The sequence below is a fragment of the Heptranchias perlo genome, unplaced genomic scaffold (assembly GCF_035084215.1).
Source record: "Heptranchias perlo isolate sHepPer1 unplaced genomic scaffold, sHepPer1.hap1 HAP1_SCAFFOLD_194, whole genome shotgun sequence".
NCBI classification, from domain to species: domain Eukaryota; kingdom Metazoa; phylum Chordata; class Chondrichthyes; order Hexanchiformes; family Hexanchidae; genus Heptranchias; species Heptranchias perlo.
This window is the reverse complement of record NW_027139208.1, coordinates 537,748-681,175: the sequence shown is the minus strand read 5'-3', so window position 1 is coordinate 681,175 and position 143,428 is coordinate 537,748. Positions and strand designations below refer to the sequence as shown.

Genomic DNA, 143,428 nt, shown 5'->3' with positions numbered 1-143,428 from the left:
CGGGGGGAGGGAATGGAGAGAGAGAGTGCGGGGGGAGGGAATGGAGAGAGAGAGAGAGAGAGTGTGGGGGGGGGGAATGGAGAGAGAGAGAGTGCGGGGGGAGGGAACGGAGAGAGAGAGAGAGAGTGTAGGGGGAGGGAATGGAGAGAGAGAGAGAGTAGGGGGAGGGAATGGAGAGAGAGAGAGAGTAGGGGGAGGGAATGGAGAGAGAGAGAGAGTGTAGGGGGAGGGAATGGAGAGAGAGAGAGTGTAGGGGGAGGGAATGGAGAGAGAGAGAGAGAGTGTAGGGGGAGGGAATGGAGAGAGAGAGAGAGAGAGAGTGTAGGGGGAGGGAATGGAGAGAGAGAGAGTGTAGGGGAGGGAATGGAGAGAGAGAGAGTGTAGGGGGAGGGAATGGAGAGAGAGAGTGTAGGGGGAGGGAATGGAGAGAGAGAGAGAGTGTAGGGGGAGGGAATGGAGAGAGAGAGAGTGTCGGGGGAGGGAATGGAGAGAGAGAGAGTGTGGGGGAGGGAATGGAGAGAGAGAGAGTGTAGGGGGAGGGAATGGAGAGAGAGAGAGAGTGTAGGGGGAGGGAATGGAGAGAGAGAGAGAGAGTGTAGGGGGAGGGAATGGAGAGAGAGAGAGTGTAGGGGGAGGGAATGGAGAGAGAGAGAGTGTAGGGGGAGGGAATGGAGAGAGAGAGAGAGAGTGTAGGGGGAGGGAATGGAGAGAGAGAGTGTAGGGGGAGGGAATGGAGAGAGAGAGAATGTAGGGGGAGGGAATGGAGAGAGAGTGTAGGGGGAGGGAATGGAGAGAGAGAGAGTGTAGGGGGAGGGAATGGAGAGAGAGTGTAGGGGGAGGGAATGGAGAGAGAGAGAGTGTAGGGGGAGGGAATGGAGAGAGAGTGTAGGGGGAGGGAATGGAGAGAGAGAGAGTGTAGGGGGAGGGAATGGAGAGAGAGAGAGAGTGTCGGGGGAGGGAATGGAGAGAGAGAGAGTGTGTAGGGGGAGGGAATGGAGAGAGAGAGTGTGTCGGGGGAGGGAATGGAGAGAGAGAGAGTGTAGGGGGAGGGAATGGAGAGAGAGTGTAGGGGGAGGGAATGGAGAGAGAGAGTGTAGGGGGAGGGAATGGAGAGAGAGAGAGAGTGTAGGGGGAGGGAATGGAGAGAGAGAGAGTGTAGGGGGAGGGAATGGAGAGAGAGAGAGTGTAGGGGGAGGGAATGGAGAGAGAGAGAGTGAGTGTAGGGGGAGGGAATGGAGAGAGAGAGTGTGCAGGGGGAGGGAATGGAGAGAGAGAGAGTGTAGGGGGGAGGAATGGAGAGAGAGTGTAGGGGGAGGGATGGAGAGAGAGAGAGTGTAGGGGGAGGGAATGGAGAGAGAGAGTGAGTGTAGGGGGAGGGAATGGAGAGAGAGAGAGTGTGTAGGGGGAGGGAATGGAGAGAGAGAGGTGTAGGGGGAGGGACGGAGAGAGAGAGAGTGTGGGGTGTGGGTGGAGTGTGATGGAGGAGAGAGTGTAGGGGGAGGGAATGGAGAGAGAGAGTGTTGGGGGAGGGGAATGGAGAGAGAGAGTGTGTAGGGGGAGGGATTGGGAGGAGAGAGTGTGTTGGGGGAGGGAATGGGAGAGAGAGTGTGTAGGGGGAGGGAATGGAGGTGAGTGAGAGAGTGTAGGGGAGGGAATGGAGGAGAGTGAGTGTGTAGGGGGGTGGAATGGAGTGAGAGAGTGTAGGGGGAGGGTGTTGGAGTGTGAGTGTGTTGGGGGAGGATTGGTGTGTGAGTGAGTGTAGGGGGAGGGAATGGGGTGAGTGTGTGTGGGGGAGGGATGGAGAGAGTGAGTGTGTGGGGGAGGGAATGGAGAGAGAGAGTGTAGGGGGAGGGAATGGAGTGAGAGGTGTGGGGGAGGATGGAGAGAGTGAGTGTAGGGGGAGGGATGGGAGAGGAGGTGTGTAGGGGGAGGGATGGTGGAGTGAGTGTAGGGGGTGGGTGGTTGGAGAGAGAGTGTGTAGGGTGGGGGATGGGATGGAGAGAGTGTGTGGGGGAGGGATTGGAGAGAGTGAGTGTGGGGGGGAATGGGAGTGTGTGAGTGTGGGGGAGGGATGGGAGAGAGAGAGTGTAGGGGGAGGGAATGGGAGTGAGAGAGTGTAGGGGGTGGGATGGAGGAGAGTGAGTGTAGGGGGAGGGGAATGGAGAGAGAGAGTGTAGGGGGAGGGATGGAGAGAGAGTGTGTGGGGAGGGTGTTGGGTTGTGAGGTGTAGGGGTGGGATGGAGAGGTGTGTGTAGGGGGGGGTGGGATGGAGAGGTGTGTGTAGGGGGAGGGAATGGTGAGAGAGAGTGTGTAGGGGGTGGGAATGGAGAGAGAGAGTGTAGGGGGGAGGGATGGAGAGGAGTGTGTGTAGGGGGAGGGGTGATGGAGAGAGAGTGTGTGTAGGGGGAGGGAATGGAGAGAGAGAGTGTGTAGGGGGGGGATGGGATGGAGTGAGGTGTAGGGGGTGGGAATGGAGAGAGAGTGAGTGTGGGGGGTGGGAATGGAGAGAGTGAGAGTGTAGGGGGTGGGAATGGGAGAGTGTGAGGTGTAGGGGAGTGGTTGGGAGTGTGTGTGTGGGTGGTGGGTTGGTGTGTGGTGTGGAGGGTGGAGGTTGTTGTGGGGGAGGGATGGAGTGAGAGTGTAGGGGGAGGGAATGGAGAGGAGAGTGTGTAGGGGGAGGGAATGGAGTGAGAGTGTTGTGTAGGGGGAGGGATGGAGTGAGAGAGTGTGTGGGGGAGGGGTGGTGGGAGAGAGTGTGTGGGGGAGGGAATGGGTGAGAGTGAGTGTGGGAGGGGGAATGGGAGTGAGAGTGTGAGGGGGAGGGAATGGAGAGAGAGTGTGTAGGGGGTGGGATGGAGGAGAGTGTGAGTGTGGGGGGGGAATGGAGAGAGTGAGTGTTGTGGGGGTGGGAATGGAGAGTGAGAGTGAGGGGGAGGGATGGTGAGAGTGTGTAGGGGGAGGGGAATGGAGGAGAGAGAGTGTAGGGGGTGGGATGGGGAGTGTGAGTGGTTAGGGGGTGGGATGGTGTGGAGAGTGTAGGGGGGAGGGAATGGGTGTGAGAGAGAGTGTTGGGGGGAGGGGTTTGGAGAGAGGTGGGGGGATGGTGAGTGGAGAGAGTGTAGGGGGAGTGATGGGAGGGGGAGGATGGAGTGAGAGAGTGTAGGGTGGGATGGATGTGAGGTGGTGGGGGAGGGATTGGTGAGAGAGAGTGTGTGTCGGGAGAGGGAATGGAGAGAGGAGAGAGTGGTGTGGGGAGGGAATGGAGAGAGAGAGAGAGTGCAGGGGGAGGGAATGGGAGAGAGAGTGAGTGGGGGAGGGAATGGAGAGAGAGAGAGTGAGGGGGAGGGAATGGAGAGAGGTGTGGAGGGGATGGATGGAGAGAGTGTAGGGGGAGGGAATGGAGAGGAGAGTGCAGGGGAGGGAATGGAGAGTGAGAGAGAGAGAGTGGGTAGGGGGAGGGAATGGAGAGAGAGAGAGTGTAGGGGGAGGGAATGGAGAGAGAGAGAGAGTGCAGGGGGAGGGAATGGAGAGAGAGAGAGAGAGTGTCGGGGGAGGGAATGGAGAGAGAGTGTAGGGGGAGGGAATGGAGAGAGAGAGTGTAGGGGGAGGGAATGGAGAGAGAGAGAGTGTTTGGGGGGAGGGAATGGAGAGAGAGTGTAGGGGGAGGGGATGGAGAGAGAGAGTGTAGGGGGAGGGAATGGAGAGAGAGAGAGTGTTTGGGGGGAGGGAATGGAGAGAGTGTTTCGGGGGAGGGAATGGAGAGAGAGAGTGTTTGGGGGGAGGGAATGGAGAGAGAGAGAGTGCAGGGGGAGGGAATGGAGAGAGAGAGAGTGCAGGGGGAGGGAATGGAGAGAGAGAGAGTGCAGGGGGAGGGAATGGAGAGAGAGAGAGTGTAGGGGGAGGGAATGGAGAGAGAGCAGGGGGAGGGAATGGAGAGAGAATGCAAGGGGAGGGAATGGAGAGAGAGAGAGTGTGCGGGGGGAAGGAATGGAGAGAGAATGCAAGGGGAGGGAATGGAGAGAGAGAGAGAGTGTGCGGGGGGAAGGAATGGAGAGAGAATGCAAGGGGAGGGAATGGAGAGAGAGAGAGAGTGCGGGTGGAAGGAATGGAGAGAGAGTGCAGGGGGAGGGAATGGAGAGAGAGAGTGCGGGGGGAGGGAATGGAGAGAGAGTGCGGGGGGAGGGAATGGAGAGAGAATGCAAGGGGAGGGAATGGAGAGAGAGAGAGAGTGTGCGGGGGGAGGGAATGGAGAGAGAGAGAGTGTGCGGGTGGAAGGAATGGAGAGAGAGTGCAGGGGGAGGGAATGGAGAGAGAGAGTGCGGGGGGAGGGAATGGAGAGAGAGAGAGTGCGGGGGGAGGGAATGGAGAGAGAATGCAAGGGGAGGGAATGGAGAGAGAGAGAGTGTGCGGGGGGAAGGAATGGAGAGAGAGAGTGCAGAGGGAGGGAATGGAGAGAGAGAGAGAGTGCGCGGGGGGAAGGAATGGAGAGAGAGAGAGTGTGCGGGTGGAAGGAATGGAGAGAGAGTGCAGGGGGAGGGAATGGAGAGAGAGAGTGCGGGGGGAGGGAATGGAGAGAGAGAGAGAGTGCGGGGGAGGGAATGGAGAGAGAGAGTGCAGGGGGAGGGAATGGAGAGAGAGAGTGCGGGGGGAGGGAATGGAGAGAGAGAGAGTGCGGGGGGAGGGAATGGAGAGAGAGAGAGAGAGAGTGTGGGGGGGGGGAATGGAGAGAGAGAGAGTGCGGGGGGAGGGAACGGAGAGAGAGAGTGCGGGGGGAGGGAATGGAGAGAGAGAGTGCGGGGGCAGGGAATGGAGAGAGAGAGAGTGCGGGGGGAGGGAACGGAGAGAGAGAGTGCGGGGGGAGGGAACGGAGAGAGAGAGTGTGGGGGGAGGGAACGGAGAGAGTGTGTAGGGGGAGGGAACGGAGAGAGAGTGCGGGGGGAGGGAATGGAGAGAGAGTGCGGGGGGAGGGAATGGAGAGAGAGAGTGCGGGGGGAGGGAATGGAGAGAGAGAGTGCGGGGGGAGGGAACGGAGAGAGAGAGTGCGGGGGGAGGGAACGGAGAGGGAGTGTAGGGGGAGGGAACGGAGAGAGAGTGTTGGGGGAGGGAACGGAGAGAGAGTGTCGGGGGAGGGAACGGAGAGAGAGTGTTGGGGGAGGGAACGGAGAGAGAGTGCACGGGGAGGGAACGGAGAGAGAGTGCAGGGGGAGGGAACGGAGAGAGAGTGCAGGGGGAGGGAACGGAGAGAGAGTGCAGGGGGAGGGAACGGAGAGAGAGTGCAGGGGGAGGGAACGGAGAGAGAGTGTAGGGGGAGGGAACGGAGAGAGAGTGTAGGGGGAGGGAACGGAGAGAGAGAGAGAGAGTGAGCGTCGGGGCAGGGAACAGGAAGAGAGGGAGATATTCTAACTATTACCCATATAATGCAGCAGGAACAGGGCTGCAAACATCACACAGAATCACCGTGGCACAGAGTAAAAGGGATTATTTTAATTATTCATATTTCTTAAATTATTAAAAACAAACTATGAAAATTGAACACCAATACACAGACTTTCCTATTGCCTGTTTAAAGATTAAACACCAGGGATAAGAACAAGATAGTCTAACCGACATAAACAGAGCCCACCTTTCAGAGCTTCCTTCGCCTCTAAACTACATTTGGAGACATAATGGGGTAGAAATTGGTCTCGGGCTGCCGTGTGAAACGGGTGATCGCCAATCGGCCGCCCGTTTTTATACTCCGCCTGATTCTCTTTTCCATTCAAGTCAAAAATCAGAATCGTATCTCTGATTCGCTATTGGCCGTTTCACACCATCGTCCGAGGCTCATTCCCAGCCCCACAGGGAGGTGAAATCAGTCTCCGCTCATCGGGCTCGTCGCCAAATCGGCAGCCCCTTCTCCACCGCGGGAGAACGGGAAAGGAAACCGGGTGTGGTGTGAAACGGGCTGGTGATTCGCGATGAGCTCATTTCACGCTCCCGGTGTAGATCAGTTTCACTCCCGCAGTACGTTCACATTTATAACAACAACATCTTGCATTCATATAGTGCCTTTAACGTTGTAAAACGTCCCAAGGTGCGTCACGGGGGCAATTATCAAACAAAATCTGACTCCGAACCACATAAAGGAGATATAAGGACAGGTGACCAAAAGCTTGGTCAAAGAGGTAGGTTTTAAGGAGCGACTGAATGGAGGAGACACGGAGGTGGAGGGTTTAAGGAGGGAATTCCAGAGCTTTGGGCCGAGGCAGCTGAAGGCACGGCCGCCAATGGTGGAGGTTTGAAAATCGGGGATGCGCAAGAGGCCAGAATTGGAGGAGCACAGAGATCTCGGAGGGTTGTCGGGCTGGAGGAGGTTGCAGAGATAGGGAGGGGCGAGGCCATGGAGGGTTTTGAAAACAAGAATAAAATGTTAAAATTGAGGCGTTCCTGGACCGAGAGCCAATGTAGGTCAGCGAGTACAGGGGCTGATGGGTGAACGGGACTTGGTGCGAGTATATACACATGTACACACACATGATGAGGTATTTTGGGGGGAGGGAGGGGTGCGGGAAAGAGTTTGTAGCAATTCAAGGCGTGGGAGGAGAGGGGAAGGACTTACTTCCCTCTGCATTCAATTACAATGAAAGGAACGTAGTATGAAAACCACAGTGTTCTGATTATACAGTGTTTAATAAATCTAGCACCAAGCCAACAAGTAATGAAATTTAAACAGAGCAACAACCGACACTGCGAGAACATAATAGGAGCAGGAGTAGGCCACATGGCCCCTCGAGCCTGCTCCACCATTCAATCAGATCAAGGCTGATCTTTGACCTCAACTCCACTTTCCTGCCCCATCCCCATATCCCTTGATTCCCCGAGAGTCCAGAAATCTGTCTATCTCAGTCTTGAATATATTCAACGACTCAGCATCCACAGCCCTCTGGGGCAGAGAATTCCAACGATTCACATCCCTCTGAGTGAAGAAATTCCTCCTCATCTCAGTCTGAAATGGCCGACCCCTTATCCTGAGATTGTGCCCCCCTGGTTCTTAGACTCTCCAACCATGGGAAATAACCTCTCAGCATTTATCCTGTCAAGCCCCTTATAATCTGATATGTTTCAATGAGGTCACCTCTCATTCTTCTAAACTCCAGAGAGTATAGGCCCATTCTACTCAGCCTCACCACGTATGACAACCCTCTCATCCCAGGAATTAATCTAGTGAACCTTCGCTGCACCGCCTCGAAGGCAAGTCTGTCCTTCCTTGGATAAGACCAAAACTGTACACATGACTCCAGGTGAGGTCTCACCAAAGCCCTGGACAATTTGAAAGCCCTGAGAAAAATTGATGTCATTTTTTAAGTTCATCGAATCATAGAAAGGTTACAGCATGGAAGGAGGCCATTCGGCCCATCGAGTCCGAGCTGGCTCAATGCAAGGGTAATCCAGCTAGTCGCACTCCCCCACCCTGCAAATTTTTTCCTTTCAAGTACTTATCCAGTTCCCTTTTGAAGGCCATGATTGAATCTGCCTCCACCACCCCCTCAGGCAGTGCATTCCAGATCCTAACCACTCGCTGTGTATAAGTTTTCCTCATGTCACCTTTGGTTCTTTTGCCAATCACCTTAAATCTAGGTCCTCTGGTCCTTGACCGCTCTGCCAATGGGAACAGTTTCTCTCGATCTACTCTGTCTGGATCGCAACCATCTCAGTTCCAAGGAGAACAAGCTCAGCTTCTCCAGTTTATTCACATAACTAAAGTCCCTCATCCCTGGAATCATTCTAGCAAATCTCTTCTGCACCCTCTCAAAGGCCTTCACGTCTTTCCTGAAGTGCAGTGCCCAGAACTGGACTCAATCCTCCAGTTGTGGCCGAACCAGTGTTTTATAAAGGTTCATCATGACTTCCATACTTTTGTACTCTATGCCTCTATTTATAAAGCCCAGGATCCCGTATGCTTATTTGACCGCTTTCTCAAACTGCTCTGCCACCTTCAACGATTTGTGCACATATACCACCAGATCTCTCGGTTCCTGTACCCCTTTTAGAGTTGTGCCCTCTAGATTATATTGCCTCTCCTCGTTCTTCCTAACGAAATGTATCACTTCACATTTTTCTACGTTAAATTTCATCTGCCACATGTCCGCCCTTGCCACCAGCCTCTTGAAGTCTATCACTATCCTCCTCACTGTTCACTACCCTTCTAAGTTTTGTGTCATCTGCAAATTTTGAAATTGTGTCCTGTACTCCCAGGTCCAAGCCATTAATATATATCAAGGAAAGCAGTGGTCCCAGCACCAACCCCTGGGGAAAACCACGATACACCTCCCTCCAGTCCAAAAAACAACCGTTCACCACTACTCTCTGTTTCCTGTCACTTACCCAATTCTGTATCGGTGTTGCTACTGCCCCTTTTATTCCATGGGCCATAATCTTAATAGCAAGCCTATTATGCAGCACTTTATCAAATGTCTTTTGAAAGTCCATACACACTACATCAACCGCATTGCCCTCATCAACCCTCTCTATTACCTCATCAAAAAACTCTATCAGGTTAGTTAAACATAATTTACCTTTAACAAATCCATGCTGGCTTTCCCTAATCAATCCACACGCGTCCAAGTGACTGTTAATTCTGTCCTGGATTATCGTCTCTAAAAGTTTCCCCACCAACGAGGTTAAACTGACTGGCCTGTAGCTGCTGGGTTTATCCTTACACTCGTTTTTGAACAAGGGTGTAACATTTGCAATTCTCCAGTCCTCTGGCACCACCCCTGTATCTACGAATGTTTGGAAGATTATGGCCAGTACCTCTCCAATTTCCATTATGGAGGTGCCTTCCCTCAGATGATGCTTTAAACTGCGGCCCTGCCGGCCTGTTCAGGTGGATGGTAAAGATCCCAGGGCATTAGTTGAAGAGCAGGAACGTTTTGTGTCCTGAATAACATCCCTCCCTCCAGCAACACCAGGAAATGATTGGTCATTGATCTGAATGCTGGTTATGGGATCTTGCTGTGCACAAGGTGGCGGCTGTTTGTGACAAGTCATTGCTTCCACAGTAATTGATTGTAGGTGAAGCACTTTGAGACACACAGACAGGCACCGTATCGATGCAAGTCTTGCTGTGAATTTGCAGCGTTTCTGTGTGTTTGAGGTTTCTCCAGTTGTTGCCAGTTGTGGACACGGCTTTTCTCGGATTAGATTTTGAAATGCCGGTGTTTTGTATTTAAAGGCCGAGGAGGTGAGTCCGCCCTGAGTTTCTCTGCCCTGAGAATGGAGAAGAGCCGTGACTGTGTGCGGGAGGTGCGGACAGGCTGTGCGGATCTCCATCAGCAGCGACAAGGTGAAGGGGGCGACTCCCATCTTGTCTGATGGGCTCATTTCCCCCCCGAGCTCAGCCAGTCCCACATGTTGGAGCCGGGAAGCTGAAGCCCAATCGCTCACCGGCACTGAGTGAAAACGGCAACACCTGGAACTGGCGGCAGACCTGCCGGGCCCGGGATCGTCTCTAAACCCCGCCGTTCCCACACGGACTGTCCGGGCCGGGCCCGGGATCGTCTCTAAACCCCGCCGTTCCCACACGGACTGTCCGGGCCGGGCCCGGGATCGTCTCTAAACCCCGCCGTTCCCACACGGACTGTCCGGGCCGGGGCCGGGCCCGGGATCGTCTCTAAACCCCGCCGTTCCCACACGGACTGTCCGGGCCGGGCCCGGGATCGTCTCTAAACCCCGCCGTTCCCACACGGACTGTCCGGGCCGGGCCCGGGATCGTCTCTAAACCCCGCCGTTCCCACACGGACTGTCCGGGCCGGGCCCGCCCGCCATTTCCTCCTCTCGAGGGCGACAGTTGCTCTTTGAATCTCGGGAACCGCCTCTCTGACTGACGCGCATGCGCGGGGCTCCCCCCGGCCGGCCGCGCCTGCGCACCGCGCTGCCCTTCAGTGAGCGCGGCCCCGGGTTGTGTTTTTATTGAAAGCCCCGAGCCCCGCAGCGCTGAAGATCATTGATCCCCAACCATGGAGAGAGAGAGTGTAGGGGGAGGGAATGGAGAGAGAGAGAGAGTGTAGGGGGAGGGAATGGAGAGAGAGAGAGAGTGCAGGGGGAGGGAATGGAGAGAGAGAGAGTGTAGGGGGAGGGAATGGAGAGAGAGAGAGTGCAGGGGGAGGGAATGGAGAGAGAGAGAGAGTGCAGGGGGAGGGAATGGAGAGAGAGAGAGAGTGCAGGGGGAGGGAATGGAGAGAGAGAGAGAGTGCAGGGGGAGGGAATGGAGAGAGAGAGAGAGTGCAGGGGGAGGGAATGGAGAGAGAGAGAGAGTGCAGGGGGAGGGAATGGAGAGAGAGAGAGAGTGCAGGGGGAGGGAATGGAGAGAGAGAGAGAGTGCAGGGGGAGGGAATGGAGAGAGAGAGAGAGTGCAGGGGGAGGGAATGGAGAGAGAGAGAGAGTGCAGGGGGAGGGAATGGAGAGAGAGAGAGAGTGCAGGGGGAGGGAACGGAGAGAGAGAGTGTGCAGGGGGAGGGAACGGAGAGAGTGAGGGGGAGGGAACGGGGGGAGGGAACGGAGAGAGAGCGGGGGCAGGGAACGGAGAGAGAGCGGGGGCAGGGAACGGAGAGAGAGCAGGGGCAGGGAACGGAGAGAGAGCAGGGGCAGGGAACGGAGAGAGAGCAGGGGCAGGGAACGGAGAGAGAGCAGGGGCAGGGAACGGAGAGAGAGCAGGGGCAGGGAACGGAGAGAGAGCAGGGGCAGGGAACGGAGAGAGAGCAGGGGCAGGGAACGGAGAGAGAGCAGGGGCAGGGAACGGAGAGAGAGCAGGGGCAGGGAACGGAGAGAGAGCAGGGGCAGGGAACGGAGAGAGAGCAGGGGCAGGGAACGGAGAGAGAGCAGGGGCAGGGAACGGAGAGAGAGCAGGGGCAGGGAACGGAGAGAGTGTAGGGGGAGGGAACGGAGAGAGTGAGAGTGTAGGGGGAGGGAACGGAGAGAGTGAGAGTGTAGGGGGAGGGAACGGAGAGAGTGAGAGTGTAGGGGGAGGGAACGGAGAGAGTGAGAGTGAGTGCAGGGGGAGGGAACGGAGAGAGTGAGAGTGAGTGCAGGGGGAGGGAACGGAGAGAGTGAGTGCAGGGGGAGGGAACGGAGAGAGTGAGTGTAGGGGGAGGGAACGGAGAGAGTGAGAGTGAGTGTAGGGGGAGGGAACGGAGAGAGTGAGAGTGAGTGTAGGGGGAGGGAACGGAGAGAGTGAGTGTAGGGGGAGGGAACGGAGAGAGTGAGAGTGAGTGTAGGGGGAGGGAACGGAGAGAGTGAGAGTGAGTGTAGGTGGAGGGAACGGAGAGAGTGAGTGTAGGTGGAGGGAACGGAGAGAGTGAGTGTAGGAGGAGGGAACGGTGAGAGTGAGTGTAGGGGGAGGGAACGGTGAGAGTGAGTGTAGGGGGAGGGAACGGTGAGAGTGAGTGTAGGGGGAGGGAACGGAGAGAGAGTGAGTGTAGGGGGAGGGAACGGAGAGAGTGAGAGTGAGTGTTGGGGGAGGGAACGGAGAGAGTGAGTGTAGGGGGAGGGAACGGAGAGAGAGAGTGTAGGGGGAGGGAACGGAGAGAGAGAGTGCCGGGGGAGGGAACAATTTGCAGGGCTATGGGGAAAAAGCAGGGGAATGGGACTAACTGGATTGCTCATACAAAGAGCAGGCATAGGCTCGATGGGACGAATGGCCTGCTTCTGTGCTGTAACCATTCTATGATTCAATGAGCTCAAACGCCGAGCCCCAGCAAGTCCCACAACTCTCTCGTCACAGAATGGAACATGGTACCAACTGAGCTCCGCACAGGTCAGTCAGCATCTGAGGATCAATGGTTTGGGTGGGATCCTGAGTCAGTTCTGCTGCGTATTGTCAGCAATTTGTTTTATTCAAAGTACAGAGGCCATTTTGTCAACATTTCTGAAATTTAAAACTGAGAAACAGTGTACACACACACATAAGGAATTTAAGGTGAAATATTAGTGAGCATTCCTGACACATTGTGTCAAGGACTATCTGGAAAAAATATACAGCTGGATACCCAGACAAGAACGATCTCCACCGTGTGGAACAAGAGGAGAGGGAGGCATTTCAATGTGTTTACTTGGGCAGGTGAGTATTTGATGCAGTGAAACCAATCACCATGTTTAAGAGTCTCCAAACCAAACTGAGAAATCCATAAGAGATAGAAGCAGGAGTAGGCCATTCGGCCCCTCCAGCCTGCTCCGCCATTTAATGAGATCATGGCTGATCTGATTTTTACCTCAACTCCACTTTCCCGCCCTTTCCCCATATCCTTTGACTCCCTTGCTAATCAAAAGTTTGTCTAACTCAGCCTTGAATGTATTCAATGACTCAGCCTCCACAGCTTTTTGGGGTAAAGAATTTCAAAGATTCACGACCCTCTGAGAGAAGAAATTCCTCCTCATTTCCATCTTAAACAGGCGACCGCTTATTCTAAGACGATGCCCCCTCGTTTTAGATTCCTCCATGAGGGGTAACATCCTCTCAGCATCTACCCTATCGAGTCCCCTCAGAATCTTATATGTTTCAATAAGATCTCCTCTCATTCTTCTAAACTCCAATGAGTACAGACCCAACCTGTTCAATCTTTCCTCAAAAGACAACCCTTCCATACCCAGAATCAACCGAGTGAACCTTCTCTGAACTGCCTCCAATGCAAGTATGTCCTTCCTTAAATAAGGGCACCAGAACTGTACGCAGCACTCCAGGTGTGGTCTCACCAGCACCCTGTACAGTTGGAGCATGACTTCCCTGCTTTTATACTCCATCCCCTTAGAAATAAAGGCCAATATTCCGTTTGCCTTCCGGATTACCTCTGCACCTGTATATTGACTTTTTGTGTTTCATGTACGAGAACACCCAGATCCCTCTGTACTGCAGCATTTTGTGGTATTTCTCCATTCAAATAATATTTTGCTTTTTTATTTTTCCTCCCAAAGTGGATGACTTCACATTTTCCCACATTATATTCCATCTGCCAAATTTTTGCCCATTTGCTTAACCTGCCAATATCCCTTTGCAGACACTTTGTGTCCTCATCACAACTTGCTTTTCTGTTGAAGTGGGCTTTTTAAAGAGACAGTAATATTCACACGGGCTTTTTAAAGAGACAGTAATATTCACACGGGCTTTTTAAAGAGACAGTAATATTCACACAGGCTTTTTAAAGAGACAGTAATATTCACACGGGCTTTTTAAAGAGACAGTAATATTCACACGGGCTTTTTCAAGAGACAGTAATATTCACACGGGCTTTTTAAAGAGACAGTAATATTCACACGGGCTTTTTCAAGAGACAGTAATATTCACACGGGCTTTTTCAAGAGACAGTAATATTCACACAGGCTTTTTAAGGAGACAGTAATATTCACACAGGCTTTTTAAAGAGACAGTAATATTTACACGGGCTTTTTAAAGAGACAGTAATATTCACACAGACACTGTGCTCACGTTCTCCCAGCCCCAATGGAGGGGATTCACCGGCACACAACACATCCCACAGACTCACAGTTCCAGCCCCACAATCTCAGCACCGGCTGTACTGGGAACACACAGCTCACAGGAGGGAGGATTCAGTGGGGAATTGAGGGGAATCTGATCTCCCTTCTGTCCATTAAACTGTTGCTCCCTGTTCACTCTGAATTCACCAACACTCCCTCCGGACCCGGGTCTGAGACTCGGACCAATTCCGAGCTGTGAGGAGGGAACAGGAGCAGGAACTCGACCCTCGAATCCCTCACACTGAACCCGGACTGAAGAAACAGCACAGAAAAATAAAGGGTCAAATCATCAAATAAAGGGTCAAATCATCAAATAAAGGGTCAAATCATCAAATAAAGGGTCAAATCATCAGATAAAGGGTCAAATCATCAAATAAAGGGTCAAATCATCAAATAAAGGGTCAAATCGTCAAATAAAGGGTCAAATCATCAAATAAAGGGTCAAATAGAAATTCCTGATCCCGGTTTAAGATTATAAACAAACCTGGGAATATTCCCGCTCTCCCCCTGATCACAGTCCGCTGCTCGATGGCGGCGCGCGGGGAGCGGGAGCGCGCGGGGAGAGCGGGAGCGCGCGGGGCGGGGAGCGGGAGCGCGCGGGGTGAGCGGGAGCGCGCGGGGCGGGGGCGGGTGAGCGGGAGCGCGCGGGGCGGGGAGCGGGGTGAGCGGGAGCGCGCGGGGCGGGGAGCGGGGTGAGCGGGAGCGCGCGGGGCGGTGAGCGGGAGCGGGAGCGCGCGGGGCGGGGTGAGCGGGAGCGCGCGGGGCGGGGGCGCGCGGGGCGGGGAGCGGGAGCGCGCGGGGCGGGGTGAGCGGGAGCGCGCGGGGGCGGGGGGTGAGCGGGAGCGCGCGGGGCGGGGAGCGGGAGCGCGCGGGGCGGGGAGCGGGAGCGCGCGGGGCGGTGAGCGGGAGCGCGCGGGGCGGGCCCGCGCTGCGAGTTGTGAGCTGAGAGTCAATGCCGTTGATTGTGAGTAAATTGTAATCGGCTTCTGATCAGATCCCCCGACATGGAGCGCGGTCAATCCCCCGCTCACTGGGGCAGTGACCCGAATAGACCGCGAATGGCCCAGATTTGATCCCGGGCTTCTGATCAGTTCCCTTGAGGTTTTGGGCTTTTGGTGTGAGGAGGGGAGGGGAGGGGAGCGGGAGAAATGATCCCGGGCCTTGCTCCTGATCACTCTCATTATCCAGGGACTCCTGCCGGAAACCAGGCCTGTCTGGATGTTCCCCGAGGCCGGCAATGATGCCTCGCCCCCCTCCCCCAGACATCCTGCTCAAGTCTCCTGTCTCCACTCCCCGTCGAGGCTCATCCATCAGCGCTCATTTGGATGAGGTGGGGTCGGACTGCCGGGGCCTCGGGAACCAAACCCCAGCCTCTGTCCACCTTGTCTTCAGGGAGAAAGGATTAGGAGAGAAATCCCATTCTCTTTCCTCACATAACAAACCCCAATCCTGGCCCAGTATTATAGTCCAGGGACTGTCATTACACACAGGACTCATGCAGCAAATCAAAGGCACTTTCACCAACACCACCTTTTATTAAACAACCGTCTCACAGGATTTAGAACCACATTTTGTACAAAGGATCATAAATAAAACAGCACAAACTGAATCTGTTGAAGTGTTTCCCTCAGTAATGAATGTGGGTGTGAGCCGGGGCTCAGTGTGAGCACTCTCGCCTCGGGAGTCACAATGTGATGGTTCAAGTCCCACTCCAGGGACTGGAGCACTAAATCTAGGCTGACACTCCAGTGCAGGACTGAATACTATTTATCCCTCAATCAACACCAGCAAAACACATTATCTGCTCATTATCACATTGCTGTTTGTGGGATCTTGCTGTGCACAAATTGGCTGCTGTGTTTCCAGCTCACAACATTGACTGCACTTCAAAACATACCACGGGTTAGATGATGAGGAGAGATTACATAAACTAGGCGTGAATTCCCTGGAATATTGAAGGTTGAGGGGTGATTTGATTTCGGATTTTGAAAGGATTTGATCAGGTAGATAGAAACTTTTTCCGCTGGTGGGGGAGTCGAGGACAAGGGGACATAACCTTAAAATCAGAGCCAGGCCATTCAGGAGAGAAGTTAGGAAACACTTCTTCACACAAAGGGTGGTGGAAGTGTGGAACTCTCTCCCACTAAAAGCAGGAGATACTCGCTCAATTAATAATTAAGGGATATGGAGCCAAGGTGGGGAAATGGAGTTAGGATGCAGATCAGCCATGATCGGATTGAATGGCGGAACAGGCTCGAGGGGCTGAATGGCCTGCTACTGTTTCTATGAGAGACAGAGCAGGAGTGAAAGAGAAAAATAAAAAACAGGCTCGGGCTGAGCTGTGATGCTATCCACAGTCAAATATCCTAATCTTGTGTTTCTGATTTTGTTTCTGAACTGCTGCTGCAGGCCTGAAAGGGTTAATCTTCAGACAGAGTCAATCAGGAAATGAAACGAACATCGTCACTCCCTACACCGAGTGTTTATAAGAATTTCACTTCCTGCTCTGGTTCGTCGCTCTCTCTTGTGCTGTGTGAAAGCTGCTTCAGGTGCTGCAGGAATGGAGTCTGGAGCTTTAGAGGATGAATTAACCTGTGCTGTGTGTCTCCAGGTGTACCAGGACCCAGTGGTGTTGTCCTGTCAGCACAGTTTCTGTTTGAAATGTATTGAGGGAGTTTGGGCCCAGACACCAGGCCCAGAAGGGTTTGAGTGTCCTCAGTGTCGCCAGAAATTCAACCCCAGGCCCAGTCTGGAGAGAAACTTCACGCTGTGTAATATTGTGGAAAAATACAACCAGTCACAGCCTCCTGCTGATTCAGCCCGTGTCGTGTGTGATACGTGCATCGAGAATCCATCCCCAGCTGTCAAGACGTGTCTTATTTGTTTGGCTTCCTTTTGCTCCCTTCATTTAAAACCACATTTACTGAAAGAGGCCTACAAAGATCACACCCTAATCGAACCTGTGACTGATCTTACAGACAGGCAGTGCGTTGACCATAAGAAGGTTCTTGAATTCTACTGTGAAGATGATACAGAGTGTGTGTGTGTTTCCTGTACAATAATAGGGAAACATAAATCCCACACACTGCTGAGCCTGGATCAGGCACAAGCTGCAATTAAGGTGAGTGACACAATTCCTGATATTAAATATAGTGAGGGAGAGTTTTCCTGTCAATGACCAACATTAATTAGAACTGATTGCAGACAGTGCTGATTTAGCCTAGTGTTTTCTTGCTGCCTGGGTCTGGGTTTACAGCTGTTTGTTTTTAGAGCAGAGCATGTTGTAGCCCTGTGTAACGCTGGGGTATTCTGCCATCTGACCAGCAGGGAGAGGACCATCACCGGTGGGGGGAGTGAGGGACACCCACGGGGGGAGACTCAGGGGCTGGGGGGAGAAACTGTTTCTCACAACAAGAGGGAATTGGTGTTTGAGAAATGCTGGTGTGACTGAGTCTGTCTCCCTTTCCCCTCAGCTGATTCCTGGAAATGGAGGAGCTGAGTCCGTGTGAAAATGCAGCACACGGTGAGTCAGTGTGAAAAGAAGCCGGTGTGTGTGTGGTTCCTCAGTTTATACAGGGCAGGGAGCGCCTCTTTACTGAGAGCCACAGAAGGGAATATTTCTGCTCAGGGCCCAGACACTGAGAATCCCCCAAACCACTTTCTATCCACACCCAGTGGGGTCACTCCTGGAACGGAATCATTTCCCTTTCACATTCCAGTTTGAATCCATTTTAAACACTTTCCAATTGCCTTTACAGGAAGAATTGGAGAGAGAAATCGGGAGTCTTCGGGGAGTCCAGCAGAATTGTTCCAGCAAACAGCGAGACTTGGAGAGATCAGAAGTTGAAATAAAGGTGGGTAAAGTGGGACTGGATTTAGAAAGGGTTTCTCTCCCCACTGAGTCAATGAGCACATCAGAAACAGGCCTTCCAAACCAGGCTGGTTGTGTTGGGGCCGAGTCACTGATTACACTGAGTTCCCCGTGTGTTTGATGTGAGGGGGAGATGCTTAACTCTCCCTGCACCTCCCAGGGAATATTATTACATCACTTGGGCACTGGATTTCCTGAAACAGACACAGTCAGAGGCTGGGAGTTGGAGACTTGCCCTGAAGTCTGTATCAGATGAACATAGAAAGGAAGAGGAAGAAAAGACCATTAGCCCCAGCGAGCCTGCCCCATGCAGACAGGGTTCAATCACACACACCACTGATCCACCCCGAACCATGTACTCACCTGGGAAAGGCAAACAGAAGAGAGAAAAAACACCTGCAGACAATTGAGGACAAACTCTGGGAAATTCCTCCCCAGCTCCCTTTTAAAGGGTGGGAGTGACTCCATACCCTCCACATGTTCAGGGAGTCTGTTCCAGAGATCGAGGACTCTGGGGTCTAACCTAACTCTGTGCCTATGGATTTCATACACAGGCCCTCTAGTCCTACCATCCCGATCCATCTCAAGTACCTCACCCAACGAGTGAGTCCAATAATCCCTCGATCATTTTAAAAACCTCAATCATGTCCCTCTCGGCCTGCCTTTCTCTAAATCACCCTCCCTCTTGGAGCCGATCTTCAGAACTAAAATCCATCAGACTACGTGTCATTCTGGCCACCGTCCTCTCCAGAGTCTCAATCTTGTTCACCAGGTGTGGGCACCAAAACTGGACCCATCACTCCAGGTGTGGATGGACCAGGTGGCAGTGCCATACACAGTCTAAATACAGTGCTCTTTCTATTAAACTCAAGGCTCAAGGCAACACTCGTTAAACTCTGTTTTCTCTCCCGGTAGACCCTCCCCCCACTGCTTGTCTATCTTTAACGGGTGATCGAGCAGTGATCGAAACAAACTGTCCCGTCCCTGGAAAGTGCCGTGTGCTCAGGGTAAGAGCTGTCTGGAAGAGCCGTTTGCAATGAGAGTTGGTTTGGGTTTCAGACACGAATCAATGAGCTGAAAGGAAAGCTATCGAAGAGCTTCTCTGAATGGAGGAGACAGCTGGAAGAAGATGAAGAATACGCACTGAAACTGATCGATGAGGAGGGGCTCCGAGCTCTCTCTCGGATTAGAAGCTGCTCTGAAGCATTAAACAAGAGGATGGAACAGATTACATTAATAGATGGAGAAACCCAGAGTCTGCTACAGAGGGACCATCTCTCCTTTATTCAGGTACATCTTCAATATAAACAGGGCCATGTCTGGGGAATGGGGTGTTTCTGTGAGGCTGGTGAGAGGGCTGAATTGTTTGAAGATTGTTGGTGGGGCCCAGCATTGGCGCTGCCCCCTCAGCCCTGCCCTGGGAGTGTTGGCGCTGCCCCCTCGGCCCTGCCCTCGGACTGTTGGCGCTGCCCCCTCGGCCCTGCCCTGGGAGTGTTGGCGCTGCCCCCTCGGCCCTGCCCTGGGAGTGTTGGCGCTGCCCCCTCGGCCCTGCCCTGGGAGTGTTGGCGCTGCCCCCTCGGCCCTGCCCTGGTAGTGTTGGCGCTGCCCCCTCGGCCCTGCCCTGGGTGTGTTGGCGCTGCCCCCTCGGCCCTGCCCTGGGAGTGTTGGCGCTGCCCCCTCGGCCCTGCCCTGGGAGTGTTGGCGCTGCCCCCTCGGCCCTGCCCTCGGAGTGTTGGCGCTGCCCCCTCGGCCCTGCCCTGGGAGTGTTGGCGCTGCCCCCTCGGCCCTGCCCTGGGAGTGTTGGCGCTGCCCCCTCGGCCCTGCCCTGGGAGTGTTGGCGCTGCCCCCTCGGCCCTGCCCTGGGAGTGTTGGCGCTGCCCCCTCGGCCCTGCCCTGCGAGTGTTGGCGCTGCCCCCTCGGCCCTGCCCTGGGAGTGTTGGCGCTGCCCCCTCGGCCCTGCCCTGGGAGTGTTGGCGCTGCCCCCTCGGCCCTGCCCTGGGAGTGTTGGCGCTGCCCCCTCGGCCCTGCCCTCGGAGTGTTGGCGCTGCCCCCTCGGCCCTGCCCTCGGAGTGTTGGCGCTGCCCCCTCGGCCCTGCCCTCGGAGTGTTGGCGCTGCCCCCTCGGCCCTGCCCTCGGAGTGTTGGCGCTGCCCCCCTCAGCCCTGCCCTCGGAGTGTTGGCGCTGCCCCCCTCAGCCCTGCCCTCGGAGTGTTGGCGCTGCCCCCCTCAGCCCTGCCCTCGGAGTGTTGACGCTGCCCCCTCGGCCCTGCCCCGGGAGTGTTGGCGCTGCCCCCTCAGCCCTGCCCCGGGAGTGTTGGCGCTGCCCCCTCGGCCCTGCCCCGGGAGTGTTGGCGCTGCCCCCTCGGCCCTGCCCTGGGAGTGTTGGCGCTGCCCCCTCAGCCCTGCCCTCGGAGTGTTGGTGCTGCCCCAGGATGGAGTGCAGTGAAATGTGGGATTATTGCCCATTCCTGTGACTGGCCCCACCTACTGTTGTACACTGAACTCTTTACTCTCAATCCCAAATTCACTCTTTGGTTCCATTGGGTGTTGATTTGTTCGTTGACTGATTTGATCTCCTCTCTTTATTCACAGAACTCGAAGCAGCTCCTTTCCAGGTAAGTTCCTCTCAGTCATACAGTACCTGCTGCTGATAGGGAACCTTCCCCTGTATCTGGGAGAAGAGTGAAAGTAGAATCACCGCTTGGAAACCTTCCCAGATAAGGTGTTTTCAAATGGTGGGAATATTGAGTGATGTTTAACTGTGGTTTGAGGGGTTATTGGCTCAGGCAGCCTGTGGGAAATGGGAGATTCCACATGTACACTGACGACCCCCAGCTCTACCTCACCACCACCTCTCTCGACCCCTCCACAGCATCTGATTTGTTACGCTGCTTGTCCGACATCCAGTATTGGATGAGCTGAAATTTCCTCCAATTAAATATTGGGAAGTTGGAAGCCATTGTCTTCGGTCCCCACCACAAACTCCGTTCCCTAGTCACCGACTCCATCCCCCTCCCTGGCCACTGTCTGAGTCTGAACCAGACTGTTCACAACCTCGGCGTTCTATTTGACCCTGAGCTGAGCTTCCGACCCCATTTCCTCTCCATCACCAAGACCTCCTACTTCCACCCCATAATATCACCTGTCTCAGCATCTGCTGCTGAAACCCTCATCCATGCTATTGTTACCTCTGGACTCGACTTTTCCAATTCTCTCCTGGCCGGCCTCCCATCTTCCACCCGCCATGAACTTCAGCTGATCCAAAACTCTGCTGCCCGTATCCTAACTCGCACCAAGTCCCGTTCACCCATCACCCTCTGCTCACTGACCGACATTGACTCCCGGTCCAGCAACACCTCGAATTTAAAATTCTCATCCTTGTTTTAAATCCCTCCATGGCCTCGCCCCTCCCTGTCTCTGTAACCTCCTCCAGCCCGACAACCCCCGAGAATCATACAATCATAGAATGATAGAAATTGATGGCACAGAAGGAGGCCATTCGGCCCATTGTGTCTGTGCCGGCTGAAAAAGAGCCACTCAGCCTAATCCCACTTTCCAGCTCTTGGTCCGTAGCCCTGTAGGTTACAGCACTTCAAGTGCATGTCCAAGTACTTTTTAAATGTGATGAGGGTTTCTGCCTCTCTCACCCTTCCAGGCAGTTGTTGTTGTTATTGAGTGACCTGGGCTGTTCCATCGGTGTGTCGAGCTTCTCAGGAACCTGTTAGACAGGAAGTGAGAGAGAGAGAAACCTGCAGTGACCTGTATCTAACCGAGGCTTCCGAAAGGCTCCATGTGTGTCAGTGACAGCTTTATTCCATTGGGTCAGTAAGTGCTGTGTGATTGGCTTGTTCCATCAACCAGCCCATGGAGAAATGAGGAGAGGGGCAGGTCCCAGTGTCAGAGTGACAGTAAAATGTGTTGTGATTGGCTCATTCTATCCACTAACAGAGAAATGAGTCAGTGCTGAGATTTCCCAGTAATGTCACTGTGATTGGACCCTCGGGCCACGATTTTATCTCCGAGGTCCGGGTGGGTTGAGGGCGTGGGGCAAACAAAATCGGGGATTTCCGGAGCGGGAAGGAATCCCGGCTCCAACCCGCTGAAAAACACGTCCGACCCAGAGCCACCTGGGTGCGTGGGGTTCAGGAAGCTGGGACGGGACGATATTTAAACCCACAATTAACGGAGTTAAAGTCCTTGGAATTGTGATTTCCATTTTATTGATGCAGGGAAACGATATCAACGCTGCCTCAACGTGTTTCCTGTGCTGTGTGAAGCACGCCATGGAAACGGAGGTGAGTTGCAGCCGGCAGCCATTTGGCCATTGAAATCCCTGTTTGACAGATGGGGATAAAAGGTGAGTTATTGCAGCAGGGCACTCAGTTCTCTCAGACAAACTATGAGCTGGGAGTTCTTTGTGTTCAGACTGAGAATTCTTGGTTCACACTCAGAATTGTTCTGTTTACACATATTTACCTACATTTTGGACCCCCTCAAACTGACAACATCAGGATGGGGGGCGCGATGGCTGCATTCACCAGTATATCCGAGGAGGAGGCACATCACCATCCTCGCCAGGCACGGCCTGCAGATCCACCACTTGCAGCTCCACAAGACAGAGGTACGTCACAGGGACCCGCACAAGAGCAGAGAGGGGAACAACAGAGGGCCTGACATCGCAGGAGGCACTACCCTCGTGAGAGGGTCTACAGACCGAGGCTGAGCTTCCTGGACCTCTCTGAGGAGCAGTGCATACGGAGGCTGAGAGTGAGTCACCTGGTGGTCGCAGACATCTGCAGCCTCCTTCATGCAGAGCTGCTCCCGGCTGGGCCTGGTGGCATCGCATTGCCCGTCGCAGTTAAAGTCACCACTGCCCTTAACTCCTTCACCTCCAGATCCCTCCAGGGTGTCACCAGTGACATCATCGGGGTCTCTCATTCGTCTGCCCTCAAGTGCATAAGACAGGTCTCCGATGGTTTGTTTTGCAGGGTGTCTCACCACGTCAACTTCCCCATGGACGATCTCAGCCAGACGGAGAGGGCAGTGGGTTTCCACTCACTGTGCTGGCTTCCCACGGGTACAGGGTGCAATTGATTGCACACACGTAGAAATCCGAGCACCTCCACACGAGCCAGGACTGTTCACCAACAGAAAGGGATATCACTCCCTCAACACGCAGCTCGTTTGTGATCACCGGAAATGATTTCTTCACATGTGCACCAGATTCCCTGGCAGCTGCCACGATTCCTTCATTCTGTGGGAATCCAACATCCCGGCCCTCTTCCACCTACAAACAGACTTAAGGACCGGCTCCTCGGAGACAAGGGAAACCTCCTGCTGACATGGCTCATGATACCTGTGAGAAACCCCATCAGCGAGGCACAGAGTCAGTACAACGACAGTCACATCACCACCAGGTCTGTCATTGAACATGCGATGTGATGGGCTTCAGGTGCCTGGGTCGATCTGGGGGAGAGCTTCAATACGCACCAGCGAGAGTGGGGAGAATTATAGTCGTCTGTTGTGTCCTGCACAACATCGCGCAACAGAGAGGATTACCAGTGGATGAGGCCCCAGCCATCAACATTGAGGAGGAGGGGCAGGAGGACGAGGATGAGGACGAGGAGGGTGGCTGCTCGTGAGGCCAAGGAGTCACTGATATTTGACCGATTCTCAGAAGGACATCTGCAAAGTGAGGATAGTGCAGTCCTCAGACCACCTGGAACGAGCACCACCAACACCAGGACCCCCGCCCGGCACAAAACAGTCCAACAACCACACATACACCCACTGTAAACACACCCACTGGGTGGCATCAAGTCTCACCGTTCATGATGAAGCACATGAAAGGGCCCGATCACAAAAGGGACTCAAGAATGGGCAAGATGTGGCAGTAGTGGTGAGAATGATAACATTTAATGTGAATTTAACAAAAAACAAATATAAATGATAAACCTGACAGTCTGTCAGACACTCTTGTGCAAACCCCCGGTGATCACAAAACCTTCGCCTTCCTCTTCCTCCCACTTCTACCTGGTGCATCCCCTGTGGCTGTAACAGAGGTAGTGGCAGGTTGCTCAGATTCATACCCTGACTGTTAAGGTGCTCTCGGCTGACGCTCTCTGGGTTTTGGAGCCCATGAGGACCCTCCAAAGACTGCTCCACCTGTGCAGGGGCAGACTCAGCAACCTGGAGAGGAGGCAGCATTGTGGGTACTGGTTGAGAGGGGGGCAAAGGGTGAGACATGGGAACACTTTGAGTGGTGTCCCCACTTCCATGTCCCCTTTTGCCAACATCCCTCTCCTGGGTCAGGGCCACATCACTCCTACCACCCTGCTGACAACAGTTTGGAGGACATGTGTGATGCCTGGTAAGGCCACTTCTAAAGTTTCTGTCTGCCTATTTAAGGTGGCAGACATGTTCGCATCCAGAGTCCGAAAGCCCATTGTCAGGGCCTGAATGGACTCATTTGTGAGCCGTGCTTGAAGCTCAATGGAGGCTCGCCTTCCCTCCATCGCAGACGTTCCCGCACTTACCTGTGACACTGTCTCAGATATTCCCTCCTGTACCTGTGCCACCATTCCACTAATGCAGGAGTTGGACTCCTCCATCCTCTCCGCTATTGTGGAGAGTGTGTGTGACACCTGTTCCAATACCTCACAAATGTGCTGCTGTCCCTCGATCATTCTCTTTTTAAAGGATGGCCCCCGGAGTTCAGCATCTGCATCCAGCTGAGCAGAATCTGGAGAGGAGTGCTCCCACCGACACGGACTCTCCACAGCTGCCTCTGCCACCAGTGCCTGCTCGTGCTCACTTGTGTGTGGTGACTCACCAGGTGCCAACCCAACGAACTCACTACGAGGACCCATCGAGGTGTGAGTATCTGCGCTGGTGGAGGGCTCACTAAGATGTGACGGTGCACCCTCAGAGGCCGGGAGCTCCTCTGAGGAATCGCCCTCTGCCGTTACTGCAGTCATTCAAGGGCCTGTGAGAGAACAGAAGGCAATATTAAGCATCATCACAGATGTGTCATGTTGCGATGAGCACACTGAGGTGTTCAACATGCCAATCATTGTTAACATCAATTCATGTTGTGTGTGATGAATGTTAAAGTTGTGTCACCAGATGTTTGTGGGGGGCCAGTCTCGCCGTCCCCGATGGACAGGCACTCGAGGGTGCGTCTGATCTGTGGGGCCTCCTCCTCCACCTCTGTGAGGACCACTATTCGTTGTGGCCCCCCCTCCAGTCCTCACCCTCTCCCGTGTATTTTGAGCTCTTCTCCAACGAGGGGAGAAAGTACAGACGTGTGAGTGAGTGAGGGTGAAGTGGTCAGCCAATGAATGCATTGCTTTGGGTGAGGCTGACCGTGAAAGAGGTGCATCAGAGGGTGAGTATCAGACAGAGACATCACATTGGATGAGGATTGGGGTGAGTGGTCGTGGTGGGGGGACTAATGGGGAGGTGAGGAAGTGCTGAGGAAGTGAAGGTAAGTTGAGGATGAGCCTTAAGTGGGTGTGAGGAGTGATGTGATGGCAGTGCAGAGTGAGAGGGGGTGAGGGTGGGGGAGTGATGTGCACCACGGATTGCAGGAGAATCAGGAAGTGTACTCACTTTTGCTGACCTGGTTAGGTCATTGAAACGCTTCCTGAACTGCACCCAAGTGCGGGAGATGTTGCTCCTGCTGGTCACCTCCTCAGCCACCTCGAGCCAGGCCTTCTTGGTGGCAGAGGCAGGCCACTTCCTCCTATCCGCCGGGTAAAATATTTCCCTCCGTCTCCTCTCCCCTTCCAGAAGCACCTCAAGTGAGGAGTCACTAAATCGTGGAGCTGCCTTGTCCCTCTGCTGCTCCATTCTGCCTGGTTGTTCCTTTGTGCAGAAAGTCATTGCATCAATGGCCCTTTAAATACGGACACTCCAACTGACAGCAGGTCATGTGGGTGCGCAGTCCGCCCGCTGCGCAGCTTTCAGAAGGCAAACCCGCCACCAACGTTAAGGGCCATCGATTAAGTCGCGATCGTGTGGGGAAAGGTGGGGATTAATTTTTCGGGTTTCCCGCGGGCCCCTTGACCCCCCGCTGCCATCCCACAGGCAGATTAAAATCATGGCCTCTGTGAGGGAATCCCACTGATCCCAGGTCCCTGGGAGGCTGTTCCTTCTCCTCTCCTCACTTCACATGATTGTAGAGAGTGTGATCCTGCAGAGAGGGGGGAGCACAGACTGGAGACCCTTGGGAGAATAATAATTATTAATAATGGAAAGATGAGGGCTCCAGTACAGAGAAACTGGACTGAACACAGACGGCTTTGAAAATCACAAACTGAGCTGAAGTGGCAGCAAACCAGGATCCGACTGCACGTGTGGAGATCAGTGTCAATGCAGGGAGACTGCAAATCCCGGGATTCTGCCATTTTCAGGATGGGTTGCTGCGGGGTCTCAGTACGAGCATTAGAAGAGGTGCAGGTTGTTGCACTGATCACTCGTTCCCCTTTGGGTTTCGGATCTGAAATGTCCCCACTGATAAAAACATTCTCTCCTCTTTCATTCCAGAGTGACTGAGACTCAGAGAGTCACAGACCCAGATGTTCCAGCGCTCATCCTGAACCTGTCCAATATATCTCAACTGATCCAGAAGAGGCTGAATGGATCGGGAAAGTATCACTCAGACATATTGGGAATCATTGGTAAGAACGTGCAGCTTTTCTCCAATATAAGGGACTGAGAGCAGGTCGGGTTAGTTGTGTTCAGACAGCTGGGAATATCCAAAATAATTCAGGAACTTACAAAGACACAGACACACACGCCCTGTCACAGAGACTCGCACAGACACACACGCCCTGTCACAGAGACTCGCACAGACACACACGCCCTGTCACAGAGACTCGCACAGAGACACACGCCCTGTCACAGAGACTCGCACAGAGACACACGCCCTGTCACAGAGACTCGCACAGAGACACACGCCCTGTCACAGAGACTCGCACAGACACACACGCCCTGTCACAGAGACTCGCACAGACACACACGCCCTGTCACAGAGACTCGCACAGACACACACGCCCTGTCACAGAGACTCGCACAGACACACACGCCCTGTCACAGAGACACACACAGACACACACGCCCCGTCACAGAGACTCGCACAGACACCGAATACAGGGGCCCATTGAATGTAACTCCTCCCCCACACAGCTCCTCTGGGGCAGCCCCTGTCCCAGGGAACGTCCTCCAGCTGTCGACTGGGATCACGGGAAGAGCGGGAATATCCCAAGGTCTGTTTATAATCTTACACAAGGATCACGGGGGCAGTGATTCATTTCTGTTTAACTCTTTGTTTTTCTCTGGTGTTTCTTCAGTCAGGGTTTAGTACAGAGGATTCGAGGGTCGAGTTCCTGCACCTCTTTCCTCTCCACAACTCGGAATTGGTCCGAGTCTCAGACTCAGGGCTGGAGGGGGATCCTGGGGAACTCACAGTGAACAGGGACTAACCGAAGGGACACAAGATTCATACGAATTCTCAGGTCAATCCGCGGTACTGTTTGTAAACTGATGGAGGCTTTAATCAAGCTGTGGGCAGGATGGAACAGTAACAGGAGGGAGAGAGCCCAGGGCACACTCCTGTATTCAGGATGGGACAGTAACAGGAGGGAGAGAGCCCAGGGCACACTCCTGTATTCAGGATGGGACAGTAACAGGAGGGAGAGAGCCCAGGGCACACTCCTGTATTCAGGATGGAACAGTAACAGGAGGGAGAGAGCCCAGGGCACACTCCTGTATTCAGGATGGAACAGTAACAGGAGGGAGAGAGCCCAGGGCACACTCCTGTATTCAGGATGGAACAGTAACAGGAGGGAGAGAGCCCAGGGCACACTCCTGTATTCAGGATGGAACGGTAACAGGAGGGAGAGAGCCCAGGGCACACTCCTGTATTCAGGATGGGACAGTAACAGGAGGGAGAGAGCCCAGGGCACACTCCTGTATTCAGAATGGGACAGTAACAGGAGGGAGAGAGCCCAGGGCACATTCCTGTGAGCTGTGTGTTCCCAGTACAGCCGGTGCTGAGATTGTGGGACTGGAACTGTGAGTCTGTGGGATGTGTTGTGTGTCGGTGAATCCCCTCCATTGTGTCTGGGAGAACGTGAGCACGGTGCCAGGGGCTTGTGTGATTAAACTGACTGCTACTGTGTGTCTCCACTGCAGTGTTTGCACTGAGTGTCCAGCACTGGGACCCACACACTGCTATTGAACAGGGATTCTGATTGAAGGCCATTGATTTAACATGGGATGAATCCAGTCTAAGAGGTAATATGGGGCTGACACTGTCTGGGAAATACTGACTCTCCCACCCTGCAGCTGTCAATCATTGATCTGAGTGGAATAACCCTGTCTGACCAATCTCTTCTCTCCTCTCTAGGGCAAAGGTCACCAATGAGCCTGGATCCAACGACAGTAAACTGGAACTTGGTTCTGTCTGATGATCTGAGATCAGTAACATGGACTGAACGGGAACAGCCCTACCCACCTCACCCAGAGAGGTTTAAAGACTGTCCCCAAGTCCTCTGCTCCCAGAGTTTCTCCTCAGGATCCCATTCCTGGGATGTGGAGACTGATGGGAATCTCTGGAGGATCGGGATTGTGTGTGGGAGTGTAGAGAGGGAGGGGGACAAGTCTGATCTTGGGTTCAGCAGGAAATCCTGGTGTTTATATTTTCATTATGGTTCTCTCACAGCCGGTCACAATTCCCAGTTCACTGACCTCCCACTGACCCCGTCTAACATCAGGATCCGAGTTCAGTTGGACGACGAGGCCGGGACTCTGTCATTTCACCGGGTCACTGACTCACTGAGACATTTACACACATTTCAAACCACATTCACTGAACCCGTGTTTCCAGCATTTTATTGTGGGGACAAATCCCTAAAACTGTTAAATTAATCTGAGAATTGGATGACATCACTTCATGTTTCTGGATCCTGAGGTGACATCATTTCCAGGTCTGCCCCCACGGATGATGTCACTTCCATGTCTGCCCCCACTGATGATGTCACTTCCATGTCTGCCCCTCTGATGATGTCACTTCCATATCTGCCCCTCTGATGATGTCACTTCCATGTCTGCCCCTCTGATGATGTCACTTCCATGTCTGCCCCTCTGATGAAGTCACTTCCTTGTCTGCGCCTCTGATGATGTCACTTCCAGGTCGGCCACACTGATGATGTCACTTCCAGGTGTGACTGTATTAATCTCAGTAATGAATCGTAGTAACGGCCGATGTGACTGTATTAATCTCAGTAATGAATCGTAGTAACGGCCGGTGTGACTGTATTAATCTCAGTAATGAATCGTAGTAACGGCCGGTGTGACTGTATTAATCTCAGTAATGAATCGTAGTAACGGCAGGTGTGACTGTATTAATCTCAGTAATGAATCGTAGTAACGGCAGGTGTGACTGTATTAATCTCAGTAATGAATCGTAGTAACGGCAGTTGTGACTGTATTAATCTCAGTAATGAATCGTAGTAACGGCAGGTGTGACTGTATTAATCTCAGTAATGAATCGTAGTAACGGCCGGTGTGACTGTATTAATCTCAGTAATGAATCGTAGTAACGGCAGGTGTGACTGTATTAATCTCAGTAACGAATCGTAGTAACGGCAGGTGTGACTGTATTAATCTCAGTAACGAATCGTAGTAACGGCAGGTGTGACTGTATTAATCTCAGTAACGAATCGTAGTAACGGCAGGTGTGACTGTATTAATCTCAGTAACGAATCGTAGTAACGGCAGGTGTGACTGTATTAATCTCAGTAATGAATCGTAGTAACGGCCGGTGTGACTGTATTAATCTCAGTAATGAATCGTAGTAACGGCCGGTGTGACTGTATTAATCTCAGTAATGAATCGTAGTAACGGCCGATGTGACTGTATTAATCTCAGTAATGAATCGTAGTAACGGCCGGTGTGACTGTATTAATCTCAGTAATGAATCGTAGTAACGGCCGGTGTGACTGTATTAATCTCAGTAATGAATCGTAGTAACGGCCGGTGTGACTGTATTAATCTCAGTAATGAATCGTAGTAACGGCAGGTGTGACTGTATTAATCTCAGTAATGAATCGTAGTAACGGCAGGTGTGACTGTATTAATCTCAGTAATGAATCGTAGTAACGGCAGTTGTGACTGTATTAATCTCAGTAATGAATCGTAGTAACGGCAGGTGTGACTGTATTAATCTCAGTAATGGATCGTAGTAACGGCAGGTGTGACTGTATTAATCTCAGTAATGGATCGTAGTAACGGCAGGTGTGACTGTATTAATCTCAGTAATGAATCGTAGTAACGGCAGGTGTGACTGTATTAATCTCAGTAATGGATCGTAGTAACGGCAGGTGTGACTGTATTAATCTCAGTAATGGATCGTAGTAACGGCAGGTGTGACTGTATTAATCTCAGTAATGAATCGTAGTAACGGCCGATGTGACTGTATTAATCTCAGTAATGAATCGTAGTAACGGCCGGTGTGACTGTATTAATCTCAGTAATGAATCGTAGTAACGGCCGGTGTGACTGTATTAATCTCAGCAATGAATCGTACTAACGGCCGATGTGACTGTATTAATCTCAGTAATGAATCGTAGTAATGGCCGGTGTGACTGTATTAATCTCAGTAATGAATCGTAGTAACGGCCGGTGTGACTGTATTAATCTCAGTAATGAATCGTAGTAACGGCAGGTGTGACTGTATTAATCTCAGTAACGAATCGTAGTAACGGCAGGTGTGACTGTATTAATCTCAGTAACGAATCGTAGTAACGGCAGGTGTGACTGTATTAATCTCAGTAACGAATCGTAGTAACGGCAGGTGTGACTGTATTAATCTCAGTAACGAATCGTAGTAACGGCCGGTGTGACTGTATTAATCTCAGTAACGAATCGTAGTAACGGCCGGTGTGACTGTATTAATCTCAGTAATGAATCGTAGTAACGGCCGGTGTGACTGTATTAATCTCAGTAATGAATCGTAGTAACGGCCGGTGTGACTGTATTAATCTCAGTAATGAATCGTAGTAACGGCCGGTGTGACTGTATTAATCTCAGTAATGAATCGTAGTAACGGCCGGTGTGACTGTATTAATCTCAGTAATGAATCGTAGTAACGGCCGGTGTGACTGTATTAATCTCAGTAATGAATCGTAGTAACGGCAGGTGTGACTGTATTAATCTCAGTAATGAATCGTAGTAACGGCAGGTGTGACTGTATTAATCTCAGTAATGAATCGTAGTAACGGCAGTTGTGACTGTATTAATCTCAGTAATGAATCGTAGTAACGGCAGGTGTGACTGTATTAATCTCAGTAATGGATCGTAGTAACGGCAGGTGTGACTGTATTAATCTCAGTAATGGATCGTAGTAACGGCAGGTGTGACTGTATTAATCTCAGTAATGGATCGTAGTAACGGCAGGTGTGACTGTATTAATCTCAGTAATGAATCGTAGTAACGGCAGGTGTGACTGTATTAATCTCAGTAATGAATCGTAGTAACGGCAGGTGTGACTGTATCAATCTCAGTAACGGATCGTAGTAACGGCAGGTGTGACTGTATTAATCTCAGTAATGGATCGTAGTAACGGCAGGTGTGACTGTATTAATCTCAGTAATGGATCGTAGTAACGGCAGGTGTGACTGTATTAATCTCAGTAATGAATCGTAGTAACGGCCGGTGTGACTGTATTAATCTCAGTAATGGATCGTAGTAACGGCAGGTGTGACTGTATTAATCTCAGTAATGGATCGTAGTAACGGCCGGTGTGACTGTATTAATCTCAGTAATGAATCGTAGTAACGGCAGGTGTGACTGTATTAATCTCAGTAATGAATCGTAGTAACGGCCGGTGTGACTGTATTAATCTCAGTAATGAATCGTAGTAACGGCCGGTGTGACTGTATTAATCTCAGTAATGAATCGTAGTAACGGCCGGTGTGACTGTATTAATCTCAGTAATGAATTGTAGTAACGGCAGGTGTGACTGTATTAATCTCAGTAATAAATCGTAGTAACGGCAGGTATGACTGTATTAATCTCAGTCGTGAATCGTAGTAACGGCCGGTGTGACTGTATTAATCTCAGTAATGAATCGTAGTAACGGCAGGTGTGACTGTATTAATCTCAGTAATGAATCGTAGTAACGGCAGGTGTGACTGTATTAATCTCAGTAGTAAATCGTAGTAACGGCAGGTGTGACTGTATTAATCTCAGTCATGAATCGTAGTAACGACCGGTGTGACTGTATTAATCTCAGTAATGAATCGTAGTAACGGCAGGTGTGACTGTATTAATCTCAGTAGTGAATCGTAGTAACGGCAGGTGTGACTGTATTAATCTCAGTAATGAATCGTAGTAACGACCGGTGTGACTGTATTAATCTCAGTAATGAATCTCAGTAACGGCAGGTGTGACTGTATTAATCTCAGTAATGAATCGTAGTAACGGCAGGTGTGACTGTATTAATCTCAGTAATGAATCGTAGTAACGGCAGGTGTGACTGTATTAATCTCAGTAGTAAATCGTAGTAACGGCAGGTGTGACTGTATTAATCTCAGTAATGAATCGTAGTAACGACCGGTGTGACTGTATTAATCTCAGTAATGAATCGTAGTAACGGCAGGTGTGACTGTATTAATCTCAGTAGTGAATCGTAGTAACGGCAGGTGTGACTGTATTAATCTCAGTAGTGAATCGTAGTAACGGCAGGTGTGACTGTATTAATCTCAGTAATGAATCGTAGTAACGACCGGTGTGACTGTATTAATCTCAGTAATGAATCTCAGTAATGGCAGGTGTGACTGTATTAATCTCAGTAATGAATCGTAGTAACGGCAGGTGTGACTGTATTAATCTCAGTAATGAATCGTAGTAACGGCAGGTGTGACTGTATTAATCTCAGTAGTAAATCGTAGTAACGGCAGGTGTGACTGTATTAATCTCAGTAATGAATCGTAGTAACGACCGGTGTGACTGTATTAATCTCAGTAATGAATCGTAGTAACGGCAGGTATGACTGTATTAATCTCAGTGGTGAATCGTAGTAACGGCAGGTGTGACTGTATTAATCTCAGTAATGAATCGTAGTAACGACCGGTGTGACTGTATTAATCTCAATAATGAATCTCAGTAACGGCAGGTGTGACTGTATTAATCTCAGTAATGAATCGGAGTAACGACCGGCGTGACTGTATTAATCTCAGTAATGAATCGTAGTAACGGCAGGTGTGACTGTATTAATCTCAGTAGTGAATCATAGTAACGGCAGGTGTGACTGTATTAATCTCAGTAATGAATTGTAGTAACGACCGGTGTGACTGTATTAATCTCAGTAATGAATCTCAGTAACGGCAGATGTGACTGTATTAATCTCAGTAATGAATCGTAGTAACGGCAGGTGTGACTGTATTAATCTCAGTAATGAATCGTAGTAACGACCGGTGTGACTGTATTAATCTCAGTAATGAATGGTAGTAACGACCGGTGTGACTGTATTAATCTCAGTAATGAATCGTAGTAACGGCAGGTGTGACTGTATTAATCTCAGTAATGAATCGTAGTAACGGCCGGTGTGACTGTATTAATCTCAGTAATGAATCGCAGTAATGGCAGGTGTGACTGTATTAATCTCAGTAATGAATCGTAGTAACGGCCGGTGTGACTGTATTAATCTCAGTAATGAATCGGAGTAACGGCCGCTTTGACTGTATTAATCTCAGTAATGAATCGCAGTAATGGCAGGTGTGACTGTATTAATCTCAGTAATGAATCGTAGTAACGGCCGGTGTGACTGTATTAATCTCAGTAATGAATCGGAGTAACGGCCGCTTTGACTGTATTAATCTCAGTAATGAATCGCAGTAACGGCAGGTGTGACTGTATTAATCTCAGTAATGAATCGTAGTAACGGCAGGTGTGTCTGTATTAATCTCAGTAATGAATCGTAGTAACGGCCGGTGTGACTGTATTAATCTCAGTTATGAATCGTAGTAACGGCAGGTGTGTCTGTATTAATCTCAGTAATGAATCGTAGTAACGGCCGGTGTGACTGTATTAATCTCAGTTATGAATCGTAGTAAAGGCCCGTGTGACTGTATTAATCTCAGTAGTGAATGATAGTCATGACAGGTGTGACTGTATTGATCTCAGTTGTGAATGATAGCAGTGACAGGTGTGACTGTATTAATCTCGATGTGGAGATGCCGGTGATGGACTGGGGTTGACAATTGTAAACAATTTTACAACACCAAGTTATAGTCCAGCAATTTTATTTTAAATTCACAAGCTTTCGGAGGCTACCTCCTTCCTCAGGTGAACGATGTGGAAATGAAGTCCTCGAAATGAAGTCGCATTTATAATTCACAGAACAATGCTTGGTGATAACAGACAGTTTTTTCAACTGCCCGTTGCCAAGGCAATCAGTGTGCAGACAGACAGGTGTTACCTGCCAGGTCTCAGAATATACTGTATATTCTGGCAACGGGCAGTTGAAAAAACTGTCTGTTATCACCAAGCATTGTTCTGTGAATTATAAATGCGACTTCATTTCGAGGACTTCATTTCCACATCGTTCACCTGAGGAAGGAGGTAGCCTCCGAAAGCTTGTGAATTTAAAATAAAATTGCTGGACTATAACTTGGTGTTGTAAAATTGTTTACAATTGTATTAATCTCAGTAGTGAATGATAGGAGTGACAGGTGTGACTATTAATCTCAGTAGTGAATGATAGTAGTGACAGGTGTGACTGTATTAATCTCAGCAGTGAATGATAGTAGTGACAGGTGTGACTGTATTAATCTCAGTTGTGAATGACAGTAGTGACAGGTGTGACTGTATTAATCTCAGTTGTGAATGACAGTAGTGACAGGTGTGACTATTAATCTCAGTAGTGAATGATAGTAGTGACAGGTGTGACTGTATTAATCTCAGCAGTGAATGATAGTAGTGACAGGTGTGACTATTAATCTCAGTTGTGAATGACAGTAGTGACAGGTGTAACTATTAATCTCAGTAGTGAATGATGGTAGTGACAGGTGTGACTGTATTAACCTCAGTAGTGAATGATAGTGGTGACAGGTCACAGTCCCTCTAAAGAGCTGCTCTGAAAATCTGAGGCTGGGGTTGAAATTGTTCTTTGGCCGTAGCTCAAAACAGCGATGGTGAATCGACAGCCCGAGTTGCACTGACTTCAGTGGAAAGGAAAATCGTGCGGTGTGTAAAATGGGCTGTCCATTCACTATTGCCCGTGTTGCACTAACACCAGAGACTAATTCCACCCCCGGGGTCTCCTGGGCATCGCTGAGAGCTTCTGGGACTGCCCAGGGGGGTAACACATCTGTCCTGAACGAAGTCAATGTATTGATAGATTGGACCAGACTGGGAACTTTTAATCTATGGTTTATGGGGTAATGATTTTTAGTTTATTGGACAGTAAGGTTCCTCCAGGGCTCACGACCAACATGAAATGGTTATATTATGGGATGTTTAACTTCATTAGACACGAGGAAGTGACTGAGTGTGTGAGGTATAAACAGGAAAATTGCCCCACCAATTGGGGTCCACAATCAGTGTCCCAGGTGACCATGGGTGATAATGGGACATTTTGTGATGACCAAAACCAGCGGGTCGGGAAAAAGATGTGTGAGTGACCGGTGAGAAACAAAGATCACCTGGGAACAACCCCCAAAGGACATCAATCAGGTATCTATGCACAATCCAGTGAAAGTCAGGGAAGGGCAGTTAAGAATAGTTCATTGACAGCTTTCTCTTGGAGATGGTTGTGTCCTTGCTTAAACTGAACAGTGAGAGGAATATTTTATAACCTGGCCACTACCCGAGACATCGGGACCGTGCAGGGGGAGATAAGCAAAGACCTCCAGACACCCCCCGATCTGTTGATAAGACAGACTGAAAGTGCAGGAATGGTTTGTATTTGATGTCACGTTTGGGATGATTTTGGGAAACCGCTGTGTGTAAATGTGATATGTTGCGTGTGAGGCAACTCGTATGTGGAATGCATGATGAAGATGCACTGAAGAACGGGTCTCAGACACGCTCAGTCACGTTGACAACATCACTACATGAAATGGTTAATGTGCTCAGGAGAGTGAGGACATCTACTGGGTCACTACTGATCTGAACTTTTTTTAATCAAGGCACTGACACAAACTCCATAAACCGACCAGTTAATGAAACAATCAGGATCGAGTTAAACACACTGGTACCTGTCAGAGGGATTGAAATTAAAGTAAAGAGGGACAGAGAATTTGGATTTCCAGAATTCAGGGTTGGGTTTCTTTGAGTTGACAATGAAATTGGGACAACTGAGGGCCGGGGAGAAATAATACTTAGCCTGAATTATCCACAAGATGGATAATGGGGAAAAAGGGGAGCTGGAGGATCTTTGAAGTCCAAGATTTCTTGATAATATGGTAGTATTTGGGGGAGCCGAGTTTCTGTAGTTTTCTGTACAATGTATTATGATTTTCTTTGTCTCTATCATGATGTGTAATATTAACCAAATGAAACTTTGATTAGAAGAGCAAATGGCTGGAGATCGGTCTGTGATGCTAACAAGATGAGGACCTTGGATAAGGCTCCCAGGATCCCACAAAGGAGGGGGAGGGAGGGGCTGTTGAAGATTGAGACTGAGAAGTAAGAAGGGAAACCACTTTCTTAGATTACTTCTGTAGTTTAAAACCCCGAATATTGATAGACTGACAGTGCACATGAAACAACGTAATGCTGAGATTGAAAAGGGGACCTCTCCCCTTGGGAATCATGAATGGTGGGAGGTCGTCTATAATGTGGGACAGCATCCTTGGGTGAAAATCATGTCTATACTTTTTGTTATTATACAGCTTGTTTTGATTGGAACACTTTTTTTTCATTTGTTGTATTTGAGAGAACTTTTGTTCGATGTCTCGGTGATTAAACTTCTTGTAACAACAATTCTTAACCTTATCTGTGGTGTAAGATTCTCAAAATTCACAGATTCCCCCAAAACTCAGAGAAAAACCCTAAAGAAATTCACCTTTACCCTGAGTATGGAAAAACTTTGGCCCCTGACTAAAATCCTAAGATGGAAGGATAGGTGAGAGGTCACCAGACAAATCCACAACCCACACAGTGGAAGGTGGGAGAATTAATGCTTCAGACATGTCTCTGTTTTAATGCAAAACCGACAGCAGGTGGTCGACAATCACTCCCATTGAAAGAGGCAACTGCTCCAGACATGGTGGGGCCATGCCTTTGTTTTAAAGCAAAACCATCAACACCTAGGACGTTGGACGCAAAAGGAAGCCTTGTGTGACAAGCTCTAAAATTCGGAATTAACAATGACCCATCGGGAGAAGCAATTGCAACATGATGAGGGACCATCAAAGATTCTTAAGGACTTTGTAAGAACTGTTTAAACAGACATGAAGTGTTTTTTTTAAGTGTCGAAGACCTTTGTAAGGGGGATCCACAAGTGGAAACTCAAAACCTCTCGCTCTATCTCGCTCTCTCTCTGTCTTGCTGACTCTGGTGGGCTGCTTGTCTTGGTTCTGCCTGTCTCTGGAAGGAAAGCAGCTTCCAGCAACAACAAGGCGAGGGGTTCGACAGGGAAGGTCAGCAGCTCTAGAAGCAGGCCGACCAGAAGAAACCAGAGCAACAGCCCCAGTGACCATCAGACACCTCACGGCAACAAGAGCCTTACAAAACAACCAACCGAATATTACCACCAACCAACCGGGTAATATTGGGCCACGGCGACCAAAGAAAACCAACTCGGGAGGAAACCGAAGATCCGCAAAGTTTCCACTCTACGATCTATTTCTGACTTACCTCTGGGTGAATTACTGTCAAAGATTCGTTTGGTGAGCATTATCTCTGGTCCTTCAGAGTCCAACCTAGCTAGTACAGTGGGATTGGGAGGGGTGAGGTATCTTTCTACTGTAATTTCCCTCGTGTGTACTGAAGTGTTCCCCATTTTATTAGAGTGTTAAGATTGTTGTGTTGTATTTCCTCTCTTGAATAAAGGTCAAAGTTTCTTGCACCAAAACCAGTTGTCTGCTGCACTTTGTCACAACCCCCAAATAAGTCCAAGGTCCAGAACCCAGGGAGTGGGAGCAATTCGAACCGCTCAGAAGTCAGAGGTGAAGCTGACACACACCACCACCCCCTACAAGAGTGAGTCGCCAGGTGGTCGCAGACATCTGCAGCCTTCTTCCTGCAGAGCTGCTCCCGGCTGGGCCGAGCGGCATCTCATTACCTGTTGCTGTTAAAGTCACCACTGCCCTCAACTTCTTCGCCTCCAGATCATTCCAGGGGGCCACTGGTGACATCACCGAGGTCTCTCAGTCGTCCACACACAAGCAGGTCACCGACGGCTTGTTTAGCAGGGCCTCACAATGTGTCAACTTCCCCATGGACGACCTCAGCCAGACGGAGAGGGCAGTGGGATTCCACTCTGTGGCTGGCTTCCCATGGGTACAGGGTGCAATTGATTTCACCCATTTAGCAATCTGATCACCTCCACACGAGCCACAACTGTTCATCAACAGAAAAGGTTATCACTCCATCAACACTCAGCTCGTTTGTGACCACCGCAGGAGATTCCTTCACATGTGCACCAGATTCCCTGGCAGCTGCCATGATTCCTTCATCCTCCGGGAATCCAACATCCCGCCCCTCGTCCACGCACCAAACACACGTAAGGGCTGGCTCCTCGGGACAAGGGATACCCCCTGCACAAGTGGCTCATGACACCTCTGAGGAACCCCATCAGCGAGCAACAGCGTCGATATAAAAACAGCCACTTTGCCACCAGGTCTATAATTGAACGTGCGATAGGGCTGCTCAAGATGTGATTTTGGTGCCTCGATCGTTCTGGGGGAGCGCTTCAATACGCACCAGTGAAGTGGGTCACATTATAGTATTGTGTTGTGCCCTGCACAACATGGTGCTACAGAGAGGGGCACCTGTTGAGGAGGCCCCATCCCCTCATCCACCATCCACATCCACCATCCACATTGAGGAGGAGCAGGAGGAGGAGGAGGACGATGAACCCATGGGCAGAGCAGTGGCTCACCTGGATGCTCGTGTAGCCAGGGAGTCACTCATTTGTGAATGGTTCTCGTAAGAGTAGAAAGTGAGAAGAGTCCAGTCCTCACACCACCTGGAAAGACCAGCGCCAACACCAGCACCCCCTCTCCCCCAGCCCCTGCACAAAAAATCCTGCAACTACACATATGCCCATTGTAAAGCGACCCACTGGGTGGCATCAAGTCTCGCCGTTCATGGTGAAGCACATGAAAGGGCCCGATCACAAAAGGCAGTCAAGAATGGGCAAGGCGTGGCAGTAGTGGTGAGAGTGATATAATTTAATGTGACTTCAATAAAAATCAAATATAAATGAAAAACACGACAGTCCGACAGGCCCCCTTGTGCAAACCCTTCGTGATCACAAAACCTTAGCCTTCCTCTTCCTACTACTTCTCCGTGGTGCATCCCCTGTGGCTGCAGCAGAGGTCGTGGCAGGTTGCTCATGTTCATGTCCAGACTGTTTAGATGCTCTCGGCCTACGCCCTCTGGGTTTTGGAGCCCGTGAGTGTAATATTCTCAAAATTCACAGATCCCCCAAAACTCAGAGAAAAACCCTCAAAAACCCTGAGTGTGGGAAAACTTTGGCCATTGACTATAAACCTAAAATGGAAGGATAGGTGAGAGGTCACCAGACAAAATCAACAACACACACCGTGGAGCTTCAGACATGCCTCTGTTTTAATGCAAAACCGACAGCAGGGGGTCGACAATCACTCCCATTGAAAGAGACAACTGTTCCAGACATGGTGGGGCCATGCCTTTGTTTTAAAGCAAAACCATCAACACCTCGGACGTTGGATACAAAAGGAAGCCTTGTGTGACAAGCTCTAGAAAATCGGAATTAACAATGACCCATCGGGAGAAGCAATTGCAACATGATGAGGGACCATCAAAAAGCCATCAAAGATTCTTAAGGACTTTGTATGAACTGTTTAAACAGACCATTGTAAGAGAGACATCCAGAAGGCGAAACCTCTCGCTCTATCTCGCTCTCTCTCTCTGTCTTGCTGACTCTGGTGGGCTGCTTGTCTTGGTTCTGCCTGTCTCTGAAAGGAAAGCAGTTTCCAGCAAACAACAAGGCGAGGGGAAGGCAGTTCGACAGGGAAGGTCAGCAGCTCTAGAAGCAGGCCGACACACAGGAAGAAACCAGAGCAACAGTCCCAGTGACCATCAGACACCTCGCGGCAACAAGGGCCTTACAAAACAACCAACCGAATATTACCACCAACCAACCGGGTAATATTGGGCCACCGCAACCAAAGAAAACCAACTCGGGAGAAAACCAAAGATCCGCAAAGTTTCCACTCGACAATCTATTTCTGACTTACCTCTGGGTGAATTACTGTCAAAGATTCGTTTGGTGAGCATTATCTCTGGTCCTTCAGAGTCCAACCTAGCCAGTACAGTGGGATTGGGAGGGGTGAGGTATCTTTCTACTGTAATTTCCCTCGCGTGTACTGAAGTGTTCCCCATTTTATTAGAGTGTTAAGATTGTTGTGTTGTATTTGCTCTCTTGAATAAAGGTCAAAGTTTCTTGCACCAAAACCAGTTGTCTGCTGCACTTTGTCACAACCCCCAAATAAGTCCAAGGTCTAGAACGAAGGGAGTGGGAGTGATTCGGACCGCTCAGAAGTCAGAGGTGAAGCTGACACACACCACCACCCCCTAGACGAGGGCCCCTCCAAAGACTGCTCCACCTGCACCTGCGCAGGGGCTGAATCGGCCACCTGAAGAGGAGGCAGCATTGCAGGTACTGGTTGAGAGGGAGGGGGTGAGACGTGGGGGTGCTTTGAGTGGCGTCCCCGCTTCCATGTCCCCTTTGGCCATCATCCCTCTCCTGGGCCAGGCCCACGTCACTCCTACCACCCTGCTGGACAACAGTTTGGAGGCCATGTATGTTGCCTTGGAAGGCCACTTCTAAAGTATCTGTCAGCCTGTTTAAGGGCAGCAGAATGTTGTTCACTGTGAGTCCGAACGGCCGTTGTCAGGGCCTGAATGGACTCATTTGTGAGCCGTGCTTGAAGCTCAATGGAGGCTGGCCTTCTCTCCATCGCAGACATTCCTGTACTTACCTGTGACCCTGCCTCAGACGGGTGCGCAGGTCCCTGTGACAGTATCTCAGAGATTCACTCCCGTACCTGTGCCACCATTCCACTCATGCAGGAGTTGGACTCCTCCATTCTCTGCGCTATTGTGGAGAGTGTGCGTGGCACCTGTTCCAGTACCTCGTAAATGTGCTGCTGTCCCTCGATCTTTCTCCTTTAAAAGGATGGTCCCCGGAGTTCAGCATCTGCGTCCAGCTGAGCAGAGCCTGGAGAAGAGTGCGCCCACTGACGTGGACTCTCCACAGCTGCCTCTGCCACCAGTGTCTCTCACTTACCAGGTGCCAACCCAACTAACTCACTACTAGGACTCGCCAAGGTGTGAGTATCTGTGCTGGAGGATGGCTCACTAAGATGTGACAGTGCGTCCTCAGAGGCCAGGAGCTCCTCTGAGGAATCGCCCTCTCCCGTCACTGCAGTGGTTGAAGGGCCTGTGAGAGAACAGAAGGCAATATTAGGCATCATCACAGATGTGTCAAGTTGCGATGAGCATACTGAGGTGTTCAACATGCCAATCATTGTTAACATCAATTCATCTTGTGTGTGATGAATGTTAAAGTTGTGTCACCAGATGTTTGTGGGGGGCCAGTCTCGCCGTCCCCGACGGACAGGCACTCGAGGGTGCGGCTGATCTCCAGGGCCTCCTGTCTGTGAGGACCACTATTTGTTGTGGCCCCCCCTCCAGTCCTCGCCCTCTCGTGTACATTTTGTGCTCCCTTCTCCTAAAAGGGGAGAAAGCACAGACCTGTGAGTGAGTGAGTGATGGTGCATTGCTTTGGGTGAGGCTGACCGTGAAAGAGGTGCATCAGAGGGTGAGTATGAGGCAGAGACATCCCATTGGATGAGGATTGGGGTGAGTGGCAGTGGTGGGCTCACATTGGGGAGGTGAGGAAGTGCTCAGGAAGTGAAGGTAAGTTGAAGATGAGCCTTAATGGGTGTGAGGAGTGATGTGATGGAATAGTCCTGACAGTGCAGAATGAGTTGGGGGGGTGGTGATGTGGAACACGGAATGCAGGTGAATCAGTGAGTGGACTCACTTTTGCTGACCTGGTTAGGTCATTGAAACGTTTCCTGAACTGGACCCAAGTGCTGCCGATGTTTCTGCTTCTGGTGACCTCCTCTGCTCCCTCAGGCCAGGCCTTCTTGGTGGCAGAAGCAGGGGCACTTCCTCCTATCGGCCGGGTAAAACAGTTCCCTCCTCCTCCTCACCCCAGCCAGGAGCACCTGAAGTGAGGCATCATTAAATCTTGGAGCAGCCGTGCCCCTGTGCTGCTACATTGTGTCGTTTTAGTCTTTGCTCCAGAAAAAGCCATTGGAGCAATGTCCCTTTAAATAGAGACGCTCCAGCTGACAGCCTGTCATTCGGGTGCGCAGTCCGCCCACTGCGCAGCTTTCAGACGGCAAACCCGGAAGCCACGTTAAGAGCCACCAATGAACTCGCGATCGTGTGGGGGACGATAAGATTTTATTATCCGGGTTTGCCGCGTGCCCATTGACCCCCCCCTCCCCCGCTGCCATCCCACCACCATTTGAAAATCGAGCCCATGGTCTTTCTCTTGTCACTATTGACTTTGTGTTGCTCTTTCTCTCTCTTTGCTTCTATCTTTCTCTTCCGAGCTCTTTTTGCTTCTCTCTCAGTTCTCTTCTGCCTTCCTACCAACCCATAACCTGATCACAATCATTACCTTGTCCTCTCTGAAGTATCCATTCAAACTCTGTATTCTCTCATTCTACTTGTTCCACAGTCACTCACCTCACTCTTAACCCTCCATCTACTCCCATTTCATTCCCACTCATTCCCCCCAAGGGCAGGTGGCAAGAGGCTTCAATTTTTCCCTCCTCCCTTCACCCACTCCTACACATTTCCCTCTCAGAGGCTTTTTTTTTGCTTTCAAAATTCAACTTTTTTTAAAAATCGACCTAGGATGAGGAAAGACTCTCTTTTGGTCTTCTGCTCTCTACATATATCACAGATATCAGCAATTAGAATGTTTACATTTTCTAACTGTCATCAAAGCACAGGTAAAATAATTAGAGGTTTACTTCAAAATTTAACGTGTTTTGTTTTAAATGAAGTCAAATTAGGATCAGGAAAGACACCCTAGGTGAAATTCTCCTCCAGGAGCCTGCCCAAAATCAGGTGGGATCACAGCGGACAATACTGAACAATTAGGGTCGAGGGGCCTACCACCACCTCACTGCCCAAGCAGGAATTCCCTCCCCCCACTGGGACTGATGCTGCCTGCTCCTTTTCCACCTGCCACATGCAAATGGAGCAGTGGGGTGAGGCCTGGGATCCAGTTGGATTTTCCTGTTTCTGACACACTTACCACTGGTTCCAGGGTCCACGTGTGGAAGGTGCCAATAGGCCCTAAGACACAGCGGTAAATATCCAAATGGAAGGAGGTGGCCTTGCAGTCGCCTCCTCCACCTCCAGACGTTCCCAGAGACTTATCCGCTGGAGGCCTTGGTCTGCCCAAAGTCTTCAGTCGGAATCTACATTCCAATCTGCACAATCTAAATTCAGCGAACATGGTTGCAACTTTTGGGAAAGGCTTTGGCCTCAAAGTGAAAACTTTAATGAAAGTACCAAAAGGCACAAAAGACGATGCAATGGATAAATTTAATCATGTTATTTTAAAATATGCCTTTGAAAAAAAAATTATTTTGTTTAAAACCTTATTTGGACATTAGAAATTTCAACTTCCCTTCCTAACAGCACTGTGGGAGAACCTTCACCACACGGACTGCAGCGGTTCAAGAAGGCGGCTCACCATCACCTTCTCAAGGGCAGTTAGGGATGGGCAATAAATACTGGCCTTGCCCACATCCCATGAACGATTAAAGAAAAAACTACTGAGAAAGAAAATGTTGGATGCAATTTGTTATCAGAAAGCATTCCGAGTGATTTGTGAGGAAAAGATAATATACTGCCATCTCATGGCCCAAGCTTGTAATAACAGAGTGACAGGTGCCAGTTGACTTGGGAAAAGTGAATGGGAAATGTGAACATAGGATTTTATAAGGAAAAGTTGACATAAAATTGTGACCAAATAAGGTGAAAATAGGAAGTAAGATTTCTGGACGGGAAGTGTCTGCAGACGGAAGATTTTTAGTTCGATATACAGAGGGGATGAAATTCCTTGGGGGTTCCACTGGTCTCCCATCTTACCCATCTTACTCCCCTTGGTACTTGCCCCAAGGCACAGCACCGAGGTCGGGTTGCAAGACATCATGAGCACAAAATACATCCACTCCTCCATGGTACCATGTGCAAGTGGTTCAACAGCCAACAGCATTGTTCTGCCGTGCTCCCTGGTGTATCTTATTAACATCCTTTTGTCACTATCACAAAGCATTACTACTCACCAAAGGACAACTGGGGGGATTGGAAACAAAAATCTGCCTTAAAAAGATTTCTTTTGAAAAATCCCAGATACATATGAATAATAACTATTATGCATTTTGTATTAATTAATTCCCTCGTCCACTTTTTTTGTTATTTTTCACTAGCTAAGAGACAGGGCATTTATCTCTGCTAATTCTGATTCTAGGTTCATCTTTAGGACACTGGTCTCCAGGATGACCACAATTGTGGAGCAGTGTAACTCCACCCATTGAAGCCCCGAGCCTTCACTCTGCGTCTCACACTGATAGCGCAGCGAAGATTCGCCCCTCACTGTCTACAACATTTGGAACAGATGTTGGTGCAATAATAAAACAGGAAAGGTGGCTCAACCGTGGCTTACAAAAGAAATTAGGGATGGGATTCGATCCAAAGAGGAGACATATAAAATTGCCAGAAAAAGCGGCAAACCTGAGGATTGGGAGCAGTTCAGAATTCAGCAAAGGAGGACAAAGAGATTGATTAAGAGTGGGAAAATAGAGTATGAGAGTAAACTAGCAGGGAGCATAAAAACTGACTGTAAAAGCTTCCATAAATATGTCAAGAGAAACTGATTAGTGAAGACAAATGTAGGTCCCTTACAGTCAGAAATGGGGGAAATTATAATGGGGAACAAAGAAATGGCAGAACAATTGAACACATACTTTGGTTCTGTCTTTACAAAGGAGGACACAAATAACCTGCCAGAAATGTTAGGGAAGCAAGGGTCCAGTGAGAGGGAGGAACTGAAGGAAACCAGTATTAGTAAAAGAAATAGTGCGAGGGAAATTAATGGGGCTAAAGGCTGACAAATCCCCAGGGCCTGATAATCTACATCCCAGAGTACCAAAGGACGTGTCCCTGGAAATAGTGGATACATTGGTGATCATCGTCCAAAACTCCATAGACTCTGGAACAGTTCCTACAGATTGGAGGGTGGCAAATGTAACCCCACTATTTAAAAAAGAAGGGAGAGAAAAAACGGAATTACAGACCAGTTATCCTAACATCAGTAGTGGGGAAAATGCTCGAGTCTATTATAAAAGATGTCATAATGGAACACTTGGAGGGCATTAACGGGATTGGACAAAGTCAGCATTGGTTTATGAAAGGGAAATCATGCTTAACAAATCTACTGGAGTTTTTTGAAGATGTAACTAGTAGAATAGGGGAGAACCAGTGGATGTGGTGTTTTTGGATTTTCAGAGGCTTTTGATAAGGTCCCACACAAGAGGTTAGTGTGCAAAATTAGAGCACATGGGATTGGGGGGAATATACTGGCATGGATTGAGAATTGGTTGACAGACAGGAAACAGAGAGTAGGAATAAACGGGTCTTTTTCCGGGTGGCAGGCAGTGACTAGTGGGGTACCGCAGGGATCAGTGCTTGGGCCCCAGCTATTCACAATATATATCAATGATTTGGATGAGGGAACTAAATGTAACATTTCCAAGTTTGCAGACGACACAAAGCTGGGGTGGAATGTGAGCTGTGAGGAGGATGCAAAGAGGCTCCAATGTGATTTAGACAAGTTGGGTGAGTGGGCAAGAACATGGCAGATGCATTATAATGTGGATAAATGTGAGGTTATCCACTTTGGTTGTAAAAACAGAAAGGCAGATTATTATCTGAATGGTGATAGATTGAGAAAAGGGGAGGTGCAATGAGACCTGGGTGTCCTTGTACACCAGTCGCTGAAAGCGAGCATTCAGGTGCAGCAAGCAGTTAGGAAGGCGAATGGTATGTTGGCCTTCATTGCAAGAGGATTTGAGTACAGGAGCAGGGATGTCTTACTGCAGTTATACAGGGCCTTGGAGAGACCACATCTGGAATATTGTGTGCTGTTTTGGTCTCCTTATCTGAGGAAGGATGTCCTTGCCATGGAGGGAGTACAACGAAGGTTTACCAGACTGATTCCTGGGATGGCAGAACTGATGTATGAGGAGAGATTGGGTCGACCAGGCCGATATTCACGAGAGTTTAGAAGAATGAGAGGTGATCCCATTGAAACATATAAAATTCTAACAGGACCAGACAGACTAGATGCAGGGAGGATGTTCCCGATTGCTGGGGAGTCCAGAACCAGGGGTCACAGTCTCAGGAACCGAGATGAGGAGAAATTTCTTCACTCAGAGGGTGGTGAACCTGTGGAATTCTCTGCCACAGAAGGCAGTGGAGGCCAAGTCATTAAATATATTCAAGAAGGAGATAGATATATTTCTTAATGCTAAAGGAATCAAAGGATATGGGGAAAAAGCGGGAACAGGGTACTGAGTTAGACAATCAGCCATGATCATTTTGAATGGCGGAGCAGGCCCGAAGGGCCGAATGCCCGACTCTTGCTCCTATTTTCTATGTTTTATGTTTCTATGTTTCCATCATTCCCCATTGCCCGTGCACCCTGTTCTCTGGGTCGTAACCACATGGATTATTACTGTTATTGCATTCTAGTGAATCAAGTCATTGTAATTGAAATGAAGACCAAGGGTTTTTGCCAAACACCATTTCATCAAAGGTGAGGCCCCTTTAACTGGACGGGTCACACCGTGAGGTCACAGAGCGAGCCTCACCCTCACACTGAGCATCACAGTGAGATCAGACATCACAAGAGGTTTGTAAACTGGGTCAATTTGAGGCAGGAGGCTGGACAACCAGTTTAAGTGAAGGAAAGGGAGCGGCACTGACTGTGACAAACTGGCTGATCTATCTCGGAGTGAATGGGGTCGGGTAGAGGATCTGAACAGGTTTACTTTGTGAAGAGAACACATGGAAACATCATCAATTAGACAGAAGGTTGTGGTCATTGAAAGGTTTGTCTCAACGTGTTTATCTTGTATCATTATTTGTGAAAGTCACGAGTAATATGGACAGTTTAACAGACCCAGTAATATTGATGCACAGTCGGGTGGAATAGTTCAATGTAATGTCACGAAAGGATCTTCCATGGCGTTGCTCATTCGGTAGTCTGGGGCCTGGAGCCTGGTTACTGCTGGTGACTGAGCCCCACTCTCAGGTCCCTCCCTCCCTGTTGTCCCTCACTGACCGGCTGCTCCCAGTCCTTGAGTTTGGTGCTCACTCCCTGTTCTGTAAATGTAGACAACAACTTACCATTGGTAGATCTCCCATGGCATTGCTCATAGGTAGTCTGGAAGGTGGGAACCAGTTTCCAATGTTTACTGGGCCCCACTCCAGTTGCTGTAAATGTTTACAACTACTTAACATCATTGGTAGAAGGCAAACAATCCCATCACTGCCCCACCGCTCCTGACACCGGCCCAAGGGAAGGGAATTGGATATAAACTTGTAAAGGAGAGATTTGCAGGACTATGAGGAAAGAGCATTGCAGTGGGACTAATTGGGGAGCTCTTTCAAAGAGCCAGCACAGACATGAGGGGCCGAATGGTCTCATTCTGTGCTGTACCTTTCTATGATTCTAGGTACGGCAGTCTCAACCGATGATCCTGAGCTACAAAACCCAAAATTAATTTTCCTCATTGTGATTAGAATAGACCGAGCCAGCAGAGTGGGAGAGAATAGAAGTCTTGGAGAGGGAGAGAAGACATTGACAGAGGAAGAGTTGGAGACAGGGAGTGGAAACAGAGAAAGAGAAAAGAGAGAAAGACACAGAGAATATGAAGAGAGCTCAGAGAGTGAGGTGGGAAAACTTTCACAAGAGACTCTCAGAGGCAACTCTTGCAGCAAATAGGTACTGTACCAATTCCTTCCATTCTTTTGAGCTGCAGGCAATATCTGAAACAAAAAATACTGCATTCTGGGGGTGGAGGGGGGAGATAGTGGCTGTTTTAAACAGAAAATGGAAATACTGCTCCTGAAATGTTTTTGATGTGGAACAGTTTATTATTTAATTGAACCCAGTGCATTGACACTCTGTTAATTAAAAATATAAAAAGATCTGGAGCTTGGGCTTGGCCTCAGACAATGAGACTGAAGGAGTCGGGGAGATACTCTTGACCCAGGTGTTACTGGTGTCGTCTGGACTTGTCAATCTCTGGGTCCTTGCCAAGGACCTCCCAGGTCAGCTGGTTCAGGTCCTGCCATCTAAAGCACTCCGATAGTGTCAGACAAGCTCCTCTTGTGCCAGTGATCCTGGTTCACCTGAAGGCATGGCAGCCATTCTGGACCTTCTCTCTGATTCTGAAGAAGGTGTCAATTGTCCAACTCCAGAACCGGTGGAATCTTCTGCCTTTAATACTCAGGTGGCATCAGAATCTGTGGCCAGAAACGTTACAAGAAAAGAAACAAGTCGATAAGTTCTGCACCCAACATCTGCATTAAGCATTTCCAGGTTAAATGGTTTACTATACGTGGGCAGCTATAAAATGCCTGTCATTGTCCTTGTTGCAATCCAGTGATTTTATGTGTAATTTCTTCTCCTGCCACAGGTACACGGTTGGTGTCAGGATGAGTGAGAGGAAATGGGTGTTTTTATCAAACTCCCCACAGACTAAAGTTGTAACAAAACCACAAAGAACAAGTGGATCTAATACAAGTGAGAGTGTATCCTGACCGGAATCGAATCAATGCCAGTGGAGATACCACAAAGGAGGGAGCAGTGCAACTGAAATTCCCCTCACGCCATCCCTCTGTGTCCCATCCATTTCTCAGTGCCAACTCCACATCTTTTCATTTGCTTTTTAATTGACGGCCAAAAACCAACCCCCAAAGACCCATCTAAACGTGCAGCCAATGACTGAAGATGGTGTTAAACCCACTCTCTCCCTTCTGTCACATTTCTTTCCCATCCCAGACTCCCAGTTTTAGCAAAATGTAAGGATCGACCAACCTGGTCTATTTTGTTCACCTCCCCGGATGAACAAGACAAATAGATGTCAAGAGTACGGAACTGAAACTAAAAGTTAGGAGCTGGTTCATTGATTCTGATGATTGAAGCAAAGAAAGTGCCCAGAGAGAACCTTAGTCCCTTCCTCGATTGATTGTGGCTCATCTGCAGGCCCATCTGAGGAGTCATTGAAGGGTTGGCCAACAATTTTCACTGATCACTTAGAGTGAGAAGTCTTTGGACACTAAGGTCACCGAGCCTGTTATCCCTACCAGCTCTGCCTTGACTTATTCTGACATCTATTTGTATTGTTAATTTGCTCCCCTCCTCCCCACTCCCCTGGGCTGGACCTCCATGACCAGCCATCTTGTCCCTGCATCGGCATCAAGCACCAACCCTGCTCCAACTCCAGGCTCAGTTCGGCACTGCTCGGGGTTAACTGCACTGGCACTGGAGAGGGCCCAGTCCACACAGTCATCTCCGACCGATGTCGGCTGGAGCTCCACCTTGGGACTGAACAGGAAAGTCTCGAGGGAGGACGCTCCGGTTGTTGCCCCGATGGTGTAGAGTGGGACAGGCTGGTTAAGGCCACTCGCCAACCAATCCCTGCCATCCCAGTCCACACCATCGGGTGAAGCCCCGGTACCAACTTGTACCGAGGCCTCCCGGGATAAAGAGTAAGAGTCCTCCTCTGGCACCAGCTGGCTCTGAGGTGTCCGTGCCTTCTGGTGCCAGAATCAGGCTGGTTCCCCCAAGTGCCGCCAGCTACTGTTGGTGAGTCCTTCACCAGAGGCATCCGTCGTGCCCTCTGGTGACACCAACCCAGCCCCGGGACATTGGTCTCCAGTTGGCGCCAGCTCATTTGGGGGCACCTCTCTCGGAGGACTCGACCCCGCTCAGGGTCACCTATGCTGCGGGTGAGTTCCACTTTGGTGAGAGCAGTCCCAGGTCTCCGTTCACTTTTTACAGATCTGTGTCTCCCCCACCCCCCACCACCTTCAGCCGCTCCCTACAATTCCTGAGGGGCAGCCAGGTTCCAAGGGCTCTCACTCCCAGGGAGGTTACGTGTGCCTCAGTGGCACCTCCCCCGAGTGGCAGGGGCTCATGTCTCGATGGTTTAACTCGATCGGCACTTGTATTCATGAGCCCGTTGCTGGTACAGCCGCCCTCATCCCTGTTCCCAGGGGCTAACTATCAACCTTCCCTGTCGGTTTAGCCCGAGGAAGCTGCCCGGAGGCGTCCCACCTTCGGAAGCCCAGTTGGGAGCCTGAGTCAGACCACGACCTCCAGTCACTGAGGCTTATTCATGTATTCAACACAAGGGTGACCCAGAGTCTGAAACTGTCGGTTCCGGAAGTCCCTGTCCTTCTGTTGGTTATGGCCAAGGTGGACAGCATCCATAGTGCCTCTGCCACCCTGCTTCACACCTTGCAGTTCACTGATCCAGCTGGTGAACTTTAGTCGTGAAAGCATCAGAAGGAAGGTCACCGCCCAGGAAACGAGTCCTGTTCCACCCACCACAATCCAAATGGTGGGACATGTGGGTCTGGTGGACCTTCCTGCAGGGTTTGGCGCATATCCCATTTTCCCTGCTACCAAATCCACTGGGGCCGGCTTTACTTATTGGCAGGCAAATGTTTCGCAGGTGAGTTGGGGGAGCAATTCTTGCTACACAGTGAGGACCACCTTCAGAGAGCGTCCACTGCAGCAGCAGGCTGTGTGGGTGCCCTCAATGTAGGAGCAGCGTCCATCATCCAGTGGATCTTGTATCGCCAATTAGCTTGGCTGCGCACCTTGGGGTTCCTTCAGGAACTGTACAGCAACTACTGCAGCTGCCGTTTGATGCTGAGGTCTTCTTTGGCGAGCAAGTGGAGGAGCTGTTGCAGGGCTACAAGCATCTCCAGCAGAACCTTCAGGCATTCCCCCACTGGCACCAAAGGTGGGGGGGACACTTAGGCAACACCCCATTTATAGGCCCCTTCAGGGACAGCAGCCTTTTCAAGGCTTCAGCTGGACCGAAATGTCCTTTGTAGCATGCCAGCCTGTCATTCCAGATTAGGACCTGGAACGCAGGGAGCTCGCAATAAGCAACCTTCGAGACCCTGTCCAGCTCCACCTCCCCAAGCAGTGATCCTGCCTTGATGGCCCACCACAGATCTGGATGACTGGCCATTTCCAGTCCTTCCATGTGGAAGTGGATCACTCTGGATGCTTGGTTCCAGGAGACCAGTAGTGAGTATCCTCTGCGTTAGCAGCTTGAGCCTCCATGTTTTTCACAACGTGGTTTGGTTTGACCATCAGAGGAACCATCTACTACTGGGCATACTGGCAGGTGACATCATGGTCTTCTACCATCCACACTGAGAGTGAGTGAGTGATTGTCATCCAGAAGGCTCAACTGTTGGGGATATTTCTCCAGTTGAGTCTTGCTCCGCCAGTAATGTTTCCACAGGTCTCCTTTGTCACGGCATCTGAACTAGAGCTGGTGGTCCTGGGAGCACAGTGTTCTCCAGGGGTTGGTGCAACAGCCATCAGGGTCTTCAGCTAATGCTCTGACATATGGGTGGAGGTCACATTCAGGGTGAATGGGCTTCTCGGCCAGTGGACATGGATGGGTTCACTTGGCATTTCAACAGGCTCGAGGAGTGAACGATACAACAGGACATTATCCACTTTCAGACTCGGTGCGGGGTAAGTCAGGGTGTCTCCAGACAGACAATATGGCAGTATTCCGGTCTGTCTACAAACAGGGTGGGACTCCCTCCTGGGTCCTTCTGTCAAGATGACACGTTGCTTCCCATTGGTGCTTGAACGATGGGGTGACACTCTTGGTGCCACATTTGGCCGGTGTGGACAACACTACAGTCGGCACACTCAGCTGCTCTGTAGTCCACCCTGACGAGTGGATGATCCACACTGAGGTAGTCCAGAATATCTTCAGGACTTGGGGGGTGACCAGATCGATCGACTTGCTCGTATCACCAGACAATCACCAATCTGCTCGAGGACCTCAGACAGTCAAGGTGGAGGCTGGGACAGTCTTTCGTTCTTTTGTTTCTAGATTCTGTTGCTCAGGGTTGCCTGATCTCCAGGATGCTGCAGAAAATTGCAGCAGAAGGTGGTTCTGGTTAACCCTTTACTGGCCTCACAGACCTTGCTTTTCAGATACCCCGGTGTTGAATGCTGCCAGTCTGACTTCAGGAGCCCACGGGAGAACGCCAAGTCATTTGAAGATTAAAGATGTCCCTACTTTTTTAGGGAATCTTTCTGCTTCATTCCGACATCCTCCAAACACTGCTGGACACTGTCCAACTGGTACTCGGGGTGAGAAGGGTGGACCCTGCAAGGGAACAGAATCCGGCTCCCAGGACAAATAGGTCAAAGTGAGTGTGATTCCCAGAAATGCTCGGGAACCAAGGGTCGAGTGAGAAGGAGGAATTAAAGGAAATTATTATTCGTAAAAAAAGTGCTGGAGAAATCAATGGAACTTGAAGCCGATAAATCCCCAGGGCCTGATAATCTGCATCCCAGAGCACTAAAAGAGGTTTTCATGGAAATAATGGATGCAATGGTTGTGATCTTTCAAAATTCGATAGGTTATGGAACAGTTCCTACAGATTGGAGGGTGGCAAATGTAACCCCACAATTTAAAAAAGGGAGATAAAAAACAGGGAGCTACAGACTGGTTAGCCTCACGTCAGTAGTAGGGAAAATGCTGGAGTCTATTATAAAGGATGTGATAACAGGACACTTAGAAAATATCAACGGGATTAGACAAAGTCAACATGGATTTATGAAAGGGAAATCGAGTTTGAGAAACCTACTAGAGTTTTTTGAGGATGTAACTGATCGAATAGATAAGGGAGAACCAGTGGATGTTGTTTATTTGGATTTTCGGAAGGCCTTTGATAAAGTCCCACATAAGAGGTTAGTGTGCAAAATTGAATCACATGGGATTGGGGGTAATATACTGGCATGGATTGAAAATTGGTGAACAGACAGAGAACAGAGAGTAGGAATAAATGGATCTTTTTCAGGGTGCCAGGTGGTGACGAGTGGGGTACCGCAGGGATCAGTGCTTGGGCCCCAGCTATTCACAATATATATCAATGATTTGGATGAGGGAACCAAATGTAATATTTCCAAGTTTGCTGATGACACAAAACTAGGTGGGATTGTGAGTTGTGAGGAGGATGCAAAGAGGCTTCAAGGCGATTTAGACAAGTTGACTGAATGGGCAAATACATGGCAGATGCAGTATAACATGGATAAATGTGAAGTTATCCACTTTGGAAGGAAAAACAGAAAGGCAGAGTATTATTTGAAAGGGACCTGGGTGTCCTTGTACAACAGTCACTGAAAGCAAACATGCAGGTGCAGCAAGCAGTTAGGAGGGCAAATGGTATGTTGGCCTTTACTGCAAGAGGATTTGAATACAGGAGCACGGATGTCTTACTGCAGTTATACAGGGCCTTAGTGAGACCACACCTGGAGTATTGTGTGCAGTTTTGGTTTCCTTATCTCAAAGGATATACTTGCCATAGAGGGAGTGCAGCGAAGGTCCACCAGACTGATTCCTGGGATGGCAGGACTGTCGTATGAGGAGAGATTGGGTCGACTCGGCCTGTATTCACTAGAGTTTAGAAGAATGAGAGGGGTCTCATTGAAACGTTTAAAGTTCTGACAGGGCTGGATAGTTTGGATGCAGGGAGGACGTTTCCCCTGGCTGGGCGTCTAGACCCAGGGGTCACAGTCTCAGGATACGGGGTAGGACATTTAGGACTGAGATGAGGAGAAATTTCTTCACTCAGAGGGTGGTGAACCTGTGGAATTCTCTACCACAGGAGGCTGTGGAGGCCAAGTCACTGATTATATTTAAGAAGGAAATAGATAGATTTCTAGACACAAAAGGCATTAAGGGGTATGGGGAGAGAGCAGGAATATGGTATTGAGATAGAGGATCATATTGAATGGTGGAGCAGGCTCGAAGGGCCGAATGGCCTACTTCTGCTCCTATTTTCTATGTTTCTCTCGGTGCTGGATCCAGCTGAAGTGTCAGGATCTGGATCTGGATCCTGCCAGAAGCTGATTGATGGCCTGGCTGTTGAGATGGAATGCCTATCAGATTAGGGTACACCAGCAGTGGGACATTCATGGGTAATGTTCACTTTATCATGACTGTCCTGGTCACTTAAGTCTCCGTTCCCCTACAAGTACCTCCATCCTCCTTGTCCTCAGTACTACTTGGTTAGTCCCCAGCAGAGTGTGAAGAATGCCTGAATGACCATCAGCTCCCTTGTAAGCTGATCCTTTGTAAGCTGCTTCCTTGTAAGGTCCTCTTCATTCTCCAACTAACACGGCATTTTCCACCCACCTGGTTGTCTCTTGGGTCTTGTGGGGAGTGTTTGGTTTTGTGTCTTTTCCTCATTCTGGGTTGCCTTTGGGTGTCAACAAACTGAGTTCTGGAGTGTGCTAAAAGTGAACACTGCATGGGAGCCGGGGAGGGAGGGGAAAAACACGTGGGCATGTTCTCCAAAGTTAGGACGTCCAAAAAATGTCTTAAAAGGGAGGACATGTCTTAAGAGATTTTCCCCAGGAAATTGTGCCAGTGCTTCTCGAGAATGAGGTCCACATTCCCCCCATTCGACCCTTTACAGTTAGCACCTAAAGAAAAGATTGGGACAGTTTTCCTTCAAGCTGTAACGAGACAGAAGTGGGAACTCTGGACAAGCCACCAACAAGTTTCAAATCATCGTCGAATGTTCAGGGAGTGGCTGCTGGTTTAGAGCTGGACTGGAGATCGTTGGAGACCAGGCTCCGAGGCCACTGTGTTCAGATGGTGTCCCCAGAGGAGAAGTGGAAAAGCAATCGTCTTGGACCAGTCTGTCATTTCTTGTATGTTTTAAGACCCACGTTATTTCAACAAATTAAATAAGAGAAGTTTAACGTCTGGAAATAAACGTGGAAGGAAAATTAACCAACTTACGATGTGTTTTCTGATTTGTGCACAGGTCATAGCAAGGAACAGAAAGGGGAAGAGATGAGTTGCAGACTGGGGATTGTCCCTGGGCTCAGCTACTGACTGGGTGAATTCTCTGAGCCACACACCAGGCAGGGCCCAGAGACAATCCTCAATCTGCACAAACAAACATACAAATAGTTTTTATCTACTGATAGTCTATCAGGCCCATCAAGCTCTCCCCATCCAGTAGACAGTGTAATCTTGCACGGTGTCGTCCCACCCCTTAGTAACACTGTCTCCTGGAACAGACAAAGAAATGTGGACAATCCAGGACAAAACCTCTGGGCAATTGCTCTCCCACTCCCTGAGGCTCCAGGAGAGCAATGTTGCTCCCGACACATCACAATCTAAACTAACCACTAACTCCCTGTTACTGGCAATGTCCTCTCAGGAACTTGTCAAGTTCCCTTTATAAGGACTGTAGTGCCCCCACACTCCCCACATGTTTGTAAGATTCTCAAAATTCACAGATCCCCCAAAACCCGGAGAAAAACCCGAAAGAAAAGGACTTTGGACTCTTTTCCAACCAGTTCAGGGTGATAAAATATTGGGCCTAACAGAGGGTTATTCAAGGTCAAAAACCAAGATTTGGTATTTTAAAAAAAGGCATGTTTGGGCTTGTAAAGGAAAAAAAAAGGCTGCAACAGGAGTTGGGATCAACCTCTGTAATAGACGGTTTGAGTATTAGAGTTAATCAAACTGTCTGGGGAACTGTGTGACCTCACTCAGCCCCTACCACACATTTACATTCAGACAATAGACCCACGGAAGAGCAGTCCCCACCCAAATAAAGAATCACTGGATTGGGGGTAATATTCTGGCATGGGTGGAGGATTGGTTATCTAACAGGAAGCAGAGAGTTGGGATAAATGGTTCATTCTCGGACTGGCAACCAGTAGCCAGTGGTGTTCCGCAGGGGTCGGTGCTGGGTCCCCAACTCTTTACAATCCATATTAACGATTTGGAGGAGGGGACCGAGTGTAACGTATCAAAGTTTGCAGATGATACAAAGGTGGGTGGGAAAGTAGAGAGTGAGGAGGACATAAAAAACCTACAAGGGGATATAGACAGGCTGGGTGAGTGGGCGGAGATTTGGCAGATGCAATACAATATTGGAAAATGTGAGGTTGTGCACTTTGGGAGGAAAAATCAGAGAGCAAGTTATTATCTTAATGGCGAGAAACTGGAAAGTACTGCAGTACAAAGGGATCTGGGGGTCCTAGTGCAAGAAAATCAAAAAGTTAGTATGCAGGTGCAGCAGGTGATCAAGAAGGCCAACAGAATGTTGGCTTTTATTGTTAGGGGGATAGAATATAAAAACAGGGAGGTATTGCTGCAGTTATATGAGGTATTGGTGAGACCGCACCTGGAATACTGCATACAGTTTTGGTGTCCGTATTTAAGAAAAGACATACTTGCTCTCGAGGCAGTACAAAGAAGGTTCACACGGTTAATCCCGGGGATGAGGGGGTGGACATATGAGGAGAGGTTGAGTAGATTGGGACTCTACTCATTGGAGTTCAGAAGAATGAGAGGCGATCTTATTGAAACATATAAGATTGTGAAGGGGCTTGATCGGGTGGATGCGGTAAGGATGTTCCCAAGGATGGGTGAAACTAGAACTAGGGGGCATAATCTTAGAATAAGGGGCTGCTCTTTCAAAACTGAGATGAGGAGAAACTTCTTCACTCAGAGGGTAGTAGGTCTGTGGAATTTGCTGCCCCAGGAAGCTACATCATTAAATAAATTTAAAACAGAAATAGACAGTTTCCTAGACGTAAAGGGAATTAGGGGTTACGGGGTGCAGACAGGAAAGTGGACATGAATTTAGATTTGAGGTTCGGATCAGATCAGCCATGATCTTATTGAATGGCGGAGCAGGCTCGAGGGGCCGATTGGCCTACTCCTGCTCCTATTTCTTATGTTCTTAAATTACAGGACCCATCCAAAACATGCATAAAACAAATCCAATCAGCCCACTCCATAGAAATCTCAGGCCCAGTCAGGAAACTCAAAACCAGAGCACAATGACTACAATCAAGCAAGAGCTCAACAACTCATGAAACCATCCCGAAACCACTTCACACATTTCAGAAACAAGTTACTTTTAACGAGCCAGCCAAAATCTTACAATAAACCGGGTCAGATTTGGCGCGCAGATAAGGAGGCTTCAATTTGTATAATTGAAGGCCCATTTTCTCAAGAAGTTCAGTTCAGCCAGGAGTTCGACAGCTCGGGGGACAACAGTTCAACAAGACGAGGGGGCAACAGAAAGATGTTCAACAGAGAAGTTCAGCAGCTCTAGAAGCAGGCCGACATACAAGAAGAAACCAGAGCAACAGCCCCAGTGACCATCAGACACCTCGCGGCAACAAGGGCCTTACGAAACAACCAACTGAATATTACCACCAACCAAACGGGTAATATTGGGCCACCGCGACCAAAGAAAAACTCAGGAGAAAACCGAAGATCCGCAAAGTTTCCACTCTACAATCTATTCCTGACTTACTCCTGGGTGAGTTTTCTACTCAAAAGACTCTATCATTTTACAAAGAAAAGTGCGTACTCACCCGATAGATCCAAGACGCACCCCACAGTATCAGCGGACTCGCGAAGACTGACCAGCTACGCAGTTGAAGTCCTCTACCACGTCCGGGGTACGGCAGACACCAACCAACACATACAGCGAAATCGCGAACCAGCTCAACTATCAAGGATTCGTTTGGTGAGCATTATCTCTGGTCCTTTAGAGCCCAACTTAGCTAGTAAAGTGGGATTGGGAGGGGTGAGGTATCTTTCTATTGTAATTTCCCTCGTGTGTACTGAAGTGTTCCCCATTTTATTAGAGTGTTAAGATTGTTGTGTTGTATTTCCTCTCTTGAATAAAGGTCAAAGTTTCTTTCACCAAAACCAGTTGTCTGCTGCACTTTGTCACAACCCCCAAATAAGTCCAAGGTCTCGAACCCAGGGAGTGGGAGCGATTCGAACCGCTCAGAAGTCAGAGGGGAAGCTGACACACACCACCACCCCCTACATGGAGTTCAACCCGGAGAAGTGTGAGGTAATGCATTCAGGGAGGGCAAACAGTAAAAGGGAATATGAAGTAAACGGGAATATATTGAGAGGGGTAAAGGAAGTGAGAGACCTTGGACTGCATGTGCACAGGTCCCTGAAGGTGGCAGTACAGGTAGATAAGGTTGTGAAGAAGGCATAGGAATGCTCTCCGTAGAGCATTCGAGAGCGAGAGGAGAGTCCGAAAGGTGAGCGCAGTGTAAAAGGAGAGCCCGAGAGATAAGCGCAGTGCAAAAGGAGAGTCCGAGAGGTGAGCGCGGTGTAAAAGGAAAGCCCGAGAGATAAGCGCAGTGCAAAAGGAGGTTCCGAGAGGTGAGCATAGTGTAAAAGGAGAGTCCGAGAGGTGAGCGCAGTGCAAAAGGAGAGTCCGAGAGGTGAGCACAGTGCAAAAGGAGAGTCCGAGAGGTGAGCACAGTGCAAAAGGAGAGCCCGAGAGGTGAGCGCAGTGTAAAAGGAGAGTCCGAGAGGTGAGCACAGTGCAAAAGGAGAGCCCGAGAGGTGAGCGCAGTGTAAAAGGAGAGCCCGAGAGATTAGTGCAGTGTAAAAGGAGAGACCGAGAGGTGAGCACAGTGCAAAACGAGAGCCCGAGAGGTGAGCGCAGTGTAAAAGGAGAGTCCGAGAGGTGAGCACAGTGCAAAAGGAGAGCCCGAGAGGTGAGCGCAGTGTAAAAGGAGAGTCCGAGAGGTGAGCGCAGTGTAAAAGGAGAGTCCGAGAGGTGAGCGCAGTGTAAAAGGAGAGCTCGAGAGGTGAGCGCAGTGCAAAAGGAGAGCCCGAGAGGTGAGCGCAGTGTAAAAGGAGAGTCCGAGAGGTGAGCACAGTGTAAAAGGAGAGTCCGAGAGGTGAGCGCAGTGTAAAAGGAGAGTCCGAGAGGTGAGCGCAGTGTAAAAGGAGAGCCCGAGAGGTGAGCGCAGTGTAAAAGGAGAGTCCGAGAGGTGAGCGCAGTGTAAAAGGAGAGTCTCGAGAGCGGGAAGAGCGTCCGAGAGGTGAACGTAATGTAAATCTAAGGCAAGTTCATGGCAGCAGAGCTCGCACCCGTGATATGCTCCTCCTGCACTATGTGGGAAGAGTCATGGACACTACCGGTGTCCCTGGCGACCATGTGTGCAGGAAGTGTGTCCAGCTGCAGCTACTGGCTAACCGTATTTCGGAGCTGGAGCTGCGGGTGGATTCACTGTGGAGCATCCGCGATGCTGAGATTATCGTGGATAGCATGTTCAGTGAGGTGGTCACACCGCAGGTAATGAAAATGGGTGACTGCCAAGCAGAGTAAAAGGACTAGGCAGGTAGAGCAGGAGTCCCCTGGGGCCATCGCAATCTCAAACAGACATACCGCTTTGGATACTGCTGGGGGAGATGGCTTATTAGGGGAAAGCAGCAAGAGCCAAGTTCAGGGCACCACGGGTGGCTCTGCTGCACAGGAGGGGAGGAAGAAGAGTGGCAGGGCTATAGTGATAGGGGATTCAATTGTAAGGGGAACAGATAGGCGTTTCTGCGGCCACAAACATGCCTCCAGGATGGTATGTTGCTTCCCTGGTGCTAGGGTCAAGGATGTCACAGGGCGGCTGCAGGACATTCTGGAGGGGGAGGGTGAACAGCCAGTAGTCATGGTCCATATCGGTACCAACGAATAGGTTAAAAAGGGATGTGGTCCTGCAAGGTGAATTTAAGGAGTTAGGAGATAAATTAAAAAGCAGGACCTCAAAGGTAGTGATCTCAGGATTACTACCAGTGCCAAGTGCTAGTGAGTATAGGAACAGGAGAATAGATCAGATGAATGCGTGGCTGCAGAGATGGTGTAGGAAGGAGGGATTTAGATTCCTGGGACATTGGGACCGGTTCTGGGGAAGGTGGGACCTGTACAAGTGGGACGGGTTACACCCGAGCACGACCGGCACTGGTGTCCTCGCGGGGGTGTTTACTGGTTCTGTTGGAGAAGGTTTAAACTAGAATGGCAGGGGGATGGGAACCTGAGCAGGGAGTCAGAGGAGGGGGAAACAAGGATAGAAACAAAAGACAGAAAGGGAAGAAGCAATAGTGGAAGGCAGAGAAAACAAGGGCAAAAAACAAACAGCGCCATAGTGCAAAATAAAACTAAGATGACCAGCAATCTTAAAAAGACAACTCGAAAGGCATTGTGTCTTAATGCGCGGAGCATTCACAATAAGGTAGATGAATTAACAGCGCAGATAGATATTAACGGTTATGATATAGTTGCGATTACGGAGACATGGCTGCAGGGTGACCAAGGATGGGAACTGAACATCCAGGGGTATTCAATATTTAGGAAGGACAGGCAAAAAGGGAAAGGAGGTGGGGTCGCGTTGTTAGTAAAGGAGGAAATCAATACAATAGTGAGGAAGGATATTGGCTCGGAAAATCACGATGTGGAATCTGTATGGGTGGAGCTAAGAAACACCAAGGGGCAGAAAACATTGGTGGGGGTTGTCTATAGGCCCCCAAACAGTAGTGGAGATGTAGGGGAGGGCATTAAACAGGAATTTAGAGACGCATGCAAGAAGAGTACAATTATAATCATGGGTGACTTTCATCTCATATAGATTGGTCAAACCAAATTAGCAATAATACTGTGGGGGAGGAAGTCCTGGAGTGTGTACCTGATGGTTTTCTAGACCAATACGTTGAGGAACCAACTAGAGAACAGGTGATCCTAGACTGGGTATTGTGCAATGAGAAAGGATTAATTAACAATCTTGTTGTGCGGGGTCCCTTAGGGAAGAGCGACCATAACATGATAGAAGTCCTCATTAAGATGGAGAGTGAAGTCGTTGAATCTAAAACTAGGGTCCTGAATCTAAATAAAGGAAATTACGAAAGTATGAGGTGCGAGTTGTCTATGATAGATTGGGGAACTTTACTAAAAGGGATGACAGTGGATAGGCAATGGCTAATATTTAAAGGACGCGTGCAGGGATTACAACAATTATTCATTCCTGTCTGGTGCAATAATAAAACAGGAAAAGTGGCTCAACCGTGGCTTACAAAAGAAATTAGGGATAGTATTAGATTCAAAGAGGAGACATATAAAATTTCCAGAAAAAGCATCAAGCCTGAGGATTGGGAGCAGTTCAGAATTCAGCAAAGGAGGACAAAGAGATTGATTAAGAGGGGAAAATAGAGTATGAGAGTAAACTAGCAGGGAGCATAAAAACTGACTGTAAAAGCTTCTATAAATATGTCAAGAGAAAATGATTAGTGAAGACAAATGTAGGTCCATTACAGTCAGAAATGGGGGAAATTATAATGGGGAACAAAGAAATGGCAGAACAATTAAACACATACTTTGATTCTGTCTTCACAAAGGAGGACACAAATAACCTCCCAGAAATGTTAGGGAACCAAGGGTCTAATGAGAGGGAGGAACTGAAGGAAACCAGTATTAGTAAAAAAATAGTGCTGGGGAAATTAATGGGGCTAAAGGCTGACAAATCCCCAGGGCCTGATAATCTACATCCCAGAGTACTAAAGGAAGTGGCCCTGGAAATAGTGGATGCATTGGTGATCATCTTCCAAAGTTCTATAGACTCTGGAACAGTTCCTACAGATTGGAGGGTGGCAAATGTAACCCCACTATTTAAAAAAGGAGGGAGAGAAAAATCAGGGAATTACAGACCAGTTATCCTAACATCAGTAGTGGGGAAAATGCGAGAGTCTATTATAAAAGATGTGATAACAGAATACTTGGAGGGCATTAACAGGATTGGGTAAAGTCAGCATGGGTTTATGAAAGGGAAATCATGCTTAACAAATCTATTGGAGTTTTTTGAGGATGTAACTAGTAGAATAGATCGGGGAGAACCAGTGGATGTGGTGTATTTGGATTTTCAGAAGGCTTTTGATAAGGTCCCACACAAGAGGTTAGTGTGCTAAATTAAAGCACATGGGATTGGGGGGAATGTACTGGCATAGATTGAGAGTTGGTTGACAGACAGGAAACAGAGAGTAGGAATAAACGGGTCTTTTTCCGGATGGCAGGCACTCCATAAGCATTGCCACTGTCGAACAACTATCAATTACTTTATCTTATCATCCACAAAATAGTTAAGTACTTGTTTCAATTATGGTAGCTATGACATTGTAAAATATCTTTCAAATAACACACGTTGTTTATGGCTGCATCTGTTATGTGGCAGCTATATAAATGTTATCTCATTACTCTAATGCAGGAAGGGGTTATTCAGGTCGGAGAACGTTCGCTCATGTTCGTTAATATGGAAGAGCCATTTCTGCCTAATCTGCATTCGAAGAGGAGGCCGGCCTATGACGTCAGAATCGATTCTTCTTATGGACAAAGCTGCTCCTTCTCGTTTGGAACTTCTCCTCCATTTCCTGCACCGCCAGAAGAATCTTCTCAATCCTGGAAAGGATTGTGATTATATTGTGAAATCCATCCGGGGAAATGAAGTTCTCTGAGCCTGAATCTGAGCGATGAGTACGCTGACTGTCCTGTTGAAAAATATAAAAAAAACAGGATTAATTTATTTGCTGAGGAAATTATTAGAAATGGATGGAGAGTGCTTCTTGTTTGTCTTCTCTCTGCTCCATGTTGTAAAGGTTATTTTTCCTGTCCTGCTTTATTCTCCACTTCCCCTGTGGCAGACACTGTTCTGACCAGTCTAGTCAAGGTTGACCCAGAGATCTGTTCCCAGATCTCTCCCAGTATGGCCCTGTAGTTGGCCACCTGCTATGTAGACTGCTTGTTGCTCTGACTTTCCATTCCTCACTCAGATTAAGTGTTCAGCCTTCAATTAATGCCATCACTCAGCACTTCACTGGGATTGAGAACTCCTCATTTTGTGGAATTGTGAGCATTAACCTGTGTCCTGCTACATCTGGGCACATGTTACAGTTACATCAATGTGCTTTGCCACCTGTAATCCGAGCCTTCAAAGGGATATGCATGATCATCAGATGGCTCAGTGAATAAATGGACTGAATGTATGTTGCACTGAATCATACGTACCAGAAGGTCCCAGGTTCAGCCTTTGTTGATTGAATTGTTGAGTTGAGGAGAAGTTCTATGATTGTCCACACCCCTTAGAGGTGCTAAAATCAAGCTATGGTTCCTTCTACTAATTGCTCTCCAGTCACCCCTGATGGAAAGTGCACACGTGTAGCAGTCAGATGAGCACAGTAGTAGGTAAGGCATGTTGCACTCCTTGGTGGAATAGACTTCCAACACTCACTGTGCTCATCAATGAAAATTGTCTCGTTGGAGGAGGTACCAGAGGGATATCAGTGTCCCTTGAATTGAACCCCCAGCATGAACTATCACCTTCAGGAGAGGAGGAGAACAATTGGTGTAAAATAGATTGGAATTCGCTCTTATAACTGTGACACATTTCATTCCATGAACCGTTATTAGCAGAAATATTAAACATTTGAACAATAGCTTCCACACACGGGCTCTCGACCAAATATTGGGCACAGAACAGCACTTACCTTGCTTCGGTGGGAAGTCCATCTTTTCTTGAGAAGCATTAAACACAGTACCAGTAACACAGACCCTAAGGTTGTGAAAAGAAAGTTCTGGCTTGTGATCCATTCCTCGATGTGTATCCGATCAATGTTCTCAAAGCACACTGTGCTGAGTGGATATGGCAGACACCACCAATGGGTAGAGGAAAGGTTTATCTCAGCTCGATCTTCTGGAAGTATTTCCATTCCAACTCTGGACCAAGCCGGGAGTGACGGGGACCCCATTTCGACACAGTTGAATGAAGTGACTTGCAAAAAGAAAAAACAGCGTATCATTTTTCAAATGCATTTGCATTAAGCCAGTAAATAAAACTGATCACTAAAACATTTCATTGCTCGGCAACTCACAGAACATGCGAGGTCATAATTGAGACACATTCTGCCAGTCTCTTTGCTACTTGTGATCTCACAGTCACTCCCAACAGCCGATGAGGTCAGAGTCTTTTAATGACAATGTGCTGAGTGCACTCCACCAACCACTTCATTCAACATTTCCTTTGTGAGGGTTCATCTCGTTTTTAAAAAATGACCAACTATCAGTGAAATATGAAAGTAGTAATACAATCATTGGTTTCAAGTGAAAGAAAGTCGCTCGTGTTTGTTTGCTAAATCCCAAGATTGCATTACTGCAATGACACTAACAGCCATCCAGTTTCTGTTTTTTAATCTCTTCCCCCACTACCTTTGTTCCTTTCTTGAAGCAGTGACGTCTTGCACAAGTGTTGCCCACGAGTATTTCACCCAAGTAGCAATTCTTCCAGTGAATGAGTGGCAATGGACAATTACCCTCCACACACATATGCACACTTCCCAGCAGGAACCACTGGGCAGCAATCAGGAGCTGAAACTTGGGTTCATTTTTCCTCATCCTTCGCCATGAGGTGCTGAGGCCAGTTGTAGCACTTCAATTAACATCCCAGCCGTGATTTGCTGAGTAATCACAGACCATTGATCAAACCCAGGATCTTGTAAGCTTGTTTGAGCTGAGTACCTCACAAGGCAGAGTATTTCACCCCAATCCACTGGGGAAGAGCAGAAGAATTTCTGTCCATCCAGGAATAAGGCAAAAGCCCAATTCATTCTATGTATTGTTATTCTGTGCCTGCCCACAACTGCTTCCCGACAGGTTACCCGGCCTGTGTGTTCCCTGATCTCTGTCAAAGTCCATCTGTACCAGGCACTGGGTAGGCAAATGGAAGAAAGCCAGCAATCTCACTCAGATGGGCCACAAGGATAACTCTTGTGAGTAATAAATAGGTCAAAAGTCTGGGCTTGGATTTAATATCTTTACCTGCAGCTGTGATTTTGCGAACTGAATGCAGATTCTGAACATGTATTGTGTCCCTAATTTCCCAGGGTGCATCAGTTCTGTTCAATCAGCTATACTGATGGAATATCTTTCTTTAGATTCTAGCAGTTTCTGCTCAGTTGTTTTTCAAAATTATTTAAAGAAAAGCTGGAGGATAAATATCAAAAGATTTATTCAGGTAACATTTATAATGAGTGTTTTTTTTAAACAGAGAGGGTGTGTGCGTCTGAGGGAATGTGAAAAATAAATGATGCTGTACTGTTTATACATCTGTTGTAGGTTATTCTTTGTGTTCTGTAAACTTCAGAAAGTATATTAAGCTGAGACACACACAAGTGTCTTTGCTCATCCTAATTTTAGTTCATTTTTCAAAAAAAAATCCACAAGTTGAATTTTGAAACAACTGACAGCCTCTTATTATCTCACCGGTCTTTTGTTGACAGTTAGAAAATGTAGACATTCTAATTACTGACACCTGTGAAACAGAACCAGCGACAGAAAAAGATAGAACAGTTAGAGAGACCAGACAGAATGTCTTTCCTCATCTTAATTTGATTTCACTTCTAAAAAAAAGCACAGTTAAGCTACTGGCATGCACCACCTCATTAAAAGATTTAAATCCCTGTTTAAGTTGACCAAGGCCAGGCCTGAACAAAACTCCGCCCAGAGAAACTGGGTGCACTCGTATATTCGGGAACTCCCCTGCACAAGCAGACCTCCTGAGGGGCAAGGCAAGTTTAAAAATTGTTTTTTTTGAAATATTTTTGTTTACCCTTGGCTGCATGTTGTCCCATGAATTGGTTCGGTTGCTGGAACGTCTTTTTTTCATTTTACTCTTGCGTATTTCTGGCTTTTACACAGCAACTTCCAAAGAGGAGAGAATGGGTATTTTTTTTTTATTATTCGTTCATGGGATGTGGACTGAAGGGATTTGCAAAATTTCATATGTCCCCCCGCTCCCCCGCCAAAGATTTATTGGAGTTGTTAAAGAAACTCTGGTGTGACTGTGTTTTAAAAAATCCAGGGTCTTTCAAAATGGCTGCGGCCAGACACATGGCCAAGGGCCTGCAGATTTGAAATTGGATTCTCTGACAGCTTGGCAGGCTCCGTGTTTCTGACAGGGCTTTTTGAACAATGCAGTTACATTCACGCCCTGAGGCAAGCCATCAACGTTTCCGGCCGACACATCAAAATTCGAGCAGGAGTGATCCCAGGACAAAAGATAGCCCATCAAGGAACATTCGGAACAATGGAAAGCAGTTATGGAACAGATCAGTACAGGTACCAGTCATTAATGTAAATGGGCCAAGATCGGGACCCCTTTTGTCTTACGTTTTCAGCCCAAATCGGACAATGGAGCAAACTGATGAGGCGCGAAATTAACCCATTACCGGGAGGGTATAACTGGGGGCATCCCAGACCTCACGCTCTCTTTTCTCTTCACCTTGGTCCAGTGTCCTGCTTGCCTGCTAGCAACCAAGAAGGAAGGCCGTCCAGTAAACATCGCAATCACATGTCGGCGGCAGCAGCAGGACACAGGGGCCAGGCTTTTTCATCTATTTCACGGTGAGCATTATTTTTTTTCTGGCCGCCACAAGACAACCTAGCTAGGTGTAAGGGTGGGAGTTAAAGGGGTATTGCTAAAATTGTGATTTTAGAATTTTCCCTCGATGTGTCCGTTTCTTCCACCCCGTTAAGTGTAAGACTGTATTGCATCCATAGCGATTCCTTTTATCTTCTGTATAATACTGTTTACCTTGTAGTTTTAGTTTTCTTATTAATAAACATTGGTTTTCCTTGCACCAATCCACTGGGCTGTTCGTCTGTCCTTATTACCACTCGATAAGTCCTGAGCTCAGAATCAGGAAGGGGAAAGCGATTCGAAACCGCACAGCGGGCAGGGCAGCTCAGGAAAACATAACTGGCTGACCTACAATAAGCCCCTGAAACAAAACCCCTTACAGAAATGGCGAGTCAGGCAGGAGCTCAGGCGAAAGTGTGTAACAAGGCAGACAGTGGTGCGGAGGAGGAATCCACAATGGAGGAAGGGTTGTCTGCCTATGTGTGCGGCAAGATAAATATCGCGAAAAATGGGTGGGCGATATGTTAAAGGCCGAGCGTCCCATAGATGCAGCCATCCAGTGGACAGCAAGTACACAGTATAAGAAGGGTATCGAGAAGGCGGTCTGGCTCTTGTGTTTTAAAAAGCAGGTCTTAGTACTAGACCGTGCTGTAGCAGCGCGAGCAGCCAAGATTAAGCAGTTGACCCGAGAGTTGCAGGAAAAGACAGCAGCGGAAGAGAAAGGGGTAGCAGCGCTCCAGGCAATAAGCCAAGAAAAGGCGCAGATGGCAAGGGACCACCAGGCAAAGGTAGAGCGCCTGGAATACCAGATCGCTGAGCTCAAAAGTAGCGCTAGAGGCAGAATGGAACACCTGGAATACCAGGTCAGAGAGGCGAGAGGCAGTGAGGTTAGGTTAATGGATAAGATCCACAGCCTCACGCAAGAACTAAAAGAGCAGGAGGAGAAAGTAGACGAGGTAAAGGCAGCCTATAAGCTGGCCTGCGCCCAGAGGTTTGAAGACGCAGATCATGGCCCCTGCAGGCAAGAAATAGAAAGCTTGGGCATGGCCTTAGCGAGGGCGAAGGGCATGGTATGCCTCATTAGCCCGAAGGCGGGCCAGTCGGATTTTACCGGCAACCCAAGCAGGGAAGTCCCACAGGCAGCTCCCAGAACGACACTGGTTAGGGAACCAGAGGCTTCACGGCCACCACCCATAGCCCCGAGTTTTCAGGAGGTCTGGCAGCAAAGGTGGGTGGAGGATGAAGCATTAGGGGAGACCCAGCAAGCCCTGGTAGATAGACCAGGACCGGGACCAGTGTACCCCCTCCGACAATGGAGGTACGGCCCGCCCGCCGATGGCGAGGACCTAGGGGCCATCCAGAACCAGTTTGTAGTGCCGCATGGCACTCAACAGCTCAGGGCCATGGTTAGCCATATCCCTAAGCTTACAGTGAAGGGAGACCCCTCTCTACACTTCCGTGAGATAGAGCAGGCAGCGTGCGTTAATGACTGCGATGAAGCAGAACAAGCAAAAATGCTGCTGTTTTCTCTGGGTGGTGACCTCCTCCAAACCTTATCAGATGAGTGTAAAAGGGGACAGAAAGATTACGAGGGGTTAAGGGATGAGATATTGGAAGCAATGGGACTAAATGACGGGAGTCTGTTTGCCGGGGTGGAAAAAATGGTACAGCTCCCCGGGGAGTCCCCACAGGCGTTCGCAGACAGGCTGTGGCCAGTCTACCGGAGCGCATGCCCGGGAATGCCAGGGCGGGCATTCCGGGACAGATATCAATCGGCCCACTCCACTGTCTCATGGCAAACTGCCTGCCCCAAATTTGAACTCGAGCTGCGGCCTGGTTTGACCCCCGTAGCCCCCAGACCACCGAGGAAGCGGTGATCCGCCAGCTCACGATAGCATTTAAAAATATCAGGGGTATCAAGACGCCCCAACCCAAGGGGAAAGTCCACGAGGTTAAACCAGGGGCCCAGCATAAAAGGGAATGGCACCAGGAAGGGAATCGTCCCGCCCAGGCTAAGTTAAACTGCTATGGGTGTGGGAAGGACGGCCACTGGCGCAAAGATTGTAAAAACCCCTGGAAGGACACCAAGGGAAAGAATCACACCGCCCCAGCCCAAAAGGCAGCGACGAGGGAGGCAGAGACAGGAATTGCCCCCGCTGCCATGGAGTCATTTTTTGAGGCCATGCGATCTTTTATGGCCAGCCAGGGAAAAATAGCAGCCACTACCGGTGTGGTAGCTCCCTCAGCCCCCCCTGACGACGCCCTGAAATGACTAGAGCCCGCGCAGCCTGTTACCTGTGTGCTCTCCGGTATAGAATCATAGACGTTTACAACATGGAAACAGGCCCTTCGGCCCAACATGTCCATGTTGCCCAGTTTATACCACTAAGCCAGTCCCAATTGCCTGCACTTGGCCCATATCCCTCTATACCCATCTTACCCATGTAACTGTCTCTTACCCATGTAACTGTCGATATGATGGATGGAAGAGACCGCTCGTGCAGATGGAGGTAGAGAAGGTTAAAGGGACTTATCTGCTGGATACGGGGGCATCATGCACCGTGATCCACGCAGCTAATCCCACCACCTCACCTCTGTCTAGCGGAGTTCCATACATTCTATCGGGGTTCACCAGCAAGGAACAGGTGGGAGCCTTCTCCAAGCCGCTCTCAGTCCGCCTGGGCCCACTCCAAACAAAGTGGACGTGTGTCCTGGCGAGGTGGGAAGCGGAGGGAGGAAAGGGGATCCTAGGGGCCGACTTCATCGTGGGCCACGGGATCCTCGTGGATCTCCGCAACCATTGCCTTTGAGGAGCCGACACGGGTAAAGAGAATGGCGTGGTAGTTATCCCAGGAAAAGGGAAGGGAACCCTGTGTACTGTGAAGCCAAAAGGTTACGACCTCGGGCTCATGGTGGAGGGTGTCCCGGAGGAATTTAAAGTAGTCGTGCAGGCTCACTTAGCTGCGTTCACCATGCACAAACACGACTGCGGGAGGGTCACGGGTTTGAGGTCAGGGTAGACGGGGACCCCATGGCCCGGCCCCAGAAGCAGTATAACTTTCCTAGAGAAGCAGAGCCTGAGATGGAGATGGCCATATCTTCGTTGGTGCAGCAGGGAGTGCTGAGGCCCAGAGCCACCCACGTTAATTCTCCGCTTTGGCCGGTCAAGAAACCGGACAATTCATGGAGAGCCACGGTGGACTATCGGGTGCTCAACAGCAATATCCCCGTGTGTGCCCCCACAGTAGCAGCAGTTGCCGACCTCATCGGAAGCATTCCAGCATCCGCGACTACGTTCACGGTGCTGGATATTTCGAATGGGTTTTGGTCGATCCCCTTGAGGAGGGAAGACCAGTATAAGTTTGCCTTTACTTTTAATGGGCAACAGTATACTTGGAACTGCTTGCCGCAAGGTTTTCATAACAGCCCCAGCATCTTTCGCCAGTGCATGGCAAGTAGTTAAAAGGAATTTAGCCAGCCTAGGCAACTGGTGTAGTATGTAGACGACCTGCTCTTGTTTACAGACTCAGTCGGAGAGCATGGTCCGCGACTGGCCGAATTGCTGGAGCTGCTGCAGAGTAAAGGTTTTAAAGTGAACCCAAATAAAGCGCAGATCGGCCAGCAGAAGGTGAAATTCCTGGGCCTGACCGTCCGCGCAGGGGAACGAGCCATAGATAAGACTAGGAGGGAAGCGGTCCAAGAGCTACCGGTCCCCAGTACTGCGGAGGCAAAAAAGCAGGCAGCTGGGATCCAACCCGAGGTTAGAAATCCCCAGCTCCCAGCAGGTCCCAGCTTACAGGCAGCACAAACAGGCGCAGTTGCGTGCGTCAGGGGAGGAGCCACCCAGGCCCCTGTCCAAACCATTCCCCCTCTCTTCTGGGACTCAGGTGGGGAGGAGGAGGAGCCCGAGGCAGGTAGCCCCGCCCCCGACCCAGGTTTTGAACCTGGAGAGGAAGACTCTCAGCCACCGGCAGCAGGCAGCGAGGGGTTGCCTGTCCCCAGCTCAGACTTGGGAAGGGAGGAGCCACAGGGGAAAAGCCCCCAGCCAGCGAGGACTGCGACCCACAGCAAGGGTCCGCTCGCCAGGGTAGCCCCACCAACAGCACTTCCTAGGAGGTCCCCTCGGACACCCCAGCCTAGGAAGGCATGGTCGCCGCCTCCCCAGTTTAAAAGGGCTACCTCCCGCGTTAAAGTTAAGTCGAAAGACAAAGGTCCTCAGCCAGCAGTCGCGGGCTGTGAGGGACCGGAAGTAAAGGTCAGTACAGCCACGCCGCAGGGAGCAGCCTGCAGCAATCCTGACAGAATTTGAGCTGGCCGCTCGGAGACGGGCGGCGGATGTATATAACCTTAGCAGTTAAGTTTGTAGTTTTAAGTTAAGATGTTTAGGTTAATTATAAGGGTGGAACCATAGTGTAATTTTAAGATGGAACCGTTCCAGTGTTGTCTCCGTGAGCCGAGGTTGAGGGACCCGCTCACACTTCACCTGAGCCAGGAAGCCTATAGGGGGCCCGGCTCAATGTTCTTTATCTTTTACAGGGAATTAAAGGGAATGTTCGGAGGCATGATCCTGCTCGCCCTGTCTGGGCTGAGCCTTGCGAGAAGGGGCGACACCGAGGACCATCACATCTTCAGATGCTCCGGAAAAAACGGCGCCCCCAGCCCACGATAGGAGTGGCCTCCGCGAGGCGGATGAAATCGCCTTGTACACTCACGAGGGGAGCTGGCCCGGATGGCTGGGGTCAAATCCGACCCAGTACTCGAGCTAGACCGGTTTTCATATGGAGAGACCTCCCTCCAGTGCCCGAGGATACGAATTGTCACCCCAAGGATTAGCGTCACTGCGGCAAAAGGAATATGTTTGTCATGTAAAGGCAACGTTCCCCTGGATAGGTGGTGGTGGCTTAGAAAATTCAGTAAGGATATGGGGAACCCCAGGGTAGAGTGGGAGAGGTTAGGGAATAACACCCACAGGACCATCACAGGGACCCAGGGAGGGTTAAGTGTGTGCTGGGACAAATGGAGGGGACCGGATCAGGGGATCTATGTCTGTATGTGGGGTTCAGAGAAGGTCTGCCCCACAGGCATTTCCATCATTTTCCGCAGCCAGTGGCAAGATGACGGGAGGGGGATGGACTGGGAATCGCGCCTGAGCGCATGCGCGATCCCATATTCCCCAATCTCGGTTAATTGCCACTGAATTAGTAACCCGCCCCCGACAGCCCCTGCCCACGACCGCAACGTCACGTATGATAGTAGAGAGATGCCCCGCCACCACCAAGGGACCAGGGAACGGCTTGGTGCTAGTACCTACAGACCAGGTGCTGTATCAAGGGGTGCACTACGCAGTTGCCTCCATGATTTTAAACCTCACCGAGGTACACCTACCCGCGTGGTGCCCCACAGAGACCGCGCAGTTGTATCAAGCCCTCTTAAAAGATATGTTCCGTAAATTTTATCAGTTTGATTTTTCAGACGTTGACAGAACCAGACTATACACCCACGAGCTTTTGGACGGGATTGGGAGACAAAGAAGGGGTGCTTTTAACGATGTCTTAACTGGTTTTAACACAGGGTCTTCTGTCATCAACAGCTGAGATGACATCGAGCTGCAGACCCAGATAAATGGTTTAAAAACGCAATTAAAGAACATATTAATCGATGTGAATAAGGGGGTGGGTTCGGAACTGCACGAAGATCAGGCCATGACTCTCCACTTAAAGGAGATCATAGCGGAGCTGGAAAAGCATGCAGAGACGGTGAATGCGCTCATTAGGGAGGATCGGAATGAGTCAGACCAGGCGGCGCAGAATGAAGTGTGCGTGCTGTATGGGGCATGGTTGCTGGGCGAGGGCCGCAGCAATCTGGAGGATTTAAAGCAAGGTTTAGTCCCCTCCTGGATCAGCAACAAACACCTCGCAGCCCTCCACCCTTTTGAGAATACATTAAGTCCGAGCCAGCTCCGCCTAGCTTCTGAGGCCGACCCAGTCCCAGTGGACTGTGGGCGTTCCAACCACACCATCATAGGGATAGTTGTAAGGATGCCAGTCATGGGCGGGACGGCCCGACCCGCGCCGGTGTACAGGGTGAACATTGGTGTCATTCAGGGGGGTGCACACATTTGTTTTACAGCGGTCCAGCCCCAGTCATAAAGTGGGAGCATGGTCTGACGGGGACTGACCTCTCGGGGTGCCGGAGCCAGGGATCACACATCATCCTGTATCGATGCAAGTCTTGCTGTGAATTTGCAGCGTTTCTGTGTGTTTGAGGTTTCTCCAGTTGTTGCCAGTTGTGGACACGGCTTTTCTCGGATTAGATTTTGAAATGCCGGTGTTTTGTATTTAAAGGCCGAGGAGGTGAGTCCGCCCTGAGTTTCTCTGCCCTGAGAATGGAGAAGAGCCGTGACTGTGTGCGGGAGGTGCGGACAGGCTGTGCGGATCTCCATCAGCAGCGACAAGGTGAAGGGGGCGACTCCCATCTTGTCTGATGGGCTCATTTGCCCCCCGAGCTCAGCCAGTCCCACATGTTGGAGCCGGGAAGCTGAAGCCCAATCGCTCACCGGCACTGAGTGAAAACGGCAACACCTGGAACTGGCGGCAGACCTGCCGGGCCCGGGATCGTCTCTAAACCCCGCCGTTCCCACACGGACTGTCCGGGCCGGGCCCGGGATCGTCTCTAAACCCCGCCGTTCCCACACGGACTGTCCGGGCCGGGCCCGGGATCGTCTCTAAACCCCGCCGTTCCCACACGGACTGTCCGGGCCGGGCCCGGGATCGTCTCTAAACCCCGCCGTTCCCACACGGACTGTCCGGGCCGGGCCCGGGATCGTCTCTAAACCCCGCCGTTCCCACACGGACTGTCCGGGCCGGGCCCGGGATCGTCTCTAAACCCCGCCGTTCCCACACGGACTGTCCGGGCCGGGCCCGGGATCGTCTCTAAACCCCGCCGTTCCCACACGGACTGTCCGGGCCGGGCCCGGGATCGTCTCTAAACCCCGCCGTTCCCACACGGACTGTCCGGGCCGGGCCCGGGATCGTCTCTAAACCCCGCCGTTCCCACACGGACTGTCCGGGCCGGGCCCGGGATCGTCTCTAAACCCCGCCGTTCCCACACGGACTGTCCGGGCCGGGCCCGGGATCGTCTCTAAACCCCGCCGTTCCCACACGGACTGTCCGGGCCGGGCCCGGGATCGTCTCTAAACCCCGCCGTTCCCACACGGACTGTCCGGGCCGGGCCCGGGATCGTCTCTAAACCCCGCCGTTCCCACACGGACTGTCCGGGCCGGGCCCGCCCGCCATTTCCTCCTCTCGAGGGCGACAGTTGCTCTTTGAATCTCGGGAACCGCCTCTCTGACTGACGCGCATGCGCGGGGCTCCCCCCGGCCGGCCGCGCCTGCGCACCGCGCTGCCCTTCAGTGAGCGCGGCCCCGGGTTGTGTTTTTATTGAAAGCCCCGAGCCCCGCAGCGCTGAAGATCATTGATCCCCAACCATGGAGAGAGAGAGTGTAGGGGGAGGGAATGGAGAGAGAGAGAGTGTAGGGGGAGGGAATGGAGAGAGAGAGAGAGTGTAGGGGGAGGGAATGGAGAGAGAGAGAGTGTAGGGGGAGGGAATGGAGAGAGAGAGAGAGAGTGTAGGGGGAGGGAATGGAGAGAGAGAGTGTAGGGGGAGGGAATGGAGAGAGAGAGAGAGAGTGTAGGGGGAGGGAATGGAGAGAGAGAGAGTGTAGGGGGAGGGAATGGAGAGAGAGAGAGTGTAGGGGGAGGGAATGGAGAGAGAGAGAGAGAGTGTAGGTGGAGGGAATGGAGAGAGAGAGTGTAGGGGGAGGGAATGGAGAGAGAGAGAGAGAGTGTAGGGGGAGGGAATGGAGAGAGAGAGTGTAGGGGGAGGGAATGGAGAGAGAGAGAGAGAGTGTAGGGGGAGGGAATGGAGAGAGAGAGAGTGTAGGGGGAGGGAATGGAGAGAGAGAGAGTGTAGGGGGAGGGAATGGAGAGAGAGAGAGAGAGTGTAGGTGGAGGGAATGGAGAGAGAGAGAGAGAGTGTAGGGGGAGGGAATGGAGAGAGAGAGAGAGTGTCGGGGAGGGAATGGAGAGAGAGAGAGTGTAGGGGGAGGGAATGGAGAGAGAGAGAGTGTAGGGGGAGGGAATGGAGAGAGAGAGAGTGTAGGGGGAGGGAATGGAGAGAGAGAGAGTATAGGGGGAGGGAATGGAGAGAGAGAGAGTGTAGGGGGAGGGAATGGAGAGAGAGAGAGAGTGTAGGGGGAGGGAATGGAGAGAGAGAGAGTGTAGGGGGAGGGAATGGAGAGAGAGAGAGAGTAGGGGGAGGGAATGGAGAGAGAGAGAGTATAGGGGGAGGGAATGGAGAGAGTGAGAGAGAGTGTAGGGGGAGGGAATGGAGAGAGAGAGAGAGTGTAGGGGGAGGGAATGGAGAGAGAGAGAGAGTGTAGGGGGAGGGAATGGAGAGAGAGAGAGAGAGAGTGTAGGGGGAGGGAATGGAGAGAGAGAGTGTAGGGGGAGGGAATGGAGAGAGAGAGAGTGCAGGGGGAGGGAACGGAGAGAGAGTGCAGGGGGAGGGAACGGAGAGAGAGTGCAGGGGGAGGGAACGGAGAGAGAGTGCAGGGGGAGAGAACGGAGAGAGTGAGAGAGAGTGTAGGGGGAGGGAACGGAGGGAGAGAGAGTGTGCAGGGGGAGGGAACGGAGAGAGAGAGTGCAGGGGGAGGGAACGGAGAGAGTGTGTGCAGGGGGAGGGAACGGAGGGAGAGAGAGTGTGCAGGGGGAGGGAACGGAGAGAGAGAGTGCAGGGGGAGGGAATGGAGAGAGAGAGTGTAGGGGGAGGGAATGGAGAGAGAGAGAGAGAGTGTCGGGGGAGGGAATGGAGAGAGAGAGAGAGAGTGTCGGGGGAGGGAATGGAGAGAGAGAGAGTAGGGGGAGGGAATGGAGAGAGAGAGTGAGTAGGGGGAGGGAACGGAGAGAGAGTGCAGGGGGAGGGAATGGAGAGAGAGAGAGTGTAGGGGGAGGGAATGGAGAGAGAGTGTAGGGGGAGGGAATGGAGAGAGAGTGTAGGGGGAGGGAATGGAGAGAGAGTGTAGGGGGAGGGAATGGAGAGAGAGAGAGTGTCGGGGGAGGGAATGGAGAGAGAGAGAGAGTGTCGGCGGAGGGAATGGAGAGAGAGAGAGAGAGTCGGGGGAGGGAACGGAGAGAGAGAGTGAGTAGGGGGAGGGAACGGAGAGAGAGAGTGAGTAGGGGGAGGGAACGGAGAGAGAGAGTGTGCAGGGGGAGGGAACGGAGAGAGAGTGCAGGGGAGGGAACGGAGAGAGTGCAGGGGGAGGGAACGGAGAGAGTGCAGGGGGAGGGAACGGTGAGAGTGAGTGTAGGGGGAGGGAACGGAGAGAGAGCAGGGGCAGGGAACAGAGAGAGAGCAGGGGCAGGGAACGGAGAGAGAGCAGTGGCAGGGAACGGAGAGAGAGCAGGGGCAGGGAACGGAGAGAGAGCAGGGGCAGGGAACGGAGAGAGAGCAGGGGCAGGGAACGGAGAGAGAGCAGGGGCAGGGAACGGAGAGAGAGCAGGGGCAGGGAACGGAGAGAGAGCAGGGGCAGGGAACGGAGAGAGAGCAGGGGCAGGGAACGGAGAGAGAGAGAGTGAAGGGGGAGGGAACGGAGAGAGAGAGAGTGAGTGCAGGGGGAGGGAACGGTGAGAGTGAGTGCAGGGGGAGGGAACGGAGAGAGTGAGAGTGAGTGCAGGGGGAGGGAACGGAGAGAGTGAGAGTGAGTGCAGGGGGAGGGAACGGAGAGAGTGAGAGTGAGTGCAGGGGGAGGGAACGGAGAGAGTGAGAGTGAGTGCAGGGGGAGGGAACGGAGAGAGTGAGAGTGAGTGCAGGGGGAGGGAACGGAGTGAGTGCAGGGGGAGGGAACGGAGAGAGTGAGAGTGAGTGCAGGGGGAGGGAACGGAGAGAGTGAGAGTGAGTGCAGTGGGAGGGAACGGAGAGAGTGAGTGTAGGTGGAGGGAACGGTGAGAGTGAGTGTAGGGGGAGGGAACGGAGAGAGTGAGTGTAGGGGGAGGGAACGGAGAGAGTGAGAGTGAGTGTAGGGGGAGGGAACGGTGAGAGTGAGTGCAGGGGGAGGGAACGGAGCGAGTGAGTGTAGGGGGAGGGAACGGAGAGAGTGAGAGTGAGTGTAGGGGGAGGGAACGGAGAGAGAGAGTGCCGGGGGAGGGAACAATTTGCAGGGCTATGGGGAAAAAGCAGGGGAATGGGACTAACTGGATTGCTCATACAAAGAGCAGGCATAGGCTCGATGGGACGAATGGCCTGCTTCTGTGCTGTAACCATTCTATGATTCTATGAGCTCAAACTCCGAGCCCCAGCAAGTCCCACAACTCTCTCGTCACAGAATGGAACATGGTACCAACTGAGCTCCGCACAGGTCAGTCAGCATCTGAGGATCAATGGTTTGGGTGGGATCCTGAGTCAGTTCTGCTGTGTATTGTCAGCAATTTGTTTTATTCAAAGTACAGAGGCCATTTTGTCAACATTTCTTAAATTTAAAACTGAAAAACAGTGTACACACACACATAAGGAATTTAAGGTGAAATATTAGTGAGCATTCCTGACACATTGTGTCAAGGACTATCTGGAAAAAATATACAGCTGGATACCCAGACAAGAATAATCTCCACCGTGTGGAACAAGAGGAGAGGGAGGCATTTCAATGTGTTTACTTGGGCAGGTGAGTATTTGATGCAGTGAAACCAATCACCATGTTTAAGAGTCTCCAAACCAAACTGAGAAATCCATAAGAGATAGAAGCAGGAGTAGGCCATTCGGCCCCTCCAGCCTGCTCCGCCATTTAATGAGATCATGGCTGATCTGATTTTTACCTCAACTCCACTTTCCCGCCCTTTCCCCATATCCTTTGACTCCCTTGCGAATCAAAAGTTTGTCTAACTCAGCCTTGAATGTATTCAATGACTCAGCCTCCACAGCTTTTTGGGGTAAAGAATTTCAAAGATTCACGACCCTCTGAGAGAAGAAATTCCTCCTCATTTCCATCTTAAACAGGCGACCGCTTATTCTAAGACTATGCCCCCTCATTTTAGATTCCTCCATGAGGGGTAACATCCTCTCAGCATCTACCCTATCGAGTCCCCTCAGAATCTTATATGTTTCAATAAGATCTCCTCTCATTCTTCTAAACTCCAATGAGTACAGACCCAACCTGTTCAATCTTTCCTCAAAAGACAACCCTTCCATACCCAGAATCAACCGAGTGAACCTTCTCTGAACTGCCTCCAATGCAAGTATGTCCTTCCTTAAATAAGGGCACCAGAACTGTACGCAGCACTCCAGGTGTGGTCTCACCAGCACCCTGTACAGTTGGAGCATGACTTCCCTGCTTTTATACTCCATCCCCTTAGAAATAAAGGCCAATATTCCGTTTGCCTTCCGGATTACCTCTGCACCTGTATGTTGACTTTTTGTGTTTCATGTACGAGAACACCCAGATCCCTCTGTACTGCAGCATTTTGTAGTATTTCTCCATTCAAATAATATTTTGCTTTTTTATTTTTCCTCCCAAAGTGGATGACTTCACATTTTCCCACATTATATTCCATCTGCCAAATTTTTGCCCATTCGCTTAACCTGCCAATATCCCTTTGCAGACACTTTGTGTCCTCATCACAACTTGCTTTTCTATTCAAGTGGGCTTTTTCAAGAGACAGTAATATTCACACAGGCTTTTTAAGGAGACAGTAATATTCGCACAGGCTTTTTAAAGAGACAGTAATATTCACAGGGGCTTTTTAAAGAGACAGTAATATTCACACGGGCTTTTTAAAGAGACAGTAATATTTACATGGGCTTTTTAAACAGACAGTAATATTCACACGGGCTTTTTAAAGAGACAGTAATATTCACACGGGCTTTTTAAAGAGACAGTAATATTCACACAGACACTGTGCTCACGTTCTCCCAGCCCCAATGGAGGGGATTCACCGGCACACAACACATCCCACAGACTCACAGTTCCAGCCCCACAATCTCAGCACCGGCTGTACTGGGAACACACAGCTCACAGGAGGGAGGATTCAGTGGGGAATTGAGGGGAATCTGATCTCCCTTCTGTACATTAAACTGTTGCTCCCTGTTCACTCTGAATTCACCAACACTCCCTCCAGACCCGGGTCTGAGACTAGGACCAATTCCAAGCTGTGAGGAGGGAACAGGAGCAGGAACTCGACCCTCGAATCCCTCACACTGAACCCGGACTGAGGAAACAGCACCGGGAAATAAAGGGTCAAATCATCAAATAAAGGGTCAAATCATCAAATAAAGGGTCAAATCATCAAATAAAGGGTCAAATCATCAAATAAAGGGTCAAATCATCAAATAAAGGGTCAAATCAAGAAATAAAGGGTCAAATCATCAAATAAAGGGTCAAATCAACAAATAAAGGGTCAAATCAACAAATAAAGGGTTAAATCAACAAATAAAGGGTTAAATAGAAATTCCTGATCCCGGTTTAAGATTATAAACAAACCTGGGAATATTCCCGCTCTCCCCCTGATCACAGTCCGCTGCTCGATGGCGGCGCGCGGGGAGCGGGAGCGCGCGGGGGGCGGGGCGGTGAGCGGGAGCGGGGTGAGCGGGAGCGCGCGGGGCGGGGCGGTGAGCGGGAGCGGGGTGAGCGGGAGCGCGCGGGGCGGGGAGCGGGAGCGCGCGGGGCGGGCCCGCGCTGCGAGTTGTGAGCTGAGAGTCAATGCCGTTGATTGTGAGTAAATTGTAATCGGCTTCTGATCAGATCCCCCGACATGGAGCGCGGTCAATCCCCCGCTCACTGGGGCAGTGACCCGAATAGACCGCGAATGGCCCAGATTTGATCCCGGGCTTCTGATCAGTTCCCTTGAGGTTTTGGGCTTTTGGTGTGAGGAGGGGAGGGGAGGGGAGCGGGAGAAATGATCCCGGGCCTTGCTCCTGATCACTCTCATTATCCAGGGACTCCTGCCGGAAACCAGGCCTGTCTGGATGTTCCCCGAGGCCGGCAATGATGCCTCGCCCCCCTCCCCCAGACATCCTGCTCAAGTCTCCTGTCTCCACTCCCCGTCGAGGCTCATCCATCAGCGCTCATTTGGATGAGGTGGGGTCGGACTGCCGGGGCCTCGGGAACCAAACCCCAGCCTCTGTCCACCTTGTCTTCAGGGAGAAAGGATTAGGAGAGAAATCCCATTCTCTTTCCTCACATAACAAACCCCAATCCTGGCCCAGTATTATAGTCCAGGGACTGTCATTACACACAGGACTCATGCAGCAAACCAAAGGCACTTTCACCAACACCACCTTTTATTAAACAACCGTCTCACAGGATTTAGAACCACATTTTGTACAAAGGATCATAAATAAAACAGCACAAACTGAATCTGTTGAAGTGTTTCCCTCAGTAATGAATGTGGGTGTGAGCCGGGGCTCAGTGTGAGCACTCTCGCCTCGGGAGTCACAATGTGATGGTTCAAGTCCCACTCCAGGGACTGGAGCACTAAATCTAGGCTGACACTCCAGTGCAGGACTGAATACTATTTATCCCTCAATCAACACCAGCAAAACACATTATCTGCTCATTATCACATTGCTGTTTGTGGGATCTTGCTGTGCACAAATTGGCTGCTGTGTTTCCAGCTCACAACATTGACTGCACTTCAAAACATTCCACGGGTTAGATGATGAGGAGAGATTACATAAACTAGGCTTGAATTCCCTGGAATATTGAAGGTTAAGGGGTGATTTGATTTCGGATTTTGAAAGGAATTGATCGGGTAGATAGAGAGAAACTTTTTCCGCTGGTGGGGGAGTCGAGGACAAGGGGACATAACCTTAAAATCAGAGCCAGGCCATTCAGGAGAGAAGTTAGGAAACACTTCTTCACACAAAGGGTGGTAGAAGTGTGGAACTCTCTCCCACAAAAAGCAGGAGATACTCGCTCAATTAATAATTAAGGGATATGGAGCCAAGGTGGGGAAATGGAGTTAGGATGCAGATCAGCCATGATCGAATTGAATGGCAGAACAGGCTCAAGGGGCTGAATGGCCTGCTACTGTTTCTATGAGAGACAGAGCACGAGTGAGAGAGAGAAATAAAAAACAGGCTCGGGCTGAGCTGTGATGCTATCCACAGTCAAATATCCTAATCTTGTGTTTCTGATTTTGTTTCTGAACTGCTGCTGCAGGCCTGAAAGGGTTAATCTTCAGACAGAGTCAATCAGGAAATGAAACGAACATCGTCACTCCCTGCACCGAGTGTTTATAAGAATTTCACTTCCTGCTCTGGTTCCTCGCTCTCTCTTGTGCTGTGTGAAAGCTGCTTCAGGTGCTGTCGGAATGGAGCCCGGAGCTTTCGAGGATGAATTAACCTGTGCTGTGTGTCTCCAGGTGTACCAGGACCCGGTGGTGTTGTCCTGTCAGCACAGTTTCTGTTTGAAATGTATTGAGGGAGTTTGGGCCCAGACACCAGGCCCAGAAGGGTTTGAGTGTCCTCAGTGTCGCCAGAAATTCAACCCCAGGCCCAGTCTGAAGAGAAACTTCACGCTGTGTAATATTGTGGAAAAATACAAGCGGTCACAGCCTCCTGCTGAGTCAGCCCGTGTCGTGTGTGATACGTGCATCGAGAATCCATCCCCAGCTGTCAAGACGTGTCTGAAATGTGAAGCTTCCTTTTGCTCCCTTCATTTAAAACCACATTTACTGAAAGAGGCCTACAAAGATCACACCCTAATCGAACCTGTGGCTGATCTTACAGACAGGCAGTGCGTTGACCACAAGAAGGTTCTTGAATACTACTGTAAAGATGATGCAGAGTGTGTGTGTGTTTCCTGTACAATAATAGGGAAACATAAATCCCACACACTGCTGAGCCTGGATCAGGCACAAGCTGCAATTAAGGTGAGTGACACAATTCCTGATATTAAATATAGTGAGGGGGAGTTTTCCTGTGAATGACCAACATTAATTAGAACTGATTGCAGACAGTGCTGATTTAGCCCAGTGTTTTCTTGTTGCCCGGGTCTGGGTTTACAGCTGTTTGTTTTTAGAGCAGAGCATGTTGTCGCCCTGTGTAACGCTGGGGTATTCTGCCATCTGACCAGCAGGGAGAGGACCATCACCGGTGGGGGGAGTGAGGGACACCCACGGGGGGAGACTCAGTGGCTGGGGGGAGAAACTGTTTCTCGCAACAAGAGGGAATTGGTGTTTGAGAAATGCTGGTGTGACTGAGTCTGTCTCCCTTTCCCCTCGGCTGATTCCTGGAAATGGAGGAGCTGAGTCCGTGTGAAAATGCAGCACACGGTGAGTCAGTGTGAAAAGAAGCCGGTGTGTGTGTGGTTCCTCAGTTTATACAGGGCAGGGAGCGCCTCTTTACTGAGAGTCACAGAAGGGAATATTTCTGCTCAGGGCCCAGACACTGAGAATCCCCCAAACCACTTTCTATCCACACCCAGTGGGGTCACTCCTGGAACGGAATCATTTCCCTTTTACATTCCAGTTTCAATCCCTTTTAAACATTTTCCAATTACCTTTACAGGAAGAATTGGAGAGAGAAATCGAGAGGCTTCGGGGAGTCCAGCAGAATTGTTCCAGCAAACAGCGAGACTTGGAGAGATCAGAAGCTGAAATAAAGGTGGGTAAAGTGGGACTGGATTTAGAAAGGGTTTCTCTCCCCGCTGAGTCAATGAGCACATCAGAAACAGGCCTTCCAAACCAGGCTGGTTGTGTTGGGGCCGAGTCACTGATTACACTGAGTTCCCCGTGTGTTTGATGTGAGGGGGAGCTGCTTAACTCTCCCTGCACCTCCCAGGGAATATTATTACATCACTTGGGCACTGGATTTCCTGAAACAGACACAGTCAGAGGCTGGGAGTTGGAGACTTGCCCTGAAGCCTGTATCAGATGAATACAGAAAGGAAGAGGAAGAAAAGACCATTAGCCCCAGCGAGCCTGCCCCATGCAGACAGGGTTCAATCACACACACCACTGATCCACCCCGAACCATGTACTCACCTGGGAAAGGCAAACAGAAGAGAGAAAAAACACCTGCAGACAATTCAGGACAAACTCTGGGAAATTCCTCCCCAGCTCCCTTTTAAAGGGTGGGAGTGACTCCATACCCCCCACATGTTCAGAGAGTCTGTTCCAGAGATCGAGGACTCTGGGGTCTAACCTAACTCTGTGCCTATGGATTTCATACACAGGCCCTCTAGTCCTACCATCCCGATCCATCTCAAGTACCTCACCCAACGAGTGAGTCCAATAATCCCTCGATCATTTTAAAAACCACAATCATGTCCCTCTCGGCCTGCCTTTCTCCAAATCACCCTCCCTCTTGGAGCCGATCCTCAGAACTAAAATCCATCAGACTACGTGTCATTCTGGCCACCGTCCTCTCCAGAGTCTCAATCTCCTTCACCAGGTGTGGGCACCAAAACTGGACCCATCACTCCAGGTGTGGATGGACCAGGTGGCAGTGCCATACACAGTCTAAATACAGTGCTCTTTCTATTAAACTCAAGGCTCAAGGCAACACTCGTTAAACTCTGTTTTCTCTCCCAGTGGATCCTCCCCTCACTGCTTGTCTATCTTTAACGGGTGATCGAGTAGTGATCGAAACAAACTGTCCCGTCCCTGGAAAGTGCCGTGTGCTCAGGGTAAGAGCTGTGTGGAAGGGCCGTTTGTAATGAGAGTTGGTTTGGGTTTCAGAAACGGATCAATGAGCTGAAAGGAAAGCTATCGAAGAGCTTCTCTGAATGGAGGAGACAGCTGGAAGAAGATGAAGAATACGCACTGAAACTGATCGATGAGGAGGGGCTCCGAGCTCTCTCTCAGATTAGAAGCTGTTCTGAAGCATTAAACAAGAGGATGGAACAGATTACATTAATAGATGGAGAAACCCAGAGTCTGGTACAGAGGGACCATTTCTCCTTTATTCAGGTGCATCTTCAATATAAACAGGGCCATGTCTGGGGAATGGGGCGTTTCTGTGAGGCTGGTGAGAGGGCTGAATTGTTTGAAGATTGTTGGTGGGGCCCAGCATTGGTGCTGCCCCCTCAGCCCTGCCCTGGGAGTGTTGGCGCTGCCCCCTCAGCCCTGCCCTGGGAGTGTTGGCGCTGCCCCCTCAGCCCTGCCCTGGGAGTGTTGGCACTGCCCCCTCAGCCCTGCCCTGGGAGTGTTGGCGCTGCCCCCTCAGCCCTGCCCTGGGAGTGTTGGCGCTGCCCCCTCAGGCCTGCCCTGGGAGTGTTGGCGCTGCCCCCTCAGCCCTGCCCTGGGAGTGTTGGCGCTGCCCCCTCAGCCCTGCCCCGGGAGTGTTGGCGCTGCCCCCTCAGCCCTGCCCCGGGAGTGTTGGCGCTGCCCCCTCAGCCCTGCCCCGGGAGTGTTGGCGCTGCCCCCTCAGCCCTGCCCCGGGAGTGTTGGCGCTGCCCCCTCAGCCCTGCCCTGGGAGTGTTGGCGCTGCCCCCTCAGCCCTGCCCTGGGAGTGTTGGCGCTGCCCCCTCAGCCCTGCCCTGGGAGTGTTGGCGCTGCCCCCTCAGCCCTGCCCTGGGAGTGTTGGCGCTGCCCCCTCAGCCCTGCCCTGGGAGTGTTGGCGCTGCCCCCTCAGCCCTGCCCTGGGATTGTTGGCGCTGCCCCCTCAGCCCTGCCCTGGGAGTGTTGGCGCTGCCCCCTCAGCCCTGCCCTGGGAGTGTTGGCGCTGCCCCCTCAGCCCTGCCCTGGGAGTGTTGGCGCTGCCCCCTCAGCCCTGCCCTGGGAGTGTTGGCGCTGCCCCCTCAGCCCTGCCCTGGGAGTGTTGGCGCTGCCCCCTCTGCCCTGCCCTAGGGGCGTTGGCGCTGCCCCCTCTGCCCTGCCCTAGGGGCGTTGGCGCTGCCCCTTCAGCCCTGCCCTAGGGGCGTTGGCGCTGCCCCTTCAGCCCTGCCCTCGGAGTGTTGGTGCTGCTCCAGGATGGAGTGCAGTGAAATGTGGGATTATTGCCCATTCCTGTGACTGGCCCCACCTACTGTTATACACTGAACTCTTTACTCTCAATCCCAAATTCACTCTTTGGTTCCATTGGGTGTTGATTTGTTCGTTGACTGATTTGATCTCCTCTCTTTATTCACAGAACTCGAAGCAGCTCCTTTCCAGGTAAGTTCCTCTCAGTCATACAGTACCTGCTGCTGATAGGGAACCTTCCCCTGTATCTGGGAGAAGAGTGAAAGTAGAATCACCGCTTGGAAACCTTCCCAGATAAGGTGCTTTCAAATGGTGGGAATATTGAGTGATGTTTAACTGTGGTTTGAGGGGTTATTGGCTCAGGCAGCCTGTGGGAAATGGGAGATTCCGCATGTACACTGACGACCCCCAGCTCTACCTCACCACCACCTCTCTCGACCCCTCCACAGCATCTGATTTGTTACGCTGCTTGTCCGACATCCAGTATTGGATGAGGTGAAATTTCCTCCAATTAAATATTGGGAAGTTCGAAGCCATTGTCTTCGGTCCCCACCACAAACTCCGTTCCCTAGTCACCGACTCCATCCCCCTCCCTGGCCACTGTCTGAGTCTGAACCAGACTGTTCCCAACCTCGACGTTCGATTTGACCCTGAGCTGAGCCTCCGACCCCATTTCCTCTCCATCACCAAGACCTCCTACTTCCACCCCATAATATCACCTGTCTCAGCATCTGCTGCTGAAACCCTCATCCATGCTATTGTTACCTCTGGACTCGACTTTTCCAATTCTCTCCTGTCCGGCCTCCCATCTTCCACCCGCCATGACCTTCAGCTGATCCAAAACTCTGCTGCCCGTATCCTAACTCGCACCAAGTCCCGTTCACCCATCACCCTCTGCTCACTGACCCACATTGACTCCTGGTCCAGCAACGCCTCGAGTTTAAAATTCTCATCCTTGTTTTAAATCCCTCCATGGCCTCGCCCCTCCCTGTCTCTATAACCTCCTCCAGCCCGACAACCCCTGAGAATCATACAATCATAGAATGACAGCAATTGATGGCACAGAAGGAGGCCATTCGGCTCATTGTGTCCGTGCTTGCCAAAATAGAGCAATTTAGCCTAATCCCACTTTCCAGCTCTTGGTCCGTAGCCCTGTAGGTTACGGCACTTCAAGTGCATGTCCAAGTACTTTTTAAATGTGATGAGGGTTTCTGCCTCTCCCACCCTTCCAGGCAGTTGTTGTTGTTGTTGAGTGACCTGGGCTGTTCCATCGGTGTGTCGAGCTTCTCAGGAACCTGTTAGACAGGAAGTGAGAGAGAGAGAAACCTGCAGTGACCTGTATCTAACCGAGGCTTCCGAAAGGCTCCATGTGTGTCAGTGACAGCTTTATTCCATTGGGTCAGTAAGTGCTGTGTGATTGGCTTGTTCCATCAACCAGCCCATGGAGAAATGAGGAGAGGGGCAGGTCCCAGTGTCAGAGTGACAGTAAAATGTGTTGTGATTGGCTCATTCTATCCACTAACAGAGAAATGAGTCAGTGCTGAGATTTCCCAGTAATGTCACTGTGATTGGACCCTCGGGCCACGATTTTATCTCCGAGGTCCGGGTGGGTTGTGGGCGTGGGGCAAACAAAATCGGGGATTTCCGGAGCGGGAAGGAATCCCTGCTCCAACCCGCTGAAAAACACGTCCGACCCAGAGCCACCTGGGTGCGCGGGGTTCAGGAAGCTGGGACGGGACGATATTTAAACCCACAATTAACGGAGTTAAAGTCCTTGGAATTGTGATTTCCATTTTATTGATGCAGGGAAACGATATCAACGCTGCCTCAACGTGTTTCCTGTGCTGTGTGAAGCATGCCATGGAAACGGAGGTGAGTTGCAGCCGGCAGCCATTTGGCCATTGAAATCCCTGTTTGACAGATGGGGATAAAAGGTGAGTTATTGCAGCAGGGCACTCAGTTCTCTCAGACAAACTATTGGCTGGGAGTTCTTTGTGTTTAGTCTGAGAATTCTTGGTTCACACTCAGAATTGTTCTGTTTACACATATTTACCTACATTTTGGACCCCCTCAAACTGGTAACATCAGGATGGGGGGCGCGATGGCTGCATTCACCAGTATATCCGAGGAGGGGGCACATCACCATCCTCGCCAGGCACGGCCTGCAGATCCACCACTTGCAGCTCCACAAGACAGAGGTATGTCACAGGGACCCGCACAAGAGCAGAGAGGGGAACAACAGAGGGCCTGACATCGCAGGAGGCACTACCCTCGTGAGAGGGTCTGCAGACCGAGGCTGAGCTTCCTGGACCTCTCTGAGGAGCAGTGCATACGGAGGCTGAGAGTGAGTCACCAGGTGGTCGCAGACATCTGCAGCCTCCTTCATGCAGAGCTGCTCCTGGCTGGGCCTGGTGGCATCGCATTGCCCGTCGCAGTTAAAGTCACCACTGCCCTTAACTCCTTCACCTCCGGATCCTTCCAGGGTGCCACCAGTGACATCATCGGGGTCTCTCATTCGTCTGCCCACAAGTGTATAAGACAGGTCTCCGATGGTTTGTTTTGCAGGGTGTCTCACTACTTCAACTTCCTCATGGACGATCTCAGCCAGACGGAGAGGGCAGTGGGTTTCCACTCACTGTGCTGGCTTCCCACGGATACAGGGTGCAATTGATTGCACACACGTAGAAATCCGAGCACCTCCACACGAGCCAGGACTGTTCACCAACAGAAAGGGATATCACTCCCTCAACACGCAGCTCGTTTGTGATCACCGGAAAAGATTTCTTCACGTGTGCACCAGATTCCCTGGCAGCTGCCACGATTCCTTCATTCTGCGGGAATCCAACATCCCGGCCCTCTTCCACGCACCAAACAGACTTAAGGACCGGCTCCTCGGAGACAAGGGAAACCTCCTGCAGACGTGGCTCATGATACCTGTGAGAAACCCCATCAGCGAGGCACAGAGTCAGTACAACGACAGTCACATCACCACCAGGTCTGTCATTGAACATGCGATGTGATGGGCTTCAGGTGCCTGGGTCGATCTGGGGGAGAGCTTCAATACGCACCAGCGAGAGTGGGTAGAATTATAGTCGTCTGTTGTGTCCTGCACAACATCGCGCAACAGAGAGGATTACCAGTGGATGAGGCCCCAGCCATCAACATTGAGGAGGAGGGGCAGGAGGACGAGGATGAGGACGAGGAGGGTGGGCAGCCCATCGTCAGAGCAGCGACTCACCTGGCTGCTCGTGAGGCCAAGGAGTCACTGATATTTGACCGATTCTCATAAGGACATCTGCAAAGTGAGGATAGTCCAGTCCTCAGACCACGTGGAACGAGCACCACCAACACCAGCACCCCCGGCCCACACAAAACAGTCCAACAACCACACATACACCCACTGTAAACGCACCCACTGGGTGGCATCAAGTCTCACCGTTCATGATGAAGCACATGAAAGGGCCCTATCACAAAAGGGACTCAAGAATGGGCAAGATGTGGCAGTAGTGGTGAGAATGATAATATTTAATGTGACTTCAACAAAAAACAAATATAAATGATAAACATGACAGTCTGTCAGACACTCTTGTGCAAACCCCCGGTGATCACAAAACCTTCGCCTTCCTCTTCCTCCTACTTCTACGTGGTGCATCCCCTGTGGCTGTAACAGAGGTAGTGGCAGGTTGCTCAGATTCATACCCTGACTGTTAAGATGCTCTCGGGAGATGCTCTCTGGGTTTTGGAGCCTATGAGGGCCCCTCCAAAGACTGCTCCACCTGCACCTGTGCAGGGACAGACTCGGCCACCTGGAGAGGAGGCAGCATTGTGGGTACTGGTTGAGAGGGGGGCAAAGGGTGAGACATGGGAACGCTTTGAGTGGTGTCCCCATTTCCATGTCCCCTTTTGCCAACATCCCTCTCCTGGGTCAGGGCCACATCACTCCTACCACCCTGCTGACAACAGTTTGGAGGACATGTGTGATGCCTAGTAAGGCCACTTCCAAAGTTTCTGTCTGCCTGTTTAAGGTGGCAGACATGTTGGCATCCAGAGTCCGAAAGCCCATTGTCAGGGCCTGAATGGACTCATTTGTGAGCCGTGCTTGAAGCTCAATGGAGGCTCGCCTTCTCCATCGCAGACGTTCCCGCACTGACCTGTGACACGATCTCAGATATTCCAGCACGTACCTGTGCCACTGTCTCAGATATTCCAACACGTACCTGCGCCACTATCTCAGATATTCCCGCACTTACCTGTGACAGTATCTCAGATATTCCCGCCCTTACCTGTGACACTATCTCAGAGATTCCCTCCTGTACCTGTGCCACCATTCCACTCATGCAGGAGTTGGACTCCTCCATTCTCTGCGCTATTGTGGAGAGTGTGCGTGGCACCTGTTCCAATACCTCGTAAATCTGCTGCTGTCCCTCGATCATTCTCTTTTTAAAGGATGGTCCCCGGAGTTCAGCATCTGCGTCCAGCTGAGCAGAGTCTGGAGAGGAGTGCTCCCACCGACACGGACTCTCCACAGCTGCCTCTGCCACCAGTGCCTGCTTGTGCTAACTTGTGTGTGGTGATTCACCAGGTGCAAACCCAACGAACTCACTATTAGGACCATCGAGGTGTGAGTATCTGCGCTGGTGGATGGCTCACTAAGATGTGACGGTGCACCCTCAGAGGCCGGGAGCTCCTCTGAGGAATCGCCCTCTGCCGTTACTGCAGTCATTCAAGGGCCTGTGAGAGAACAGAAGGCAATATTAAGCATCATCACAGATGTGTCATGTTGCGATGAGCATACTGAGGTGTTCAACATGCCAATCATTGTTAACATCAATTCATGTTGTGTGTGATGAATGTTAAAGTTGTGTCACCAGATGTTTGTGGGGGGCCAGTCTCGCCGTCCCCGACGGACAGACACTCGAGGGTGCGTCTGATCTGCAGGGCCTCCTCCTCCACCTCTGTGAGGACCACTATTAGTTGTGGCCCCCCCTCCAGTCCTCACCCTCTCCCGTGTATTTTGAGCTCTTCTCCCACGAGGGGAGAAAGTACAGACGTGTGAGTGAGTGAGGGTGAAGTGGTCAGCCAATGAATGCATTGCTTTGGGTGAGACTGACCGTGAAAGAGGTGCATCAGAGGGTGAGTATCAGACAGAGACATCACATTGGATGAGGATTGGGGTGAGTGGTAGTGGTGGGGGGACTAATGGGGAGGTGAGGAAGTGCTGAGGAAGTGAAGGTAAGTTGAGGATGAGCCTTAAGTGGGTGTGAGGAGTGATGTGATGGCAGTGCAGAGTGAGAGGGGGTGAGGGTGGGGGAGTGATGTGCACCACGGATTGCAGGAGAATCAGGAAGTGTACTCACTTTTGCTGACCTGGTTAGGTCATTGAAACGCTTCCTGAACTGCACCCAAGTGCGGGAGATGTTGCTCCTGCTGGTCACCTCCTCAGCCACCTCGAGCCAGGCCTTCTTGGTGGCAGAGGCAGGCCACTTCCTCCTGTCCACCGGGCAAAATATTTCCCTCCTCCTCCTCTCCCCGGCCAGCAGCACCTCAAGTGAGGAGTCACTAAACCGTGGAGCTGCCTTGTCCCTCTGCTGCTCCATTCTGCCTGGTTGTTCCTTTGTGCAGCAAAAGTCATTGCATCAATGGCCCTTTAAATACGGACACTCCAACTGACAGCAGGTCATGTGGGTGCGCAGTCCGCCCGCTGCGCAGCTTTCAGACGGCAAACCCGCCACCAACGTTAAGGGCCATCGATTAAGTCGCGATCGTGTGGGGAAAGGTGGGGATTAATTTTTCGGGTTTCCCGCGGGCCCCTTGACCCCCCGCTGCCATCCCACAGGCAGATTAAAATCATGGCCTCTGTGAGGGAATCCCTCCGATCCCAGGTCCCTGGGAGGCTGTTCCTTCTCCTCTCCTCACTTCACATGATTGTAGAGAGTGTGATCCTGCAGAGGGGGGAGCACAGACTGGAGACCCTCAGGATAATAATAATTATTAATAATGGAAAGATGAGGGCTCCAGTACAGAGAAACTGGACTGAACACAGACGGCTTTGAAAATCACAAACTGAGCTGAAGTGGCAGCAAACCAGGATCCCACTGCACGTGTGGAGATCAGTGTGAATGCAGGGAGACTGCAAATCCCGGGATTCTGCCATTTTCAGGATGGGTTGCTGCGGGGTCTCAGTACGAGCATTAGAAGGGGTGCAGGTTGTTGCACTGATCACTCGTTCCCCTTTGGGTTTCCGATCTGAAATGTCGCCACTGATAAAAACATTCTCTCCTCTTTCATTCCAGAGTGACTGAGACTCAGAGAGTCACAGACCCAGATGTTCCAGCGCTCACCCTGAACCTGTCCAATATATCTCAACTTATCCAGAAGAGGCTGAATGGATCGGAAAAGTATCACTCAGACATATTGGGAATCATTGGTGAGAACGTGCAGCTTTTCTCCAATATAAGGGACTGAGAGCAGGTCGGGTTAGTTGTGTTCAGACAGCTGGGAATATCCAAAATAATTCAGCAAAGACACAAACACACACGCCCTGCCACAGAGACTGGCACAGACACGCCCGCCCTGCCACAGAGACTGGCACAGACACGCCCGCCCTGCCACAGAGACTGGCACAGACACGCCCGCCCTGCCACAGAGACTGGCACAGACACGCCCGCCCTGCCACAGAGACTGGCACAGACACGCCCGCCCTGCCACAGAGACTGGCACAGACACGCCCGCCCTGCCACAGAGACTGGCACAGACACGCCCGCCCTGCCACAGAGACTGGCACAGACACGCCCGCCCTGCCACAGAGACTGGCACAGACACGCCCGCCCTGCCACAGAGACTGGCACAGACACGCCCGCCCTGCCACAGAGACTGGCACAGACACGCCCGCCCTGCCACAGACACGCCCGCCCTGCCACAGAGACTGGCACAGACACGCCCGCCCTGCCACAGAGACTGGCACAGACACGCCCGCCCTGCCACAGAGACTGGCACAGACACGCCCGCCCTGCCACAGAGACTGGCACAGACACGCCCGCCCTGCCACAGAGACAAAGACAATCAATATATACACAAATATAAACAGATAGAGAGAGAGAGAGAGAGAGATTGAAATCAATGGAAGTCCTGATACTGACTGATTTCAGGAACATTGACTGTTCCCACAGTTTGCATCAAAAGGATTTATTTATTTAATTGTCCCCATCCCTGCCCTGTCTGTTTCACTCTCTGTATTACTGTGACTCTCTATTCCATTCCCTTTAATACCCGCCCTATCTGTTCCACTCTCTAATACTTGACTGATCTGTTTCACTCTGTAATTCCCACCCCGTTTTCCTGTCGGTTTCACCGACTGTAATACCTGCCCCGTCAGTTTCACTGTGTTCGGGTCTGTCACACCCGTGCTGTCTGGTTCACTCTACACAATACACAGTCGGTCTGTTTTGTTCTCTACGGGTGAAAAATAGTAATTGAAATTTATCAAGAAGCAAAACTATACAGATACAAGAGCCAATCTGTGGATGAGATGACAAAACAGGACTTAACTTGTTCCCACACATCGATTGGCTTCCTGGGTCCAACAGAACAAGTGTTTTTGAGTATTTGCTGCCCTTTTCTCAGAGTCTTTATACCTCACTGGGTCACAATTCCCAATCACCGTGTGCTTTGTTTACAGTGCCAGCTTCCACCGAATACAGGGGCCCATCGAACGTAACTCCTCCCCCACACAGCTCCTCTGGGGCAGCCCCTGTCCCAGGGAATGTCCTCCAGCTGTCGACTGGGATCACGGGAAGAGCGGGAATATCCCAAGGTCTGTTTATAATCTTACACAAGGATCACGGGGGCAGTGATTCATTTCTGTTTAACTCTTTGTTTTTCTCTGGTGTTTCTTCAGTCAGGGTTTAGCTCCGAGGATTCGAGGGTCGAGTTCCTGCACCTCTTTCCTCTCCACAACTCGGAATTGGTCCGAGTCTCAGACTCAGGGCTGGAGGGGGGTCCTGGGGAACTCACAGTGAACAGGGACTAACCGAAGGGACATAAGATTCATCCGAATTCTCAGGTCAATCCGCGGTACTGTTTGTAAACTGATGGAGGCTCTAATCAAGCTGTGGGCAGGATGGGACAGTAACAGGAGGGAGAGAGCCCAGGGCTCACTCCTGTATTCAGGATGGGACAGTAACAGGAGGGAGAGAGCCCAGGGCACACTCCTGTATTCAGGATGGGACAGTAACAGGAGGGAGAGAGCCCAGGGCACACTCCTGTATTCAGGATGGGACAGTAACAGGAGGGAGAGAGCCCAGGGCACACTCCTGTATTGAGGATGGAACAGTAACAGGAGGGAGAGAGCCCAGGGCACACTCCTGTATTCAGGATGGAACAGTAACAGGAGGGAGAGAGCCCAGGGCTCACTCCTGTATTCAGGATGGGACAGTAACAGGAGGGAGAGAGCCCAGGGCTCACTCCTGTATTCAGGATGGGACAGTAACAGGAGGGAGAGAGCCCAGGGCACACTCCTGTATTCAGGATGGAACAGTAACAGGAGGGAGAGAGCCCAGGGCTCACTCCTGTATTCAGGATGGGACAGTAACAGGAGGGAGAGAGCCCAGGGCACACTCCTGTATTCAGGATGGAACAGTAACAGGAGGGAGAGAGCCCAGGGCACACTCCTGTATTCAGGATGGAACAGTAACAGGAGGGAGAGAGCCCAGGGCTCACTCCTGTATTCAGGATGGGACAGTAACAGGAGGGAGAGAGCCCAGGGCACACTCCTGTGAGCTGTGTGTTCCCAGTACAGCCGGTGCTGAGATTGTGGGGCTGGAACTGTGAGTCTGTGGGATGTGTTGTGTGCCGGTGAATCCCCTCCATTGTGTCTGGGAGAACGTGAGCACAGTGCCAGGGGCTTGTGTGATTAAACTGACTGCTACTGTGTGTCTCCACTGCAGTGTTTGCACTGAGTGTCCAGCACTGGGACCCACACACTGCTATTTAACAGGGATTCTGATTGAAGACCTTTGATTTAACATGGGATGAATCCAGTCTAAGAGGTAATATGGGGCTGACACTGTCTGGGAAATACTGACACTCCCACCCTGCAGCTGTCAATCATTGATCTGAGTGGAATAACCCTGTCTGACCAATCTCTTCTCTCCTCTCTAGGGCAAAGGTCACCGATGAGCCTGGATCCAAAGACAGCAAACTGGAACTTGGTTCTGTCTGATGATCTGAGATCAGTAACATGGACTGAACAGAAACAGCCCTACCCACCTCACCCAGAGAGGTTTAAAGACTGGGCCCAAGTCCTCTGCTCCCAGAGTTTCTCCTCAGGATCCCATTCCTGGTTTGTGGAGACTGATGGGAATTGGTGGGGAATAGGGATTGTGTGTGGGAGTGCAGAGAGGGAGGGGGACGAGTCTGAGCTTGGGGGCAACAGTAAATCCTGGTGTTTGGAGTTTTATGATGATGAATCTCTCACAGCCGCTCACAATTCCCAGTTCACTGCCCTCCCACCGATCCCGTCTAACATCAGGATCCGAGTTCAGTTAGACTACGAGGCCGGGACTCTGTCATTTCACCGGGTCACTGACTCACTGAGACATTTACACACATTTCAAACCACATTTACTGAACCAGTGTTTCCAGCATTTTATTGTGAGGACAAATGCCTAAAACTGTTAAATTAATCTGAGACTCGGATTACATGAATTCCTGTTTCTGGATCCTGTGGTGACATCACTCCTGGTTCAGCTCCTCTGATGACGTCTCTTCCAGGTCTGCCCCTCTGATGACATCATTTTCAGGTCTGCCCCTCTGATGACATCATTTTCAGGTCTGCCCCTCTGAAGACATCATTTTCAGGTCTGCCCCTCTGATGACATCATTTTCAGGTCTGCCCCTCTGATGACGTCATTTCCTTGGCTGCCCCTCTGATGACGTCACTTCCGGGTCTGCGCCTCTGATGATGTCACTTCCGGGTCTGCCTCTGATGACGTCACTTCCGGGTCTGCCCCTCTGATGACGTCACTTCAGGGTCTGCCCCTCTGATGACGTCACCTCCGGGTCTGAGCGCTGATGACGTCACTTCCGGGTCTGGGCCTCTGATGACGTCACGTCCGGGTCTGGGCATCTGATGATGTCACCTCCGGGTCTGGCCCTCTGATGACGTCACTTCCTTGTCTGCCCCTCTGATGACGTCACTTCCTTGTCTGCCCCTCTGATGACGTCACTTCCTTGTCTCCCCCTCTGATGACGTCACTTCCTTGTCTCCCCCTCTGATGGTGTCACTTCCTTGTCTGCCCCTCTGATGACGTCACTTCCTTGTCTGCCCCTCTGATGACGTCACTTCCTTGTCTGCCCCTCTGATGACGTCACTTCCTTGTCTGCCCCTCTGATGACGTCACTTCCTTGTCTGCCCCTCTGATGACGTCACTTCCTTGTCTGCCCCTCTGATGACGTCACTTCCTTGTCTGCCCCTCTGATGACATCAGTTCCAGGTCTGCCCCTTCTGATGACGTCACTTCCAGGTGTGACACTGTTGTGTTACAATTGATTGTATTCTTAAATTGTATAATTTTACTTTAGTTCCATAATTGTCGTGGGATTAATCTCAGTAATGAATCGTAGTAACGGCAGGTGTGACTGTATTAATCTCAGTAGTGAATGACAGTAGTGACAGGTGTGACTGTATTAATCTCAGTAGTGAATGATAGTAGTGACAGGTGTGACTGTATTAATCTCAGTCGTGAATGATAGTAGTGACAGGTGTGACTGTATTAATCTCAGTAGTGAATGATAGTAGTGACAGGTCACGGTCCCTTCAAAGAGCTGCTCTGAAAATCTAAGGCTGGGGTTGAAATTGTTCCTTGGCCGTAGCTCAAAACAGCGATGGTGAATCGACAGCCCGAGTTACACTGACTTCAGTGGAAAGGAAAATCGTGCGGGGTGTAAAATGGGCTGTCCATTCACTATCGCCCGTGTTGCACTAACACCAGAGACTAATTCCACCCCCGGGGTCTCCTGGGCATCGCTGAGAGCTTCTGGGACTGCCCAGGGGGGTAACACATCTGTCCTAAACTAAGTCAACGTATTGATAGATTGGACCAGACTGGGAACTTTTAATCTATGGTTTATGGGGTAATGATTATTAGTTTATTGGACAGTAAGGTTCCTCCAGGGCTCACGACCAACATGAAATGGTAATATTATGGGATGTTTAACTTCATCAGACACGAGGAAGTGACTGAGTGTGTGAGGTATAAACAGGAAAATTGCCCCACCAATTGGGGTCCACAATCAGTGTCCCAGGTGACCATGGGTGATAATGGGACATTTTGTGATGACCAAAACCAGCGGGTCGGGAAAAAGATGTGTGAGTGACCGGTGAGAAACAAAGATCACCTGGGAACAACCCCCAAAGGACATCAATCAGGGATCAATGCACAATCCAGTGAAAGTCAGGGAAGGGCAGTTAAGAATAGTTCATTGACAGCTTTCTCTTGGAGTGTCCTTGCTTATACTGAACAGTGAGAGGAATATTTTATAACCTGGCCACTACCCGAGACATCGGGACCGTGCAGGGGGAGATAAGCAAAGACGTCCAGACACCCCCCGATCTGTTGATAAGACAGACTGAAAGTGCAGGAATGGTTTGTATTTGATGTCACGTTTGGGATGATTTTGGGAAACCGCTGTGTGTAAATGTGATATGTTGCGTGTGAGGCAACTCGTATGTGGAATGCATGATGAAGATGCACTGAAGAACGGGTCTCAGACACGCTCAGTCACGTTGACAACATCACTACATGAAATGGTTAATGTGCTCAGGAGAGTGAGGACATCTACTGGGTCACTACTGATCTGAACTTTTTTTAATCAAGGCACTGACACAAACTCCATAAACCGACCAGTTAATGAAACAATCAGGATCGAGTTAAACATACTGGTACCTGTCAGAGGGATTGACATTAAAGTAAAGAGGGACAGAGAATTTGGATTTCCAGAATTCAGGGTTGGGTTTCTTTGAGTTAACAATGAAATTGGGACAACTGAGGGCCGGGGAGAAATAATACTTAGCCTGAATTATCCACAAGATGGATAATGGGAAAAAGGGGAGCTGGAGGATCTTTGAAGTCCAAGATTTCTTGATAATATGGGAGTATTTGGGGGAGCTGAGTTTCTGTAGTTTTCTGTACAATGTATTATGATTTTCTTTGTCTCTATCATGATGTGTAATATTAACCAAATGAAACTTAGATTAGAAGAGCAAATGGCTGGAGATCGGTCTGTGATGCTAACAAGACGAGGACCTTGGATAAGGCCCCCAGGATCCCACAAAGGAGGGGGAGGGAGGGGCTGTTGAAGATTGAGACTGAGAAGTAAGAAGGGAAACCACTTTCTTAGATTACTTCTGCAGTTTAAAACCCCTAATATTGATAGACTGACAGTGCACATGAAACAACATAATGCTGAGATTGAAAAGGGGACCTCTCCCCTTGGGAATCATGAATGGTGGGAGCTCGTCTATAATGTGGGACAGCACCCTTGGGTGAAAATCATGTCTATACTTTTTGTTATTATACAGCTTGTTATGATTGGAACACTTCTTTCATTTCTCGTATTTGAAAGAACTTTTGTGTCGATGTCACGGTGATTAAACTTCTTGTAACAACAATTCTTAACCTTATCTGTGGTGAGTGCAATTCAGATTCATTGAATGATTTAAAGTCAGTTGTTCGATCGCTCACACTCACTGAAGGATTTTGGACTTTTCAATCCCAGTTATTAATGACCTGCTAAAGGAGCTGAGTTTGGTTAAAAGTATTAATTCAACAAAGGAACTGTTAAACTGACTGTTCAAGGCAGCATGCTCGGAAGCATTTCTTCGAAAGCACCTCCCAAACCCGCGACCTCTACCGTCTAGAAGGACAAGGGCAGCAGGCACATGGGAACAACACCACCTGCACGTTCCCCTCCAAGTCACACACCATCCCGACTTGGAAATATATCGCCGTTCCTTCATCGTCGCTGGGTCAAAATCCTGGAACTCCCTTCCTAACAGCACTGTGGGAGAACCTTCACCACACGGACTGCAACGGTTCAAGAAGGCGGCTCACCACCACCTTCTCAAGGGCAATTAGGGATGGGCAATAAATACTGGCCTAGCCAGTGACGCCCACATCCCACGAATTAATTAAAAAAACACAATTGCTGGTAAGTGCTAAAGTCGGACACTTTGAATGGAAAACCCAGTGCAGACTCTGCCTTTTCTCCAGTTTCTTCTTGCTTTGATCTTTTTATTTTCACAATCCATACGTGGATGAAATGCTTTTCTGAATCTGAAAACTGAAAATTCTAAAAAGCTTCAAAAGATTGACCTTTTATTAAAATGCATTCACCTCCGGTATTTTTAAAAATGTCGATTTTTATGTTCTCTTTTTTTAAAGTTTGCTTGAATCAGACTCCATTCATTCTCTGGGCACGGGGAGAGTCTCTGCTTCATTTTCAACTAATGTAAAGTCCCCCCGTCCCAGGACCAGATTTTAAATCCGACTGTCAAATTTGATTGGTGCCTCAGATGTCTGCAGCCACATAATGTGGATTAGTGATTGTCGGGATTAGTTTTACTTGGTATTTTGTCAATATTGTCATCAACCAAATTTACAACAATCCAAATCACAGAACGTTTATTGAGGCAACCAGTTGAGAACAGTGAGCCTGAGAGAGGATCAAACCAACAGTGAGAGATAATGAGGTCTGGGCAAAATGAAGATCTGGAGGTCCTGCTGCAAAGGAATGGACAGGACTTGCATTTATATAGTGCCTTTCCCCACCTCAGGACGTCCCAAGGTGCTTTACAGGCAATGAAGTAGTTTTTTGAAGTGTAGTCACTGTTGTAATGGAGGAAACGCGGTAGTGAATTAGTGAAGGTGGCCCTATATGGGTCTTATGGCCAGCGTCCAGTAAAAGCACAGATGCAAGTTGCATCAAGGAAGGTTCCCCACCATTCCCATGAAGTCAGCCAGGCCCCTCGCACCTGACTGCAAATGAAGAAATTTGCTGGTCTCAGCAGGAAGGCTGTGCAGTTACTTGTGGGGATCATCAGAGATGATGCAAACCTAAGATGGGAACTCCTGCATCTTCTGGGTGGTAGCATTTCAAAAATGGTACAAATGATTGACCTTTTGCACGCGCTCTTTCAAGGTGTCAAAGCTGGGTGACAGACTTCTCTTGTAGGTGGAGGTGACGTACATGAGACAACACACAGATGATCAGGCTTCCAACCCAAGGGCCTTCTCTGCTGTTGGGGGCTTTCTCAGTGAGCTCAGCAGCCATGAATTCAGGTGATGAACTCTGGTTTTCTAACAGCCATTGCCTCCTCCTTTGTGTTTCTTCCAAAAATGCAGCCACTCTGATGCTGCTTTCTAATGACATCATGGCTGCTTCCTTGGTAATTGGCCTTAACGGTCAGAATTATGTTTCTGTGGCCAGTTATCATCTTAATATTAACTGAGTGCAAACCCTTTCTTTACATGTCGACCATAGGGCTGATACGAGGCACCCTGAGTCTGCCTGGGTGCCATCTTGCACTCAAGGAATGCCGACTACCCACTGAAAGCTCTGTGTCAGAGAGTGGTGAGAACATGGAACTCGCTACCACACGGAGTGGTTCAGGCAAATAGCATCGATGTATTTAAGGGGGAGCTCGATAAGTACATGAGGGAGAAAGGAATAGAAGGATATGCTGATCGGGTCAAATGGCGTAAGGTGGGAGGAGGCTCGTGTGGAGCATAAACACCAGCATGGACCTGTTGGGCTGAATGGCCTGTTTCTGTGCTGTAAAATTTGATGTAATTCCTGTCCAGATGCTGCCTCCTTTCTCTTGTTAAAACAGCATCTGTCACTTGTTTGACTCTGTTGTTCACTGTCCCTGAGGGAGCTTGGAGGAATCTGCAAACATAAAAGCTTCACGCTGTGGGAACCTTCACCTCTACAGGAAGATGTGTCTGTTCCAGATGTTGTCTGCAGGTCACCCTGCAGCGTACGGCACAGCTGTGGAACAGTCTGTCTTGTGAAGCAGAGGTGGTGAAGACAGGTCTCTCTGACATCTCCAGGTGCAGGTAGGGGCAGCGAGAAATACTGGTCATGAGTAGTGATGGGGGCAGACAGAACATCTCAGGTGACATTGCACCTACATTTGGTGGCCCCTCCTGAACTCCTCCTCCTCCCCTGAAACATCCAGCACATTGGGAACCCAGTAAGGAATGTGATGTCCAGCACTTCAGATGGTGCCATTTAAATTTGTTCATCGTCACTGGGTCAAAATCCTGGAACTCCTGACCTAACAGCACTGTGGGAGAACCTTCACCACACGGACTGCAGCGGTTCAAGAAGAAGGCCCACCACCACCTTCTCCAGGGCAACTAGGGGTGGGCAATAAATGCCGGCCTCACCAGCGAGGCCCACATCCCCAGAATGAATTTTGAAATGCCGGCAGAAACAAAGAATACTGATGGAAAGCATTGGCAGCAAAATAAATCAGAACTACAAAAAATGGCAGAGTTCCCAGAAAAAGCAACTAATCCATCGGCCAAAATGCTGCCAAATTGACCAGAAAACACAAATAAAACTGTTCAGATAAGCACCGTATCTACTTTTCTCATAACGTATTTTGGATGAGACGTTAAACCGAGGCCCTGTCTGCCCTCTCAGGTGGGTGTAGAAGATCCCATGACACTATTCGAAGAAGAGCAGGGGAGATCTCCCTGATGTCCTGGCCAATATTTATCCCTCAACGAACATCACTGAAACAGATTATCCGCTCATTATCTCATTGCTGTTTGTGGGATCTTGCTGTGCGCAAATTGGCTGCCGGGTTTCCTACATTACAACAGTGACTACGCTTTAAAAAGTACTTAATTGGCTGTAAAGTGCTGTGGGAGGTCATGAGGTGGTGAAAGGCGCTATATAAATGCAAGTTCTTTCTTTCTTTCCTTTTTAAGAAGCCTGCTTGAGCAGGCGGGCCCTCAGAATCCCGGAAATTCCCATGTGAAATGAACCAGCAGCATGTAGTGGCCAGTTTCTCACCTGTATTTGGGGATTCAGCCAAACAAACAAATTTAAATCAAAATGTCACCTACGTGACCCCATGTGTATCCTGGACACCTCGTCTTTGTCCCTAAATCATGTTCTGGACACGGCCATGGGATCAATTTCCTGACCAATTGCTGCCTCGACGGCTCGGTACCATTGGTTAAACCTCAGATAATCTGGGATTAATAATTTTACTTAATCATTTCTTAAAATTCTTTTGTATTTTTCCAGAACATAAGCCATTTCCCCATGTCGAAAACTTAATTACCTATTATATACAATGCATTAACTCCAAACACTTATTTTCAGACAAGTAAGAATTTATTAAAAGAAACTTGTATACAAGGAAAGCTGTGCTCAGAACAACCTCTTCACTGAACAAAGGAAACAGTTCACATTTATATAGTTTAATCAATAACGTCTACCTGTGTAGAATATGGGCGTACATGTACATTCTTTATTGGTTCAAGTAGTTAGTCAATCAAAATAGGGAACCCATCCTCTGGTTCCTCATGACTGCCTCGTGATTTTTGAACACTGTCCTGGGAAAATAATTTTCCTTAATAAACAGTCTTTCTTATCAGAGGGTCTGTACCTAGTCTCAAGGCTATATGGTCATTCATTTCTGTTAGTCAGTTATCAACATAAGCAAACAATAGCTCTTCTGTATGTCTTTGGTGCGAACTAAAACATAAGCTTTCTATTATATTCAGCTGGTCAGTTAACATGGTCAACTTATCCATCATGCATTTCTTTTTTTTTGGTTTTAAGGGTATTAGAAAATTAATATGGTCAAGTCCACATTTATGGTTTAGGTGTAATAGAAAGTTAATATGGTCAGGTATCTCTTTATGGTTTTCCACATTCCCCCCTTTTGTCCTTTATAAAGGACAATACTCGAATAGAGCATTATTCCATCCAGATGTTCAAACTCCTCCTGCACCTCATCCTGTGTCACCCCTACTTGCACCATCAAATTTGTGGGCGCTATATGTGTACCCAGATTGGACATCATAACACAGCAGCATTTGACAAAGCAATAGGCTATAAGAATTATAACAACAAATATGACTGGTCCCTGAACTAGAGAAGTCCCAATAGAACCCAGCCATCCTGTTGCCCAGCCCCAAAGAGTGAATGAAGGGGGCTGCTTGAATTTCTCAACTTCCCTTTGAATGTGATCGGCCAAATTAGTAATCTTCTCTGAACTATCAGGTATGTAGGTACAACATTCAGATCCAATTAGTGCGCATGTTCCTCCTTTCTCTGCCAATAGGTAATCAAGGGCCATACGGTTTTGTAAGGTGACCGTACGAATGGCTATCATTTCTGTGCTCATTTCCTTTAAGGCTTCTGCTGTATCATTAGCAACTATTTCCCAGATTTTGGCTAATTTAATAATTTCTCTGGTGGCCATGCTCACTCCCCACCTAGGGAAAGCAATGGCCCAGAATCGGTCGGCCTCAGTAATTACCCTCTTTACTCGTTGCCCAGCAGGATATTGAGGCAGGGATGATGAGTGTCAGATATATGGGATCACATCTCCCAAGTAACATGATCCGGTCCATCTTTGAGGCAACCATGGGTATGCCTTGTGGCCACAAATAAAGTAGGTTTCATTATATGCAGTAATTGCAGGGGAATTCTTTATGTTTATTCTATCTATGTAAATTTGGCCACCTGTGCAAGGCTTCCATCTGATGGTACTACTGATGCTGGTTACTGTCATATTTATATACTGAGTGCAATTACTCCATCCCACTACATCACCCCCTACTGAATTCTTACTCAAACATATTGCTCCATTAGTTCTTGGTGTATTTGTAAGGATTAGAAAAGGAGGTTTATGGGTCTGATCGTAATTAGGTTGGTACCACCCCCGAAATCTGGTTTCACATTTTGTTGTGATTGTGTATTCCTTCCATTGCTTTATTGCTTTCTCACAAACATTGTCTTATTTGTCCTCGCACTCATCCAGCCACTATCTCGCATTCTGTTCCCATTAATTTCAATTTGATTTATTACCCACTCTGCTATTTCTTGGGAAGTTAGGGGGAATGGTCTGAGTGGAATGCCTCCCTTGGATTGAATTGGGATATGTGAGCACACCCAGCAACTAGAGATACCTTGACGCTTTGCATACATATATGACATGTATAAAAAAATATTGACATGCAGTTCCCTTGAAACACGATTGAGTCTGCTTGCAGCAGGGGTTGTAGCAGGTTTTATGCCAGTTTCCACCCACACGATCAGGCATGCCGAGCCAATTATTCCCAATTGATCGAACAGTTTAGGATATGCCATGCTGCAACAGTCTCTTATAACAGTTTAATTAATCAGTCAGTTTTTTTGGGGGATTGTACCCCACCGCTGGGGTCCTTGTATGGGGATTTGTGGGTTAATTAATCAACTACTCGGCCTGACCTTTGAACTCGAGATTGGGACCCACCCCTTTATATCCCTCAATCCAAATTTTTATCCCTATAATAGCCTCTTAGATGCTGTACCTCATCTTAACCAGGTTCCCTTCGTGTTGGCCACCAGTCCGGGTGGAAGAGAGGCAGAGCATCTGATCATCCTATCAAACTATGATTGTCTTCTCTTTTACATGCAACTTACCCCAGCGGGTGCTACTCCCGGTACCATAAAGATGTGTTCTTAGTTGAAATCACAGAGACAATGGGGACATTCTCACCCAGGCTCTGTTTTACTATCTTTGCCAAACCCTTCATCCTCTGCTTACATTTATCACATGCCATGAAAATCAAGAATCATATTGCAACAAACTGCACGACTAATACATGTGAAATTAATCTAATCTGAGGATGGATCTGTATATTCAGTCCCCAATTCCAGAGGTCATCCCACCAAGTGGTGACTTTAATTTGGTCAATGTCATGCTTAATATTTTTATTGTCCTGTTGTAGGTTATAATAAACCTTCTGGGAGAGGCGTATCTCCATTCGCAATGCTTTCAAGTATTTAGGCAACAGGGGTGTCAGATACCCAAATGTGTCCTGATATTCTTTTAAGTCCTTTTTGACATCCTCAGAAACTTGTAAGGTGGTGAGGTTATGCCGGTGTATCTCTACCAGTTCCTCGGGTCCAATCCGAACCGGGACTTCAGGAATGGAGCAGAACTCTGGACTTAAAATATCACAAGTTAGATTGACATATTTAAATGTTTTCAAATTGGTTGTAACACAGTATTCGCCCTCTCCGGCATATGCCACTTGAGTGAGTTTTAGATCCGCCTCTAGGGCCTCCATGGTACAGTTAATATCCTGATTGGTACCGGTATTGTTAAACCCACACTGTGCTTCTGGGCTGTGTCCAACACTATGTGGACATACAGTGACAGCATGTCTAGTAACACATCCCTCTAATTTTGTTCCAGCCAAATTCCCTTTAATTTTTTTTTTCAGCATATGGTAACATATTGTGATGGGATATGTGCATTCTGTCCTTCACTACCCCAATATTCTGAACTTGTTACACCTCTCGTCCCTGGGTTTCGGGTGCCATCACCAGTATTACTAGTACTAACCCTAGGAGCCCTCCTCCATCAGGTTTACACTCCACTTGAGTGGGGTACACCCGCACCATTGCCCTGAATTGGCAAGGGGTGATGTTCTTGTTTGCTAGCAGCCGCTTGGAGGTACCACCTCCATCATGCCCACAGGTCAGGTTCACCCTCAGTTTGTTGATTTGTTATCCATGAGGGTACTTCCCCTGCCTGTATCTGGGCTAGATTCTCTCGTGTCTGTTCCACAGTCCAGTTACCATATGTACTGCAGATGTCATTAGCAGCCGCCTGCTAAGATACGTTATATTCCTCTTTTATTAATTTATTAATGGTTTGGGCATGTGTTTCTAGCACTGTAGCTATCCTTTGCAAATGTATGGTCAGCATTTGATCCTCAGACAATTCCTTATCTGTATTTTCATTTATTTTTTAAATATATCTTTAATGCGAGACCCTAAAACTCTGACCTTTTGATCTAATGTTGCCAAATCAATGGTGTTAACAACTGAGGCACCCATATTAAAGGCAGTTGCTACATCACTTATCACAGTCCTTTTACGTCTCCACATTTGTCTATCTCTTTTACGATGTCCACCTCCATTCCATGTTGCGCTTTGTTTTAACACTTGAGTTAGGAGGTGTTGATATAATTGTTGAGTTTTCTTAGCATTCTCAATGCGAGTTATATAATTTGTCAGGGAAGGTCTCCCCCCTTTGGTCAGATCTTGTATTGGAGCTACTATTCGTGAATAGTTTCAAATAAAATTGAATAGCCCCAGAACTTGTCGAACTTCCTTATCATACTGTGGCGGAGTAAAACTGATAGGCGTTTAGTACCCTGTGTCAGTACATAGCTCAAGTAATGGACTTCCAATTGTCCAACCTATGCTTTCTCTTCATACGATTTGTTTTACATTCACCTTCCTTATCAATTTTTTTTCACTGTAGCATTGTCTGTGTGGAAACTTATATCTCAGTCAATTGTAGCCTTTGGCATTTCCGAGTAATTGGGTCAATTTTAATAGCATAACCTATACCAATTGTCACCTTATGTTCACCTGTGTTCTGGGCAAGCCTCAGACAGTTCTCAACCGACTGGGTCATTTCTATCTGTTTGAACTGCTCTTGGCATGACAGTCTGGCTTCTTGGGATGGAAGGGGTTAACATTAACTGGCTCTCGTGGTAGCAGTAATGTGATACTTCTCCCTCTGAGATTAAGTTTCCATATTCCACCCCACCCCGCCAGACACTCAGCAAATTGATTTTGGCTTCAAATTTTCTCCTCACACAGGTTTGACTGATATTTTTTTCACTTCTCACATTTGTGGATTGCTTTACACTATATATTTTGCACACTATTTTTGAGATTTATTTTAATCATAGTGTTTACTCCAATGTTTCTTATTAACCAACTTGTTTGCTTGCAGCTTCTTTACTTTCTTTTCAGACTCTGCTTTAACTTTGCAAACAGCCTTTTCCCTAATCTTATCCTTCAGACACCAATTAAAATCCAATAAGATCATTATCACCATCTCTTTTTTTTAATTCCCTCAGGGGAGGAGGATTCAAGGATCCTCACCATGTACCCTGACGAAAGAGGGTGTCTCCCTTCAAAATTCACAAAAATCATTGTTTTTATCAAGAGACAATAAAACTGTTTAAAACTGTTTAAACAGTACCTGCTCTTTCCACTTTCAGAATGCTGTGACTCCAAAGGTATCAGACCAACATCTTAAAAAAACTAGTGCAGTCCAAACTCTTAACTTCAACAATACAGAAATAAGGGTTAGTTATTTCTTGCTTGTAAAGAACCTTAAGGGGTAGGGGAAGAATCAATCACAATAGCACAAAATGCTTCGAAGATCAAATTAATTTATAACCAGAGATCATCCTGCAACTGTAACTTGTAATTCTTTAAAGCTGCACTTTATCTTTTCTTTTACAATTTAACCTCATTTTGTCAATTATTTTATATAAATGCAAAGGTTGTTACTGGTGAATTGAAAACAGATATCGGTGTCCTTGGAAGGGGTTAACTTTTTTTTTCAGAAACAAAACGACGGAGCCAGATATCAGATTTACGCAGCGTTCTCAGCATAGGTCAACGTAATTTTCACATAAATTCTTTTTTTTTGTTTTAAAATTCATACCGGGAAATAACATCTCCCATCGTACATTTTAGTTTATAGTTAGTCTCGTATTTCCAGATTGTTGTGATCAACTTTTGTTTAGGTCTCCCTCAATTGCTAATTGCTTCGCAAGTTTTATAATTTGCTGTCCAATTCATTTTTTTTCCCACATACTTTTAGTGGGTATGATTATAACCAACTCTCCGAGCTGTTCCAGCTTTCCGACTTTTCCTATCACGGTGATACCAGATAGCTTTTCTTATATCTGTCCCCTTATTATTTTTTTAACCTTTTTTTTAAACCACAGCCAATCACAAGATAAAAATTCAAAATGCCAATTTTGTTTTGAAGATCCCATGTCTGGAATTTGACATGCTCACATTTTATAAGAACCAGAATTTAATAGGTCACTTAACCTCAATAACTCCAATTTTAATTCAGCAATCTCAGAATTAAACACAAGACAAAACAGATACATTACACAAAGGAAGAAAACACGTAAGACGCAGTAAGAAGGGGGCATGGCCCACAACACTGACAGAAAACACTCACAATAAGGACAGGATTTTTAAAGAGACAGTACACTGAAAACAAAAGAACCTTTCTTTTTCGGGTCTCTGTCCTTTAAACATTTTTCTAGTCACTTAATTCCATCCATATTAAATGTGCCGTCTTCGGGAAAAGGATATTTTCTAGTTCTGGTCCATTTGGACCAAACTATCAACTCGTCAGTTGTTTCTTTCCCAAAGTTTCTGTACATGTAAGCAGCAGGTGTTCCCTTTGGAGGGATTCTATTTACAATCGCTACAATATACTACACAACGATATAACGGTCTCCTATCCGCACTTGATAATTCAGCTGATCAGACAAGACGTCATGTGTTCTCTACACCTACTTTAGGGTCCTGGCCTTAAGAACCAGCTCAGGCCAGGAGCGTGAGAGAAACGTCTGCACTTAGTTGAATCAGCTGACTTACACAAGATTTTTTTCAAAAGTGCTTCTCCTTTTGAGCAGGGGGAACACTGTTTCCTTTAAGTGCTTCTCCTTTTGAGAAGGGGGAACACTGTTTCCTATAAGTGCTTCTCCTTTTGAGAAGGGGGAACACTGTTTCCTTTAAGTGCTTCTCCTTTTGAGCAGGGGGAACACTGTTTCCTATAAGTGCTTCTCCTTTTGAGAAGGGGGAACACTGTTTCCTATAAGTGCTTCTCCTTTTGAGCAGGGGGAACACTGTTTCCTATAAGTGCTTCTCCTTTTGAGAAGGGGGAACACTGTTTCCTATAAGTGCTTCTCCTTTTGAGCAGGGGGAACACTGTTTCCTTTAAGTGCTTCTCCTTTTGAGAAGGGGGAACACTGTTTCCTATAAGTGCTTCTCCTTTTGAGAAGGGGGAACACTGTTTCCTATAAGTGCTTCTCCTTTTGAGAAGGGGGAACACTGTTTCCTATAAGTGCTTCTCCTTTTGAGCAGGGGGAACACTGTTTCCTATAAGTGCTTCTCCTTTTGAGCAGGGGGAACACTGTTTCCTATAAGTGCTTCTCCTTTTGAGCAGGGGGAACACTGTTTCCTATAAGTGCTTCTCCTTTTGAGAAGGGGGAACACTGTTTCCTATAAGTGCTTCTCCTTTTGAGAAGGGGGAACACTGTTTCCTATAAGTGCTTCTCCTTTTGAGAAGGGGGAACACTGTTTCCTATAAGTGCTTCTCCTTTTGAGAAGGGGGAACACTGTTTCCTATAAGTGCTTCTCCTTTTGAGAAGGGGGAACACTGTTTCCTATAAGTGCTTCTCCTTTTGAGCAGGGGGAACACTGTTTCCTATAAGTGCTTCTCCTTTTGAGCAGGGGGAACACTGTTTCCTATAAGTGCTTCTCCTTTTGAGAAGGGGGAACACTGTTTCCTATAAGTGCTTCTCCTTTTGAGAAGGGGGAACACTGTTTCCTATAAGTGCTTCTCCTTTTGAGCAGGGGGAACACTGTTTCCTATAAGTGCTTCTCCTTTTGAGAAGGGGGAACACTGTTTCCTATAAGTGCTTCTCCTTTTGAGAAGGGGGAACACTGTTTCCTATAAGTGCTTCTCCTTTTGAGAAGGGGGAACACTGTTTCCTATAAGTGCTTCTCCTTTTGAGCAGGGGGAACACTGTTTCCTATAAGTGCTTCTCCTTTTGAGAAGGGGGAACACTGTTTCCTATAAGTGCTTCTCCTTTTGAGAAGGGGGAACACTGTTTCCTATAAGTGCTTCTCCTTTTGAGAAGGGGGAACACTGTTTCCTTTAAGTGCTTCTCCTTTTGAGAAGGGGGAACACTGTTTCCTATAAGTGCTTCTCCTTTTGAGAAGGGGGAACACTACTTTTTTTTTAAGTGCTTCTCCTTTTGAGCAGGGGGAACACTATTAGTGTTTCTAGCTGAACACTTAATTTAGGTAAACCAGAATTCCACACTTTTCCGAATCCGCGACATTCACATCAGTCTGCGCTTGTCGCCACTACAGACTTGTAATTTCACACTTTTCCGAATTACGCAACATCTAGTCTGCGCTTGTCCAAATTACAACTTCACACTTAAAATTTTTTACACAAGTCTGTAACCTGGTTACCTTTCTCTTTTCCTGGCGCCTCTTTTTTTCTCACTAGCAGCTGACCGTCTGTCGGTCCTTACAGCAACCTCAACGTCACTCTAGTAATCACCAGTATCACAGATCTACTCCGTTATTGCTCTCTCTCAGCCCGTTACTACAACACCGCAGCTGACAATATCGAGTAATCTGTCTCTCTCTCTCTCTCTTTTTTTTCCCCTTTTTTCTCTCCTTGTCTATACGAAACACATTTCCTATGATCGCCTTCCAATTCCTAAAGGCAAACAAAAGAATTAGTCACGTCAGTTAATACATACACTTATCAATCGCAGTGTGACTGGGATCGCACAGACAACATGCGTCCGTACTTACCGGGGATCACAAGCGATCTTGGTGGGACCTCCAAGAATTGTCGAAAACTTAATTACCTATTATATACAATGCATTAACTCCAAACACTTATTTTCAGATAAGTAAGAATTTATTAAAAGAAACTTGTATACAAGGGAAGGGGGTTCTAAACAATGGTTAGAACAACCTCTTCACTGAACAAAGGAAACAGTTCACATTTATACAGTTTAATCAATAACGCCTACCTGTGTAGAAAATGGGCGTACATGTACATTCTTTATTGGTTCAAGTGGTTAGTCAATCAAAATAGGGAACCCACCCTCTGGTCAACTTATCCATCATGCATTTCTTCTTTTTTTTGGTTTTAAGGGTATTAGGAAATTAATATGGTCAGGCATCTCTTTATGGTTTAGGTGTATTCGAAAGTTAATATGGTCAGGCATCTCTTTATGGTTTAGGTGTATTAGAAAGTTAATATGGTCAGGCATCTCTTTATGGTTTAGGTGTATTAGAAAGTTAATATGGTCAGGCATCTCTTTATGGTTTAGGTGTATTAGAAAGTTAATATGGTCAGGCATCTCTTTATGGTTTTCCACAGATGTGATGGAATAGTCCTGACACTGCAGAATGAGTTGGGGGGGGTGGTGATGTGGAACACGGAATGCAGGAGAATCAGTGAGTGGACTCACTTTTGCTGACCTGGTTAGGTCATTGAAACGTTTCCTGAACTGGACCCAAGTGCTGCTGATGTTTCTGCTTCTGGTGACCTCCTCTGCTCCCTCAGGCCAGGCCTTCTTGGTGGCAGAAGCAGGGGCACTTCCTCCTATCGGCCGGGTAAAACAGTTCCCTCCTCCTCCTCACCCCAGCCAGGAGCACCTGAAGTGAGGCATCATTAAATCTTGGAGCAGCCTTGCCCCTGTGCTGCTACATTGTGTCGTTTTAGTCTTTGCTCCAGAAAAAGCCATTGGAGCAATGGCCCTTTAAATAGAGACGCTCCAGCTGACAGCCTGTCATTCGGGTGTGCAGTCCGCCCACTGCGCAGCTTTCAGACGGCAAACCCGGAGGCCACGTTAAGAGCCACCAATGAACTCGCGATCGTGTGGGGGACGATAAGATTTTATTATCCGGGTTTGCCGCGTGCCCATTGACCCCCCTCCCCCGCTGCCATCCCACCACCATTTGAAAATCGAGCCCATGGTCTTTCTCTTGTCACTATTGACTTTGTGTTGCTCTTTCTCTCTCTTTGCTTCTATCTTTCTCTTCCGAGCTCTTTTTGCTTCTCTCTCAGTTCTCTTCTGCCTTCCGACCAACCCATAACCCGATCACAATCATTACCTCGTCCTCTCTGAAGTATCCATTCAATCTCTGTATTCTCTCATTCTACTTGTTCCACAGTCACTCACCTCATTCTTAACCCTCCATCTACTCCCATTTCATTCCCACTCATTTCTCCCTAGGGCAGGTGGCAAGAGGCTTCAATTTTTCCCTCCTCCCTTCACCCACTCCTACACATTTCCCTCTCAGAGGCTTTCATTTTGCTTTCAAAATTCAACTTTTTTAAAAAATCGACCGAGGATGAGGAAAGACTCTCTTTTGGTCTTCTGCTCTCCACATATATCACAGATATCAGAAATTAGAATGTTTACATTTTCTAACTGTCAACAAAGCACAGGTAAAATAATGAGAGGTTTACTTCAAAATTTAACGTGTTTTGTTTTAAATGAAGTCAAATTAGGATCAGGAAAGACACCCTGGGTGGAATTCAGGTAGGATCACAGCGGACAATACTGAACAATTAGGGTTGAGGGGCCTACCACCACCTCACTGCCCAAGCAGGAATTCCCTCCCCCCACTGGGACTGATGCTGCCTGCTCCTTTTCCACCTGTCGCATGCAAATGGAGCAGTGGGGTGAGGCCTGGGATCCAGATGGATTTTCCTGTTTCCGACACACTTACCACTGGTTCCAGGGGCCACCATGTGGAAGGTGCCAATAGGCCCTAAGACACAGCGGTAAATATCCAAATGGAAGGAGCTGGCCTTGTAGTCGCCTCCTCCGCCTCCAGACATTCCCAGAAACTTATCCGCTGGAGGCCTTGGTCTGCCCAAAGTCTTCAGTAGGAATCTACATTCCAATCTGCACAATCTAAATTCAGCGAACATGGTTGCAACTTTTGGGAAAGGCTTTGGCCTCAAAGTGAAAACTTTAATGAAGGTACCAAAAGGCACAAAAGACGATGCAATGGAGAAATTGAATCATGTTATTTTAAAATATGTCTTTGAAAAAAAATTATTTTGTTCAAAACCTTATTTGGACATTAGAAATTTCAACTTCCCTTCCTAACAGCACTGTGGGAGAACCTTCACCACACGGACTGCAGCGGTTCAAGAAGGCGGCTCACCATCACCTTCTCAAGGGCAATTAGGGATGGGCAATAAATACTGGCCTTGCCCACATCCCATGAACAATGAAAGAAAAAACTACTGAGAAAGAAAATATTGGATGTAATTTGTTATCAGAAAGCATTCCGAGTGATTTGTGAGGAAAAGATAATATACTGCCATCTCATGGCCCAAGCTTGTAATAACAGAGTGACAGGTGCCAGTTGACTTGGGAAAAGTGAATGGGAAATGTGAACATCGGATTTTATAAGGAAAAGTTGACAAAAAATTGTGACCAAATAAGGTGAAAATAGGAAGCAAGATTTCTGGACGGGAAGTGTCTGCAGACGTAAGATTTTTAGTTCGATATACAGAGGGGATGAAATTCCTTGGGGGTTCCACTGGTCTCCCATCTTACCCATCTTACTCCCCTTGGTACTTGCCCCAAGGCACAGCACCGAGGTCGGGTTGCAAGACATCATGAGCGCAAAATACATCCACTCCTCCATGGTACCATGTGCTAGTGGTCCAACAGCCAACAGCATTGTTCTGCCGTGCTCCCTGGTGTATCTTATTAACATCCTTTTGTCACTATAACAAAGCATTACTACTCATCAAAGGACAACTGGGGGATTGGAAACAAAAATCTGCCTTAAAAAGATTTCTTTTGAAAAATCCCAATATGAAGAATAACTATTATGCATTTTGTATTAATTAATTCCCTCGTCCACTTTTTTTGTTATTTTTCACTAGCTAAGAGACAGGGCATTTATCTCTGCTAATTCTGATTCGAGGTTCATCTTTAGGACACTGGTCTCCAGGATGACCACAATTGTGGAGCAGTGTAACTCCACCCATTGAAGCCCCGAGCCTTCACTCTGCGTCTCACACTGATAGCGCAGCGAAGATTCGCCCCTCACTGTCTACAACATTTGGAACAGATGTTGGTGCAATAATAAAACAGGAAAAGTGGCTCAACCGTGGCTTACAAAAGAAATTAGGGATAGGATTAGATCCAAAGAGGAGGCATATAAAATTGCTAGAAAAAGCGACAAACCTGAGGATTGGGAGCAGTTCAGAATTCAGCAAAGGAGGACAAAGAGATTGATTAAAAGGGGAAAAATAGAGTATGAGAGTAAACTAGCAGGGAGCATAAAAACTGACTGTAAAAGCTTCTATCAATATGTCAAGAGAAAAAGATTAGTGAAGACAAATGTAGGTCCCTTACAGTCAGAAATGGGGGAAATTATAATGGGGAACAAAGAAATGGCAGAACAATTAAACACATACTTTGGTTCTGTCTTTACAAAGGAGGACACAAATAACCTGCCAGAAATGTTAGGGAAGCAAGGGTCCAGTGAGAGGGAGGAACTGAAGGAAACCAGTATTAGTAAAAGAAATAGTGCGAGGGAAATTAATGGGGCTAAAGGCTGACAAATCCCCAGGGCCTGATAATCTACATCCCAGAGTACTAAAGGACGTGTCCCTGGAAATAGTGGATACATTGGTGATCATCTTCCAAAATTCTATAGACTCTGGAACAGTTCCTACAGATTGGAGGGTGGCAAATGTAACCCCACTATTTAAAAAAGGAGGGAGAGAAAAAACAGGGAATTACAGACCAGTTATCCTAACATCAGTAGTGGGGAAAATGCTCGAGTCTATTATAAAAGAAGTCATAACGGAACACTTGGAGGGCATGAACGGGATTGGACAAAGTCAGCATGGGTTTATGAAAGGGAAATCATACTTAACAAATCTACTAGAGTTTTTTGAGGATGTAACTAGTAGAATAGATAGGGGAGAACCAGTGGATGTGGTGTATTTGGATTTTCAGAAGGCTTTTGATAAGGTCCCACACAATAGGTTAGTGTGCAAAATTAAATCACATGGGATTTGGGGGAATATACTGGCATGGATTGAGAATTGGTTGACAGACAGGAAACAGAGAGTAGGAATAAACGGGTCTTTTTCCGGGTGGCAGGCAGTGACTAGTGGGGTACCACAGGGATCAGTGCTTGGGCCCCAGCTATTCACAATATATATCAATGATTTGGATGAGGGAACTAAATGTAACATTTGCAAGTTTGCAGACGACACAAAGCTGGGGTGGAATGTGAGCTGTGAGGAGGATGCAAAGAGGCTCCAATGTGATTTAGACAAGTTGGGTGAGTGGGCAAAAACATGGCAGATGCATTATAATGTGGATAAATGTGAGGTTATCCACTTTGGTTGTAAAAACAGAAAGGCAGATTATTATCTGAATGGTGATAGATTGGGAAAAGGGGAGGTGCAACGAGGCCTGGGTGTCCTTGTACAGCAGTAACTGAGAGCGAGCATTCAGGTGCAGCAAGCAGTTTGGAAGGCGAATGCTATGTTGGCCTTCATTGCCAGAGGATTTCAGTACAGGAGCAGGGATGTCTTACTGCAGTTATACAGGGCCTTGGTGAGACCACATCTGGAATATGGAGTGCTGTTTTGGTCTCCTTATCTGAGGAAGGATGTCCTTGCCATGGAGGGAGTACAACGAAGGTTTACCAGACTGATTCCTGGGATGGCAGAACTGATGTATGAGGAGAGATTGGGTCGACCAGGCCTATATTCACCAGAGTTTAGAAGAATGAGAGGTGATCTCATCGAAACATATAAAATTCTAACAGGACCAGACAGACTAGATGCAGGGAGGATGTTCCCGATTGCTGGGGAGTCCAGAACCAGGGGTCACAGTCTCAGGATACGGGGTATGCCATTCAGAACCGAGATGAGGAGAAATTTCTTCACTCAGACGGTGGTGAACCTGTGGAATTCTCTGCCACAGAAGGCAGTGGAGGCCAAGTCATTAAATATATTCAAGAAGGAGATAGATATATTTCTTAATGCTAAAGGGATCAAGGGATATGGGGAAAAAGCGGGAACAGGGTACTGAGTTAGACAATCGGCCATGATCATTTTGAATGGCGGAGCAGGCCCAAAGGGCCGAATGGCCGACTCTTGCTCCTATTTTCGATGTTTTACGTTTCGATGTTTCCATCATTGCCCATTGCCCGCGCACCCTGTTCTCTGGGTCGTAACCACATGGATTATTACTGTTATTGCATTCTAGTGAATCAAGTCATTGTAATTGAAATGAAGCCCAAGGGTTTTTGCCAAACTCTGTTTCATCAAAGGTGAGGCCCCTTTAACTGGACGGGTCACACCGTGAGGTCACAGAGCGAGCCTCACCCGCACACTGAGCATCACAGTGAGATCAGACATCACAAGAGGTTTGTAAACTGGGTCAATTTGAGGCAGGAGGCTGGACAACCAGTTTAAGTGAAGGAAAGGGAGCTGCACTGACTGGGACTAACTGGCTGATCTATCTCGGAGTGAATGGGGTCGGGTAGAGGATCTGAACAGGTTTACTTTGTGAAGAGAACACATGGAAACATCATCAATTAGACAGAAGGTTGTGGTCATTGAAAGGTTTGTCTCAACGTTTTTATCTTGTATCATTATTTGTGAAAGTCACAACGAGTAATATGGACAGTTTAACAGACCCAGTAATATTGATGCACAGTCGGGTGGAATAGTTCAATGTAATGTCACGAAAGGATCTTCCATGGCGTTGCTCATTCGGTAGTCTGGGGCCTGGAGCCTGGTTACTGCTGGTGACTGAGCCCCACTCTCAGGTCCCTCCCTCCCTGTTGTCCCTCACTGACCAGCTGCTCCCAGCCCTTGAGTTTGGTGCTCACTCCCTGTTCTGTAAATGTAGACAACAACTTACCATTGGTAGATCTCCCATGGCATTGCTCATAGGTAGTCTGGAAGGTGGGAACCAGTTACCAATGTTTACTGGGCCCCACTCCAGTTGCTGTAAATGTTTACAACTACTTAACATCATTGGTAGAAGGCAAACAATCCCATCGCTGCCCCACCACTCCTGACACCGGCCCAAGGGAAGGGAATTGGATATAAACTTGTAAAGGAGAGATTTGCAGGGCTCTGAGGAAAGAGCATTGCAGTGGGATAATTGGGGAGCTCTTTCCAAGAGCCAGCACAGATACAAGGGGCCGAATGGTCTCATTCTGTGCTGTACCATTCTATGATTCCAGGTACGGCAGTCTCAACCGATGATCCTGAGCTACAAAACTCAAAATTAATTTTCCTCATTGTGATTAGAATAGACCGAACCAGCAGAGTGGGAGAGGATAGAAGTCTTGGAGAGGGAGAGAAGACATTGACAGAGGAAGAGTTGGAGACAGGGAGTGGATACAGAGAAAGAGAAAAGAGAGAAAGACACAGAGAATATGAAGAGAGCTCAGAGAGTGAGGTGGGAAAACTTTCACAAGAGACTCTCAGAGGCAACTCTTGCAGCAAATAGGCACTGTACCAATTCCTTCCATTCTTTTGAGCTGCAGGCAATATCTGAAACACCGAAAATACTGCATTCTGGGGGTGGAGGGGGGAGAGAGTGGCTGTTTTAAACTGAAAATGGAAATACTGCTCCTGAAATGTTTTTGATGTGGAACAGTTTATTATTTAATTGAACTCAGTGCATTGACACTCTGTTAATTAAAAATATAAAAAGATCTGGAGCTTGGGCTTGGCCTCAGACAATGAGACTGAAGGAGTCGGGGAGATAGTCTTGACCCAGGTGTTTCTGGTGTCGTCTGGACTTGTCAATCCCTGGGTCCTTGCCAAGGACCTCCCAGGTCAGCTGGTTCAGGTCCTGCCATCGAAAGCACTCCGATAGTGTCAGACAAGCTCCTCTTGTGCCCGTGATCCTGGTTCACCTGAAGGCATGGCAGCCATTCTGGACCTTCTCTCTGATTCTGAAGAAGGTGTCAATTGTCCAACTCCAGAACCGGTGGAATCTTCTGCCTTTAATACTCAGGTGGCATCAGAATCTGTGGCCAGAAACGTTACATGAAAAGAAACAAGTCGATAAGTTCTGCACCCAACATCTCCATTAAGCATTTCCAGGTTAAATGGTTTACTATACGTGGGCAGCTATAAAATGCCTGTCGTCCTTGTTGCAATCCAGTGATTTTTATGTGTAATTTCTTCTCCTGCCACAGGTACACGGTTGGTGTCAGGATGAGTGAGAGGAAATGGGTGTTTTTATCAAACTCCCCACAGACTAAAGTTATAACAAAACCACAAAGAACAAGTGGATCTAATACAAGTGAGAGTGTATCCTGACCGGAATCGAATCAATGCCAGTAGAGATACCACAAAGGAGGGAGCAGTGCAACTGAAATTCCCCTCACGCCATCCCTCTGTGTCCCATCCATTTCTCAGTGCCAACTCCACATCTTTTCATTTGCTTTTTAATTGACGGCCAAAAACCAACCCCCAAAGACCCATCTAAACGTGCAGCCAATGACTGGAGATGGTGTTAAACCCACTCTCTCCCTTCTCTCACATTTCTTTCACATCCCAGACTCCCAGTTTCAGCAAAATGTAAGGGTCGACCCACCAGGTTTATTTTGTTCACCTCCCCGGATTAACAAGACAAATAGATGTCAAGAGTACGGAACTGAAACTAAAAGTTAGGAGCTGGTTCATTGATTCTGATCATTGAAGCAAAGAAAGTGCCCAGAGAGAACCTTAGTCCCTTCCTCGATTGATTGTGCCTCATCTGCAGGCCCATCTGAGGAGTCATTGAAGGGTTGGCCAACAATTTACACTGATCACTAAGAGTGAGAAGTCTGTGGGGGGCTGTAGTTTGGACACTAAGGTCACCGAGCCTGTTATCCCTACCAGCTCCACCTTGACTTATTCTGACATCTATTTGTATTGTTAATTTGCTCCCCTCCTCCCCACTCCCCTGGGCTGGACCTCCACGTCCAGCCATCTTGCCCCTGCATCGGCATCAAGCACCAACCCTGCTCCAACTCCAGGCTCAGTTCGGCACTGCTCGGGGTTAACTGCACTGGCACTGGAGAGGGCCCAGTCCATACAGTCATCTCCGACCGATGTCGGCTGGAGCTCCACCTTGGGACTGAACAGGAAAGTCTCGAGGGGGGACGCTCCGGTTGTTGCCTCGATGGTGTAGAGTGGGACGGGCTGGTTAAGGCCACTCGCCAACCAGTCCCTGCCATCCCAGTCCACATCATCGGGTGAAGCCCCGGTACCAACTTGTACCGAGGCCTCCCGGGATAAAGAGGAAGAGTCCTCCTCTGGCACCAGCTGGCTCTGAGGTGTCCGTGCCTTCTGGTGCCAGAATCAGGCTGGTTCCCCCAACTGCCGCCAGCTACTGTTGGTGAGTCCTTCACCAGAGGCATCCGTCGTGCCCTCTGGTGACACCAACCCAGCCCCGGGACATTGGTCTCCAGTTGGCGCCAGCTCATTTGGGGGCACCTCTCTCGGAGGACTCGACCCCACTCAGGGTCACCAATGCTGCGGGTGAGTTCCACTTTGCTGAGGGCAGTCCCAGGTCTCCGTTAACTTTTTATAGATCTGTGTCTCCCCCACCCCCCACTGTGGAGCCACCTTCAGCCGCTCCCTGCAATTCCTGAGGGGAAGCCAGGTTCCAAAGGCTCTCACTCCCAGGGAGGTTACGTGTGCCTCAGTGGCACCTCCCCCGAGTGGCAGGGGCTCAAGTCTCGAGGGTTTAACTCGATCGGCACTTGTATTCATTAGCCCGTTGCTGGTATAGCCGCCCTCATCCCTGTTCCCAGGGGCTAACTATCAACCTTCCCTGTCGGTTTAGCCCGAGGAAGCTGCCCGGAGGCTTCCCACCTTCGGAAGCCCAGTTGGGAGCCTGAGTCAGACCACGACCTCCAGTCACTGAGGCTTATTCATGTATTCAACACAAGGGTGACCCAGAGTCTGAAACTGTCGGTTCCGGTAGTCCCTGTCCTTCTGTTGGTTATGGCCAAGGTAGACAGCATCCATAGTGCCTCCGCCACCCTGCTTCACACCTTGCAGTTCACTGATCCAGCTGGTGAACTTTAGTCGTGAAAGCATCAGAAGGAAGGTCACCGCCCAGGAAACGAGTCCTGTTCCACCCACCACAATCCAAATGGTGGGACATGTGGGTCTGGTGGACCTTCCTGCAGGGTTTGGCGCATATCCCATTTTCCCTGCCACCAAATCCACTGGGGCCGGCTTTACTTATTGGCAGGCAAATGTTTCTCAGGTGAGTTGAGGGAACAATCCCTGCTACACAGTGAGGACCACCTTCAGAGAGCATCCACTGCAGCAGCAGGCTGTGTGGGTGCCCTCAATGTAGGAGCAGCGTCCATCGTCCAGTGGATCTTGTATCGCCAATTAGCTTGGCTGCGCACCTTGGGGTTCCTTCAGGAACTGTACAGCAACTACTGCAGCTGCCGTTTGATGCTGAGGTCTTCTTTGGCGAGCAAATGGAGGAGCTGCTGCAGGGCTACAAGCATCTCCAGCAGAACCTTCAGGCATTCCCGGTTTGGCACCCAAGGTAGGGAGGATACTATTTTATTTTGTAGCTTAGGCAACACCCCATCTACAGGCCCCTTCAGGGACAGCAGCCTTTTCAAGGCTTTAGCTGGACCGCAATGTCCTTTGTACCATGCCAGCCCGTCATTCCAGATTAGGACCTGGAACGCAGGGAGCTCGAAACAAGTAACCTTCGAGACCCTGTCCAGCTCCACGTCCCCGAGCAGTGATCCTGCCTTGATAGCCCACCGCCGATCTGGATGACTGGCCATTTCCAGTCCTTCCATGTGGAAGTGGATCACTCTGGATGCTTGGGTCCAGGAGACCAGGAGCAGTGAGCATCCTCTGCGTTAGCAGCTTGAGCCTCCATGTTTTTCACAACGTGGTTTGGTTTGACCATCAGAGGAACCATCTACTACTGGGCATACTGGCAGGTGACATATGGTCTTCTGCCATCCACACTGAGAGTGAGTGAGTGATTGTCATCCAGAAGGCTCAACTGTTGGGGATATTTCTCCAGTTGAGCCTTGCTCCGCCAGTAATGTTTCCACAGGTCTCCTTTGTCACAGCATCTGAACTAGAGCTGGTGGTCCTGGGAGCACAGTGTTCTCCAGGGGTTGGTGCAACAGCCATCAGGGTCTTCAGCTAATGCTCTGACATATGGGTGGAGGTCACATTCAGGGTGAATGGGCTTCTCGGCCAGTGGACATGGATGGGTTCACTTGGCATTTCAACAGGCTCGAGGAGTGAACGATACAACAGGACATTATCCATTTTCAGACTCGGTGCGGGGTAAGTCAGTGTGTCTCCAGACAGACAATATGGCAGTATTCCGGTCTGTCTACAAACAGGGTGGGACTCCCTCCTGGGTCCTTCTGTCAAGATGACACGTTGCTTCCCATTGGTGCTTGAACGATGGGGTGACACTCTTGGTGCCACATTTGGCCGGCGTGGACAACACTACAGTCGGCACACTCAGCTGCTCTGTAGTCCACCCTGACGAGTGGATGATCCACACTGAGGTCGTCCAGAATATCTTCAGGACTTGGGGGGTGACCAGATCGATCGACTTGCTCGTATCACCAGACAATCACCAACCTGCTCGAGGACCTCAGACAGTCAAGGTGGAGGCTGGGACAGTCTTTCGTTCTTTTGTTTCTAGATTCTGTTGCTCAGGGTTGCCTGATCTCCAGGATGCTGCAGAAAATTGCAGCAGAAGGTGGCTCTGGTTAACCCTTTACTGGCCTCACAAACCGTGCTTTTCAGATACCCCGGTGTTGAATGCTGCCAGTCTGACTTCAGGAGCCCAGGGAGAACGCCAAGTCATTTGAAGATTAAAGACGTCCCTACTTTTTTAGGGAATCTTTCTGCTTCATTCCGACATCCTCCAAACACTGCTGGACACTGTCCAACTGGTACTCAGGGTGAGAAGGGTGGACCCTGCAAGGGAACAGAATCCGGCTCCCAGGACAAATAGGTCAAAGTGAGCGTGATTCCCAGAAATGCTCGGGAACCAAGGGTCTAGTGAGAAGGAGGAATTAAAGGAAATTATTATTATTAAAAAATAGTGCTGGATAAATTAATGGAACTGAAAGCCGATAAATCCCCAGGGCCTGATAATCTGCATCCCAGAGTACGGAAAGAGGTAGTCATGGAAATAGTGGATGCATTGGTTGTTATCTTCCAAAATTCTATAAGATTATGGAACAGTTCCTGCAGATTGGAGGGTGGCAAATGCAATCCCTCTATTTAAAAAAGGAGGGAGCGAGAAAACAGGGAAATACAGACCTGTTAACCTAACGTCAGTAGTAGGGAAAATGCTGGAGTCCATTATAAAGGATGTGATAACAGGACACTTAAAAAATATCAACAGGATTCGGCAAAGTTAATTTGGATTTATGAAAGGGAATTCGTGTTTGACAAACCTACTCGAGTTTTTTGAGGATGTAACTGGTAGAATAGATAAGGGAGAACCAGTGGATGTGGTGTATTTGGATTTTCAGAAGGCCTTTGATAAAGTCCCACATAAGAGGTTATTGTGCAAAATTAAAGCACATGGGATTGGGGGTGATATACTGGCATGGATTGAAAATTGGTTAACAGACAGGAAACAGAGAGTAGGAATAAATGGGTCTTTTTCGGGGTGGCAGTCAGTGACTAGTGGAGTACCGCAGGGATCAGTGCTTGGGCCCCAGCTATTCACAATATATATCAATGATTTGGATGAGGGAACCAAATGTAATATTTCCAAGTTCGCTGATAACACAAAACTAGATGGAATTGTGAGTTGTGAGGAGGATGCAAAGAGGCTCCAAGGCGATTTAGACAAGTTGAGTGAATGGGCAAATACATGGCAGATGCAGTATAATGTGGATAAATGTGAAGTTATCCACTTTGGAAGGAAAAACAGAAAGGCAGAGTATTATTTAAATGGTAATAGATTGGTGAATGTTGATGTACAAAGGGACCTGGGTGTTCTTGTACAACAGTCACTGAAAGCAAACATGGAGGTGCAACAAGCAGTTAGGAAGGCAAATGGTATGTTGGCCTTCATTGCAAGAGGATTTGAATACAGGAGCAAGAATGTCTTACTGCAGTTATATAGGGCCTTGGTGAGACCACACCTGGAGTATTGTGTGCAGTTTTGGTCTCCTTACCTAAGAAAGGATATACTTGCCATAGAGGGAGTGCAGCGAAGGTTCACCAGACTGATTCCTGGGATGGCAGGACTGTCGTATGAGGAGAGATTGGGTCGACCCGGCCTGTATTCACTCGAGTTTAGAAGAATGAGAGGGGTCTCATTGAAACGTATATAATTCTGACAGGGCTCGACAGACTGGATGCAGGGAGGATGTTTCCCCTGGCTGGGGGTTTAGACCCAGGGGTCACAGTCTCAGGATATGGGGTAGAACATTTAGGACTGAGATGAGGAGAAATTTCTTCACTCAGAGGGTGGTGAACCTGTGGAATTCTCTACCACAGAAGGCTGTGGAGGCCAAGTCACTGAATATATTTAAGAAGGAGATAGATAGATTTCTAGACACAAAAGGCATTAAGGGGTATGGGGAGAGATCGGGAATATGGTATTGAGATAGAGGATCATATTGAATGGCAGAGCAGGCTCGAAGGGCCGAATGGCCTACTCCTGTTCCTATTTTCTATGTTTCTCTGGATCCAAACAGTGAGCTGAAGTGTCAGGATTAGGATCTGGATCCTGCCAGATGCTGATTGATGGCCTGGCTGTTGAGATGGAATGCCTATCAGATTAGGGTACACCAGCAGTGGGGCATTCATGGGCAATGTTCACTTTATCATGTCTGTCCTGGTCACTTAAGTCTCCGTTCCCCTACAAGTACCTCCATCCTCCTTGTCCTCAGTACTACTTGGTTAGTCCCCAGCAGTGTGTGAAGAATGCCTGAATGACCATCAGCTCCCTTGTAAGTTGATCGCGGTGCAGTCTGACCAGAACTGGAGACAGTACTCGAGGTATGACTGACAGAACTGGACACAGTACTCGAGGTATGACTGACAGAACTGGACACAGTACTCGAGGTGTGACTGACAGGACTGGACACAGTACTCGATGTGGAACTGACCAGAATTGGACACAATACTCGAGGTGGGACTGACCAGGACTGGACACAGGACTCGGTGGGTCTGAGCAGAACTGGACACAGTACTCAAGGTGCAACCTGACCAGAACGGAACACAGTACTCGAGGTGCAGTCTGACCAGAACTGGACACAGTACTCGAGGTGGGACTGACCAGAACTGGACACAGTACTCGAGGTGGGACTGACCAGAACTGGACACAGTACTCGAGGTGGGTCTGACCAGAACTGGACACAGTACTCGAGGTGGGACTGACCAGAACTGGACACAGTACTCGAGGTGGGACTGACCAGAACTGGACACAGTACTCGAGGTGGGACTGACCAGAACTGGACACAGTACACGAGGTGGGACTGACCAGAACTGGACACAGTACTCGAGGTGGGACTGACCAGAACTGGACACAGTACTCGAGGTGGGTCTGACCAGAACTGGACACAATACTCAAGGTGCAACCTGACCAGAACTGGAAACAGTACTCGACATGGGACTGACCAGAACGGAACACAGTACTCGAGGTGCAGTCTGACCAGAACTGGACACAGTACTCGAGGTGGGACTGACCAGAACTGGACACAGTACTCGAGGTGGGACTGACCAGAACTGGACACAGTACTCGAGGTGGGTCTGACCAGAACTGGACACAGTACTCGAGGTGGGACTGACCAGAACTGGACACAGTACTCGAGGTGGGACTGACCAGAACTGGACACAGTACTCGAGGTGGGACTGACCAGAACTGGACACAGTTCTCGAGGTGGGACTGACCAGAACTGGACACAGTACTCGAGGTGGGACTGACCAGAACTGGACACAGTACTCGAGGTGGGACTGACCAGGACTGGACACAGCACTCGATGTGGGACTGACCAGAACTGGACACAGTACTCGGTGGGTCTGAGCAGAACTGGACACAGTACTCAAGGTGCAATCTGATCAGAACTGGACACAGTACTCAAGGTGCAATCTGATCAGAACTGGACACAATACTCAAGGTGCAACCTGACCAGAACTGGAAACAGTACTCGAGGTGGGACTGACCAGAACTGGACACAGTACTTGAGGTGGGACTGACCAGAACTGGACACAGTACTCGAGGTGGGTCTGACCAGAACTGGACACAGTACTCGAGGTGGGACTGACCAGAACTGGACACAGTACTCGAGGTGGGACTGACCAGAACTGGACACAGTACTCGAGGTGGGTCTGACCAGAACTGGACACAGTACTCGAGGTGGGACTGACCAGAACTGGACACAGTACTCGAGGTGGGACTGACCAGAACTGGACACAGTACTCGAGGTGGGACTGACCAGAACTGGACACAGTTCTCGAGGTGGGACTGACCAGAACTGGACACAGTACTCGAGGTGGGACTGACCAGAACTGGACACAGTACTCGAGGTGGGTCTGACCAGAACTGGACACAGTACTCGGGGTGGGTCTGACCAGACCCTGTACAGTTTGATCATGACTTCCTCTGACTGTATTCTCCTGTTTTGGATTTGTTGTCCAACATTATTTTATCTTTGTTGGTTACAGCTCTGTGTTAAGAACATAAGAACAGAAGAAATGATGCATTTGTAACTGTTTTTGGAGGTCTCCTAGACTTGAATACTGGGATGAGGGGACATAGTCAGGATGTGCAGGAGTGAAGTTGAGAACATAAGAAATAGGAGCAGGAGTAAGCCAATCGGCCCTTCGAGCCTGCTCCGCCATTTAATAAGATCATGGCTGATCTGATCCTAACCTCAAATCTAAATTCATGTCCAATTTCCTGCCCACTCCCCGTAATCCCTAATTCCCTTTACTTCTCGGAAACTGTCTATTTCTGTTTTAAATTTATCTAATGATGCAGCTTCCACAGCTTCCTGGGGCAGCAAATTCCACAGACCGACTACCCTCTGAGTGAAGAAGTTTCTCCTCATCTCAGTTTTGAAAGAGCAGCCCCTTATTCTAAGATTATGCCCCCTAGTTCTAGTTTCACCCATCCTTGGGAACATCCTCACCGCATCCACCCAATCAAGCCCCTTCACAATCTTATATGTTTCAATAAGATCGCCTCTCATTCTTCTGAACTCCAATGAGTAGAGTCCCAATCCACTCAACCTCTCCTCATATGTCCGCCTCCTCATCCCCGGGATTAACCGAGTGAACCTTCTTTGTACTGCCTCGAGAGCAAGTATGTCTTTTCTTAAGTATGGAGACCAAAACTGTATGCAGTGTTCCAGGTGCGGTCTCACCAATACCTTATATAACTGCAGCAATACCTCCCTGTTTTTATATTCTATCCCCCGAGCAATAAAAGCCAACATTCCGTTGGCCTTCTTGATCACCTGCTGCACCTGCATACTAACTTTTTGTTTGGACATGTTTCGTGTTGGGTTGACTGAGACTTGTCGCCTCTGCTATTTTGCTTTGTTTGATCTCTCTTTGCCCCTCTGATGAACCTTTTAACTTTTTCTGTATATTTTTCCATTCCTCCCAGAGATCTCCTTCACCTCCCTCTCTGCAGGATTTGTGAAGGTTATTCTTAAAATTACAAATTTTTTTGTGTGTTTCTGATTTTTGTTCTGAACTGCTGCTGCAGGCCTGAAAGGGTTAATCTTCAGCAAAGGTGAATCATGAAATTAACACCGTCACTCCCTACACCGAGTGTTTATAAGAATTTCACTTCCTGCTCTGGTTCCTCGCTCTCTCTTGTGCTGTGTGAAAGCTGCTTCAGGAGCTGGAGGAATGGAGCCCGGAGCTTTCGAGGATGAATTAACCTGTGCTGTGTGTCTCCAGGTGTACCAGGACCCGGTGGTGTTGTCCTGTCAGCACAGTTTCTGTTTGAAATGTATTGAGGGAGTTTGGGCCCAGACACCAGGCCCAGAAGGGTTTGAGTGTCCTCAGTGTCACCAGAAATTCAACCCCAGGCCCAGTCTGGAGAGAAACTTCACGCTGTGTAATATTGTGGAAAAATACACGCGATCACAGATTCCTGCGGATTCAGCCCGTGTCTTGTGTGAGTCCTGCATTGAAAATCCAACCCCAGCTTTGAGATTGGGGGTAATTTTAGCCAGGAGCCAGGAAGTGGGCGGGGGTCGATTTACGGACAGGAAACCCGGAAGAACGGGTTTCCCAGACATCCTTACGATTTTAAGGTCAGGATGTCTTTATTTTGACGGTTTCCCGACCGACAGGCCAGCCTGATTGACAGGCTGGTCTCAGTCAGATGGGAGCAGAGCAAGGAAGGGGTAAGTGTTCAGGTCAGCGTTAGATTGGATGGATGGGGGGGTGAAGGTCATCGGTGGGCATGGGGGCATCGGGGGCATGGTGGCATTGGCGGTGTCGGGGGGAGTTAGTCATTGGGGTGGGGATCAGTCATAGCGGGGTTAGTCATCGGGAGGGGGATCGGGGGTCAGTCACCGGGGGATTGGGGGTCATCGGGAGGGGGATTGGGGGTCATCGGGACGGGGATTGGGGGTCATCGGGAGGGGGATCGGGGGTCATCGGGAGGGGGATCGGGGGTCAGTCACCGGGGGATCAGTCAACGAGGGGTGGCGGGGTCATGATCGGAGGTCATCGCTGCGGGTGGGCTTGTCGGGCCGGGGGGAAGCACTCCTGCTCCTCTGGGCCCACAAGCTGTGCTATAAAGGCACTCACCTGCAGTTTCGGGCCTTCTCGCCTCCTCTCACGGTGTGATGGAGAAGGCCCAGGAATCCCGGGCCCCAGTGACTAAAATCACAAAACCTGACAAAATGGAGGCCCACAGCCTCCTTGAAAGCTTTTAATGACCAACCCTCCTCCTGAGAGCGGGTTGGTCGCCCGCCCCCCGTCCCGCCCCTCGTCCCGCCCCTGGGAAAACCAGAAATGGGCGGGTTGGGGGCGGGTTTTAAATTGTTGCAATTTTTAATGCACCCCGTCCCCAACCCACCCGTTTTTCAAAGCGAAAATCATGCCCAATGTGTCTGAAATGTGAAACATCTCTTTGCTCCCTTCAGTTAAAACCACATTTACTGAAAGAGGCCGACAAAGATCACACCCTAATCGAACCTGTGGCTGATCTTACAGACAGGCAGTGCGTTGACCAGAAGAAGGTTCTTGAATTCTACTGTAAAGATGATGCAGAGTGTGTGTGTGTTTCCTGTACAATAATAGGGAAACATAAATCCCACACACTGCTGAGCCTGGATCAGGCACAAGCTGCAATTAAGGTGAGTGACACAATTCCTGATATTAAATACAGTGAGGGAGAGTTTTCCTGTTAATGACCAACATTAATTAGAACTGATTGCAGACAGTGCTGATTTAGCCCAGGGTCTGGGTTTACAGCTGTTTGTTTTTGGTCAGTGAGATTTGCTCCCTCCCCTTTCTCTTACAGTCTGTCTGAGAGAACAGGGTGGGCACTGGGAGGGTGTGAGAGTGGCCCAGGGAGACTGCCCCTCACCCACACTCAGCCCCTCCTGGTGAGGGCACTGTAGAGCTCAGTAATTCACTGTGTGGGCACCTGTGAGAACTGGCACTCCATGGCATAGGGCTGGAGAGCAGAGCATGTTGTAGCCCTGTGTAACGCTGGGGTATTCTGCCATCTGACCAGCAGGGAGAGGACCATCACCGGTGGGGGGAGTGAGGGACACCCACGGGGGGAGACTCAGGGGCTGGGGGGAGAAACTGTTTCTCACAACAAGAGGGAATTGGTGTTTGAGAAATGCTGGTGTGACTGAGTCTGTCTCCCTTTCCCCTCGGCTGATTCCTGGAAATGGAGGAGCTGAGTCCGTGTGAAAATGCAGCACACGGTGAGTCAGTGTGAAAAGAAGCCGGTGTGTGTGTGGTTCCTCAGTTTATACAGGGCAGGGAGCGTCTCTTTACTGAGAGCCACAGAAGGGAATATTTCTGCTCAGGGCCCAGACACTGAGAATCCCCCAAACCACTTTCTATCCACACCCAGTGGGGTCACTCCTGGAACGGAATCATTTCCCTTTTACATTCCAGTTTGAATCCCTTTTAAACACTTTCCAATTACCTTTACAGGAAGAATTGGGGAGAGAAATCGAGAGTCTTCGGGGAGTCCAACAGAAATGTTCCAGCAAACAGCGAGACTTGGAGAGATCAGAAGCTGAAATAAAGGTGGGTAAAGTGGGACTGGACCTGGATTTACTCTGGAACCTGCAGACAACTCAGGAAAATCTGTGGGAAATTCCTCACCTTTTAAAGGGTGGGAGTGACTCCATACCCCCCACATGTTCAGGGAGTCTGTTCCAGAGATCGAGGACTCTGGGGTCTAACCTAACTCTGTGCCTATGGATTTTATACACAGGCCCTCTGGTCCCACCATCCCGATCCATCTCAAGTACCTCACCCAACGAGTGAGTCCAATAATCCCTCGATCATTTTAAAAACCTCAATCATGTCCCTCTCGGCCTGCCTTTCTCTAAATCGCCCTCCCTCTTGGATCCTCAGAACTAAAATCCATCAGACTACGTGTCATTCTGGCCACCGTCCTCTCCAGAGTCTCAATCTCCTTCACCAGGTGTGGGCACCAAAACTGGACCCATCACTCCAGGTGTGGATGGACCAGGTGGCAGTGCCATACACAGTCTAAATACAGTGCTCTTTCTATTAAACTCAAGGCTCAAGGCAACACTCGTTAAACTCTGTTTTCTCTCCCAGTAGACCCTCCCCCACTGCTTGTCTATCTTTAACGGGTGATCGAGTAGTGATCGAAACAAACTGTCCCGTCCCTGGAAAGTGCCGTGTACTCAGGGTAAGAGCTGTGTGGAAGGGCCGTTTGTAATGAGAGTTGGTTTGGGTTTCAGACACGGATCAATGAGCTGAAAGGAAAGCTATCGAAGAGCTTCTCTGAATGGAGGAGAGAGCTGGAAGAAGATGAAGAATACGCACTGAAACTGATCGATGAGGAGGGGCTCCGAGCTCTCTCTCAGATTAGAAGCTGTTCTGAAGCATTAAACAAGAGGATGGAACAGATTACATTAATAGATGGAGAAACCCAGAGTCTGGTACAGAGGGACCATCTCTCCTTTATTCAGGTACATCTTCAATATAAACAGGGCCATGTCTGGGGAATGGGGCGTTTCTGTGAGGCTGGTGAGAGGGCTGAATTGTTTGAAGATTGTTGGTGGGGCCCAGCATTGGCGCTGCCCCCTCAGCCCTGCCCTGGGAGTGTTGGCGCTGCCCCCTCAGCCCTGCCCTCGGAGTGTTGGCGCTGCCCCCTCAGCCCTGCCCTCGGAGTGTTGGCGCTGCCCCCTCAGCCCTGCCCTGGGAGTGTTGGCGCTGCCCCCTCAGCCCTGCCCTCGGAGTGTTGGCGCTGCCCCCTCAGCCCTGCCCTCAGAGTGTTGGCGCTGCCCCCTCGGCCCTGCCCTTGGAGTGTTGGCGCTGCCCCCTCGGCCCTGCCCTGGGAGTGTTGATGCTGCCCCCTCAGCCCTGCCCTGGGAGTGTTGGGGCTGCCCCCTTAGCCCTGCCCTCAGAGTGTTGGCGCTGCCCCCTCGGCCCTGCACTCGGAGTGTTGGCGCTGCCCCCTCAGCCCTGCCCTCGGAGTGTTGGTGCTGCCCCCTCGGCCCTGCCCTCGGAGTGTTGGCACTGCCCCCTCAGCCCTGCCCTCGGAGTGTTGGCGCTGCCCCCTCAGCCCTGCCCTCGGAGTGTTGGCGCTGCCCCCTCAGCCCTGCCCTCGGAGTGTTGGTGCTGCCCCCTCGGCCCTGCCCTCGGAGTGTTGGCACTGCCCCCTCAGCCCTGCCCTCGGAGTGTTGGCGCTGCCCCCTCAGCCCTGCCCTCGGAGTGTTGGCGCTGCCCCCTCAGCCCTGCCCTCGGAGTGTTGGCACTGCCCCCTCAGCCCTGCCCTCGGAGTGTTGACGCTGCCCCCTCAGCCCTGCCCTCGGAGTGTTGGCGCTGCCCCCTCAGCCCTGCCCTGGGAGTGTTGGCGCTGCCCCCTCAGCCCTGCCCTGGGAGTGTTGGCGCTGCCCCCTCAGCCCTGCCCTGGGAGTGTTGGCGCTGCCCCTCAGCCCTGCCCTGGGAGTGTTGGCGCTGCCCCCTCAGCCCTGCCCTCAGAGTGTTTGTGCTGCCCCCTCAGCCCTGCCCTGGGAGTGTTGGTGCTGCCCCCTCGGCCCTGCCCTCAGAGTGTTGGCGCTGCCCCCTCGGCCCTGCCCTGGGAGTGTTGGTGCTGCCCCCTCAGCCCTGCCCTCTGAGTGTTGGTGCTGCCCCCTCGGCCCTGCCCTCAGAGTGTTGGCGCTGCCCCCTCGGCCCTGCCCTGGGAGTGTTGGTGCTGCCCCCTCAGCCCTGCCCTCGGAGTGTTGGTGCTGCCCCCTAGGCCCTGCCCTCGGAGTGTTGGCGCTGCCCCCTCGGCCCTGCCCTGGGAGTGTTGGTGCTGCCCCCTCAGCCCTGCCCTCGGAGTGTTGGCGCTGCCCCCTCGGCCCTGCCCTGGGAGTGTTGGTGCTGCCCCCTCAGCCCTGCCCTCGGAGTGTTGGCGCTGCCCCCTCAGCCCTGCCCTCGGAGTGTTGGCGGTGCCCCCTCGGCCCTGCCCTCGGAGTGTTGGTGCTGCCCCCTCAGCCCTGCCCTCGGAGTGTTGGTGCTGCCCCCTCAGCCCTGCCCTCGGAGTGTTGGCACTGCCCCCTCAGCCCTGCCCTCGGAGTGTTGGCGCTGCCCCCTCAGCCCTGCCCTCGGAGTGTTGGTGCTGCCCCCTCAGCCCTGCCCTCGGAGTGTTGGCACTGCCCCCTCAGCCCTGCCCTCGGAATGTTGGTGCTGCCCCCTCGGCCCTGCCCTCGGAGTGTTGGCACTGCCCCCTCAGCCCTGCCCTCGGAGTGTTGGCGCTGCGCCTCAGCCCTGCCCTCGGAGTGTTGGCGCTGCCCCCTCAGCCCTGCCCTGGGAGTGTTGGCGCTGCCCCCTCAGCCCTGCCCTCGGAGTGTTGGTGCTGCCCCCTCGGCCCTGCCCTCGGAGTGTTGGCACTGCCCCCTCAGCCCTGCCCTCGGAGTGTTGGCGCTGCGCCTCAGCCCTGCCCTCGGAGTGTTGGCGCTGCCCCCTCAGCCCTGCCCTGGGAGTGTTGGCGCTGCCCCCTCAGCCCTGCCCTGGGAGTGTTGGCGCTGCCCCCTCAGCCCTGCCCTCAGAGTGTTTGTGCTGCCCCCTCAGCCCTGCCCTGGGAGTGTTGGCGCTGCCCCTGCAGCCCTGCCCTCAGAGTGTTGGTGCTGCCCCCTCGGCCCTGCCCTCGGAGTGTTGGCGCTGCCCCCTCGGCCCTGCCCTGGGAGTGTTGGTGCTGCCCCCTCAGCCCTGCCCTCGGAGTGTTGGTGCTGCCCCCTCGGCCCTGCCCTCGGAGTGTTGGCGCTGCCCCCTCGGCCCTGCCCTGGGAGTGTTGGTGCTGCCCCCTCAGCCCTGCCCTCGGAGTGTTGGTGCTGCCCCCTCGGCCCTGCCCTCGGAGTGTTGGCGCTGCCCCCTCGGCCCTGCCCTGGGAGTGTTGGTGCTGCCCCCTCAGCCCTGCCCTCGGAGTGTTGGTGCTGCCCCCTCGGCCCTGCCCTCGGAGTGTTGGCGCTGCCCCCTCGGCCCTGCCCTGGGAGTGTTGGTGCTGCCCCCTCAGCCCTGCCCTCGGAGTGTTGGCGCTGCCCCCTCAGCCCTGCCCTCGGAGTGTTGGCGCTGCCCCCTCAGCCCTGCCCTCGGAGTGTTGGCGCTGCCCCCTCAGCCCTGCCCTCGGAGTGTTGGTGCTGCCCCCTCAGCCCTGCCCTCGGAGTGTTGGCACTGCCCCCTCAGCCCTGCCCTCGGAGTGTTGGCGCTGCCCCCTCAGCCCTGCCCTCGGAGTGTTGGTGCTGCCCCCTCAGCCCTGCCCTCGGAGTGTTGGTGCTGCCCCTTCAGCACTGCCCGAGGAGTTATATCGAATTTCATGGAATCTACAGCACAGAAACAGGCCATTCGGCCCATCATGTCTCTGCTGGTGTTTATGCTCCACACGAACCTCCTCCCTCTCTGCTTCATCTCACCCTATTGGTATCTCCTTCTATTCCTTTCTCCCCCATGTGTTTATCGAGCTTCCCTTTCAATATATCTGTGCTATTCACCTCAACTACTCCTTGTGATGGTGAGTTCCACATTCTCACCACTCTCCGGGTTAAGAGGTTTCTCCTGAATTCCCTATTGGATTTATTAATGTCTATTAAAATACACTCTTGGACCTAATCCATTAAGTAAGTGTCCTTTTCGAGTTTTTATGTTGCTCTTCAATTCTCAATATCTGGCAAAACCACGGATCAGGGGCTGTAACCTCAGTGACACAATAAAGTCTCATTATTTAACAGAATTGATCAAGCAGTGGAGGAGTTGAGGGGATAAAATTATATTTATGGCCCCTATTTCTGGTCTCCCCCACAAGTGGAAACATCTTCTCTCAGTCTACCCTATTAAACCCTTTCATCATCTTAAAGACCTCAATCAGGTCACCCCTCAGTCTTCACTTTCTAGAGAAAAGAGCCCCAGCCTGTTTTTTGTGATATATATTAATGATTTGGACTTAAATGTAGGGGGCATGATTAAGAAGTTTGCAGATGTTACAAAAATTGTCCATGTGGTTGATAGTGAGGAGGAAAGCTGTAGACTGCAGGAAGATATCAATGGACTGGTCAGGTGGGCAGAAAAGTGACAAATGGAATTCAATCCAGAGAAGTGTGAGGGAATGCATTTGGGGAATGCAAACAAGGTAAGGGAATAAACAATAAATGGGAGGATACTGAAAGGTGTAGAGGAAGTGAGGGACCTTGGAGTACATGTCCACAGATCCTTAAAGGTAGCAGGACAGGTAGATAAGGTGGTTAAGAAGGCATATGGAATACTTTCCTTTATTAGCCAAGGCATAGAATATAAGAGCAGGGAGGTTATACTGGGACTGCATAAAACACTGTTCGTCCACAGCTTGAGTACTGCGTACAGTTCTGGTCACCACATTACAGGAAGGATGTAATTGCACTAGAGAGGATACAGAGGAGATTTACGAGGATGTTGCCAGGACTGGAGAAGTTTAGCTGTGAGGAAAGATTGGATAGGCTGGGGTTGTTTTCTTTGGAACAGAGGAGACTGAGGAGAGATTTAATTGAGGTGTATAAAATTATGAGGGGCCCAGATAGAGTGGATTGGATGGACCTATTTCCCTTAGCAGAGAGGTCAGAGGGCATCGAATTTAAAGTAATTAGTAGAAGGATTAGAGGGGAGCTGAGGAAACATTTTTTCACCCAGAGGGTGGTGGGGGTCTGGAACTCACTGCCTGAATGGATGGGAGAGGCAGAAACCCTCAACTCATTTGAAAAGTACCTGGACGTGCACCTGAAGTGCTGTGACTGACAAGGCCACGGACCAAGTGCTGGAAAGTGGGATTAGGCTGGGTGGCTCATTGTCGGCCGGTGCAGACACAATGGGCCAAATGGCCTCCTTCTGTGCCGTAAATTTTCCATGATTCTATGATTCAGTCTTTCCTGATAGGTATCACCTCTCAGTTCTGGTATCATTCCAATAAATCGTTTCTGCACCTTCTCCAGTGCCTCAATATCCTTTTTATAATATGGAGACCAGAACTATTCACAATACTGCAAGTGTGGTCTAACCAAAATTCTATACAATTTTAACATAAATTCTATCCCTCGAGAAATGAAAACCAGTCCTTTGCTTTTTTTATGGCCTTATTAACCTGCGTCGCTACTTTTACTGATTTGTGCATCTGGAGCCTCGAGATCCCTCTGCGCTATTTAGACTCTTGTTTTCCAAGGAGTTTGAGGCCTCCTTATTATTCCAACCAAAATGTAATGCCTCACACCTAACTATATTGAAATTCATTTGCCAATTACACACCCATTCCGCAAGTTTATTAATGTCTTCCTGTATTTTGTCGCAGTCTCCTCAGTATTAACTATACCTCCAATTTGGTGTCGTCCGCAAATTTTGAAATTGTACTTCCAATTCCCGAGTCCAAATCATTTATGTAAATGGTGAACAGCAGTGGTCTCAGCACCGATCCCTGTGGGACAACACACCCCAAGTTTTACCCTGCCCTCAGAGTGTTGGTGCTGCCCCCTCAGCCCTGCCCTCGGAGTGTTGGTGCTGCCCCCTCAGCCCTGCCCTCGGAGTGTTGGTGCTGCCCCCTCAGCCCTGCCCTCGGAGTGTTGGTGCTGCCCCCTCACCCCTGCCCTCGGAGTGTTGGTGCTGCCCCCTCAGCCCTGCCCTCGGAGTGTTGGCGCTGCCCCCTCAGCTCTGCCCTCGGAGTGTTGGTGCTGCCCCCTCAGCCCTGCCCTCAGAGTGTTGGTGCTGCCCCCTCAGCCCTGCCCTCGGAGTGTTGGTGCTGCCCCCTCGGCCCTGCCCTCGGAGTGTTGGCGCTGCCCCCTCGGCCCTGCCCTGGGAGTGTTGGTGCTGCCCCCTCGGCCCTGCCCTGGGAGTGTTGGTGCTGCCCCCTCAGCCCTGCCCTCGGAGTGTTGGTGCTGCCCCCTCGGCCCTGCCCTCGGAGTGTTGGCGCTGCCCCCTCGGCCCTGCCCTGGGAGTGTTGGTGCTGCCCCCTCAGCCCTGCCCTCGGAGTGTTGGCGCTGCCCCCTCAGCCCTGCCCTCGGAGTGTTGGCGCTGCCCCCTCAGCCCTGCCCTCGGAGTGTTGGCACTGCCCCCTCAGCCCTGCCCTCGGAGTGTTGGCGCTGCCCCCTCAGCCCTGCCCTCGGAGTGTTGGTGCTGCCCCTTCAGCACTGCCCGAGGAGTTATATCGAATTTCATGGAATCTACAGCACAGAAACAGGCCATTCGGCCCATCATGTCTCTGCCGGTGTTTATGCTCCACACGAACCTCCTCCCTCTCTGCTTCATCTCACCCTATTAGTATCTCCTTCTATTCCTTTCTCCCCCATGTGTTTATCGAGCTTCCCTTTAAATATATCTGTGCTATTCACCTCAACTACTCCTTGTGATGGTGAGTTCCACATTCTCACCACTCTCCGGGTTAAGAAGTTTCTCCTGAATTCCCTATTGGATTTATTAATGTCTATTAAAATACACTCTTGGACCTAATCCATTAAGTAAGTGTCCTTTTCGAGTTTTTACGTTGCTCTTCAATTCTCAATATCTGGCAAAACCACGGATCAGGGGCTGTAACCTCAGTGACACAATAAAGTCTCATTATTTAACAGAATTGATCAAGCAGTGGAGGAGTTGAGGGGATAAAATTATATTTATGGCCCCTATTTCTGGTCTCCCCCACAAGTGGAAACATCTTCTCTCAGTCTACCCTATTAAACCCTTTCATCATCTTAAAGACCTCAATCAGGTCACCCCTCAGTCTTCACTTTCTAGAGAAAAGAGCCCCAGCCTGTTTTTTGTGATATATATTAATGATTTGGACTTAAATGTAGGGGGCATGATTAAGAAGTTTGCAGATGTTACAAAAATTGTCCGTGTGGTTGATAGTGAGGAGGAAAGCTGTAGACTGCAGGAAGATATCAATGGACTGGTCAGGTGGGCAGAAAAGTGACAAATAGAATTCAATCCAGAGAAGTGTGAGGTAATGCATTTGGGGAATGCAAACAAGGTAAGGGAATAAACAATAAATGGGAGGATACTGAAAGGTGTAGAGGAAGTGAGGGACCTTGGAGTACATGTCCACAGATCCCTAAAGGTAGCAGGACAGGTAGATAAGGTGGTTAAGAAGGCATATGGAATACTTTCCTTTATTAGCCAAGGCATAGAATATAAGAGCAGGGAGGTTATACTGGGACTGCATAAAACACTGTTCGTCCACAGCTTGAGTACTGTGTACAGTTCTGGTCACCACATTACAGGAAGGATGTAATTGCACTAGAGAGGATACAGAGGAGATTTACGAGGATGTTGCCAGGACTGGAGAAGTTTAGCTGTGAGGAAAGATTGGATAGGCTGGGGTTGTTCTCTGTGGAACAGAGGAGACTGAGGAGAGATTTAATTGAGGTGTATAAAATTATGAGGGGCCCAGATAGAGTGGATTGGAAGGACCTATTTCCGTTAGCAGAGAGGTCAGAGTACATCGAATTTAAAGTAATTAGTAGAAGGATTAGAGGGGAGCTGAGGAAACATTTTTTCACCCAGAGGGTGGTGGGAGTCTGGAACTCACTGCCTGAATGGATGGGAGAGGCAGAAACCCTCAACTCATTTGAAAAGTACCTGGACGTGCACCTGAAGTGCTGTGACTGACAAGGCCACGGACCAAGTGCTGGAAAGTGGGATTAGGCTGGGTGGCTCATTGTCGGCCGGTGCAGACACAATGGGCCAAATGGCCTCCTTCTGTGCCGTAAATTTTCCATGATTCTATGATTCAGTCTTTCCTGATAGGTATCACCTCTCAGTTCTGGTATCATTCCAATAAATCGTTTCTGCACCTTCTCCAGTGCCTCAATATCCTTTTTATAATATGGAGACCAGAACTATTCACAATACTGCAAGTGTGGTCTAACCAAAATTCTATACAATTTTAACATAAATTCTATCCCTCGAGAAATGAAAACCAGTCCTTTGCTTTTTTTATGGCCTTATTAACCTGCGTCGCTACTTTTACTGATTTGTGCATCTGGAGCCTCGAGATCCCTCTGCGCTATTTAGACTCTTGTTTTCCAAGGAGTTTGAGGCCTCCTTATTATTCCAACCAAAATGTAATGCCTCACACCTAACTATATTGAAATTCATTTGCCAATTACACACCCATTCCGCAAGTTTATTAATGTCTTCCTGTATTTTGTCGCAGTCTCCTCAGCATTAACTATACCTCCAATTTGGTGTCGTCCGCAAATTTTGAAATTGTACTTCCAATTCCCGAGTCCAAATCATTTATGTAAATGGTGAACAGCAGTGGTCTCAGCACCGATCCCTGTGGGACAACACACCCTAAGTTTTACCCTGCCCTCGGAGTGTTGGTGCTGCCCCCTCACCCCTGCCCTCGGAGTGTTGGTGCTGCCCCCTCAGCCCTGCCCTCGGAGTGTTGGTGCTGCCCCCTCAGCCCTGCCCTCGGAGTGTTGGTGCTGCCCCCTCACCCCTGCCCTCGGAGTGTTGGTGCTGCCCCCTCAGCCCTGCCCTCGGAGTGTTGGCGCTGCCCCCTCAGCTCTGCCCTCGGAGTGTTGGTGCTGCCCCCTCAGCCCTGCCCTCAGAGTGTTGGTGCTGCCCCCTCAGCCCTGCCCTCGGAGTGTTGGTGCTGCCCCCTCAGTCATGCCCTCGGAGTGTTGGCGCTGCCCCCTCAGCCCTGCCCTCGGAGTGTTGGCGCTGCCCCCTCGGCCCTGCCCTGGGAGTGTTGGTGCTGCCCCCTCAGCCCTGCCCTCGGAGTGTTGGCGCTGCCCCCTCGGCCCTGCCCTGGGAGTGTTGGTGCTGCCCCCTCAGCCCTGCCCTCGGAGTGTTGGCGCTGCCCCCTCAGCCCTGCCCTGGGAGTGTTGGTGATGCCCCCTCGGCCCTGCCCTCGGAGTGTTGGCGCTGCCCCCTCAGCCCTGCCCTCGGAATGTTGGTGCTGCCCTAGGATGGAGTGCAGTGAAATGTGGGATTATTGCCCATTCCTGTGACTGGCCCCACCTACTGTTATACACTGAACTCTTTACTCTCAATCCCAAATTCACTCTTTGGTTCCATTGGGTGTTGATTTGTTCGTTGACTGATTTGATCTCCTCTCTTTATTCACAGAACTCGAAGCAGCTCCTTTCCAGGTAAGTTCCTCTCAGTCATACAGTACCTGCTGCTGATAGGGAACCTTCCCCTGTATCTGGGAGAAGAGTGAAAGTAGAATCACCGCTTGGAAACCTTCCCAGATAAAGTGCTTTCAAATGGTGGGAATATTGAGTGATGTTTAACTGTGGTTTGAGGGGTTATTGGCTCAGGCAGCCTGTGGGAAATGGGAGTGACCTGGGCTGTTCCATCGGTGTGTCGAGCTTCTCAGGAACCTGTTGGACAGGAAGTGAGAGAGAGAGAAACCTGCAGTGACCTGTATCTAACCGAGGCTTCCGAAAGGCTCCATGTGTGTCAGTGACAGCTTTATTCCATTGGGTCAGTAAGTGCTGTGTGATTGGCTTGTTCCATCAACCAGCCCATGGAGAAATGAGGAGAGGGGCAGGTCCCAGTGTTAGTGACAGTAAAATGTGTTGTGATTGGCTCATTCTATCCACTAACAGAGAAATGAGTCAGTGCTGAGATTTCCCAGTAATGTCAGTGTGACTGGACCCTCTGTGAGGGAATCCCACTGATCCCAGGTCCCTGGGAGGCTGTTCCTTCTCCTCTCCTCACTTCACATGATTGTAGAGAGTGTGATCCTGCAGAGAGTGGGGAGCACAGACTGGAGACCCTCGGGATAATAATAATTATTAATAATGGAAAGATGAGGGCTCCAGTACAGAGAAACTGGACTGAACACAGACGGCTTTGAAAATCACAAACTGAGCTGAAGTGGCAGCAAACCAGGATCCCACTGCACGTGTGGAGATCAGTGTGAATGCAGGGAGACTGCAAATCCCGGGATTCTGCCATTTTCAGGATGGGTTGCTGCGGGGTCTCAGTACGAGCATTAGAAGGGGTGCAGGTTGTTGCACTGATCACTCGTTCCCCTTTGGGTTTCTGATCTGAAATGTCCCCACTGATAAAAACATTCTCTCCTCTTTCATTCCAGAGTGATTGAGACTCAGAGAGTCACAGACCCAGATGTTCCAGCGCTCACCCTGAACCTGTCCAATATATCTCAACTTATCCAGAAGAGGCTGAATGAATCGGAAAAGTATCACTCAGACATACTGGGAATCATTGGTAAGAACGTGCAGCTTTTCTCCAATATAAGGGACTGAGAGCAGGTCGGGTTAGTTGTGTTCAGACAGTTGGGAATATCCCCGAACTTTAATATCAGGTCCCTGTGTGTGTGGATCAGGAGCCTGAGATTAATCCTCAGTCCCCAGTCACACCTGCTTTAAACATTCCTCACTGTAATGGGCCAGAGCTTCACCCCCCATGGGTCAGAGAGGGGCGGGTTAGAGGAACGATGTTCTTACTGATAATTACTGGTCAAAATACTGGGGTTCACAGTATTACAGGTGGATAGTCACAGGTTTATTAAGCATATGATAACTATTATTGACAATAATTAAACACACACAACAACAGCACTCAGGAGTTTTTAACCCGGAGAATCCACACGTTAACAGTGAAATGGTTGGCTGGTCAGGCCCCATCAGATTCTGAGCTCTCTCTTCCCACTCCGACTGTTTATCGTTTTTCCCAATCCTGTTGTGTTTTAGTATTACCTCTTGTTCCTTTCATGTCCCCTGTCAATGATTTCCACATCCTGATTGATCTGTCAATCAAATCCTTAGGATGAGGTCAGTTACAGAACCATCAAAGACATTCTAACCCTCCAGTGCACGTGTTGCTGTTCCTCACACTGGGCCGTGTTCCTTTCGACAGGGGTCTCCTTCCAGGGGGGCCTTTACAGACAGCTGTTTATGTCTCAATACAACCAGCTTCAACATTACAGACAACGAACCACCATTCCCACCTCTCTCATGTCCCTGTGAAGTTCAAAGACGAAGAGTTTACAAGATGCCGTTCCACTCGCACCGACACGCCTCCTAAGGTCTTGTTACAGGGTCTGTCCATATCAAAGGGAGAATCAAACTGCTGGTCAGATCAGTTCCAATTGAAAAGTTACTGAACACAGTTACATTAATATAAAGAGGAATCAATAACAGTCCCATTTGATTAACCTTTTGCTAACAGCGGAGTTACACACAGGAGGGAGAGAGCCCAGGGCACACTCCTGTATTCAGGATGGGACAATAACAGGAGGGAGAGAGCCCAGGGCACACTCCTGTATTCAGGATGGGACAGTAACAGGAGGGAGAGAGCCCAGGGCACACTCCTGTATTCAGGATGGGACAGTAACAGGAGGGAGAGAGCCCAGGGCACACTCCTGTATTCGGGATGGGACAGTAACAGGAGGGAGAGAGCCCAGGGCACACTGCTGTATTCAGGATGGGACAGTAACAGGAGCGAGAGAGCCCGGGGCACACTCCTGTATTCGGGATGGACAGTAACAGGAGGGAGAGAGCCCAGGGCACACTCCTGTATTCAGGATGTGACAGTAACAGGAGCAAGAGAGCCCGGGGCACACTCCTGTATTCAGGATGTGACAGTAACAGGAGCGAGAGAGCCCGGGGCACACTCCTGTATTCAGGATGGGACAGTAACAGGAGCGAGAGAGCCCGGGGCACACTCCTGTGAGCTGTGTGTTCCCAGTACAAATGTAAGGAATCTTACAACACCAGGTTATAGTCCAACAGTTTTATTTGAAAATCACAAGCTTTCGGAGATTATCTCCTTCGTCAGGTGAGTGAGTGAATGACGAAGGAGATAATCTCCGAAAGCTTGTGATTTTCAAATAAAACTGTTGGACTATAACCTGGTGTTGTAAGATTCCTTACATTTGTCCACCCCAGTCCATCACTGGCATCTCCACATCATGTTCCCAGTACAGCCGGTGCTGAGATTGTGGGGCTGGAACTGTGAGTCTGTGGGATGTGTTGTGTGCCGGTGAATCCCCTCCATTGTGTCTGGGAGAACGTGAGCACAGTGCCAGGGGCTTGTGTGATTAAACTGACTGCGACTGTGTGTCTCCACTGCAGTGTTTGCACTGAGTGTACAGCACTGGGACCCACACACTGCTATTTAACAGGGATTCTGATTGAAGGCCATTGATTTAACATGGGATGAATCCAGTCTAAGAGGTAATATGGGGCTGACACTGTCTGGGAAATACTGACACTCCCACCCTGCAGCTGTCAATCATTGATCTGAGTGGAATAACCCTGTCTGACCAATCTCTTCTCTCCTCTCTAGGGCAAAGGTCACCGATGAGCCTGGATCCAAAGACAGTAAACTGGAACTTGGTTCTGTCTGATGATCTGAGATCAGTAACATGGACTGAACGGAAACAGCCCTACCCACCTCACCCAGAGAGGTTTAAAGACCATCCCCAAGTCCTCTGCTCCCAGAATTTCTCCTCAGGATCCCATTCCTGGGATGTGGAGACTGATGGGAAAGACTGGGGAATAGGGATTGTGTGTGGGAATGTCGAGAGGGACACGATGAACTCTGATCTTAGGCTCAGCAGTAAATCCTGGTGTTTGGGATTTTCTGCTGATTTTCTCAGAGTTTGGCACAATTACCGGAGCACTGGCCTCTCACCGATCCCGTCTAACATCAGGATCCGAGTTCAGTTAGACTACGAGGCCGGGACTCTGTCATTTCACCGGGTCACTGACTCACTGAGACATTTACACACATTTCAAACCACATTCACTGAACCCGTGTTTCCAGCATTTTATTGTGGGGACAAATCCCTAAAACTGTTAAATTAATCCTCACAGCTGAGACTCTGATGATGTCACTCTCGGGTCTGCCCCTCTGATGATGTCACTCCCGGGTCTGCCCCCTCCGATGTGTCACTCCCGGGTCTGCCCCCTCCGATGATGTCACTCCGGGTCTGCCCCCTCTGATGATGTCACTCCCAGGTTTGCCCCCTCTGATGATGTCACTCCCGGGTCTGCCCCCTCTGAAGATGTCACTCCCGGTTCTACCCCTCTGATGATGTCACTCCCGGGTCTGCCCCCTATGATGATGTCACTCCCGGGTCTGCCCCTCTGATGATGTCACTCCCGGGTCCATAAGACCATGAGATCATGAGAGACAGGAGCAGGAGTAGGCCATTCGGCCCCTCGAGCCTGCTCCGCCATTAAATGATATCATGGTTGATCTGATTTTTATCTCGACTCCACTTTCCCGCCCTTTCCCCATATCCTTTGACTCCCTCGCTGTTCAAAAATTTGTCTAAGTCAGCCTTGAATGTCTTCAATGACTCAGCCTCCACAGCTTTTTGGGTTAAAGAAGTCCAAAGATTCACGACCCTCTGAGAGAAGAAATTCCTCTTCATTTCCATCTTAAACAGGCGACCCCTTATTCTGAGACTATGTCCCGCAGTTTTAGATTCCCCCATGAGGGGTAACATCCTCTCAGCATCTACCCTATCGAGTCCCCTCAGAATCTTATATGTCTCAATAAGATCTCCTCTCATTCTTCTAAACTCCAATGAGTACAGACCCAACCTGTTCAATCTTTCCTCATAAGACAACCCTTCCATACCCGGAATCAACCGAGTGAACCTTCTCTGAACTGCCTCCAATGCAAGTATGTCCTTCCTTAAATAAGGGCACCAGAACTGTACGCAGCACTCCAGGTGTGGTCTCACCAGCGCCCTGTACAGTTTGGAGCATGACTTCCCTGCTTTTATACTCCATCCCCCTAGAAATAAAGGCCAATATTCCGTTTGCCTTCTGGATTACCTGCTGCGCCTGTATGTTGACTTTTTGTGTTTCATGTACGAGGACACCCAGATCCCTCTGTACCGCAGCATTTTGTAATATTTCTCCATTCAAATAATATTTTGCTTTTTTATTTTTCCTCCCAAAGTGGATGACTTCACATTTTCCCACATTATATTCCATCTGCCAAATTTTTGCCCATTCGTTTAACCTGTCAATATCCCTTTGCAGACACTTTGTGTCCTCATTGCAACTTGCTTTTCCACCTATCTTTGTATCATCAGCAAATTTGGCCACAAGACACTCTGTTCCTTCATCCAAGTCATTGATATTTATTGTAAATAGTTGAGGCCCCAGCACTGAGCCCTACGGTACCCCACTAGTTACAGATGCCATTTTGAAAATGACCCTTTTATCCCAACACTTTGTTTTCTGTTAGTTAGCCAATCCTCTATCCATGCCAGTATATTACCCCCAACACCATGAGCTCTTATCTTGTGCAGTAATCTTTTATGTGGCACCTCATCGAATGCCTTTTGGAAATCCAAATATACTGCATCCATTGGTTCCCCTTTATCCACCCTGCCCGTTACTTCCTCAAAGAACTCTAATAAATTTGTCAGACGTGATTTCCCCTTCATAAAACCATGTTGACTCTCCTTGATTGTATTATGAGTCTCCAAATGTCCTGCTACTACTTCCTTAATAATGGATTCTAGCATTTTCCCAATGACAGATGTTAGGCTAACTGGTCTATAGTTACCTGCTTTCTGTCTCACTCCCTTCTTGAATCGGGGTGTTACATTTGCGGTTTTCCAATCCGCTGGGACCTTTCCAAAATCTGGTGAATTCTGGAAGATTACAACCAATCAGAGGGGTCTGCCCCTCTGATGATGTCACTCCCGGGCCTGCCTCTCTGATGATGTCACTCCCGGGCCTGCCCCTCGGATGATGTCACTCCTGGGCCTGCCCCTCTGATGATGTCAGGAGCTCAGAGCTTTGATGCTTTTAAGGATCCGTGGGGTCTTTGTGCTTTTCTTTGTCAGGGTCAGTCACTAACACTAAAAATAGTAACTTTAGATGAGTTTGCTTGTAATTCGTGGTGTGACAATTGATTGTCTGCTTCAGTTGTAGAATTTTGCTACTTTAACTCCATAATTTTAGTGGGATTGATCTCAGTAGTGAATCATAGAAATGTCAGGTGTGACTGTATTAATCACAGTAGTGAACTGTAGTCGTGGCGGGCACGACGACATTAATTTTGTTAGTGTGTCATAGTAGTGGCAGGCACGATATCATTAATCTCAGTAGTGAATCATAGTAATGGCAGGTGTGACTGTATTAATCTTAGTAGCAGCAGGTGTGACTGTATTAATCTCAGTCGTGAATGATAGTAACGGCAGGTGTGACTATTAATCTCAATAGTGAATGATATTAGTGACAGGTGTGACTGTATTAATCTCAGTAGTGAATGATAGTAGTGACAGGTGTGACTGTATTAATCTCAGTAGTGAATGATAGTAGTGACAGGTGTGACTGTATTAACCTCAGCAGTGAATGATAGTAGTGACAGGTGTGACTGTATTAATCTCAGTAGTGAATGATAGTAGTGACAGGTGTGACTGTATTAACCTCAGCAGTGAATGATAGTAGTGACAGGTGTGACTGTATTAATCTCAGTGGTGAATGATAGTAGTGACAGGTGTGACTGTACTAATCTCAGTTGTGAATGATAGTAGTGACAGGTCACGGTCCCTTTAAAGAGCTGCTCTGAAAATCTGAGGCTGGGGTTGAAATTGTTCTTTGGCCGTAGCTCAAAACAGCGATGGTGAATCGACAGCCC

At 49.7% G+C, this 143,428-nt stretch overlaps 2 protein-coding genes across 2 annotated transcripts; both read left to right on the top strand.

The window, feature by feature from the left end:
* Positions 1-15,927: 15,927 nt before the first annotated feature.
* Positions 15,928-29,632, top strand: LOC137309952 (E3 ubiquitin/ISG15 ligase TRIM25-like). The gene is made up of 7 exons (XM_067977949.1): positions 15,928-16,630; positions 17,268-17,363; positions 18,440-18,670; positions 19,972-19,994; positions 25,927-26,060; positions 26,523-26,652; positions 27,798-29,632. The coding sequence occupies exons 1-7, from the start codon at positions 16,070-16,072 to the stop codon at positions 28,309-28,311; spliced, it is 1,689 nt and encodes a 562-aa protein (XP_067834050.1). The 5' UTR covers positions 15,928-16,069; the 3' UTR covers positions 28,312-29,632.
* Positions 29,633-76,487: 46,855 nt separating this feature from the next.
* On the top strand, positions 76,488-96,913 carry LOC137309959 (E3 ubiquitin/ISG15 ligase TRIM25-like). The gene is made up of 9 exons (XM_067977955.1): positions 76,488-76,691; positions 80,487-81,198; positions 81,836-82,015; positions 83,008-83,121; positions 86,038-86,103; positions 86,714-86,851; positions 90,508-90,658; positions 91,910-92,044; positions 93,391-96,913. Exons 2-9 carry the CDS (start codon positions 80,638-80,640, stop codon positions 93,912-93,914), a joined length of 1,869 nt encoding a protein of 622 aa, XP_067834056.1. The 5' UTR covers positions 76,488-76,691; positions 80,487-80,637; the 3' UTR covers positions 93,915-96,913.
* Positions 96,914-143,428: the final 46,515 nt, after the last annotated feature.

What these genes read in the sequence shown, in the direction of transcription:
- LOC137309952 (XM_067977949.1), top strand. Translation starts at nt 16,070, where the DNA reads ATGGAGTCTGGAGCTTTAGAGGATGAATTAACCTGTGCTGTGTGTCTC. An exon ending in TCGAAGCAGCTCCTTTCCAG is followed by an intron (nt 19,995 to 25,926) that starts GTAAGTTCCTCT and finishes CTTTCATTCCAG; the next exon opens with AGTGACTGAGACTCAGAGAG. An exon ending in AGACATATTGGGAATCATTG is followed by an intron (nt 26,061 to 26,522) that starts GTAAGAACGTGC and finishes AGACTCGCACAG; the next exon opens with ACACCGAATACAGGGGCCCA.
- LOC137309959 (XM_067977955.1), top strand. Translation starts at nt 80,638, where the DNA reads ATGGAGCCCGGAGCTTTCGAGGATGAATTAACCTGTGCTGTGTGTCTC. An exon ending in AGGCACAAGCTGCAATTAAG is followed by an intron (nt 81,199 to 81,835) that starts GTGAGTGACACA and finishes TTACCTTTACAG; the next exon opens with GAAGAATTGGAGAGAGAAAT. An exon ending in AAACAGGCCTTCCAAACCAG is followed by an intron (nt 82,016 to 83,007) that starts GCTGGTTGTGTT and finishes TTTGGGTTTCAG; the next exon opens with AAACGGATCAATGAGCTGAA.